At 43.5% G+C, this 144,179-nt stretch overlaps 3 protein-coding genes across 3 annotated transcripts; all 3 read right to left on the reverse strand.

Annotated features, from left to right (window-relative positions):
- Window positions 1-18,559: 18,559 nt before the first annotated feature.
- Window positions 18,560-28,284, reverse strand: LOC137047291 (alpha-2-macroglobulin-like protein 1). The gene is made up of 34 exons (XM_067424869.1): window positions 28,132-28,284; window positions 27,734-27,917; window positions 27,514-27,670; window positions 27,351-27,403; window positions 27,210-27,230; window positions 26,913-27,078; window positions 26,754-26,838; window positions 26,573-26,687; window positions 26,379-26,499; window positions 26,188-26,297; window positions 25,943-26,116; window positions 25,652-25,873; window positions 25,333-25,545; window positions 25,107-25,256; window positions 24,762-24,887; window positions 24,589-24,682; window positions 24,292-24,433; window positions 22,016-22,241; window positions 21,819-21,942; window positions 21,367-21,488; window positions 21,225-21,276; window positions 21,046-21,129; window positions 20,781-20,957; window positions 20,620-20,695; window positions 20,375-20,531; window positions 20,227-20,301; window positions 19,987-20,149; window positions 19,726-19,910; window positions 19,433-19,654; window positions 19,239-19,360; window positions 19,075-19,156; window positions 18,899-18,982; window positions 18,724-18,829; window positions 18,560-18,641 (listed from the first exon to the last, which is right to left on the reverse strand). The coding sequence occupies exons 1-34, from the start codon at window positions 28,215-28,217 to the stop codon at window positions 18,601-18,603; spliced, it is 4,317 nt and encodes a 1,438-aa protein (XP_067280970.1). The 5' UTR covers window positions 28,218-28,284; the 3' UTR covers window positions 18,560-18,600.
- Window positions 28,285-59,160: 30,876 nt separating this feature from the next.
- On the reverse strand, window positions 59,161-62,761 carry LOC137055537 (uncharacterized). Its single transcript, XM_067429355.1, has 2 exons — window positions 62,351-62,761; window positions 59,161-61,096 (listed from the first exon to the last, which is right to left on the reverse strand). The coding sequence occupies exons 1-2, from the start codon at window positions 62,412-62,414 to the stop codon at window positions 59,196-59,198; spliced, it is 1,965 nt and encodes a 654-aa protein (XP_067285456.1). The 5' UTR covers window positions 62,415-62,761; the 3' UTR covers window positions 59,161-59,195.
- A 35,322-nt stretch (window positions 62,762-98,083) lies between these two features.
- LOC137055544 (putative nuclease HARBI1) lies at window positions 98,084-99,714 on the reverse strand. Its single transcript, XM_067429368.1, has one exon. The coding sequence runs from the start codon at window positions 99,705-99,707 to the stop codon at window positions 98,862-98,864; it is 846 nt and encodes a 281-aa protein (XP_067285469.1). The 5' UTR covers window positions 99,708-99,714; the 3' UTR covers window positions 98,084-98,861.
- Between the last annotated feature and the right edge of the window lie 44,465 nt (window positions 99,715-144,179).

A 144,179-nucleotide genomic window follows, 5' to 3' on the forward strand; every position in this document is an offset into this window, starting at 1 on the left:
GTTCTGCAAACTAAGGAAGTAACCACAAAAATAAAACCACTGCAAGGTATTGCTGCCATTTAAAAAAAAAACACACAGACAAACAAACAAACAAACAAACACACCTTTAAAGCGAGTACACCACATGACGTAACATACCTCTGAAGTGGGTGAGGCAGGCTTTCACACACCCATTGTGAAGCTGAAATGCCATTTTCTGTCATCAGGGCTCTACAAACAAGATACAAGCTTTTTTCAAGAATACATCATTTCACAATAACACTACATCTGACTGTGGTGCAAAAAAAAACCTTGTTGTCTCCAAACACCTTTTCTTCTTGATGTTGGACTCTCCCATTGAGTCAAGCAGAATGGATTTTTTTTATTTTTTTTTATGGGTATACAGCCTAAATAAAATGCTAAAAATATCCAGACAACATGATACAGGACACGACAACAGGAATATTAGAGAATATCAACAGGAAAACTATTCACTACTACAAATACTTACAACTAGGAACCAGTGGTGGCCCTTGTTCACACTGCCCACTATTATCTCATAGTTTGCTGGGTCCACCTGAAAGAAAATGTGATGCATATACCTTGCTCACTAAAGCCTTGAGTTATGTACCAATAACACAATTGAATGTTCACACAGTTCCAAACAAGGATGGATATTAACACCAATAATAAAATGCAAAATAACAACATTAAAATTTACAGGACACCTTGAGCCGTCGATACTTTTCTTCCACATGTCGGTCATGGCGAAGGTGTCCAAATGTCCATATGGAAGGCTTTTCCCAGTGAGGTCAATTTGTGGTCCCTCACCTTCAGTGACAGATATGCATTTATAACCTTGACAAACATAGCAAAATTAAACATTAATACAAAATATTAATGTGCAGATGAAAGGCTTAGCTGTTAAAAATCAACTAAATGTGTACCTCACTCTCCAACTCCTTCCCAGGGCCGATCTGCAAGTCTTTATAAAATAATTTATACGGTCCCACTCTGGACAGCAGTACATAGCTGTTGTTTCCAGCCCAGGCACTTTTGATATCTACAGAGGATAACCAAAAAGAGCATTGCACCTACCACCATACAAATATATTAGAATTCAGACTAATATGGAGCTTTTCTAAGATCTGACTTTACATCACTTACAGCTATGCACAGTGTCTGTGTTGTCAGCTGGCACAACTGAAGTGGTGTGGGACACAGGTGAGGAACGTGGCATTTCCAGTGTTGAGTTTTTTTACCAGTCCAGTGGAGACAGGGGAGAGGAAATGGTAGATTGTGTGGATGTAGGTGATTGTGGGGGCTGGTTTTCTTGTGACTTAGTGATGGTGAGGTCTACAGGTGGGAGTGAATGGCATGGTCCAGTTTCTTTGTGTGATCTTTTATGTTGTGATTCTTAGGTAATTCTGTGGGGTATCCGGGGGGAGTCTTCTTTAAATGGTTTGAGGTGATCAGTGTTAATTTTGGGGAATATCTTCCTTTTTTCATCCCTTAATTTGGCACTTTTTTCCCAACATGAGTTTTCATTATATTCCCAAACAGCTGCGCTCAAGCTTGCCCCTTTCCTTTGCTGGACCTTATGTCTTTTCTTAGGACCTTCTGGCCTACAGAGAATGGTGCCTGATTTACCACCTTCCCAGCCAACATGTCCATGTGGGCCCCACATGGGGTTTAGCTGGGCTACATGGGCGTCATCTGGGCTTGGGCTCAGGGTGGGCAGGTTTATGGGCTGAATGTGGGCCCCATCTTGGATAAAGTTGTGGGGCCCAGTTAGGTTGCCCATTATTGTTTATTTGAGGGTCCCATGTGGGCCACATTTGGGCTATATTTAGAATTGTAACGTTTTATTGTTTGCAGTTAGTTTTGTTTTTGTACAATTATGGGTAACAGCCTAACCCTAACAACTGATTACATTTATTGCATTTTGATGACAAGTTTATATATAACTTCTTAATTTTTCCATTTTATTTTTTAAAAATGTTTTGTTGATTGTTTTAAGTCTGTAGCACTTTGAGATTTTTTTGTATATTAATAAATGTAGTTCTTCCCACAAACCCAGCTGGGCTCCCGATGTGGGACCTAGATGGTTCACTAATGGGAAATGAGTACATGGGTTGAAAATGGGCAACTCAGTGGTCTAATTCATTCACAGTCAAGACTAGTGCAAACACAGTCAATTCCAAAGGTTGATTGGATAGATAGCACACAAATCTCACCCTTGAAATAATTTGTATTGTTATTTTGACACTTAAACACAATGCGACTTCAATCTAATCAAATTCTAAAAAGGCCAGCACAATTGCAATTTAACCAAATATTATGCCATTCAGTGGTAACAGGCACCAAGAGCCTGTGGATACAGAGAAAAAAAGGCAATAAAAAAAGTTTATTTTGTGATCACAGAAGAGCGCCATACAGGGACCATTTTAGCTTTTATTCAAAAAGTGTGCACATTGAGTGAAATATTTCCATTCTCAAATGTTTCATTTTAAATAGATCTTTAATAAATGTTATGTTGTCACAGAACAACTTTCCACTGAGCAATGAGATCTGAGGAGCTTTATCCATCTCATCACTCAGCTGTCCTTTTTTTTATTTAGTGCTAATTCAAATAATAAATGCACAAAATATAGTAACACTTTAGAATACTGTTACAAATAATTTGTAGTGCCTTCAGAAGGATTTGGTAATACTCAGTCTTAGTAGGTTACACCAGGATCTTCACTTTATAATTAATTATATAAGGTCTCCCTCGTCTATCACACCTGATTCAACTCATGAGCTCATTAGACTGAAAAACCTGAAATGTGTGTGTCAGATATAGGGAGTCATACAACATTTACAGGGCTGCTGATACTCCAAGACAGGTTTGTAACCATAACCATGTATTTTACAACACATCTGCTTGTGATTCTTATTAATTGGGGGTAATTTTTTTTAGAATTCTTTAGCTCACTGAAGTCTCTGAGATCCTGACACCTTCACTTCTGGAGACTCCAGGTAGGTTGCAGTTCTGGAAAATTGTGCTGCTAGAGACTAAAAGGTTTCTGATGGTTTCACACTTAATTCTTCACCTTAATTCTGAATTATTTTGCAGTTAGCGTGTGTCGTTTCTTCGCCATCTGTTTTTGTCCGACGCTGGGTACCAAAAGGTGGCACAATGGTTGATTCATTTGTTTGGTCTTTTTCAAAGGGCTGTTTGGAGAGCGATGACAGAGGAGTGAGGAGCTGCACTGTTTTTCTTATATTTGTTTGTGAAATACATTATTTTAAACTGTACTTTTTTTATTTTTCTATTATAAAGTTGTAAATGTAGTAAGTCAGTTTCCAATTATTCTAAATAAACCTTGCATAATAAACTAAAGCATGAACTACTGGTTTCTGTTCATTGAATACTTTTAACATTTTAGTGTAGTCAGTGGATTACGTGTAATGTTTGTATTTAGGGGTTTACTATAAAATAACCCAAACAGAAAATATGCTAGCCCATCTATATTCCCATTGTGGCCCATAAGAGCCCTACATAACACCCATCTGGATCCCGTCATCAACCCATATGGGCGGACCCATGTAGGCCCCAAATGGGTGCTACCTGGGTTACCCATATGGGCCCAGTATGAGCTCATCAAGAGACTGTCATCAACCCATTTAGGCCCCTTAAGGGTTCTGTATGTGGCCCACATTGGCCCCATTTATTAGAACCCATGTGGGACCCATGTTGGCCCCTATAATGAACACACAAATGGGCCCCACTTAGAGCCCACTATGGACCCATTATGTTCCCCTGTGGGCTAACACATATGGGGCCCATGTGGAGCCCATGGACAAAATTATACGGGCCCCACTTGGGTTGCCCATGAAGGGCCCAAATGACAGCCCATCAAAAACTCACATGGAAATGTTGGCTGGGTTCTGTGTCCTGTTTTTTTTTTTTTTTTTTTACATTTTTTTTTTTACAATGTTGTCCATTTTTAGAGAAATGGCCTTAGATATTGTGTCCTCTGCAATGACAGATTCCACTGTGCTGTTGATCTTTTCAGAAACATGGAACATGTCAATTATAGCATATACCCCATATGTCTCAGGAACCTCACAGGGATATCTTGCCTCCATGCCAAACATTAAGAAAAACGGTCAGCACCTAGTTGTCAGCTGTGTCTTGGTTCTAAGACCAAACATTACCGCATCTAGGTACTCGTCCCATTTTTCAGGCCTTGTATCCACTAGTTTACATAGAGCTCTAGAGTCAGAACCAAAATAAGTTGAAAGTTTCGAGTAACCAGTTGCAAAGACAACTATTTCCTTGAATATTGCACACCCACAAAGCAACCTGTTAATGAAGATTTACCTCTGAATGGTTCCATTTCATTTTTCCACAAGCCCATTTATTTGTGGATGGTATGGGGCACAGAGGCTTCTCTCCACACTGAGGAAGGTGCATAGTTCTTCATTGATCTGTTTGCAAAACATATATTAAAAATTAATTTAAATTGATTAGAATCATAAATGTGCGCAAATCATAATCCAACAAATCTTATGAACGTGACATTTCTCATGCATACTTAATTTGGTTCATTCAACAAACTACAAACCTGGTTCACAAACTCAGTGCCTTGGTCTGTAAGTATCCTCTTTGGTGCCCCAAACCTGTAAAAAAAAGTTGACAATGCAGCGTGACACAACTGCTGCCGATTTGTTGGGGATGGCATAGGCCTCGGACCATTTTGTATAATAGTCAACAAGGACACAAATGTATTAATTTCCCTGGTTGGTCCTGTTGACTTTTCCCACCAAATCCATGCCCAGCAGTTCCAGAGGTTTATCCACCTTAAAATTAAAATAGCCCAATAAATACATTTAAATTCGGTGACCTCAAGAATGACCTGTCTCAAACTCCATATACATGTGGACAAGTTTACATACACATATTGGGATGTACTTGGGCTCCTGCTTGATGGTCAGTCTGCTGAACTGGCACTGGGCACACTGCAAAACCTAATGTTCAGAAATAAGCAAGAAGTTAATTCCAAAACTTAATCCATTTGTATGTCAAACAGCAAAGTTAAAAGGGAACAATTTAGTATTTACCCATTTATCAATGTCCACCCCCCTTCCAGGCCAGTAAAACCTTGCTGAAATGGCCAGCTTTGTCTTCTCCATTCCACAGTGTGCTCCGTAGGGGCTGGCGTGGAATTCAGAGAATATTTGGTTGGCCTCTTTTTGTCCAACGACCACTTTTCTTCTTACATTTTTGGAGGAAATGTGGAAAAGTTGGCCATCTAATGAAATAACTTTGTTGTTAGTAAAATCTAAACAGGTAACCTGCAAGGAGGTTTTGAAGGCCCAATGGAAGAATGAGGCTCAATTAAACTGAAATTAAACAACATGTTATTTTTAAACGTTTTAGTTGCTAGCAAGTCCATTATACGTATAGTTCATTGACAATTATTTACTTTTTGACTGTACCAAGTCTTGGTGTATCACTATACTTCTGCAATGTGTGGAGGAATTATCATTTATTTTGAGTATTTAGAATTTTGCTTACCATCAACTTGAAAATTGTAGCAACGTCTCTGGATAACATATTTATGCTCTTTTTTTATGCCAAACGGATATGTGCCTTGAGTTTTATAATTAATGATCTCCTCATACATTTTTGGATCCATTGTTGGAGTCCGCCAGCAAGAATAGAAATTCAGGTGACAATGTTGTGTGGTCATCTCCCCAATTTATAACACCATTTATTTACCTTTTTGATTGATTGTTTAATTGATTTCATTAGTGCCCTCTGAAGCTGTATGGTAATTATGATAAGAATGTTATGTTGCACCCTTGCATCTTGCATGTGACAAATATTAAAGGTAATAATAGCCATATATGGTTTTATTCAAATGTATTTATTTATTTATTTCATTTTAGACAGGGAACATAACACTGAAATTAAATGAGCAAAAAGTTATCACAACATGTGTTTTTACATTGTATTACCTCATCAAAATAATCAAAGCAATTTTAATTTTTTTTTTTTTATGTATATAAGGTTTAACTCATTTTAGGTCAATTTAATGTAATTTCCATTGAAAAAAAACTTAAACATCTGAATATGTGTTTCCCTTATGACAATAATATGAGGCATTGAGTTTTGAAGTCAGTGTGGAAAAATTAGACTAATTCGTATAGGTAGAATTCAACTGCATAAATCCAGACTTAATAGGCCTACAATATATGTACAAGTGCAAAATTAAATTCACAGAATAAGTGTGTGTGAGAGAATCATTTTATTATTCTGCAGTGCGTTTGACATTTGGAAGTAACGCCAACACTTTTGGCCTTTTTCGCTTTCCGTACACCCAGCTGTGCTTAGCTGCTTCTGCATCCGCTATCAACAGACATGCTTCGTTGAGGGGGAACAGGAATTCCGGAAGCGAACGGAATCGACTAGGACAGTCACCATTTGTGACATTGGTCTTTCTGATAGCCTGTGACAAGTGTCTGTTTGGCCGAATCATAACGTGGGCTGTGTGTTTATTAGTGTGTGTGTGTTTATCCTGTTTTCTCTTTCCCTTCAGAATTGGGGTACCAGTATTACCCGTGTCCTTTGTGTGTGGTGGTGGTTCGGCTGTCGGCCTGCAGTGTTCACAGCGGTGTGTTTTGGTGCTGTGTTGTGAGAGCACGAGTGATTTCTGTGTTTATCCGATAGGCAAGATGAACTCCCCAGTTCTGAACTGGTAAAGTTATATTGCAGGGATATATAAGCACTTTTATGAGTGATTGTACTCTCTCTATATATATATATATTAGGGCTGGGCAAGTTAACGCGTCATCGCGTTAACAAATTAATTAATTAACGCAGACAATTATTTTATTGTGCATTTACGTAGTTATTTATTATTATATTGAAAGCCAGTTGCTCTGACTCTGAATACACATAAGTTACAGACAAACCACAGGAGAATACAGGGCTGTCTGTTAGCCAATGGCTTGACATTCTTTGTCTGGGACAAATGGGACAAATAAAATATTAAAATGACCAGAAAAGTGAAAATGATTCAGATTTTTGTTTTGTTGTTATTGTTATATTCAATGTAAAAAAAGCGATTGATAATGGAGTCCATCTCTGCCTCTGTAGCCTAGTTCAATAAACAAGTAGCCTAATTAATACTAAGTTACTTAAATTTTAGATCCAAACAACCTTTTTTGTTCCATTTCACCCATGATTTCACCGACGAAAATAGTTCCAAAAGAAAGCAACACTCAGCGCGGTGTTTTGTTACTGTATCATTCAGCGTTTTGAATGAATCATTTAAATGAACGACTCAATGACTCACTCATGAAGACGATCACTTGCTGCCCCCTGTTGGCGGTTATGTTTAAAAGTATGATGGTATGTTTTTATTTACAACATCAATCTTATAACAATATTTATTGCAACTGTATTTTTTTTGCAGTTTAAATTATTTAATTTGATCGGTAACAGTCTTTACTATTATAACTGAATTTATTAATCAAATGTAAGAATATAACATGAAAGATGATGCATACATTTAATAAGATTTTTAAAAATGGCCTTTATGAAATTAAATAACACCCTGGGGTGAATATCACAAATGTGCAGATTTAAGTCGGCCTATGTTAAGGCTGACAGAACACAGATGAGAATATTACTACAGAATCAATATATGTATACCACCAATTTAATTTAATTTGATTAAATTTAGGTTTAAGTTGATATTTACAATAAATATTGTAACTGTTACTAACTTTTAACTGCTGTAAAAAGCACCTTATTTGTTTAAATTGTTTGCAAACCATATATTTTTACAAAACTTTTGTTCATATAGAAGCACTTTTGTATTCATTATTGAATTTTGCGCATACTGCGATTAATCATATAAAAGCATGTGAATGCGGCACAAAGTGTTGACTTTGTACTGACAAGCAATATTTTTTTCAAAACGCTGCGACTCAACAGCGGAGAAAACTCAGGATCTTCAGTCAGGCAGGTTTGTGAGGCGATACTGTCAATGTCCTCGTCGTCGTCTTGTAGTTGTGGCATTGCTATGTTCCATTCGTGACAACATATGCTCTCCACTCCTGTTGGCATCTCACAACACTTGCTACAAGAACACCACCAATTTTAAAGAGATCTCTGTCTCTCTGAGGCTTGAAGACGTGCTGATGCAGCGGATGCTTCCTCCATCGCTCTGAGTTCTTAATCAGTGTATTCTGGTTCAAATAAATATGGTGGTGAAAAAAAATTCAACCTTGTCTGTTAATATATCGAAATCTTCTTCCATTGCGATGTCCTGTACGTCTAAATATGTTTAGATCTTCACAGTGAAAGGTAACACTTCCCAAATTTCTGTGTAAACAATGAGACGTACACGCGCGAGAGATCCACTTCCGGCGCTTTCCGCGCTTGCGCAGACTAAAGCCAGAACGCGCGAATGTCACAACAGGAAACACGCACGCGCACCCTCGGATCAGTCGGACGTAGTGGTGTACAAGCGGTAAAAACGATATAAATACTGTTTGTTTTCTCACACAAACCGCTCGTCTCGTGTCTTAGGCCATCAGTGTGCACTTACGATGGGGGATTGTTTAATTTTGACTTCTCTGTGTATGCTCTTTGAGGTGGTGACCATAGACCTGCATTATGTGAGGCACAGACAAGAACGGTTTGACCTAAAATGATCAAAATGGAAACTACTGGGGAAACAAATACTCCTACATCTCGGATGCCCATGAGGTAAGCTAAAACATATCACAATTTAATTTCAAAGTGAACTATCCCTTTAACATATTTTTTTGCTGACATATAGTGAGCTGCAGTAATCTAACCTTATCAATACAAAAGCATGAGTGACTTTTTGGAGATCACGCTTGGACAAAAATGGTTTTGCCTTCGCTATTAATCTAAAGTGATAAAAACAGGACTTAACCACAGAATAAATCTGTTTCTCAAACTTGAGATCACTGTAAAAAGAGCTCCTAAATTTCTTACAGAAGGGGGCTAGATCTAGCCTGGTCCTACCAGTCTTTCCTTTGTACAGAGAGTCTGGCCACTCTCCATTGACAAGCGTTAACTTCCTTGAAGATGGGAACTCTGTTGAGGTTTAAAACTATTGGATCTGCCCAGAGCTACTCTAGATCAGCCATAACCATTCGCTAATGTTTGGTCGTGTTGTTTGTCATCTCAAACTAGCGCAACATCAACGTCATCGTTCTCAGCCACTCCCTCTGTTTGCTGACTGGAACGGTTCAAATTTGACCGGAGAAAACCAGAGAATATACCGCAATCCCAGACGGAGTACTGAAGGAAAATTTAAATTGAGCGGAAGTAGGAGGGCGGAGCCAGGCTAGGCTAGACCGCCCAGATCAGCAAAATTATTTGCGACTCCAAACCACACAACTTTAGTTTTATCTTCGTTCAGTTTTAAAGAAATATAAAGATAACCATGATTTGTTGTCATGTATATAGTCCCACAATGAGCGCACAATGGTCACCATAGGTGAAACGGGAGCGAGCACCTAGATGGCAGGTAATTGGGGCCATATCCTTTCTGCGTGCGTTCCTGTACCTCCGTCCGTTGATGATTTAATATCCAAAAGCGTTTGGCGGTCAAACGTTAACAAGACAAAGAAGTTTATCAGACTGAGAGACGTAATCACAAATAGAACAAAGACATTATGCCATAGGGGTTCTAAATTAACTCTATTTGATCACCAGCCGATCCAAAATTCCACTAGCCAAAATTTTTTCCCCGGTGAAAATAAGAGAAATTATGTGTGTCACTGAATGCATTTGATCATTTTATTAACATTGTTGGAATGAATAACACATATAAAGTACACAGAGGTAAATTAGAGTACTCAAGTAAATTACAGGGCTCGACATCAAGCCTTTTCGTGTGTTTGTCCTTAGGACAAGTGAATGACAGAATCACTTGTCAGAGCAAAAAATGTGCTTGTCCGGATTTGTTTTTTGTTTTTGTGTGTGTGTGTGTTGTAAATATAATTTATTCTGAAGCAATATTGTCACCAGTGTTCATTCAGTTTTGACATATTTTAAATCTGTATATTTGTGATATCTTTTACCTTTTATAAAGGGCATTTTTCCATAATCTAATTAAATATTGGCTATGCTTTCAAATTATTTTAATTGAATCTAGAAATTAAATTAGAATAAGGCACTATTGGTGTAACGACTGCTCTGAGACAGAAGGTAGGATCCAAACGCAGCTTTATTTAAAGGACAATCCACAATCGTTGTCAGAGAAAAGGCAAAAGGTCATACACAGATAGGCAGTCCAATCAGGCAAACAAAACAAGGGACAGAGGCAAAAGGGTAATCCGAGACAGGCAAGAATTCCACCGAGAGACAAGAAACCAGGGATAACGCACAGAAATGCAGTGTGAGACAAAACAAGAGTGAACAAGGTGTATAAAGGCAGAGGTAATGAGGTGATGAGACACAGGTGTAAATAGTGAGTTCTAATGAGTCTGGGCAAAGGATTATGGGTAATGTAGTCTATGAAAGAATGACGAAGTCTATGAAGTCCGGGTTGGAGTGCCCTCTGGTGCTGATCACGGGCACTCACACTGGTGAATTGTGACAATACAGCTGTTACCAATCAAATTTAATTAACTTACAAAAAAAATAAAAAAATGACAACTGCATTAAATAATGTTATAAGATTGTTTAAAATATGTTTCAATATACAAATAAGAAATATTGGAAAGATGAAACCACCTCCAGTAGGTGGCAGCAGGTGACCGTCTTAATGAGTGAGTCATTGAGTCTTTTAAACGATTCATTCAAACGGGTGATTCATTCAAGAATGAAGCTTGGAACATACGCTGCAAGAACAAAAAAAATTGTTCGTTTTTCTTGAGGTGGCAAGACCAAGAACAAAGTTCGTCCAGTACATTCCATACTTCACGAGAAAAGCAGGTCATTGAATCTGATTCAACCGATTCATTCAAATGCTGAATTGTTCAGTGACACACTGTTGCTTTGAGATGTGTTTTGGTTCTGCAGTGATCTTTGTTTGGAATTCTTTTTGCTGCTAAAATCTAACAAAAACTGTCAGTATTGCATATAAAATGTAAGTGACTTAAAGAGGTGATGAATTGAGAAATCAGCTTTCCCTTGAGCTTTTGATATATAAAAGGTCATGGTAATATAAGAATATCCTCTAAGTTTCAGAGTTGAAAACTTCCTTCGTTAGTCAAAGAAAGGCTTTTATAGACACCAGGCCCAGAAAACGGTCCTGTGCTTCATACTTACGTCATTGCGCAACGAAACACCTCCTCTACAGCGCGTCTAATCCAGTAGCCCCGCCCACCGACTCATGGAGCTGATCGGCTCGTGCTAGCTGGTCAACAACAATAAACATGAGAAATTTTCTGGTTCCGGTTCCGACTAACAATTCCAGTTCCGATTCCATTAAAATGATTAAACAAATAGTGGTAAATGAAAAAGGCACAATACGCAACTTAAACAATACTTTTTGTGTTTACGTGTGTATTACGTGATCTCAAATGAATTTACAGGTTGGCAAAGAGATTTTCAACAAAAAGTCCTGTACCATACATACAGTATATTACAGTATTAATTAAGCCATATGGAATGTATGGAAATTAAAGTTATATTTATTAATTAGTTGTAGTTGTAAACACTTACCTAATCTATGGTGACTCAATGGTGGAAAAAGGATGTAAGCCTTTCACTATAAATCAGGTCGTCATTTTCCCTTTACTGGCTAAAGTAAACGGATTTACCGTCTCCGAAGTTCCAAGATGGGGTGTGGGAGTGGCACATTGTTTAACATCTGAAAAATCGTAAATAATATTTCTCTCTCTATATATATATATATTGATATTCTATAGTGTATTACTGCTAAAATAACATTTACCTGTGTATGAATCCCTACCTGGCGATGGGGACCAAGGTGTAGCAGCCTTCCTTAAAGGGGGGGTGAAACACTCAGTTTCAGTCAATCTCATGTCAATTGCATCCTTCATATCTCCGAAAAGTCTTTAGTTTTATTATATTTATAAAAGAAATATAGGCTGTACCGAGTCTTTCCGGAAAAAACTGAGCGCCTGGAGGCGTATCGTGTGGGCGGAGCTAAAGAATGACGATCGCGAACAAAGCGGTGACGTCCTCAAGTGTGGAGAAACCCATGGCTATCGATCGGATTCAGCTAATACATGATCCAGAATCAGGCTGTAATAAATTGAACAGGAGAAACAGCAACAGCAGGATGTCCATCTCTGTGGTATGTACTGTATTTAGTGGCCTGTCAACATTTGTGTTTACTCGCAGTTTATGAGGACATGATTCGGTTTATGGACTATTGTATGCGACTAAACCTTAGCAGTAGCAAGCAAAATGGTTTTGCACGTCAGACTAGTGTAACGTTATACATAGAACAACAATGGAGTAACCGTTAGCGCATTTGAATGACGAAGCACGTGATCGTGTCGTTTACTGATGTTTACTCACTCGACGATAGCCAACAGCATAGACATTTGAAGAAGTTTTACTCACGACTGCTTCCAAAGCAGGACCGAACCTTACAAGGACCTTACGCTCTATTAACGTCAAGCCGACCCATACTCGAAAAAAACTCTCCGAAACTTGTGAGAAACCAGAAGGAGTATTTTTGACACAGAAATACTCCATCAAACGTCCAAACGTTTGTTCTGAAAACAAACGTAGTTTCTGAAACTTTGTCTATGTTTAGGATGGGAATCCAAGTCTTTAACAGTGTAAAAAGCTCAGTAGGCATGAAACAGCATTTCACCCCCCCCCCATATGAAATATTCAGCAATGTATTCTATGTATATCAAATGTATATCTACGACCCCCCCTCCCCCCCCAAAAAAAACTGTATGTGCTGTAACAGAGAATGAATCAGAAATGTATTAGTCTGACAGTCATAAACAGGACTCAATAAATAAATGGTTAATGTTTGAAGCAGCAGGTTATCAACTTAATCGATATGAAGTGCCACTATATGCAATCATCGCAGCTTTCAGTTTGTCTACCGCATCAGATGTCGACACCGTCCTCTCCAGCCGCTGGAGTTTGTTTACGGATGCCATAGCAACTTAGCCTAGAAATCTAGACGCACCCTAGCGGCAGCAAATTTAATTTGCCCGCAAGTGTGGTCTAGCAACTCTCAATTCCTATCTGAGCTGTATTCCTCAGAATCTGGACAACCCAATCACATCGTGTAGGTAGGCTATAGAGTCGGCGGGCGGGGCCATAATGACGACGGCCGAGTTGCGTTTGCGTGCTTCTAGTAACACAGAAACTGGCGAACGGCGGCGATCTTTCGAATCAGCTCTGCCCGCGCCTCCGGAAGACTTGGAGTTAAGCTTTCCTCTGAGAAAAGAACAAAGAGCGGCACTGAAGTCATTCTTAAAAAGGGAAGATGTGTTCGGAGTTTAGCCGACCGGAGACGGCGAATGTTTAATCAGTCAGCGAGCTCCCCTTCACCATCGTTGCTCCGGTTGGTGTACCGCTATCCTATCGCGTGCAGAGGGAGTTTGAAAGACAACCGTTTATCCCGCCCCTCGGACTGAGCTGTCTATGGTGAGTTTCCAGACCAAACATCTTGATGTGGGTCTGGCTTGTCAGGCTAATAGCAACTCTCAACGGCCACCAGGACTTTTACGGTTTTATAAAAGAAATTGATTTGTTGTAAAGTGTAATAATCATCTCAGAATTTTTTTTTTCTAAAGACAGGCGTAGTTGAAGTAGTTGACTGTTTGCTTACATGGGTAGGTTTAGGGACAGTGTCATTATGCCAACATTATCTTCATAACTTCTTACGAAATAAAAAGTTTATCCCTCAGAAAAATGTACTTTCCTCTCGTCAACATGTTTGGTGCATGAGCGCGACGTGTGCTCTTCAGTGGTGAAGGCGCGCTGTGTACGTCACATAAGGACGCACACTCAAAAGTAATCCGCTCAGGTCGTTTACATGGGGAAATGTTTCGTTTGATCGATTCATGAAAAGGTTTATCCAACCCATCTCAAAATGATTACAATTTCATTCAGTGTGGGCATTTTTATTACGATTGAGGTGTTTATATGGAGCATTTTCATTCAGATTGGACTTTTAAACCGATTACAGAGCTCCATGTAAATGCACCCGACTGTAAAAAATTGTGCTACATGGCACTTTACAAACCGGAGAGCTTATTTATAGTTCGATTACGGATATTTCACGTCATGTTCGAATGCATATTCGAATATCGAATAAAAAGTGACAGCCCTATAGTGCAGCCTCCTTAGCATGTTATTAAATTTTCACATGTTACATTTTGCTTCATCATCATTCATTCTTTGGAAATCAATTCATACTTGTGACTTTCTCTTTGCCATGCTGGTGGTCAACAAGAAAATATCTGATGAAAAACCCTAAATATGTAGCACGAGAGCTTTCAGTGCTGAACTGCGTTAATCGGTTGCACTCCTAGAAAGCGGCAGGCAACGTCATTAATATTGCTGATGAGGTGAGCTGTCGCTCGCTTTTAAAGGATACGCTCCCAGCGTTTAGCACACGTATTGCACCAGAACCGTTTTCGGAACCGACACTTAGGAATTTTGCGTGGTTTCGATATTTATTCCGATAAAAAATCAGTATACGGTTCTCGGTTCCCAACCCTATCCAAGAGTGTGCTAAGCTGTGGCTGTGTGCAAACGAGACCGAACAGTGACTGTGAGCGTGGGGCTAAAGGGCTGGCTGTGATGAGGACTGCAAGGTGGACGGAAGTCCTCAATTTTTAAATGGGAGCCAATGGCGAGCTCCGGCAAATTGGGCATAGAGGAGAGATGAAATCAGCTCAACTTTATGGTAATGAGCTATGACGCGGTTTGGCGGCAACCAATTGGAATGTAGACGTGCTCCGCTTGAGAGAAATCCAGAGAACGCAGGCCTGCAAACTTTGGTTCCGACCACATTAGTTCCCAAGCCAAATAGAGGAGAAGTTGATCATTGCTTTGCGGGTTTCCCTATAATTTATGGACGTGATCATTTATAGTGATGTGTAATTTGTTAAGGCGGCACGAAACACTATTTTATTCCTTTCAATCAGAGACCATGTATGGCTGCAATTGATATGATTTTGTATCAAAAAGTCACTCAAAGAAAAAAAACATCCTTCAGTTTACATGCAAATGTATTTATTTATGCACAAACACTTTCAACACAAAATGTCACATTGACTTAAAATAATTACATCCGAATTTCTGGAAAACCATGACAAAATGGAAGTATTGACAACCAACTTTTTACATTTTCTTTTTAAATTAAGACTTCTTTTTTTTTAGCACTAATTGTTAGCCTATTTATCACCCTTGACTAAATTGATATATTTTATTTCGTTTATTTATTTAATTTTTTTTAGAAAAGTTTTGGGTGGAACTATTGAAATGTGGGTGGGCCTAGGCCAGTCAGGTCACCCATAATGCCATGCCTAGTTTAAACGCCTTTTCAGCATCAAGTGGGCAAATTGCCATTCTGAAGGCAATACTATTCATATGTCTATATGTTTTTTACACTCATAGTGGCTCTCATAGAAATACACATGCATTATACGAGCAACAGTTAGGGCGTTTTCACATCTGAAAGTCCGCACCAAGGTCCGAACCAAAGTTTGTGTTTAGACATTTGGTTCTTTTTGGTTTGCTTTCACATTGCAGTTATGTTAGCGCACCAAAGAACTTTACATGACGCACTGGCGTCCTGTCATCATCATCTATGTGGGCTGCATCTTAACATTGATTGGTTTGTTAGCGGACGTGCGTCTGACGTCAGTGTGTTGTCAATTCAGCGGCTAACTTTGACAAGAATGAATGAACAGACACATCGTTGCCAATACTGTTAATATTATGGCACTACTATCTGCAGCACCAACTATACTCGAGGCAAATCCACCAAATGAACGTCCTCGTTATGCAAACATTTTATCGGCGCCGACAGGAAAGGAGGAGCTCCTAGAAGATAGGCTTTTTAGCCAAACAATGTATTTTATTTTTTAGTTATGTTTAAATATTATAATGTTATTTTTAAATTTCATCTAGGCTATATTGATTATGAAACGTGCACAGATGTGCAATATATGTCAAAGACATCGAGTCAGAAATAATTTTGACCACTTCATTAAGATTTGTTTTGTAGAAAGCTTTATTTTGTATCTTAATTTTAATAAATGTTTCATCATTTGCCTGAATTTAATAAATAAGCTTAAATAAATAATATAACATCCCGTGACGGAGTGATCATTTGCGTTGAACATGAACTGGAGCGGTCTCATAAATAAACCGAAACTCATATAGTCAAGCAGAGCACGCTGTTCACGTGAGCTGACATGACACAAGCGGTTCTGGATAAAATGCTGCGCGCTCCATCACTGCATGTGCTGTGAGTTTAATCTGTGTTTTTTCACTAATCCTACACCAGAACTTCCTGTAAATGGTCTGAAAGTCCGAACTATACAGAAAATGCTTTCACACAAGAAACGAACCGAACCTTTGTTCTGTTTGGTCCGGACCGAGACTACCTCTTTTCGTCGGACCAAATTTCGTCTGTTTGGTCCGGACCATGGTCTGAGGGAGGTTTCACACCTGTAATTTTGGTTCGTACCAAACTGAAAAGTCCGAAAATCCGGACCAAACAAGGTAGGTGTGAAAGCACCCTTAGAGTTAAAAATCTTCATTTGTGTTCGGCTGAAAAAACAAACACATATTGGATGCCCTTTGGGTAAGCAGATAAACATCACATTTTCATTTTTGGGTGAACTATCCCTAACAATAAAAAACATATACACAATTTAGTTCTGATTTTAAATCACGCAATTTTAACTTTATATCACACAATTCTGACTTTATATCATGCCATTTTAACTTTATATCACACAATTCTGACTTTATATCACATAATTCTAGGTGTCTTCTATTCAAAGGTATGGGTCATGTGAAGTCTTCATAAGAGGCTGGATCCAAGCTGGCCTGACGTGGTCATACTCAATTCTAGTCAGAATACGAGTCTGAAACTGCTCCATTGGGCTGTGATTATGGGGCGTGTTTCAACCGAACCAGGAAAGACATACAACGAATCAGAGCAATGAAGCAACTTATTGTCAAATGTCAACAGAGCTCAACTGCACTGTTACCAAGTCTGTGTTTTTTTTCCCGGGTTGTTTTCTATGTCTGCAGGTTGAAGCGAATATAATGTGATATATAGACCCATGAGTGTGAATTTTAGCTGGGAACCTTGCCAAAATAACACATTTTTCCCCCCAAACGCCTTTTTTTTTTTCATAGACCGAACACAAGTTTCCATTATTTCTGAGAAAATGCTTCCCTTCAATAAAAAAATTGAGGAAATCATCCAATGAACATAAGAATGAATTTAACCCAGGACTTCTCTAGAGCAGTGTTTCTCAACCAGTGGGTCGTGAATCATTCTATAGGGGGTCATGAGACTTTCTATGCATTACCCTATTTTCAAATTTCGTATATGTTGAATATTATTGCTGTAACTTTTGAACTGTTTCTAAACAGTCCTAATCACAATAAGGTATCACTGCTGCGAACGGCTCTTATTGGACAAGGTCCTACTCTTTTTGCCCCACATTTTACCCCGTTGCTTGGTAACAGCAGCGCTCGAGATGCCAGACCTATACTGTATGCAGCCACGGCCTGTTAGCTTGAGACCTGAATTCCTTTTGGATTCAAACAGGACGAGTCAGGATTTTCAGTGACTGCAATGAAAACAAAAAGCAGGAATAGACTGACAACAGCTAGTTTGAGTGCAACACTACGAGTGGCCCTTTCCAATTCCACCACGTCTGGATATTGTTTCAGTGCGGCAGTCTCAAATGTCACTAATGCGAGTAAAAATTAATCAGTTTGCCAGTCTACTGAATTATTGAAAAAAAAAAAAAAAAAAAAAAAAAAAAAAGTGTTTGTGAAATTAATGGTAAAACTTTGCAATATGGTTCATTAGTTAACATGAACTGCACTTTCAATTTTAATGCACTGAACTGACAATGAACAGCTGTATTTTTATAAACTAGCCTAGGTCTAAAATGTTGTTTATTCATTTCCAGCCTTAGGTCGTATGACTGGCATACAAAAAAATAAATAAAGTAGGTCACAGTAGGCAAAAGGTTGAGAAACCCTGCGCTAGACTCTAGAGGACACATTTCCCGATAGTGTTCACATAGCGTGTCATGTCCCTAAACACTTTGCCCCAAGCAATAAGTATCTCGGGAGGGGACAACGTTTCTTAAACGCGCAACTCCTACCAACTGCTGCGATAGCCGACGTATAATGTCATTCACTAGCGAGCTTATATATTACAATTTTATTGTAATATTTATATACTTAAATCATAGTTTCATGGTCTTATGAATAGCTCAATCTTTCATTCTTTTAAACCATTTCGGAATTAAATTCTGCTTCCTTCTCAATCCACTGGTAACCTGGGTTACACTAGAATACTGTCAAACTTTAATCCACAGAAACAGAAAACAATTTTATAAAAAGAGCTTTATTTGACTTCTGTTCTACAGCACTCATGAACAGGGGGATGTGTATGTGGTCTCAAACTGATCACCTGAAAAAAAAAAAAAGAACAAGATATTAGTCAGTAAACAAAGGCAATTCTACAGGAAGTTCAGCCAATGACAAAAGCATACTTGTCTGATAGTAGTCATAAACTTTGATGACTGCTGGCTTGAGATTTTGCACTGCAAGAACCCGTTTCAGTTGTAGTGTGTAAGTAATAGGGAAGCCTTTGAGAACCTGCGAGACAGAAGAGATGAACAGCAGCACATACATAAAAATGGCAGCAGATATAGGTGATGTACTCACCTCTTTCAGATACACTAGGACACGATCATCTTCAGCATCAACGCGCTCCACGAGTGGGGCAAACGATTGGGGTGGAGAACCAAGCTGAGGAGAAGGGCCAAAGGAGAAAAGGAAAACTACATCTGAAGGAGCTTCCAGCATCTTAAGACTTTCTAAATCATCGTAAACATACGTACCAGTGATGTGTCAGCTGTGAAGCCTGACAGGACTTTAATGTCTACGATAACCATGTTAGTACTTGCTTTTGCACCATTGTATCTTGATGATGCAAGAATAAAGGGTTCAGTCAACATGATCCAGAAAGAAACTAGATGATTTTAACAGGCAAATTTGTTCTTACTTCACAGTGAAGTTCAACAGGAGGTTGGCCCCTACCAGTCGGCAGTCTCCCTTTACCTTTGCTTCAACCGTCAGCATTTTGGAAACTGTGATAGGTGTCGGAATGTTGTAGAAACATGCAAGCTATGATTGCAAAATAAAACCGAATTAGGATGTGCACAATAGAAAACTGAAAGAGAGGGGAGAGATACAGACCTGCACAGGCACACAAGTGGATCCTGATGCTTTAACACTATATTTGCCAGGAAAATTCTTTAGTGGCTTCTCCTGATACAGCAGCCTGTTGTCCTTATTCACACTGAAGCTATAAGAGTCTCCTCCTACCACCGAGGACTGTACAGTCACAGTGCTGGAGCCGTCCAACTTGAATACTTGAGCAGCATATACAGACAGGGCATGAAGAGCCACCACAGTGTCCTAAAACAAGTAAAAATCTGATTAAAACCTCCTCCTATATGATGGCACTCATGTTGGGTAGTCAGAGGCACCTGGGTGGAGGAGAAGCCGCCATAGGGATTCTGCTGGGTCACCAGCCAGTTGACAATGCGGTTAGCATAGCTCAGATTAGCTGTTGTGAGAGGCTGAACTGTGAGAACTGCTAGCAGAACGTAAGAGCTGATCTCCACCGCCAGAATATCACCAGATGTCGTCTGAGACCAATGGAGCTTAAAGCCTTAGGATGAGACGGTAGGGAGAAAGTTGTTGACTAAGAACCTGAACACCTTAAACAAGAGGCTGGTAAATCTTACCTTCTGAAACGGCAAGGTTGTTCAATGTGGTTAGAAGCTGCGAGCGAGAGGTGGTCTCTCCAGCTAGACTGAAGGTGTAGGCCAGCAGAGCCGTGGCATAAGTGTTTCTCAGGTTCCCAACAACAGGCCTCAAGCATGACAGAGCATTGGTTATGACGGGATCCTGAAAACAAAGCAGATATCAGATGAAAGACAAAAGGTCGGTTGTCAAGGAAATCATACAACTACTGGAGAACTTACCTTGGCAGGGACACCTAGTTCAAGCAGTGATGCAACAACGTAGGCAGTCATAGTCACATTATCATCAACTCCACCCTAAAACACAGGTATATTTAGCACAGTCTCAGCCCTCGAGTCCATTATGGAGCATTTTAAGTAATGTGACCACCTTCATTTCATAGTGGTACAGAGTTCCCTGCTGCATGAAACAGCCGTCTGAAGCCTGATTGCTGATCAACCAGTCCTTTGCAGTCTGCAGGACATTTGGGTCAACGAATACAAATTTGCTCGCTAGACCAAAAGACCTCAGGACAAAGGCAGTCAACCTGAACGTGGAGAAGTGGTCACAAAATAAAAACTTACACGATGTGCCACAAGAGATTATACGTGACCGTAGAACAACGGGAAACTCACCATGAATTGGATTCATCATAACCAAAAGTGCTGAATGAACCATCAGTGTGTCTGTAGTTCAGTTGTCCTTGGTACCCTGTTCAGGACAACAAGAATGTATACAGTCTATGGGAGGAGAATTGAAAGTTCTAGGGATTCCCAACCAAAAGAGCCATAGTCACCTCTCTGAAGGTAGCCCGTGGCAGTCTCTCGGATGGCTGTGGTGAGTTGCCCTGTGACACCCAGGTACTGCATGATATAAATAATGGGAGCAAGACCAGCCATATTCTGCTCTCCACAGCCAGATGGCATTTGCAACAACCCATCCACATTCTTCAGTGCAAGACCAATCATGTCTCCTATTGGGGGGGGGGGGGGGGGGGAGATGGGGGCAATGTGAAGAAATAATTAAAGAACAAAAAAGCACAAGTGACCAGACACCTTTACCAAGGACTGAAACAGAGCATCTGGCTGATCCCTGGATCACATTTAATGGAAATGTCAGGGTCACATCTTCAGAAAGAACGTTTCCTATGGACCAAACAGAACAGATCAGCATTGGGTGCTTGGCTAATGTTTGGCTGTACTGGGAGAACGAATTGGAGAATCATGGAGTGCAAACAAACCCTTTGGACACAGTAACAAACTCTGGGTGCTTGTCCTTTCAACTCCTTCAGCCTAAAAAGCATTAAGAACACATTAGTAGTTTAAGAGAAAAACAAAAATAAAATAAATTCCACTCAAGTATCCAGAAAGACGTGAACAGACCAGGACAAGTAGATGTTGAGTGACTACATCAGTGCGTCCTCTTGTCGGGACGGTCACGACTTCAGTGCCACATCGAGTCTGGGATGGTTCAGCTGAAGCATTGACAGTTACATTGACAGTTCCTGCAGTGACAGACAGGTAGTGATTTAGGATACCCTATAAATTGGATTTTAATTGCAGTCTTGTTCACTGCATCTCCAAGCATAAACCTTACAATATTTACCCATTATTTATTAATCCTGAACCCTAGTTTGACTAGTTCTCAAATGTAGAGCATTTTAATTCATTAGATTACATACAATTTAAAATTACTTTATAAAAACTATGAAGCTAAAATGTTATGGTAATTCAAATTAATTGACACTTGATTTGAAAAGTGTAACCATTATTGTGGGCTGTTTTGACTAACACCTCAAACTTCATTTGAGAGGGACCGATGGTCCAAAACTGACCAAGAACAGAAGCTGTGAAAACCCATTTAAAGGTTCTTCTCTCATTGGCACAGAGACAGGACGAATACGGATCATTCCATGGTTTCAGAGTGAAGGCTGAAGACTGAGCTGGAGTTACTTGAACCTGCCAAACAATGACAGTGAACATTAGGCAAAGGCACTGAGCTCTATACAGATCCATTATAAATAAGACAGACCATGATGCAGTTGGACAGATAGTTGAAGACCGTGGCTTTCAGCTCAAAAGACTCCCCCCGGATGATGGAGTACGGCAGGGAGAGCTCCAAGAAAAAGGGCTGGAAGACAGTCAGCAGCGCCGGAGGAGCCAGACCAAAACCTGTCGAGGACAGGCAGAACGCCTCGGCCTCCCATGTGGTGATTGTGTCAGGAACTGTTAGAGGAACTTGTGTGGATCCAGAGGCTCTGAATTAAAAATAAACAAAACTCAATATCCCTCCTCGTTTCTCCGTCCTATGACGTGGAAACCGGGCTAGCCAAGCCATTTGTATTTTGTTTTAGCGACTAAATGTTACAAATTCTGCTCCCCTTCACATCTTTCCAGTTTACAGACACTCCTCTGGCAAGTTACAAATTTAGTGGGGGACAGTTGCAGAATTATAGCAAAGCACAAGAAAAACTAATACAAAAAAGTGGTATTTGGGGGAGGTTAAAATAAACTGACTAATGTTCATGCATACCAACATGCAAGCTAAATCCAGTGTTGAAGACTCACTCATTGACACTTTGAAGTGATGTTTAAGGGAGCACAGATATAATTTAGGGATGCCACAATTCTCAATATAATATTGAATCATTCGGTATGGCAGTCACTGTTCAATACAGGATTGTGATTTGCAGTTTTATTTCTCTCTATTTGAAATCTTAGTTTATTTTAGCTCCGTTTCTGCCTGTGAGTATGCGCTGATAGGAGCAAATATCCAATCATATGCACTAAAGTTAGGCGTTTAGCCACGCTTGAAGTGCTGGTGTCAGTTATACTCACAGAACAGTTAGTCAATCATAAGTTCATTATTTGCATGCATTTTAAAGCCTTGCCAGTTAACCACTTAAGCTCTGCAGCACATTTTTGCATTTTTTTGAGAATTAGGAATCTGAATTTAATAGAGCGCCCTAACCACATACATTGGAGTAAATTGATTTAAAAAAAAAAAAAAAAAACATTTTACAGTTAAAAACTAAATTAACACAGTGGTGGAATATTGCATACATTATATTGTATCTATTCACAATCTTATGATATTTATTTGTTTTGGATTTATTTTTAATTAATTTGTTTAAAAAAAAAATCTATTTCCTTGTCATTTTGGGATCCAAGCTTTTTGGAAGTTTCTGTTGATTCTATAAATTGGCACTAAACAGGGGAAAAATTTGATCTCTCCTTGCAAATACAAGTTATTGAGATTTAGCTGACCAAAGTGTCTAATAACTCCTACTCATCTGCATGGACATAAACTGGCCACTAGGAAATCGAAAAGGCTCCACCTCTTCAACTTTGTAAAGGTAAATCTCGGGCTCTGATTGGTCTAGAATCATGAGCCACATGTCTATAGAGAGCAGAGATTCTCAGCTTTTCTGTCGCATGCAATGTGTGATGACATCAAAAATCGACAACGGCTAATGTCGACAATCAAAACTAGCAATAAGAGTATTTGTCTGCTTCACGTTTTGATCTGGACACATAATGACAGCCTAGTTGGGCTTGCGTGCTTCCAGCAAACACAGAAACTGGCGAACGACAGCCTTTTGAATCGGCTTTGACCGTGACTCTGGAAGGCTTGAGTCAGGCATTTCTCTGAGAAAAGAACAGCACTGAAGTCATTCTTAAAGGAGGGATGCTGCATTTTGCCAACCGGATGCGGCGAAAGTTTAATCTTTCAAATAGCTCTGCTTCACCTTTGTTGCTCTGGTTGGTTGTAGTGCCATCCAATTGCATGCACACCGTGCAGAGGGAGTTTGAAAGACAACCGTTTGTCCCGCCCCTCAGATTGAGCCCTGTCAATGGTGAGTTTCCAGATCAAACAGCTTGATGTGGGTCTGGCTTGTCAGGCTAGCACTCGCTGCCAGTAGAGAAACAGAGCTGTGGAAAGATTGCTGAGAAAGTGTTGTATCGGAGGGCTCTGAATAAATACAAGTGAACTTTGCAACGTTCTCTCTCACAAAATGCTTCTCACCACAGCAAACATGGCATGAATACAGTAAGAGCTTATGTTGTGCACCTTAATGGCAGTTTGAAAAATTGTGCACTGCAGATAACTGACAGAGCCAAACAGTCAGAACACTTGCGCTCTGTAGCCTAATTTAAACATTTGTTTCATGCTACTAACAGAAATGACTTGAAGTTGATCATTTTAGTCACTGGCTTGACACACTGATTCATCAAAATGGCCAGCGGCAGGATTGTGGTAAGGGGCTTTACATAGGCCAGCTGGTGAAATTAAGATGCGTCACTAACCCCAATTTAGTCAGTTGCCATATCCACGTTTCTGGAAAGTACGTCCTGATGGTCACGTCAGAGGTGGAGCTGGTCCAACCCTCACCACCTTGCAGAGAAGCAGCCATTGAACGCGCTTCATACCGTTCAGATCCAAAGTATGCTGAAATAAAGAATAGAAGTAACTGGTTTTTGCATGCACTAGTTCTGAACAGTCCATCTTGATACAGTTATAAAAACAAACCAGCAACAACTGTGAAAACCTCAAATTCACCAAGTCACAAAAATAAATAAGCATGGAAAGAATGGTAAACCTACGTCTAAAGAGGTTACGATAATATACCAGGTCTTTGTACTTCACACACTCAGGTTCTCGTACATTCAGGTTTGTTGCAAGCTTCAGGCCCACACTCTGTCAGTGACAAAAAGATGAAATTGAATACTACAGGGTCCTTATTTCAGTGACTACAGGGTCATGAATGAGTTTCTACCTGGAATTGTAGGTAGGCATGATCTGTGGGAACAGCTCGACTGGGTCGAAAAATAAGACACTCCTGTTCATCCTCAGTTCCGTATGGGTAATATGACTGCAAGCGCACTGGGATCATGTTGAACACCTGGGTCCATGGAACAAGTCTGTGTTAGTGTCACAGGAAAATGAATTACACTAACATTTGGTTTGTTACAGTCACAAGCTAATAAAAGTTAAGGCTTTAAAATTATAACAACCACTTTTTTGCCCGACTAATCCGGCAGCGGGAGAATCAAATCCCAAAGTTGAAACTGGATTTGAAAGCAGGTCCAACAGGAAAAATGAACAAATGGCACATGGGTACCATTTCTGCACTCAGGCGTCTTCCTGGTGCCATGAACTGGATGCTCCGATCTACAGCACTGATACCACACAGAGATCCTGCTTGAGCAGAGACAGTCAGGACATTTCTCTCAGCAGGAACGGCTGTAGCAGGAGAGAACTGTAGAGACACCTGAACCAAGGAAGAACACACTGTCGGACGTCACCATTCCCCACTCGCAGCCAAGAGATGCTACAGCACATCATACCTTGTTTTGAAAACACATTTCTGTGTCAAAAGCTGCTGTACCAACAACTACACTCCCACTGGGCAAAACACAGTAGACCAGAATCTGCACCGCTGGAGCCATATCCACACCGACAGACAGCTGGAACGACACAGAGCCGCTTGTGACGGTATTAGAAGCCCTCGCTGCGACCGTCTGAAATCCATGGAGGACAATCACTCCTCTGGACAAGACCTGAAAAAAAAAAAAAAAAAAAAAAAAAAAAGACAGATCAGCGCATGAAATGTGCCAGGGCACAATTCGTTTTTTAAAAACCACCACAATTGCTAGTTTTAGTCACCATATAGATGATGTCCGCATTGTAGTTGCCAGTTTCACCAACAAAAGAATAATTCACAGTCACTGGAAGAGTGGCGCCACATTTGAGCGGCTGCTCAAGCGCCACTATATTCAGTTCACTGAATGTTGGGCTGTCAGGAGTTGCAGGTTGGCGAAGCACCCTCTCATCCGTACTGAAGTATGGCGATTTGTAACCATAATAAAGTTCTGGAGTAGCACTTGCCTGGTGAATAATGAGCAGCATTGAATTCTTGAGTAGTAATTTAAAATAAAATAAAAAATGAATTCATACCACCAGATTGAGATCAGCCTTAGGGTCAAAATTAGCAGTGTTGAGGGAGAACGTGGCCAGTCCCTTCTGGTTTGTGGTAAGATTTAGGAGCAGCTTATTAGGCCAGCTGTTACCATCCAGGAGATACACCGCTTTGTTCACAATTGGAGTACCATTGAAAGCCGCTGCCAAAATCTTTAGGGAAAAACAAAAGGCTAGGAATGGGAACCAATGTGCAGGCTTCTGTAACATGGACTTTTACTTGCCGTTCCAGCGACCGTTGATCCGGTTCTAAAAGAATCTGGGAGCTCTACAAATGTGATCTTCCCAACTTCAAATGTAATATACACAGTTGTGGATTTTGACACCATTACATCTACGGAAGTAAAAAAGGAAAAGAGTATAAACACCAAATAAAAGACATGGGTCACTGGTTAAAAATCAGCCAGTAGCTCACCAGTGCCCTCTTCAGTGATGTTGAAGTTAACAAGAAAATTATCTTCCATTTTATCCTCAAATTTGGTGGTGAAAAACACTGATGTACTGAAGCTAAGGGAGGCACAGCCAGTGGCATTCATCTGGTTGCAGAACAGAGAGTCATTATAAAGTCAAGCAGAAGAAAAACCTTGCTCTGTATGGCAGTGGTCACACCTTTACGGTTTTATTCAGGCAGCGACGGGTCAAATCAGGAACCACAACATATGAATACGGCTCACGGCACACTTCCACTAATGCCTGACCAGGTACAGGTTGGCCATAAGTGTATCTGGGAAAGAGTTACAAGGAATGAGATCAAGAACCAACCACAAGACAAGAAGAGAGCTTTACTCACGTGGCACAAGCCTCAACTTTCAGTCCCACATCTGCAACGCTGTATGTCTGTGGTGCGTTTACGGTAACGTCAAACTTGGGTAAAACTAAACCGGAAAAAAACTGCTTAATTAGGACCTCAGGTTTGCAGTTGTACTTTTGTACTAGAACGATGACTTACCATATTTTTTCACCTCAAAACCTTGGGTGATCATTTGGTCACCAATAAAAGCCTTTAGCATGTACATCCCTATCTGAGCCTCTGGGTTTAACTCATGAGAAAGCTGCAAGATCCATCCAGTTGAGGAAACGTTTGGCCACTGACCAATGCGGTTATTATTATTATCCTATTGGGGGGAGAGGGAGAGGCACCACAGCTTGTATAAAAAGTTCAGAAAAATAGAACCTGCAAATCTAAAACCATGCAGAAATAAATCAGTTGCAGCATTCATTGAAAGACTGGCTCTGGATCACTCACCTCCACTACCACCAGACTGTACTGCAAGACAAAGACAGTAATATTAACTATTACATGCTGATGAAACATCAGCGTCACCATTTGCACATCACCTTGTACACCATTTTGAAAACCATGGATATGACAGACAGATGCACTTACCATTTGATCAAGGGGCACAAATTTGGCAGTCATGGTCACAACTCTGAAATTCACTACAAAAGGGAAACAGAAACTCATGGCCATTACAAAATGCAATTGAAAGCGTAGACTGTCCATTACACTACAAGTTCTAATAGTCAACCAAGGTTCATTCACAGCTCACCCGTTTGTCCTGGATTGTAGATGGGTTTGTCTGTTTGGATGAAGGTCAAAGGTCGGTAAGATCTGAACATGACCTTCCGCTCTTCCGTCATTTTGAAGACCCTTCCTTGGACTTCCACCTTCAGCTTCTGCACAGAGTCTCCATCCACTTGAGGAGCCTGTGGAGAAACAGGTTAACAAAAACCAGACCAAAGTGCTGCATGTGCCACACAATGACAAACCTTGAAACTAAAACAGCGGTGAAACTCTGTTGAAGATCTCTGCTGGACAAGTTGAATTGTCATATTTTTGTCATCAAGCAGAGAAACGGTCATTGTAAGACTCTCATTGGGTTTTAAGAGACTAGCACACAATTTGACATCAGAGCTGGACTCAAGCAGTGCAGGAAACGTCACCAAAAAGGCTCTGTGAAAACAGTCAGACATTCAGTGTCATAGATTGAAACATTCATGCAAGTGTATAAAATAAATATATAATTATAATAATACACAAAAGTATTTGGCACACATGTTGTACTAGAGACTAAGAACAAGTTATTTTGCCAAGAAATACAAACTTTGAGAAATTAGGTTAAAACAAAAAAGACATAGTTCATTCACTTTAAAGTACATTTACTTACGGCCCTGATCTCTGTCCTTCAACAGCAAAGATGAAAAGAGCTAAAATAAGCCCTTTCCAAACACAAAGAACATCTCTCACAGCCATTATGAAGGATCATTCAAGACTAGAACAAAAGCAGATGTCTCGGTCAAAAACCTTACACCAATTTACTAAATTCTAATCTGCAGCTTCTCTTGAGCAGCTGCACTGATATTTAAACCACTCTTAATTGTCAGGAGGAATTCATTAAGCTCGTTAATGTGGTGATGTGATCAATTATTACTGCTATTGAGGGCGAGATGGTACATTTCATTGTGTTATTAAGGGCGAAGTGGTACATTCCACCTGTATAAAGAGGAAGTAGTCTGCCGGCTAAGAGGCTATTTGCATAAGGGGCTTAGTATTAGGCTTTTTTGAGATGAGCAAAATCTGCGCAGAACCGATCACCGGTGATCAGCGCGAGATGCATGCCGGTTAGAAAAGTGTCCGAGGGCGGTCCGCCTTGTTCTGATGTCATGCTGAAGTATGTCAAAAATCTCTCGCGAGCGAAAGGCGGATGTGTCGGATTCTGCAGTCGAGCGCAGTTGCTCTCCACCGACTGCGCTGACCAAAAGTCCGATGGGAAACGACTTGCTGACGACACAGCTTAATGCTTATTGGCTTAAACAACCGTGATGTATTTTTCTTTTTTTAAATGTTTGATTTTAAAACTCTGATATCATGTTTTAATGTGTATAAATTATGTGTGAATATTCCCAAACTCTTGGACAGTGTGATCTCTCTGTGGGTTATGTGATTGTTGTCATATTTATAAAAACATGTATGTAATTAAAGTAAAAATGCTTGATAAACAGGTCTTTCGAATGGAAATAAATAACAAAAACTTTGGGTGTCTTGTTCATAATATTTATTTTCATATAAAAGCAACAGAACTTAAATGACATCCAGTTTATCAGCAACAGAGCGCACCAGTGTGAATCCCGCGATATCCGCAACTGATCTCGCAGGTGTCTGATCCACTACAAGAAGAGAGAACTGTCCGGCTTGCCTGCACTTTTTTCACTTCTCCCCTCACCTTTATTTCAGGCGAGGCAAGGCGCATCTGAAACAAGCCTACTATTTAGGGACCGCTGTGATGTAGAAATTACTCCCCTACTTCTGAGTTTTGCGTGGCACATTCCCACGGGATAAGCAAAACCTGTGATCTTACTCGAATTTACTGACTTTTCTCCTGGATATGATGTCAAGACTTGTAAATGTTTTTTTTTGTTATAGATATAGCTGTATGAAATCATAAACATTCATGTGTATCGATATCGTTTTGATTGTTTTATAGGAAATACAAAATATTTCATTCAGTTAGAGAACAGACGCTACAGTTGAAAACTGAACTGAGCACAGTGGCAAGCGACAGCTTTCATTTATCACGAGTGAGAAGCTGACAATATACGGCGGAAGATTCAGTTTCAAAGCTAAATGTAAAAGCAGCCATTTAAGCGAGCTTGTCATTTTACTGTTCTGTTGTTATGTTTTTCATTAAGAATAGTATTGATATTGATATTAAACACACCATTCAATCAGTTGGCTCCCAGATTGGTACTTATTCTAAAGTGAAAGTAATCCGTATGGCCGCACGGGAATTCATAACGGTCCGCATTATGAACGCAGCCTCCATTCTTCGTGAAAGATAAAGATATAAATGCGCACAGGAAATAAAAACCTTGCAAAAACTATATACGATCTGCCTAATCCTGGCCAAATCACAGAGATGTCGATTCGCACGGGACTTATATTATCAGAGGACCTTGGTGTTCGGCGAAATATGGTAGGTAATTTGCGGGGGAATTTTTACTTTACAGATTACAGACATGACCAATTCGCATGGGATTAAGATCACAGACATTCTCTGCAATAATTACAAATCACTAGCCTAGAAATCTAGACGCACCCTAGCGGCAGCAAATTTAATCTGCCCGAGAGTGTCGTCTAGCAACTCTCAATACCCTTCTGAGCTGTATTCCCCTAACTCTTGCCAGGCCAATCACATCGTGTATAGAGTCGGTGGGCGGGGCCATAATGACGACGACCGAGTTGCGTTTGCGTGCTTCTAGTAAACACAGAAACGGGTGAACGGCGGTCTTTCGAATCAGCTTTGGCCGTGACTCTGGAAGACTTGGAGTTAAGCTTTTCTCTGAGAAAAAAACAAAGAACGGCAATGAAGTCATTCTTAAAATGGGAAGATGTGTTCGGAGTTTTGCTGTCCGGATACGGCGAATGTTTAATCTATCAACAAGCTCTGTTTCACCTGGTTGGTTGTAGCGCTATCCTATCGCGTGAAGAGGGAGTTTGAAAGACAACCGTTTATCCCGCCCCTCGGATTGAGCTGTCAATGGTGAGTTTCCAGAAACATCTTAATGTGAATCTTAGGGTGCTTTCACACCTACCTTGTTTGGTCCAGATTTTCGGACTTTTCAGTTTGGTACGAATCAAAATTACAGGTGTGAAACCTCCCTCGGACCATGGTCCGGACCAATCAGACGAAATTTGGTCCGACGAAAAGAGGTAGTCTCGGTCCGGACCAAACAGAACAAAGGTTCGGTTCGGTTCGTTTCGTTTCTTGTGTGAAAGCATTTTCTGTATAGTTCGGACTTTCAGACCATTTACAGGAAGTTCTGGTGTAGGATTAGTGAAAAAACAGATTAAACTCACAGCACATGCAGTGATGGAGCGCGCAGCATTTTATCCAAAACCGCGTGTACTCATGTCAGCTCGCGTGAACGGCGTGCTCTGCTTGACTATATGAGTTTCGGTTTATTTATGAGACCGCGTCATGTGCAACGCAAATGATCACTCCGTCACGGGATGTCTGCTATATTATTTATTTAAGCTTATTTATTAAATTCAGGCAAATGATGAAACATTTATTAAAATTAAGATACAAAATAAAGCTTTCTACAAAACAAATCTTAATGAAGTGGTCAAAATTATTTCTGACTCGATGTCTTTGACATATATTGCACATCTGTGCACGTTTCATAATCAATATACCCTAGATGAAATTTAAAAATAACATTATAATATTTAAACATAACTATAAAATAAAATACATTGTTTGGCTAAAAAGCCTATATCTTCTAGGACAGGGGTCGCCAACTGGTGACTACAGGATTTGATCCGGACCGCGAGATGCATCCATCCGGACCGCGAAGCCTTTTGACACACTGAAATAACTAAATGCCAAATGCAATTTAAAATAAATAAATAATCACATTTATATCAGGCAGCTCAGTAGAACCGTTTTTCCTATGTTGCCACAGTTGCGTTGACAGTTAAAGGGGTCGCACACCGGACTGAAGCTCATGGGTGCGTCTCAGGATCTCACACCGGACGCACACATTACGCGCAAGCTCAGTTTTGAATCGACTCCTGACAGAAGAACTGCACGGTGAGTGTATCTCTTGTAGCACAGGGTGAAATCAGTATGTACATGGACGATATAATATGAATGTAATACATCGTGCAGCTCTTCTGTCAGAAGTTGATTCAAAACTGAGCTTGCACGTATGTGAGCGTCCGGTGTGAGATCCTGAGACGCGCCCATGAGCTTCAGTCCGGTGTGCGGCTACGTTACTATGCTCACTACATGTTTAGACGCGCAGTGAAGAGACTGAAGAAAACGGCGCGCAAAACAGAGGCTGAATCAGAAATTGGCCCCTTAACCCTCATTCACTATTCCCCCAAGCTATTTTAGTTGAAGACCCCTGTTCTAGGAGCTCCTCCTTTCCTGTCAGCGCCAATCAAATGTTTGCACAACGAGGACGTTCATTTGGTGAATTTGCCTCGAGTATAGTTGGTGCTGCAGATAGTAATGCCATAATATTAACAGTATTGGCAACGATGTGTCTGTTCATTCATTCTTGTCAAAGTTAGCCGCTGAATTGACAACACACTGACGTCAGACGCACGTCCGCTAACAAACCAATCAATGTTAAGATGCAGCCCACATAGATGATGACGACAGGACACCAGTGCGTCATGTAAAGTTCTTTGGTGCGCTAACATAACTGCAATGTGAAAGCAAACCAAAAAGAACCAAATGTCCAAACACAAACTTTGGTTCGGACCTTGGTGCGGACTTTCAGGTGTGAAAACGCCCCTAAAAACATCAGAAACATCTTAATGTGGGTCTGGCTTGTCAGGCTAACAAATCACCAAAGGTCCTTAGATAATACTAGTCCCGTTCGTGTTGACGTCATTTCTAGTGCGCCGTGTTTACCAGTGTTGGGAGTAACGCATTACAAAAGTAATACATTACAGTAACTTATTACTTTTTGCTGTAACGCAGTAGTGTAAGGCATTACTAATCCATTTTCAGTAATATTTTACTCGGTACATTTCCAGTACCCCCCCCCCCAAAAAAATAATAAAAGGAAAAAAAGGCACGATACATTAACGCATGAAAAATGCAAGATATTACCTGTTCGTGGTCATTCAATAACCGCGTGTGGTGTCCAGGTTAGTAATTAAATACTAAATGACAGCTTCTGATATATTTTTGTATAGCGATTTACTTCATTTTCCTTCAATTCAGTACTTCAATTCATCTCCCTCTTGGTGTACATTTGGATATTGTGTGACATAGTCCAGTGAAGGCGTACGTGTTTATTGCGGATTTTACAGAAGTGCCGCAGGCATGATTTCAGCCTCTGTGCTCGCGCTGGCCAGTGGAAAAGTGGCTAAAGAAGGTTTAAAGGCTCTTTCGTTTCAAAGAATAGCACAACGACAAGCGCGTAGAAGAACGGACGAGAGACGAGGCGCGCGCTGCTGAGCCAAACTATAGGCCTAATGCCTAAACAACACTTGGGTGAAGATGACAGAATAAGACTACTGCACACCGTGACACTGTGGTTTAGATTTTTTATAGTAATATAGTCCACTTGAGGGAGTGAAGGAAAACGAGTGAGTGAATTCGGACACTGACTGAGCCGGAAGGGCGGCCGCTTTTGCAGTTTCTGCTTGCTGTTTATTTGAAACGTAGCAAACTGGCAGCTCCAGTAATAATTAAAAGATTTATCTTGCACTCTGCCGTGGAAACTAGCAGGTATAAACCATAATCAAACAATTTAAGAATCAATTAAAAATGAATTTATACCTGTTTGATAGTCCGCTGGGCCAGTGCAGTTTGGAAGATGGATGGATGATTTATTCAGCTGCGAGCGCCATCTCTCCTGGCAGATATATCCACCTATACCCTTACACCTAATTGAGGGAACAGCCATTTGTAGTGGTGTCCGAAACCATAGCGAACGTTATCGAGTGCACTCATTCAATCCCAAAATGCACCGCTATAACGAGTTTGCAACCATTGTACGCTCGCTCGACTCCTAAAGAATACCCACAATGCCCTGTGAGATCGTGCCACACGTCGAATGAATTCCCGCGTCTCGCCAGCAGATGGCATCCACAGCGGAATCAACCATTGTAGACGGACAAGACCAATTATATTATATATAGACCCATTAACTTTTATTGTCTCTAATAAGTGTTAGGACGTGGTGAATTAAACACATTAAAAAAACTATTTATTTCCATTTTTATAATATTTTCTTTATTTTTATTGAAAATAAATACCTTTCCAATCTGATATCTGATGGAAAAAGCGATTTTCACCCCTACACTAGCCAACTGTTGCTGTTGTAACGACAATGACTTATGAGTTTAATGTCTCGGGGAATAATTAACTCAAAAGGGATTTAATATTCAATATTCATGAATTTATGAATATAATTTGCTAGTCGTTCATTACGTATTAAAATTTTCCGATAGGGAAAATTGTTTAATTAAATACAAGTAACCCTTTACGGAATTGCTTGAAATTATCCTACTAAGTTTGTCCTGCAAATTAGTTATAGACTTTTCAAATCAATTCTCAATAAGGGATTACTGCTTTACGAGCGCATAAGAAACATTAACTTTACTGATCAGGACAAGTTCAATATTTCAAATGGTCATACAGTTTACTTTACTAACATAGTAGCATAAGCAGTTAGGTAACGTTAGATCGCAAGTTTCATTGACTTTGTGTATGTGGGAGAACAACAGACTCAACTCATTAAATGTCTTTTGGAGGTTTAATAAACACAGACTAAAAATAACACTACGATTCACACAGAAAGTACACACTAAATATGCATCAAGAGAGTAGAAATATAGATATTAACGAAAGAATACATAAAAGAGAATAATGAATAGACTGAAATTAGAGAGAGATAAGAGAGAGAGAGAGATAGAGAGATGGGACAAAGAATTAGGGATAAGAAGCAGCTTTCCTTCAGTTCATCAAATACAACCTTCACGGAGTTAACTTGTCCCAACGGGAAAATAACACACCCTCTTTACAGCAGTTTGAATTTGGAAAATAAGAATACTTGCTTTCGTTTTGGTTCCGTTTTGGCTTCTCGCGTGTGTGCGTGTGTTCCGAGTTCAAATGTCCTGCGTGTCCGGTGGTTCTTTCCGAGGTTGGGAGGGAAGCAGCTGTTTTCTCTAGCGATGCTTCGTGTTCGCCTCCTGAAGAAGGCCCTTGGGGCTAGTAAGTTGATGAAGCGAGGAGAAAAGGATTGTTGAAGACCAGATTGTAGAAGAGAAGATTTTTGGAAGAGTGTTGAGGCCTGCTTGGAGGGCCTGCATTGGTGGCCTGGCTCAATGGCCAGGCACCGTGGCGTGTTGGTTTCGCCAGAGCGAGAAGAGAAGAGAGGTTTTCAGAAGAGGAGATTTTCAGAAGAGCGATTGTGGTCTCCACTGGTCTTTTAAGACAATTAATCCACACCCCCTTCTGGGTAATTTACCCAATCCAGAGGGTGAATTCTGAGCGGGAAAAGTTCTCTTTGTCTTGGTTTACGACCTGCTTTGCATGTTTCTGAGGTGTCGTAAAGGGGTGTTGATTTTGTATGGTTTTACTCCCAAGTTGGCTAAACATATTAATGATACATTTCACAATCCCATTTTGTGCATCGTTGAGTAAGTCAAAGAAATAGGAATATTTAGATATAGGAATATTTAGGTTCGAGTCATGTGACCCGATCACTGCCTGTTTTATTTGGACTGGGTCGTAAAGCTGTCGAAGATGTCACTTCCCCCAGACTCTGTGGCATGGCTCTTAATTTACATGCGGCTAAAAGCTATCCCCCTCTTACAATCAACATTGGGTTCATCTTTGATCCTCATTGTAAGAGACCACAGACGCTACACTGTATATAAATCTGGGTTTTCCGTAAATTTATATGTGTGTCTGTGTGTGTGTATATATATATATATATATATATTGTGGCAGGGTGAAGGATCACGCAACAATGAAATTGGTGCAAAGCCCTCAGAGGGTGGATTTATTGGTATGAACTTTGACAAACGTGATGTGTTTAGGTGCAGGTGCGCTGTGGATGTCCTTCTTCCGGGTGCCCTGGTGCTAGCGGTGACGTGGGTGCGGCGAAGTGGCCGGAGCGTCACAGGCTGCAGTCTGGGTGAGAGAGAGAGAGACAGGTTAGCGTAGTGCTGCATGGAGATCGTGCTCAAACTGGTGTCCCAGAGTGAAGGCCTTTATGTCCGGGCCTGATGGCCTGCAGCTGTGACGATCCGGCCCGTGCTGATCGTTTGCAGGTGTTTGCAATGAGTTGCCAGGGCGACGCTGATGAGAGCTCGGGAGACTTGTCACACCCCCCCCCCCCCCCCCCCTAAGCGTCGCGCTGGTCCTGTAATTAAAGTTAGTGGTGTACCTTGGGGAACATAGGGATGGGCGGGGAGTGTGCCCTGTCTCCGAGCCTCTGGGACCCGATAGGGCCGCCGCCTCACGATGACCCCTGGTGGCGTACGGACATCGTGCTGGATGACGTTGGTGTCCCCGGACAGACTTAGGCAACGGCCCCACCAGGTCCATCCCGATTCGCTCGAAAGGTACCCCGATGATGGGAAGCGGAACGAGCGGGCTGGGGGGAGGAGCTCGTGGTGCGGTCCGTTGGCAGGTCGGACAGGCCTGACAGAAGCGCTTCACTTCTCCGTCCAAGCCTGGCCAGTGGTACCGGTCCCGGATCCGCTGGATGGTGTGGGTGACTCCCCGGTGGCCGGCCACCGGATGGCCGTGGGCTAGTTCCATGAGCACCTCCGTCTTGGTCCTCGGCACCACGAGGAGCTCTTTGACCTCCCCCCTCCGCTGGGCGACACAGTACAACAGGCCGTTCCAAACTGGCTGGCTGGCTGGGCGGAGGTCCGAAGCAGTTCTTCGAAGCCCGGCCAGTCCCGTCCGAGGAGTACGGCCACGGGAAGGTCCTTCACAATTCCCACTTCCAGCGGCCAGGTGCCCGGGCCGGCGGAGATCGTCACTCGGCGGGCCGGGACATGACGAGTGTCGCCGTGTACACAGGTGATAGGAAGCTGGGCTTTGGAGTTCTTCTGGGGCGGTAGGATGGCAGCCTGGACGAGACTGACCGAGCTCCCCGAGTCCAGAAGGGCCAGAACCGGCCGCCCATTGAGTTTCACCTCCGTTCGCGGGGCTCCGCGGGCCGGTTCTAGATGGACGGTGCAGCCAGCCAACCATGCGCGTACCGGTGTGCCCGGTTCCTCCGTGGGCATCGGCTCATCGATTGGGCCGGGAGCCGCAGGCCTGTGTACTGTGCGCTGGGTACCTTCCGGCGCGCGTCGCTCCTGGACCACCCTCCGGGGGAAAAACGGCGCTCGCTCCCCAGGGTCGCGGTGCATCGCCGCCTCCGCCAACTCGATGGCTTCGACGAGCTCGCCGGTGGTGGTTGGGTTCGTCATTCCCACCACCCTCCTGGTGGGCGGCGGGAGAGCTCGGAGCAAACGGTCGATCGTTACGCGCTCCGCCACCTGACCCGCGGTGGTTGTTCCCTCGAGCAGCCAGTGTCGGGACAGTCTGGAGAGTTCAGCGGCCTGGGCGCGGGCTGGGCGACGAGGCTTGTACTCCCATTCGTGAAACAATTCGGCGGCTGAAATGGACGACAGCCCGAGGCGTCCGAGGATGTCTCTTTTTAATGCATCATAGTTGTCAGCCCTCTCCGTGGGCAGTGAAAAGTAGGCTCGTTGTGCCTCACCGGTCAGCAGGGGTCCCAGCAACCGCGCCCATTCGCTCCGGTCCCAGTTCTCCTGAACCGCCGTGGTCTCGAATAGCTGCAGGAACAGCTCGATGTCATCATGGCTGGTTAACTTTGGCAGCAGCTGGGTTGCGCGGACGCGCGGATCAGGCAGCGGAACGCGTTGGGCAGGGGTGAGGCGGAGAGCGGCGACTTCCTCTTCAAGCTTTTCCTGACGAGCCATCAGGTGTTCGGTGATCTGTTGCTGTCGCAAACTCACTTCGGTAAGGCACTTGATAAGGTCGTCCATGATGGGGGAGGAGCGCCGCCTTTTTCTCCGATCCTGTTGACTGCGTGGGTGAGAAAAAACAATGTCAGTGTTGAGGGGGTGGTTGGTGATCCTTCACGCTCTTGCCCGCATTCTCCACCAGTGTGGCAGGGTGAAGGATCACGCAACAATGAAATTGGTGCAAAGCCCCCAGAGGGTGGATTTATTGGTATGAACTTTGACAAACGTGATGTGTTTAGGTGCAGGTGCGCTGTGGATGTCCTTCTTCCGGGTGCCCTGGTGCTAGCGGTGACGTGGGTGCGGCGAAGTGGCCGGAGCGTCACAGGCTGCAGTCTGGGTGAGAGAGAGAGAGACAGGTTAGCGTAGTGCTGCATGGAGATCGTGCTCAAACTGGTGTCCCAGAGTGAAGGCCTTTATGTCCGGGCCTGATGGCCTGCAGCTGTGACGATCCGGCCCGTGCTGATCGTTTGCAGGTGTTTGCAATGAGTTGCCAGGGCGACGCTGATGAGAGCTCGGGAGACTTGTCACAATATATATATATATATAAATATATATATAAATAACATTTTTTATTATTATTCCTTACATAACCCTTTCCCAGTAAGTTAGTGCCACACAAGAGCGCTATAGGGTTAAAAATAGGAGCACATGTGACATGAGAAATCTTGCGGAAATATAGTTGTGCAGGTATAAGCATGTCTGCGTGTGACACAAAGCAATCACCACACTGTGCATTCATTTTATTTAACAAACAAACAAGCAAATCTCAAACTAAACAGCATCTCCGGCGCCTTCAGTGTCAGAATTCACTCACTCGTATTCATTCACTCCTTTAAGTGACCTAGTGGAGTAATAGGGAATGAATGAGCACTCGACTCTCACAGTGCGTTGAGAGTGAGAGCGATTCAAAAGCATAAGGAGTCGTTTGCTCTCGAAACGCTCTCGCGGTATTTATGAGCCGATCGGTCTGCGCAGCGCTGCTGCATCGAACAAGCCTCTTCCTCCATTGCTCGTAGCCTACTACATCGCCTGTACACCTGTACACTCATTATTGCGGTGCATTGTGGGATTGGATTAGTGCACTCAAAAACGTCCACTATGGTTTCGGACACCACTACAAATGGCTGTCCCCTCAAATAGTGCCCTATTTAAGGGTATAGGGGGCGATTTCGGACACAGCCAAGGACAAAACAAGGGGGTGTGGTAACAGGAAACAAGGTGGTGGGACACAAGGAGCACAGGTCAAACACATACTAAGACAGAGACATGTGTTCAAGCACAACACAAACAAAGACACACTAAACAGAGACAAAATAGACAGAGCTGTCAGAGGAGAACCCTGACAATTACAGTTTGGAAGTAACTTGCACAACACTGGTGTTTACATCCTGGAGGTAAGAGCTACTGGTAGGCAGCGGTAGTTTGAAATATGTTTGGAGGGTTAATTTGACACAAATGTATTTCACAGTATCGCTGAGGAGTGTGCTAGACGCAGCGAGCGGCTTTATCGCTGCAAAACAGTGCAGCTTGCACGCCATTGAGTACGCGGGGTGGTGTGAGTCATTGTCTGCAGGTATGGTTTATGTATTTTCATGCTCGGGTTAACAGGGCAGTAATGTGTATTTTTTTTAATACATGTTTTATGTTTTACTAGTCACACAGGGGCCAGGTGAAGCAGTCGATTCTGTTCCCTTCGGAATGTCTGTTTCCCTTTACGCAAACATACTGCAAGTCACTCGTAGTTGCCGAGTTACCATGCGTACCGTCAGAAATAACGTGAGCATGAAGCACAACTGGATGTACGGGAAGCCGAAAGGTTCAAAAAGGTGTATTTTTTTGTTTGTTTTTTACTTTTTAGAAGCGAGGGTTGTAATGGCAGCTGCCAGTTTAAACCTGCTTATTTCTTGTCAGTTTTAAAATGTATTATCGATTTCAATGTATTGTTTTCTAAGGCTTTGGTTAGATGTTCACAGGTGTTTGTCACATTTTATATTTTGAAAGAAAAGACTTTCAGATTTTCAGTGACAGATATGCATTTATAACCTTGACAAACATAGCAAAATTAAACATGAATACAAAATATTAATGTGCAGATGAAAGGCTTAGCTGTTAAAAATCAACTAAATGTGTACCTCACTCTTCAACTCCTTCCCAGGGCCGATCTGCAAGTCTTTATAAAATAATTTATACGGTCCCACTCTGGACAGCAGTACATAGCTGTTGTTTCCAGCCCAGGCACTTTTGATATCTACAGAGGATAACCAAAAAGAGCATTGCACCTACCACCATACAAATATATTAGAATTCAGACTAATATGGAGCTTTTCTAAGATCTGACTTTACATCACTTACAGCTATGCACAGTGTCTGTGTTGTCAGCTGGCACAACTGAAGTGGTGTGGGACACAGGTGAGGAACGTGGCATTTCCAGTGTTGAGTTTTTTTACCAGTCCAGTGGAGACAGGGGAGAGGAAATGGTAGATTGTGTGGATGTAGGTGTTTGTGGGGGCTGGTTTTCTTGTGACTTAGTGATGGTGAGGTCTACAGGTGGGAGTGAATGGCATGGTCCAGTTTCTTTGTGTGATCTTTTATGTTGTGATTCTTGGGTAATTCTGTGGGGTATCCGGGGGGGTGTCTTCTTTAAATGGTTTGAGGTGATCTGTGTTAATTTTGGGGAATAGCTTCCCTTTTTCATCCCTTAATTTGACACTTTTTTCCCAACATGAGTTATTTCATTATATTCCCAACCAGCTGCGCTCGAGCTTGCCCCTTTCCTTTGCTGGACCTTATGTTTTTTCTTAGGACCTTCTGGCCTACAGAGAATGGTGCCTGATTTACCACCTTCCGTGTCCTGTTTTTTTTTTTTTTTACTTTTTTTTTTTACAATGTTGTCCATTTTCTCATTTAGAGAAATGGCCTTAGATATTGTGTCCTCTGCAATGACAGATTCCACTGTGCTGTTGATCTTTTCAGAAACAATATTGAAGATTGAAATAATTTCATTAACTTTTAATTGATACTATATGATATTTATATGGAACATGTAAATTATAGCATACCTCATATGTCTCAGGAACCTCACAGGGATATCTTGCCTCCATGCCAAACATTAAGAAAAACAGTGAGTACCTAGTTGTCAGCTGCGTCTTGGTTCTAAGACCAAACATTACCGCATCTAGGTACTCGTCCCATTTTTCAGGCCTTGTATCCACTAGTTTACATAGGGCTCTAGAGTCTGAACCAAAATAAGTTGAAAGTTATGAGTAACCAGTTGCAAAGACAACTATATCATTGAATATCGCACACCCACAAAGCAACCTGTTAATGAAGATTTACCTCTGAATGGTTCCATTTCATTTTTCCACAAGCCCATTTGTTTGTGGATGGTATGGGGCACAGAGGCTTCTCTCCACACTGAGGAAGGTGCATAGTTCTTCATTGAATTCAGAGAATATTTGTGTAGCAAAGATCGATAAGGAAGGAAGGAAGAGGACAAAGGGGTCGGCTTTGGACTGCTGACGTCTTTTATTAAACTCAAAACAACGTGCACACTTCAGTGTGACTCTATTCTTCATTCACTCAATAACAGTTTCACTTCCGGGTCTCGGCACTTCCGGGTTCCGGGTCAACTCAGAGTCTCAGGGGGTGCGTCAGCAGTCCGTCTCTCTCTCCCCCGCTTCCGATTCCGCCAGCGTTTTAACCTCTCTCCACGCCCATTACTGGAACAAGAGACAGGTGTTATCAATCTGCGTCCAACCCACTCACTTACCGCTCGTCCCGCGGCTCTCTCTCCCGCTGCAGACCTCGCTGAACCACGCCCCCCTTTCCACATAACCCCACCGCCCGACTCAGGCCGGGGAGCCGTCCGGCCTGCAGCACCCCCCCCCCCCCCCCATTTCTGGAGAGGAAGTCGGCCACAGCCATCTGAGCACCCGGCCTGTGGACCACCTTGAACTTAAAAGGCTGGAGAGCTAGATACCAACGGGTGATCCGCGCGTTGGTATCCTTCATGCGGTGGAGCCATTGGAGAGGAGCGTTGTCCGAACAAAGGGTGAACTCCCTAACCAGGAGGTAGTAGCGGAGGGTGAGAACGGCCCACCTGATGGCAAGGCATTCCTATTCTATGGTGCTGTACTTAGCCTCTCTCTTGGAGAGCTTGCGGCTAATGTACAGCACCGGCTGCTCTCCCACCTCCACCTCCTGGGTCAGGACTGCGCCCAACCCCCTGTCCGACGCGTCAGTCTGCAACACAAAAGGGAGAGAAAAGTCAGGGGAGTGTAAAAGCGGCCCACCACTCAGAGCAGCCTTAACTTGGGTGAAGGCCTGCTGGCACGGCTCCATCCACTGGACCGTATCTGGTAGCCCCTTTCTAGTAAGGTCAGTCAGAGGGCTGGTGAGGTCCGAATAATTGGGGATAAACCGCCTATAATATCCCGCCAGCTTCAAGAACCAATAACCCCCCCACCTGCGCACGTTGTCATGAATGCCTGGCCAAAAAAATCGGGTCATGAGGCGATTCAGCGTGGCCGCCTGTCCCAAGTGGCCCGCCATCGGAATGGCATGAGCTGCCCGGAAAAGCATTTCCCGGCGGTTCTTAGGAACTAACAACTGGGTTGTATCCATTTTTGTCTGAGTGTCTTGGGTCACTCGATACAACCGGTCTTTTAGTATGGCAAAATAGGGATAGGTGACGGGCAAGGCGGGTCGGAGAGACTGGCCGTCGATGGATCGGACCTGTTGGAAGGCGTGTTTGAGGGTCTCATCCTGTGACTGCTCCAGAGGAAAGTCATCGCGGTCCGAGAGAATCAGTCTCTCGATCCCACTCAGTTCCTCCGGAGCCGTCCTCAGTGGTCCCGTCTCAGTCTCCCCAACCTGCACTCGCGCCGTCCCTATCCGAGCCTTTTTCCCCCAAGCGGCATCCGCACATAACGACCCCAATAAAACCGAAAATGCGGGCCAATTGGTCCCCAAAATTAGCGGATGCCGGAGGTGAGGACTAACCGCCACCTCTATGCTATGCTTTTCTCCCCTAAACTGAATCGTGATTGGGACAACCGGATACTCCACCACATCCCCGTGCACACACGGCACCTTAACCACGCGGCTTGTATCCAATGCCCCCGGCTGCATCAGGCTTTGATGGATCGAGGTTTGGTTACATCCTGAATCCACCAAGGCCTGATATGTACCCCCCTTGATACTCACGGGTATTTGGTACCTTCCTGCCTGATCGGGGGTGGCCTGCGGGACGTCCGGAACCCGGATCATTGTCTCGATGTCCATCATCGGACACCCGTCCACAAAATGACCGGGTCCCCGCAACGCCAGCAGGCCAGCCCAGGCCTACCCGCCGCCCCAGTGGCGGGGAGTGGGTTGGACAATGTTCCTTAGGAGAAACAAATATAGACACAAATGATAGATGTCTAAGAGAGTCAAAACTAAGGTTGTGGTGAGAGAAGCTTGGAAAATCTCTTTAATGTCTAAATTAGGTGTCAGCTTTGTTTTCCCATGTTTCTCCTAAAATCCATTAGGAGAAATAAGAGTAGACACAACTGAGACATGAGAAATATCTAAGAATAAATTGATATTCTTATTAAGCTCTTGTTGTAGTATCATTAGTGTCTCAGATGTTTCACCTAGAATCCATTAGGAGAAATAAGAAAAGACACAACTGAGACATGATAAATATCTGAGAAAAGGAAAACAAAATGAGAAACTTAAAAGGACGTTGTCTTTATTGTCTTGCTGTGGGTTGTTTTTCTTTTCTTTTTTATGACATCAGTGTTTTTCACCTTTAATGGACAGGACCATTTGATAAGTAACCGGAGAGGCGAGAAGGGAACAGGCGCAGGAAAGTATACCTTTAGCCGGGACTTGAACTCGTGCTGTCTGAGGTGTTGCGCTGCCTCAATGTTGATGTGCTGTCCACAAGGCTATGGCTCTGACAGAGTTTTCCCTAAGCTCAGGATACTAAGGGCTTATTATCTCTTATACGTCTCATTTAGGTATCAGCTTTGCCTTCTGGTGCCAGCTGCATACATCTTGTCAAAAAAGTTTCTAAGTTACTATGCAACTATGCTAAGTAGTAGTTAAACAAAGGGCAATCAATCTTACTTTTCCAATTGAAATTAAATTACCCTTTTATGTAACTGACTTATATAAGTTATTACCAGGCTTGGGGGGAAAATAATTCTTGACTACCTTTTAAGACTAGTCTAAGAAGTTTTTCAACCAACACCGGATGTCTTACATTTTTATTTTAGGATAAACTTACATTTTAAATTTGTACTGATATTGTAAATACTGAAACTATCATTCAAAAAGCATTATGTGTTTCAGAATATCAAGGGTTATTCATTAAAATTGATCCTCAGTGCCCAGAAATTAATATGTAGTTATTCCAAACAATGATCAGACAAGTGTATGGTGTTTACTCTAGATCAATTATTTCTTAATAACAAATGTAATACTACAGTGCACCAGTGCTTCATGGTTGCAGCTTAACCTTTTTGTTCTTCATTTAACATTTCAAAGTTTATCTTGTACAACCCATTTAGCATGCATGTAAACATAGGTTGTTTTGTTCTTTGCATGTATTGTGCTTGATTGAAATGGCATGGATGAGTCACATATAAGCTACCCAGAGGGGGGAAAAAACTTTAACAATTCAAATGTTTCTGCGAGACATAAATGAGGATACATTAACATTAAATGGAGACTTTTGCTTAAGTCTTCTGTTTCTCACACTTGTCTCCTGAGACAAAAACTCTAACATTCTCATATTTGTCTCCTTTAAAGATTTAGAAGAGATCTAAACAACATGACACACTGTGCTCAGACTTTTCTTCTTAGCGAGAAACACTGGAGCTCTCACACGTTATCTTCATGTATCTGAAGATTCATAAGAGATCTCAACATCAGCACATACTGTGCTCAGATGTTTTTCTCTTCAGTAAGACTCTAAAGCTCTCACATTTGTCTCCTTTGAAGTTTAGAAGAGACCTCAACAACACACTGTGCTCAGACTTTTTCTCATAAACTAAAGACTCTGAACCTCTCACATTTATCTCCTCTATAGTTTTAGAAGAGACCTCAGTAAATAAGTTTAATTGTTGATACAATAAGAAAGCTGTACAGTCTATGTGCATAGGGCACATCATTTGTTTGACAAATGTGAAAGTGCCAGAGTCTTTAAGTAAGGAGAATATTCTAAGCAAAACGTGTGATGTTATTGAGATCTTTTATGAAACTTTAGACGTGACAAAAGTGAGTGTTCCAGAGTATCTAGCTGAGGAGAAAAGTCTGAGCACGGCATGTGATACTGTTGAGATCTCTTCTGAAACTTTAAAGGAGACAAATATAAGACATCCAGTCTCTCTAGCTAAGGAGAATAATCTGAGCACAGTGAGTGATGTTACTGAGATCTCTTCTGAAGCTTTAGAGGAGATAAATGTGAGAGTGTGAGTGTCTCTGGTTAAGGAGAATAATCTGAGCACAGTGAGTGATGTTACTGAGATCTCTTCTGAAGCTTTAGAGGAGATAAATATTAGAGTGTGAGTGTCTCTGGTTAAGGAGAATAATCTGAACACTGGGAGTGATTTATCTGAGATCTCTTATGAAGCTTTAGAGCAGATAAATGTGAGAGTGTAAGCATCTCTGGTTAAGGAGAATAATCTGAGCTCAGTGAGTGATGTAGCTGAGATCTCTTATGATGCTTTAGAGGAGATAAATATTATAGTGTGAGTGTCTCTGGTTAAGGAGAATAATCTGAGCACTGTGAGTGATGTATCCGAGATCTCTTATGAAGCTTTAGAGCAGATAAATGTGAGAGTGTAAGCATCTCTGGTTAAGGAGAATAATCTGAGCACAGTGAGTGATGTTACTGAGATCTCTTATGAAGCTTTAGAGGTTATAAACGTGAGAGTGTGAGTGTCTCTGGTTAAGGAGAATAATCTGAGCACAGTGGGAAATGTTACCTAGATCTCTTATGAAACTTTGGAGGAGACAAACATGAGAGAATAACATTTCTTGTCTCAGGAGAAACATGTGAGAAGCAGGAGACTTAGCCTTATGTCTCAATTTGATGTTCACTTGATCTCATTTCTGTCTAGGAGAAAGATATGAGTTGAGAAGGAGATCTCATGTTTGATTTTCCTTTCCTCTGGGTCCTGACCCATCAAGGGATGGACTCCACTTGACCTCTGAAGGTGTGCTGTGGTATTTGGCACCAAGATGTTTGGAGCAGATCCTTTAAGTCCTGTAAAATGTGAGGTGGAGCCTCCATGGATCGGACTTGTTTGTTCAGCACATCCCACAGATGCTCGATTGGATTGAGATCTGGGGAATTTGAAGGCCAAGACAATGCCTAAAACTCGTGCTCCTCAAACCCTTCCTGAACCATTTGTGTTTTATGGCAGGAGCATTATCCTGCTGGAAGAGCCACAGCTACCAGGAATACCATCCATCCATCCATCCATCTATTATCTTCCACTTATCCGGGGCCGGATCGCGGGGGCAACAGTCTAAGCAGAGACGCCCAGACTTCCTGCTCCCTAGCCACTTCCTCCAGCTCCTAAGGGGGGAACCCCGAGGCGTTCCCAGGCCAGCCGGGAGACATAATCCCTCCAGCGTGTCCTGGGTCTTTCCCGGGGCCTCCTCCCAGTGGGACGTGACTGGAACACCTCCCAGGGAAGGCGCCCAGGAGGCATCCGAAATAGATGCCCGAGCCACCTCAGCTGGCTCCTCTCGATGTGAAGGAGCAACGGCTGTACTCTGAGCTCCTCCCGAGGGACCGAGCTTCTCACCCTATCTCTAAAGGAGCACCCAGCCAGCCAGGGAAGAAAGCTAATTTCAGCCGCCTGTATCCGGGATCTTGTCCTTTCGTTCATGACCCACAGCTCATGACCATGGGTGAGAGTAGGAACGTAGATTGACCGGTAAATCGAGAGCTTCGCCTTACGGCTCAGCTCCTTCTTCACCCTGACAGATCGGTACATCGCCCGAATTACAACGGGGGACACTAAAATTATGATCCTAAAAGTTATTTCAGGGGACACTAAAGTTATTCAACTAAATATAAAAATAAAATGTATTCATTTGGTCATATTTAATTCTATAAACCATCCAAATTAAACTATCCAAATCTAATTTTGTTGCAATGTTGTCCTGTTTAACACTGTGATGCTGCTTTGAAACAATCGTCATTGTAAAAGCGCTATATAAATAAAGTTGATTGATTGATTGATTGATTACTGCAGATACTGCACCGATCTGTCTGTCAATCTCCCATTCCATCCTTCCCTCACTCGTGAACTCCTCCACTTGAGGCAAGAACTCTCCACCAACCTGAAGTGAGCAAGCTACCCTTTTCCGACTGAGAAGCATGGCCTCGGACTTGGAGGTGCTGATTCTCATCCCAGCCGCTTCACACTCGGCTGCAAACCCAGTGAATGCTGACGGTCCTGGTCTGAGGGTGCCAACACGATAACATCATCTGCAAAGAGCAGTGACAAAATCGCATGTTCCCCAAACCGGACACTCTCTGACCCTTGGCTGCATCTAGAAATTCTGTCCATAAAAATTATGAACAGAACCGGTGACAAAGGGCAGCCCTGCCGGAGACCAACATGCACCGGGAACAAATTTGACTTACTGCTGGCAATGTGAACCAAGCTTCTACTCTGGTCGTAAAGGGACCGTACACCCCTAAGCAAGGGGGCCCCGGACCCCATACTCACCGAGCACCAGGAATACAGTTTCCATTATAGGCTGAACATGGTCTGCAACAATGCTTAGGTAGGTGGTGCGTGTCAAAGTAACATCCACATGACACCCTGAATGGTCTGCGGCTATGCAGCCCCATACGCATCAGAACCAGTATTAACTTTCAATTTGAGCTCCAGTAGCTCGTCTGTTTGATCAGACCAAATCCTTACACTTGCCCATTTTTCCTGCTTCCAACACATCAATGTTGATGAGAAAATGTTCACTTGCTGCCTAATATATCCCATCCACTAACAGGAGCCGTGATGAAGAGATCATCAGTGTTATTCACTTCATCTGTCAGTGGTCATAATGTTATGCCTGATTAGTGTACGTTAACCTTATAACCACGGTCCACTGTAACATCCCGTAGTTACATATATCTGAATTAGGGGTGTCCATGGTTAACCGATTAACCGTTAAAAATTGCGTAACCGAGTGAAAAATTTTGCTCGGTTAAGTGGCGTCAATGACGTGCTTTGAATTTAGTTGTAATACATTTTTGCACCACTAGAGACCGCCAGAGCGCTCTCAGACATTTGTAATATCCACAAGAAGTCATGACCAGCTTTCTAACATGAAGTGGGCAAAGAAAAGTACAGCGTGGGAGCACTTTAAAATTGAGAGTGACGGGGCAAAATGCAAGTATTGGAATCATAAAACACGGGACGTGATGTTTAACTGTCCATTGTGCCAATGGATAGTATGCACATGAGGTTTGCCTCGATGTTGAGAGTGGCATGAGAGTTGTATCTCAAAAGTGGGAAAAGGTTTTTTTAAATTCTCTTCCTCTTTTTTTTTTTCCTTCGGGGGGGACACATCATCTGTAGTGTACCCTTGAATCAGGGGGTGTTTCAGCCATTCAACACTATACACCCTCATCAAAGGTGGCCAGCTACAGGGTGATCAAACCTGAGCTTGTGTCCCTTGCCCAAAAGAAAAAAAAGAAGAAAAAAGAAGAGAAAAAAAAAAACAAACAAAAAAAAAAAAACCCAGAGCTGACCTGGGGTTGTGACCTGGGTTCTCATGTGGGGTGTAGGGTGGGGGGATCAGTGAGTGGGTCATGTTGTTGCTCTTTGAGCCCAGCAAGGGTCTTTCCGCTTAATCCATATCCACTGGCTGCTTCTTTCGGCCACTTCAGAGACTGATCTAATTGTCTGCCGCAGAGTCTGTCCATGGATGCCAAGGTCTTTCAGCATTCTAATGGTGGAAGAAGCCATGAAACCTCTGCATCCCACTTCAACCGGATAGACTTTTGCTTTCCATCCTCGTTGTTGGACGTCTGCTGCCAGTTCTATATATCGCAGTTTCTTGCGCTCATAGGCCTCTTCTACTAAGTTCTCCCATGGGACCGTGAGCTCAATGATGTACACTGACTTCAATGAAGGGGACCAGAGTACCAAGTCTGGCCTAAGGGTGGTGACTGCTATCTCAGGTGGGAAGATTAGTTGCTGGCCAATATCAACTAGCATCTTCCAATCCCGGGCCATGGCTAGCTCTCCAGCTTCTGGTTTGGTAGGGGGATGGTTGGGCTTTTTCTGTCCCTCTCGGATGAAGGTTTGGGCCGTGATGGAATTGGCTGCTCTCAGGGGCAAGGAGTTGTTGGTATTTCTCTTGCTCTCAAGAGCTGCTGCCAGACTTTTCAGGACCTGGTTGTGTCTCCAGGTGTAACGACCTTGTGTGAGGCTGGTCTTACAACCGCTCAGGATGTGTTTGAGAGTCGCTGGAGTTGGGCAAAGGGGACAGGTTGGGTCCTCGCCATACCATTGGCAGAGGTTTTTTGGTGATGGGAGCACATCATAGGTAGCTCTGATGATGAAGCTGATATTGCTTGCCTCCATCTCCCAGAGCTCCCTCCAGCTGAGCTTTCTCCTCTCCAGGCCTTCCCACCTTATACATTGTCCCTGTTTAGCAAGAGAGACGATCTTTGCACTTCTTTGCACCTCCTCTTGACGGCGCACCTCCTCGACCACCATTTTCCTCCTCTCTGATGTTGAGGCCTTATGCCAAGTTGGCTTACTTGCTGTAAGGCCAAAGCCTCCTCTTCCCAACTGGACGTGCCCTACAATGTCACTGTGCCTCAGGGCTGATGTAGCTTGCTGCACCGCGTTGGATGGCGTCCATTTCCGTCCAGTTTCCAGGGATGGAACAGCATTACTGATGGTCTGGTCTTTGGAGTCCTTCAAAGTCATCTGAAGTCTTACTTTAGCGCACTTGTACTCTTCGGTAAGGCTTGTGATAGGCAATTCAAGGACCCCTCTGCCATAGAGGCTGATGTTAGTCAGACAGCGTGGGACGCCAAGCCATTTCTTTACGTATGAAGTCATGGTTCGCTCCATCTTCTCCACAGTTGTTATTGGGAGCTCGTAAATAGTGAGTGGCCACATTGCCCGAGGGAGAAGTCCAAATTGCAGGCACCAGAGCTTAAGCTTCCCTGGCAGTAAAGTGCTGTTGATTTTTTCCAGACTGTTGGTAATGTCCTGCCTTAGTTGCTTCACTTGATCTTTGTCCCTTAGGCTTGCATTGTACCACCTGCCCAGGCTTTTGACAGGTTGTTCAGACACTGTTGGTATTGGGTCGTCACCAATGCAGAACTTCACGTTTTTAAGCTGTCCCTTAACTATTGAGATGCTTCGTGACTTTTTCGGTTTGATTTTCATCCGGGCCCACTTGATGCTCTCCTGCAGTTTTCCAAGTAGCCGCCTGGTGCATGCTGCAGTAGTGGTCAGAATGGTCATGTCATCCATGTATGCTCGGATGGGTGGAAGACGGATCCCGTTCTTAGTTCGCTCACCCCCCACCACCCATCTTGAGGCCCTGATAATAACTTCCATGGCCATTGTGAAGGCCAGGGGTGAGATGGTACAGCCTGCCATAATGCCTACTTCGACGCACTGCCATGATGTTGTGAAGTCGGCCGTTGTGAAGCAAAGTTGCAGGTCTTCGAAGTAGGCTTTTACTAGACTAGTGACAGATGATGGAACTTGGAAGAAGTTGAAAGATTCCCAAAGGAGGTTATGAGGAACTGATCCAAAGGCATTGGCCAGATCAAGGAAAATGACATGGATGTCTCTTTTGTCTTTTTTCGCTGCTTGGATCTGGTGCCAGATCATACTGGAATGCTCCAAACAACCAGAAAACCCAGGAATGCCGGCCTTCTGTACAGATGTATCAATGTACTTGTTCTTCTCCAGATAGGTGGACAACCTCTGTGCTATCACGCTGAAAAAGATTTTCCCTTCAACGTTGAGAAGGCAGATTGGCCGGAATTGACTTATGTCTGTCGCGTCATTCTCCTTGGGAATTAGCACCCCTCCAGCCCTTCGCCACGCCTTAGGTATTATTCTCTTCTGCCACACTATCCTCATGAGCCTCCAAAGGTAGCGTAGAACATCTGGTGCATTCTTGTAGAGCTTATACGGTACTCCATTTGGCCCAGGGGCTGATGCCGATCTTGCGTGTCGTACTGTTCTCTCTACTTCCTTCCATTTTGGAGGGCCAGTCTCCAGATTGAATTCAGGAGGTTGAATAGGTGGGATGTCTTGCGGGATAACTATCTGTTCGTGCCTTTTCGTGTCATGGTGGACCTTTTCCAGATGTTTTTCCAATTCTTGCTTTGGAATTTTCAGGGTTCCGTTTTTTTCCTTAGCGAAGAGGTCTTTGACAAACTTGAAGGGGTTTTTGTAGAATCGAGTTCTTGTGTGTTCCTTCTTCTTGCGAAGTTTCCTCAAGTTTTCTGCTCTTCGCAAGGTTGCCAGCCGACACTTGATGTCCCCCTGGAGTAGCATGAGACCCTCTCTCTCTACCTCAGGGGCCTTCTTCCACTGCTTTCTCAGCTGCCTTCTCTCTTTGACCAACCTTTCGATCTCTTGCTGCCTCCTGGATTTGGCTGTTGCTGGTGTAGCTTTTTTACTTTTCCTTGTGTTCACTCCAAAGCGCTCTTCCCCGTAGTGGTAAATTAAGTTGCCCATCCTTTCCAGTTTTTTCTCTGCTGTGCCCACTTGTTGCTCCAGGATTTTTGTCAGATCATTGTTGACTATTTCCCACTCTCTCTTTTCAACAGTTTTGGGCCACTTCACACTCGGTCTGTGCCCTTTGATCTTTTCCTCTTTGGGAGGTCTCTGTAGTTGGGTGGGTTCCTCCACCTGCATTCCTGTGCTTGTATTACCCTCCTCAGTGACAGGGGTGCTGATGCTCTGCAAACTTTGGTTTTTTTCCAGTTGCTGTGCTTCAATCGACTGATTTGACTGGTTGCTTCGTAAGAAGTACTGGTCAATGCGAGGCCCTTGTCCCTGCTCTCTCAAGCACCCTCTCTTTCCTTGGTGGGTCCTTAACCCCCTGTATGATGTTATTTTTTCCCAGCCACAGGTGCACATTTGAAGTGAGTGTCCTGTTGCCGCTGTGGTTGTCTCATGTGCCGTGTTCTTACTCGTAGTCATGTCCGTTCCTGGGTCTGTAACCATGCTGTCAGTCATTGAGCCATCTTGCGCCCCCACTCTCGCAGGCTCTAGGGGTATGTTCCTTTGTTTACTTTCTGTAGCATTTTGCGGGTGTCTCCAACTCACTTAAACCGTGTTGGAGACTGCCACCATGGGTAGCTAGCCCATGACAGCCCCAGTGGGGTCTATTCCCTCCAGTCAGCTGTCTCTCCAAGCAGTCACACAGACTTTCCTATGTTGTCAGCTGTCCTTTCACAGCGGTCACTGGACAAGTCCAGATACTCAGAATCATAAAACACGGGACGTGATGTTTAACTGTCCATTGTGCCAATGGATAGTATGCACATGAGGTTTGCCTCGATGTTGAGAGTGGCATGAGAGTTGTATCTCAAAAGTGGGAAAAGGTTTTTTTAAATTCTCTTCCTCTTTTTTTTTTCCTTCGGGGGGGACACATCATCAGTAGTGTACCCTTGAATCAGGGGGTGTTTCAGCCATTCAACACTATACACCCTCATCAAAGGTGGCCAGCTACAGGGTGATCAAACCTGAGCTTGTGTCCCTTGCCCAAAAGAAAAAAAAGAAGAAAAAAGAAGAGAAAAAAACAAACAAACAAAAAAAAAAAAAAACCCAGAGCTGACCTGGGGTTGTGACCTGGGTTCTCATGTGGGGTGTAGGGTGGGGGGATCAGTGAGTGGGTCATGTTGTTGCTCTTTGAGCCCAGCAAGGGTCTTTCCGCTTAATCCATATCCACTGGCTGCTTCTTTCGGCCACTTCAGAGACTGATCTAATTGTCTGCCGCAGAGTCTGTCCATGGATGCCAAGGTCTTTCAGCATTCTAATGGTGGAAGAAGCCATGAAACCTCTGCATCCCACTTCAACCGGATAGACTTTTGCTTTCCATCCTCGTTGTTGGACGTCTGCTGCCAGTTCTATATATCGCAGTTTCTTGCACTCATAGGTCTCTTCTACTAAGTTCTCCCATGGGACCGTGAGCTCAATGATGTACACTGACTTCAATGAAGGGGACCAGAGTACCAAGTCTGGCCTAAGGGTGGTGACTGCTATCTCAGGTGGGAAGATTAGCAATGCAATGCTTACCACATTTTTCAGGCTATAAGTCGCTCCGGAGTATAAGTCGCATCAGTCAAAAAATGCGTCATGAAGAGGAAAATAACATAATTCGCACTGGACTATAAGTCGCATTAGGGCAGAAGCAGAGCGGGAGCTGCGCACGCTGTGCATAACGGAGCAGAAGAAAGAAAGTTTGAAGTGAGAAACTTGTGAGGGACTAGCGAAAAGCAGAGGTTACTTTAACTGTAATGAAGAAAACAAAAAAAGCTAATTGCGGACTGAAAGCAAGATGGCCAGAGCTGAAGGAACGAGTCCACAGATGCTTGAACTCTCTGCTGGGAGAGGCAGCCGCGCAAGTCAAACGCTGTGTGAATCATTCTCGGCTGCATATTTTACTACATGCATATTTTCTCTGCTGCTCTGCTGCATATTTTACTACATGCCCTAATCCTGCAGGCGCCCTCGCAGCCACTTGCATTGCTCGTGAACTGGAGCGCATCTCATCCTAATTTAACGAAACTCAGCGTAGGCCTCACAGACATGAAATATATCTTAAGAAAGCTTGAAATGTCTTTTAACAATTTAAAACGAAAAGAAATAGGCTACTCTCTGATTATGTAATCCATGATGTGCATTTCTCTCTATAGGCGCGTTCACTACGGAGATGGCGGTCGTCAAATTAATAAACTAAAAATAATAACCCTGAGTCTGACGCACACTATGGTTAACCGAGTATTAACCGCTAAGGGCCTCGGTTAACGGTTAATGAAAAACTTGAAAACGTGCAGCCCTAATCTGAATAATATGAGGGGCCCACCAACTATTCTCTTAACACTGCCAAAACATAGCTTAGTATTTTTCCCAGTATATTGTCACAAACGATAGGAGACCAAATGCAATTCTTATACCTTTATATAAAGTAAAAGTTTAAGGTACACCAGAAAATAATTAACGTAATACATTTAAATGAAAATGAAAATAAATTGAAATAATACCAGTAAGTCAAAGAAATATAAACACCAAGATGGTCCGTGATACAATTTAATATAACAAAAATGCATAGGACAATGAAAATATGAAATGTTTCTCAGATTAGCTCAGGGTTGTAGATGAGTGATTATTAAGGTAAGTATGAAATCACTACAGTGAAAGGATCGAAAATAGTCAAAGTTAAAGATGATGTCCAAATACTGATGATGTTGGAAAACCCCCACTCAAACCAAACCAATATGAATCTCTTGAAGTGTTCTTCAGATAATCCACCGAAACATTAATAATCCACAGAGTCAGGATTTGACATTCCATCAGGAAACACAATGAGAACCATCCATGGGTTAGGAGTCACCTGCTATCTATATCTGTGGAGCCTATAATTCATGCAGATTCAGCACAACAATATACAAATATGGTAAACTTTAAAGAGTCCATCTATAAAAAGACAGGAAAAAAAATCCTGAAAAAAATAAGGGTGAATATATGTATAAGATACAAGGGTAACAGCTAACACTGTTATAACCTTAACCTCTACTTGATACAAATGTATATCTCTTTTGAAAATATTATTTATTGGCCCTCATATTGCCTACCAGTGCAAATTAAAAAAAGTGTAGTTAAAACACAACAAATTGACATAGAACAATCAGCTTCATAGTCATACCTGCAAACTAGTTGTTACAAACCTTGGTGTAGATGAAACTCACAAAGGCGAAGGAGAACTTAGAACAGTAATCTCTAATAAACTGATACACATGAAACACCATGTAATAAAGTTCATAGGAAGGAGGCGGGAAGTGGCGAACATTCAACAACTTTTATTAAATAAACAATACGAAAGTAAACCGCGGGCAGCCCCTCACGGATGACTGCCCACACACACATAACAAAACATAAATAAAACTCAACGTAAAATCCAGGCATGGTCCTCTCTCGTCCTTGACTGGTGTCGCTCGTCCTTAAATGCCTCCAAGCTCCCTCATGAGAGGACTCGAGACCGGTGTGGCTCACAGGTGATGCTCTTTCGCAATCACGTCCTCGGTCTCACTCGCTCCTCCCATGTCTCTCGCTCGTTCACCTCGCCACACACCACTTTACAGGAACGTCGACGGACAAACACTGAGGGGAAACTGAGAACTAAATACACAGGGTAAACGAGGTGATTAACAGGACACAGGTGATGGTTATAACTAATTAGACAAACAGGGGAGAAACTAGGTCACAGGGGAATAAACTCAAAACACAAAGAACACATGAGACAGAGCATACGTGTAACACTAGTCACTTTTAGGCGAAATTCGCCGTTTTGAATCAAAACGTCATTTATTTGTAATGTAACCTTCAAATAGGCGTGTCCTCGTGCCATAATGGAACATCTAACGAGGGAGGGTGGGGGCTCAGGAGGAGGGCGTGGAAAGACAAGGGAGGAAACAGAAAGTCCAAAACAAAGGAAACCAGTCCAACAAAAAGGGGAAGTCCATGGGGGGCATGGAGGACGGGAGGATCCAATGGGGAGCCTGGAGCAGGAGCCAGATGGCACAGAGACCAGCCAGGACGAGGCCCCAGCGCAGAGTCAATGGTGGGAGGAGCCACGGAGGAGACGACTGGGAGGAGGATGATGCCCTGGGGATGACCAAAGGAGAAGCCTCTGATGGAGCCGAGGAGCCCCCGTGACGCAGATGGTCCTGGAGACCAAGAGGAATACGCAGCGACGAGCACCCGAGGTGGAACCAGGGAACCAGAGGACAGCGGCTGATCCGGTTGGCTACCAAACTATCACCCCATCGGCCATGGGACTGCGCCAGCGACCTCCAGCCTGGCTACTCTACCTAAGGACCGCATCTATCCTCTGTCCATCCCGGAACAGAAGGCCATGGAGGAGTATGTACACGAAGCGCTACAGCAAGAGTTCATCCGTCTATCGACCCTCCCCTGCCGCTTCGAGCTTTTTCTTCGTGGCCAAGAAGGACGGAGGCGTGCGACCGTGTATCGACTACAGTCACCTGAATTCTCAGACCGTCAAGTTTAGTTATCCCCTTCCTCTAGTCCCATCCGCCCTAGAACAGCTCCGTGGGGCCACCATCTTCTCCAAGCTCGATCTCAGAAGTGCCTACAACCTCATTTGCATTCGCAAGGGAGACGAGTGGAAGACAGCCTTCATCACTCCCTCAGGTCACTATGGATATCGTGTGGGCCGTATGGGCTGTCCAACTCACCCTCCGTCTTCCAAAATTACATGAATGAGGTATTTTGTGAATTCTTAAACAAGTTTGTCATCGTCTATATCGATGATATCCTCATCTATTGTAGTGACTTGAGGGAGCATTTAGGAGCATGTCTGTCAAGTCCTGCAAAAGCTTTGAGACTATCACCTTTATCTCAAGCTCGAAGTGCGAGTTCCATGTCTCCACTGTCCAGTTTCTTGGGTACATCATAGACAACCATGGAGTCAAGATGGACCAGAGGAAGGTGGACACCATCACCCATTGGCCACAGCCCAACACCATCAAAGAGCTGCAGCGCTTCCTGGGATTCGCCAACTTCTACCGCCGCTTCATAAAGAATTACAGCCTGCTCAGCTCCTAACTCACCTCTCTGCTCCAAAACCGGCCCAAGTCTCTGTCCTGGACTCCATCGGCCATGGAGGCCTTCCACCAGCTGAAGAACGCCTTCCAGTCCACTCCGATGCTGGTCCATCCCAATCCTTATCTTCCGTTCATCATCGAAGTGGATGCCTTATCGACCGGGGTCGGAGCGGTTCTGTCTCAGCGGCAGGGGACACCCTCACGACTCCATCCATGCACCTTCTTCTCCAGGAAGCTATCCTCGGCGGAGCAGAACTATGACATTGGCAACCGGGAGCTCCTGGTGATCAAGCTCGCTCTGGAGGAATGGAGATACTAGAGGGAGCAGAACATCCATTTGAAGTCATCACCGATCATCGTAACCTTGAATACCTTCATGACGCCAAGAGGCTGAATCATCGTCAGGCCCGCTGGGCCCTCTTTTTCACCAGATTTAATTTCAAGGTGACGTACCGCCCAGGGAACCATAGCAACCGGGCGGATGCCCTTTCTTGTCTCCACCAAGCCGACCCTGAGCCCGAGCACCTTGAAACCATCCTCCCTCCAGCCATGGTTGTCAGCCCGATCCAGTGGGCGCTCCACGAACAGATCCAACAGGAAAACGCCCAACAGCCTGCTCCGCCGTGAGGTCCAGAAGGGCGCCTCTATGTCCCACCTCTCCATTGCCTGCCCCTTCTGGACTTGGCTCATTCTTCACCGGGCTCTGGACACCTAGGCAGGAGAAGGACCCTCTAGCTCCTTCGTCACTGTTACTGGTGGCCCGCCATGCCTCGGGACATCTCCCGATTCGTCAAGGGATGTTCAGTCAGCGCCAATGCCAACACCTCTAGGAGACCTCCCCGAGGGCAAGCTGGTCCCTCTTCCGATCCCCGAGCGTCCATGGAGCCATCTGGTGATCGACTTCATGACCGACCTGCCATCATCCCAAGGATTCACCTGTATCCTAGTCGTAGTCGACCGATTTTCGAAGTCCTGCAAACTCATCCCCTTCAAAGGTTTACCTACCGCGTTGGAAACTGTGGAGGCACTCTTCACACAAGTCTTCCGACATTTTGGGCTTCAATAAGACATCGTTTCCGACCGAGGACCCCAATTCATCTCTAGAGCGTGGACCGCTTTCTTCCGTATCCTAGGGGTATCCATCAGCCTCTTATCAGGTTACCATCCTCAGACTAATGGCCAGACTGAATGGAAGATCCAGCAGATCGGGAGATTCCTGAGGGTATACTGCAACCAGAATCAGGAGAGCTGGAGCCAGTATCTGCCCTGGGCCGAAAATGCCCAGAATTCACTCCAGCAGTCCACCACAAGGCTCACCCCATTCCAATGTATCCTCGGCTACCAACCACTGCTCTTCCCCTGGACGGGTGAGCCCTCGGAGGTCCCAGCGGTGGATTACTGGTTCCGCCAGAGCGAGAGGGTCTGGGACTCAGCGCACATAATATTAAGCCAAACGCAGACCCACGCCGCGATACCAGCCAGGCCAGAAGGTCTGGCTCTCCACGAGGGACATCCGTCTCCGGCTGTCATGCCGTAAGAGTCCCCAGTACATCAGACCGTTCATGGTAGACAGGCAGCTGAACAAAGTCACCTATCGCCTTCACCTTCCTCCCACCTACAGAATATCCCATTCATTTCATGTGTCATTATTCAAGCCCTTCACTGAACCTGTCCCTTCTTCACCCACAGATCCTGGTGATGGTGCCGTACCTCCTCCTCTTACCATCGACGAGGACTCATCAGTCTACCGGGTGAGCACCATCCTCGACTCACGGCGACGGGGTTCCCGGATGGAATACCTGGTAAATTGGGAGGACTATGCTGCCCTACAAAGCAAAAAGGCAGTAACTACGCAGAGTGCAGAACTGAGAAAAATGACTTTAAAGTTATCCTGTCATCCAGCCTAAGTAGTTGTAGGTAGATTATTGGACATGTGGCTTTTTTGTTACTTTATATTAGTTTTATTTTTGTACATATCAATCCTCATTTTTAATTTGGTATTTTACCCCTATTTTGCAGTTACTGTATTCTTGCTTTGTATTACTTACCAAAAACGTGGCACCATGCCAAGGAAAAAGGCAGTAACTACAGATTCTCCAAGAACTATTTTGCCACAACTTGGGCTCTGGGTGTGTTAGATATATTACTGTATTTTACTGTATTTGAAATAATTGGAACCATTTGTTTTTCTGAACATGGATATACCAAACCCAAATTAATTTGACCATTTTAGGTCAATATTTTCCACCCGGAAGCTGTTCTGGTGCTGAAACGGCTGCTTAAAGTCTCACATTGCTAAGCTGTATCAAGGCCCAAATGGGGACAATTTATTTTGAATAGGACCACATTATTATGTGTGAGTATTAGATTAATGTGTCTCTGGGGGTGTTTCTCAATCTGTAATGTAGTATCTGCTATACCTACAAATCACATTCATGTTAAAGCATTGCAAAACAACTTTTCTTTGGAGCAATATAGGCAAGTTAAACTCCAATTCAACAGAGCAAAACAAAATCATGTTGCCTAAGTGTTTCTAACGCTTTTTGTACTCTTATGATGATAACTAAGATAAACAAGTTGATGATTTTATATGGTGCAGTATCTGTTTCAGTAGGTTTATAAACATAAAGTACTGAATGAAATGAATACATGGGACAGATATTTCAAATTAGTAAACATACATTTAATAATAGATTGTGTGTGTGTATATATATATATAAATAAATAAATAAATAAATAAATAAATAAATAAATAAATAAATAAATAAATAAATAAATAAATGAATGAATGAATGAATAAATAAATAAATAATGATGATAATAATAATACAAATAATTGATGAACACCACATTTCATATGGTTATTACTCCTCATCCTCCAAAACATTGCTCACAGGCAGGGAATACCAGAACACCCTCCTGTTTGGTGGCATGAGGTGACAAAGATTACAGAGGATGTCTCTCTTCTTGACCTCCTCAACCCCTCTATTCTGTGGTCGCAAAAGAGTGGGCACCTTCAGCGAGAATTTCTTCATGAGGAAGTCCAATTCCATAAATTCATTCTCCGTATGGGACAGCTTGTAAAAGAGGCTCTTGGAGCCACGCCGCACCTGTATCTCCGCCATCTCCCCAAGCTTTGGTGCTTGCGCTTTCTTGACCTTGACGGTGGAGTGGCCATCCCTCCAATCTAGCACATTGGCATTCTCCAATTTGATAACATCCACCTTCCTGGAGTTGGAGCTTGCCACAACACTCACAAAGTCCTCAAAGTCGTAGACCACACCACCTGGACGGCTCCTCATTTGCTGCTCGACACCATGGTGGAAACTGTCTGCGCTCATGAACGTGTGTCCCCTCTCAAAAAACTTTAGTGTGATGTCCTCCTGTGAAATGGTGTCACTGTTCACAAGAGTGACAAGTGAGGATAGAAGGCACCAGTTCTTATTCTGTGCACTGCAGTTGTCCACCCAGAATATGGTGTGGCGTACATCCCGCTCCTTCTCCAATGCAGTTGTATATGCTGATGTAATTTCCGCGGCACTTCGCCCAGCCATTCCCTCGTGCCACAATACAGAGATGGTGTTTTTTTTGTTTGTTTTTTTCCCCACTGAGGCAAATGTTTCGTGGTATGCCACGATGCGACGAGTAAATACTGCTGACTTGACTCCTGGCATCCGTGGCAGCATTATCACCTTCTGGAGGTCCACACTCCGAACTGATGTCATGTCCGGCCAGTCCCTCTCTGCATCTGCCTGGTAGCTTTGGCGGCTCTCTAGGGCAGACTGCTTATGTTTGTTCCACCTTAGGCACTCTGGGCAATCTGAGCTTTCAGTCTCCCCTGTGTGGCAGTTCACATGTTCTGCATGTTCCAAACAGTCCTCACATTGCTCCTCCCCAAGTTTGGCAAAGCTGATTTTTTTGTCTTTTACCATCTTCCTGTATGCTTCATAGGAGCAGGCGTTTCCTTTATCCAGGTAGTCTGAATGCATCATCTTAATTGTGATGTCACTTGGCAGGTACCGTCGATTTGGGGCATGCTCCCGTCTGTAATGGCTCACACAAGGATGGAAGGACTCAATGTGGTCATCAAGGGTCTTCACGTCTATCTTGTTGACTGCAGCCTGCCTTCCTCTCTGGTCCTTGGATGGAACCAGTGGCCTGGTGTTCGACTTCCCCATCATGGAAATAACGAGACTGTCATTTTTAGGGTGGTAGCCCAATGATGACAGGAAAAACATTTTGCAGACCTGTCTTGGCTCTCCTTTCTGGTTTTGCAGGCGGTAGATAAATGAGCGGCCACGGCGACTTTCTGGGCCGGTTGTTATTCTTTTGGTTGGCATTGGGGTAACTGAGTAAAACATCCATGATCGTCTTTCTGTGTAGGTCATCTCCCAGTACTGACTCCATATCTCCCTCCGTCTTTCCTCTGAAATATGGTCTGTACACCTTTTTCGACATTTGGCACCACATGGCTCTCTCATTGGTGGTCGACGTGATTCAACATCAGGCTGTGGCCCTGGCTGTGGCTCTGGCTGGGGCTCTGGCTGGGGCTCTGGCTGGGGCTCTTGCACTTGTTCTCCTGGGTCTCCAAGTTCCACTTCAGTCTGTGCCATCGTAGGGGTTGGGACATAATCTAGGTCTGTAATGTCATCATATAAGCTGTCCACGCTGGTGGTATCCAGGAAAGTGTCCAGGATGGTCCACTCCATTGTTTCAGCGGGGGGCAGGACTTGCTGCCTCTTTGATGGAATACCTACATGTGTATCTTAAATGAAAAAGAGAGAAAATTAGTGGCATGAATGTAAATCCACATCTGTCTGTGTCTGTCTGTCTGTCTGTGTAGGCTACTGCAACAAATTATTATTATTATTATTATTAGTATTATTAGTATTTATTATTAATTATTATTATATGGACCTACAGGACAACATCTTCACTCTGATCAACATATGTAGGCTATATATCGATGTCTGTATATCATAATATTTAATTGTACAGGGAATAATTTTAATAAAGTTTAATTAATTAATAAATGCCTAAATAATGACTAACACAATAATAAATTAATAATTTTTAACCCTTAATGAAAATGAAGAAAGAAAAGCCAACATACAAAAAACGCAGCCTGGCTTTATAAGTTACATTAGGTTGTAAGTTGTATTATCCTACAATAATAGGATAAAACAGAAGCTTGCAGTAATGCAGAGGGAAACATTTTCATAGGTTAATATAATTAAGGGGAATCCAAATTAAATATATAATTTTATATTTAGAAGAACAAACCGTGCAATAAATAAATGCTTAGGAACAGGAACCAATGTGTTGAGCCTGAGCGCTAAGGGGGGTCGTAAATAACTGCCGACTCGCTCTGCAGAAGTTTGTTTTTGTTGAAAGCATGATGCTTACAGTAAAGAGAAAGGTGTCAGTTTTGCTCACAACTCACTAATTTCTTTAAACAGCGGACATAGTCTTTAAACAGCGGACATAGTCTTCAAACAGCGGACGCGAAGAGAGTGCGTTTTAAGTTGAACAGACACCTGTTGCCGTTTCTCTGTCTGTTCGTTAGTAAGATAATTCGAAAAGTACTGTACGGATTTGGATGACATTTTCGGACAACATGGGTATTAGGACAAGGAACAGATGACTACATTTTGGTGGTGATCCGGAACACGGGACATTTGGAATTTGTAATGCTACATTGACCGCGGTTATTATGCTCTCCGAGTGCTTTTCTAGTTATTGAATATTTTTCCACCGCTGATTGGATTATAACTTTGTGTCATGAACAACAAAATGATGACATGGCATCGGCGATGATGTGAAGTTACAGAGGATAAAGTTACAGCTAGGAGCAGGGAGGATCAGGGGGAGGTAAGCAAAGCTATTTGAAACATCGCCTGTTAATTAGCATAATGCTTTCTGAATGGACCTCTGAGAGGAAGTCCCGCCCTGGCGGCTGACAGGTGTTTATATTGTGATAGCCTAGCCTCTAAATGTTTAATCTGTCACTGTTACTTACCATTCTCCGGGTATTTTCTTTTCAACGCCAGTTCGACCATCTTCTTTCCCCTGCTTTGTGCCATCTCAAACAAAATTTGTGGGAAGTTAGAAGGGTGAAATCGCAAATGTTAAAACCGTCTCGTGAGGATGCCGCTAAATCAGCTGTGTGTGTTCACCATGGAAACAGTAACTGCGCTGCGTAGCAACACGGTTATTTTTTGTTGGGTAAAACAAAACAAGAATACAGTAATGGATGTTACTGTACTCATGCTTTGTTTCACTAGGCCTTTTTGCAGTTACTGTACAAACGACTACCATTTTTCACCAAAACGACACACATTTGAGATAATATTTTTTGTCACATAACAAAGGATGCCTTGAATGTCATGAAAATGATAATAACTCATTTTTGACCAAAAATGCAGTTACTGCCTTTTTGTTTTGTAGGGCAGTATGGTCCTGAGGAGCGGAGCTGGATCTCCAGGAATGATGTGCTGGACCCTAACCTTCTCACTCAGTTTCAAGACCCTGACCGACCCGCTCCTCCGGGCCGTGGTAGACCCCGTCGCTGCCCGTCCCAACCGTCAGGAGCCACCCGTGGAGGAGTGGATACTGTCACGCCCTCACAACCATTAGACACTGCCACACCCACTCGTTCCCCATCACCTGAATTCTGAACACCTGGGCACCAGCACCAGTAACCACTACATAAGCACTCCTCACCTTCACAACCACTGTCTGGTCTTGCACCGATCCCATCATTGACTACCTGTCCTTACTAGAAGCCATCACCTGTAACCATCTTCGTCTTCATCGTTTTCCTCGTCTTCACCATCATCGTCTTCACCTCCATCGTCTGAGTGTCACCATCCATCTAAGTATCACCTGTGTCCGTTACCTCTGATAATAAACTTTGCACTTGCACTAATTCATCTGTGTCCTCGTCTGTGTCTGACAACTATAGTGTCTTATTTTAACTGAATTTATTAATCAAATGTGATGCAAACATTTAATAAGATAACGCCCTGGGGTAAATATTATGAATTATAAAACTGATGAGAATATTACTTCAGAATCAATAGATTTATACCACCAAAAATCCCCCATACATTGTACAGTAAATACAATTTGCTATGTCCTCTACCTGACAGGCCCGAAGTTAATCAATATCAAATCAAACTGTGAAATTTGTGACAATGCAACACTATAGTGTAAATGTTTTTTACTTGAAGCAAATGTTACCTTTTACCTTTATTTTCTTGTCAGAGTGCACCAAAATGCTTTGTTTACATGTTAAAAACACAAAAATGTTCTACTGGGAGGCAATGCCCCAGATCCCGCTAAAAGTATTTAATTCTGAAAAACGTCTCGGGTTATGAATATAACCCATGTTCCCTGAGAGGGAACGAGACACTGCGTCATCGTAGATGACACATCGGGGAACGCCCTCGGCGTGACGCTGCTGAGTTCATATCAAAAAAGTCCAATCTTGATTGGTGTTGCGTAATGACGTAACGAGTGACGGCATACCCGGAGGTATAAAGGGACGCCGGCACAAGCAAACGCAGCTTACTGCTATGAAGCGGGCCGCTCTGTAGATAGGCGGGGCTACGAGACGCAGTGTCTCGTTCCCTCTCAGGGAACATGGGTTATATTCATAACCCGAGACGTTCCCTTTATCGAGGGAACTCGCACTGCGTCATCGTAGATGACACATCGGGGAACGAGTACCCACTAGTCCTCGCCTATCTTGCACCCCATGACATGAACCGGAGTGCATAATCAGGGGGCGAGCACCCTAGCGCCTGGCGTCACCGGGAGGTGCAGACTATAATACCTCACGAAGGTATGCGGTGTGGCCCACCCAGCCGCCTCGCAAATCTCTTGCAGAGAAGCTCCGGAAAGGAGGGCTACCGAGGAGGCCATGCCCCTGGTAGAATGAGCCCTCACGGCTATAGGTGAAGGCAAGTTGCGCACCTGATAGGCCGTTGCTATTGCCTGGACAATCCAGTTACTAATTGTCTGTTTCGCTGCAGGCAGCCCCTTCCTAGGTGGACCAAAGCACACTAACAACTGGTCTGACTTCCTCCACTGGGCAGACCTCTCCAAATAAATCCTCAATGCCCGCACCGGGCAGAGGAGGTGAAGCCTGCCCTCATCTGCCGTCACATGAGGCGGGGGATGAAAAGCCTGGAGAACCACCGACCGTACCGCATTAGACGGTACCTTGGGGACGTATCCCGGGGTCGGCCGCAAGATAGCTTTCACGTTGCCTGGGGCAAACTCCAAGCAATTGGGTGTTACTGCCAATGCCTGAAGGTCCCCCACCCTCCTCAGAGAGGTGATGGCTAAGAGAAAAGCTACCTTAAGCGTGAGGTTCTTGGCCTCAGCCAACTCCAGCGGTTCGAAGGGGGCCTCAACCAACCCTTCGAGAACCACTGCCAGATCCCACGCAGGGATCCTAGAACGAGCCACAGGTCTCATCCTCCGCGCTCCTCGGAGGAACCGTACAACCAGATGGTGCCTCCCCAGAGGTCCTTCACCTAATGGTGCGTGGAAAGCTCCTATCGCTGCCACATACACCTTAAGTGTGGACGGGGTAAGCCCGGCGGAAAACCGATCTTGCAGAAACTCCAGTACTGAAGCCACAGCGCAGTTCACTGGGTCTACTTCACGGTCTCTACACCATATGGAGAACACTCTCCACTTCAAGTTGTACAGCTTCCTGGTGGAAGGAGCCCTGGAGCTGAGTATAGTCTCCACGACACCTGCTGAAAGCCCTTCCTCTATGAGCTCTGCCCCCTCAGGGGCCAAGCCCACAGGTTCCATAACTCTGGCTGGGGGTGAAATATCGAGCCCCCCGCCTGAGTCAACAGATCCCTCCTCAGAGGAATCTGCCATGGAAGGTCGTCTAGCAGGTCCATAATGTCGGAGAACCATACCCTGGTCGGCCACCGGGGTGCTATCAGAAGCAGGCGAATGCCTTCCCGGCGAACCCGCTCCAGAACTCCCGGGAGCAGAGCAATCGGGGGAAATGCGTACAGACGCAGCCTCGGCCACGCCTGTGACATGGCATCCAGGCCCAACGGAGCCGGATGCCTGAGGGAGAACCAAAGTGGACAGTGGGTCGTCTCTCGAGACGCAAACAAATCCACTTCCATTCGGCCGAACCTCTCGCATATGGCCTCCACCACCTCTGGATGGAGACGCCACTCCCCGGGCCTCAGCCCCTGCCTCGACAGGATGTCTGCTCCCTGGTTCTGGTCCCCCGGGATATAAACTGCCCTGAGAGAAGACAGTTTCCCGTGGGACCACAGGAGGACTTGATGCGCCAGTCTGTACAGAGAGCGCGATCTCAGACCCCCCTGATGATTTAGATACGATACCACGGCAGTGTTGTCGGATCGTATCAGGACATGGTGGCCGCGAAGGTCCTCGAGAAAACTCCTCAGAGCTTTCCAGACAGCCAGCATCTCTAGGCAGTTGATGTGCCATGAAGCATGCTGGGCTGTCCAAGGACCTCTCGCCCCTCGGCCTTCCATGACCGCGCCCCAACCAGTAAGGGATGCATCTGTTGAAACGGTTTTCCGGCAACACGATGCTCCCAGTACTAGCCCCAGGGACAGAAACCAAGGTTTCTTCCATATAACCAGGGAACGAATGCATTTGCGCGTTACCCTGATCATACGAAAGGGATTCCCCTTCGGAGAAAACCCCTTGGTTCTCAGCCACCACTGTAGCGGTCTCATGTGGAGCAGGCCGAGTGGAATCACACTGGACGCTGCTGCCATGAGACCCACCAGTCTCTGGAACTGTTTGACAGTGATGCTGTGGCCCAACCTTATACTTGAGACCTCCGCCCGTATGGTCTCGATACGTGCGGGTGACATGTGTGCCCGCATCGTTACCGAGTCCCACACTATTCCCAGGAACGTAATTCTCTGGGAGGGCGTCAACGTGCTCTTTTTCGTGTTGAGTCTCAACCCCAAACACCTCATGTGTGCTAGAACAGCATCTCGATGCTGAACTGCCATATCGTACGACCTGGCCATGATCAACCAGTCGTCGATATAATTCAGTACCCAGATGCCCTGGAGTCTTAGCGGAGCCAGGGCTGCATCCATGCACTTCGTGAAGGTGCGAGGTGACAAGGCTAGGCCAAAGGGAAGGACCCGATATTGGAACGCTTCGCCCCCGAAAGCGAACCTCAGGAACTTCCTGTGACTGGGAAGGATGGAAATATGGAAGTAAGCGTCCTTTAGATCTATCGTGACGAACCAGTCCTCGAACTGGATCTGACTCACGATAACAGGAATGGTTAGCATCCTGAACCTGTATCTCCTCAGAGACCGATTCAGAAGCCTGAGATCTAATATTGGACGCAACCCCCCATCCTTCTTGGGGACTATGAAGTACCGGCTGTAGAACCCGACCTCCCTTTCTGGCGGGGGGACCCTTACTATCGCCCCTTTTTCCAGCAGAGAGCGTACTTCCTGCCCCATTACCCCCACCTGCTCGGGACCGACCACTGTCCAGACTATCCCCCCAAATTTCTGGGGGGGGAACTCTGAACTGCAGTCTGTATCCCCGTTCTACAGTGCGCAGGGCCCACACAGAGATATTCGGAAGGCATGACCATGCACCGAGATACTCTGATAAGGGGACCAGCCTCTCGAGGCTGGTCTGGGGTATCAACCGAACCTCTGCCTCGACCCCCTGAAGCGGATAACCGGCAGGGACTAATCGAGGCAGATTTTCGGTGTGTGAACGCAGTCGCTGCTCTGCCGCAGATTTTATATGTGATTTTATATGATTTTATATTATATTTTATCACCCACCAGCGCGACCAGCCGCACTATATGCCCTCGCCACCAGCTTCGAAGTCTCTCGGCATGGTTTCGAGGGCAATGCCGAGAGACTTCAATGAGTCTCAAAGAGTCTTCAATGAAGCTGCTGTCTCGGGAGAGAGGTGGCCCGCGAGCGCCTCTTCTACCCTCGGCAGCGCAACATATCCCTTCTCAGACGCTCCCAGCACGTTAGCGAAGTCAAGTGCAGGGGGCGTAGTCAAACGTGCTGAGAAGGGTTTCTCCCACGCCCTGCACAGCTCACTGTGCAGGTCGGGGAAAAACGGCAGACCCCGGCGTGGAGGCTGGGCTCGACGCTTGAAGAAGCGCTCGTCCAGCTTGCTTGGCGGCTGGACGTGCACTTCCTCTTGTGGCCAATCTAAGCTCAGCTTGGCCACAGCGCGAGTCAAGACCTCCACGAGCTCCTCCATAGCCTGCGAGTGGGGTGGCGACTGCCCCACTGCGCCTGCTTCGGTGCTCATTGTCAACGATCCCTCGGAATCGGACAGCATGAGCACCTGATCCTCCGCCTCGCGGGAAGAAGCCGCAGCGCGGGCTTCCACACGTAGCGGAAGATCCTCTGAATCGTCAGAGGAAGAGAGAGATGCCTCAACATTCCCTAATCCCGCTGACAGATCCAGCTGCGAGCCCCACGACCTGCGGCGCCGCTCTGCCTCGGCAACAGCGGGCCCAGAACCGCGAGGCTCGCGAGGCTGACCGGCCTCGTCAAAGACCGCCAGCCGCGAGCGCAGTACTCTCAGCGGCAGCTTATCACATTCGCCGCAAGCCGCTCTCTCGAGAGCGGCCCGGGCGTGCTGCATGCCGAGACACTGCACACAGAGCTGGTGTGTGTCCGTGCCCGAAATAAAGCGCGGACAGGGAGGCACACACCGTCTAAACTGCTCGCTCGCCATATCTAATGATATAATAAGCCCTACGGGACAAACAACACCAAATAGACAGACAGAACACAGAGCGCGACCGCTGAAAGCAGGAAGCTGCGTTTGCTTGTGCCGGCGTCCCTTTATACCTCCGGGTATGCCGTCACTCGTTACGTCATTACGCAACACCAATCAAGATTGGACTTTTTTGATATGAACTCAGCAGCGTCACGCCGAGGGCGTTCCCCGATGTGTCATCTACGATGACGCAGTGCGAGTTCCCTCGATAAAGGGAACATGTCACCCTTTTCACCATTTGTCAGTTTGCAGGTATTACAGTGAAGCATAGCGAGTTTTTCTTCGTTTGAATAAATCAAGCACTTTCACATTGTCAGATGTTTGAAAATGTATTTCTGCATTTAGATCATCATTGTCCTGAGGTTGCTGTTGTTCAGACATTGTTGAGGTATTGAATTAGAGTCTAGACATGTTCCACATTGATGTATAATTCTGAAACTGTTGTAGTTGTGTTTTTTTACATTTGCGTATTGTCTGTGTTTAAAAGATATCAGCCAAAATCAAATACAACATGTTATGACATTGTATAACCTTAGTCATCCGTGCATGCTAATGTTGAGACTGTGGACAGATGGTGTGTAATACACACAGAGAGAACAGCACCTTAACAATAAACACTGTAAATATGACTCAGAGTACTGAACCGTCATATTTGGCCTAGTCTATGACTCATACACACACATCCTATTTATTGCGTTTGGCGGATGCTTTGACACTGCACAAAATGCTCTTCTTGTTTTGTATTTTTGTCTCTTTTCCAGTCCAAAAATCTAAAAAAAAAAAAATTAAATCAAGTTGCATTTACTAGATAAGTAAAATTACATAAGAATTTTTTCTTGTTTTCTGGAAAATAAAATCAAAATGTACAAAAAAAATCCTTTTTTTTACGTTTGGGACAGAAACAAGATTTCAGTCAGAAACAAGATTTTTCTTATCCTCTTGGCAGATAATTTTGCTTGTTTTAAGCAAAAACTAAAAAAAAAAAAAATCCAGAAAACAAGAAAAATAGCATGTCAGTTTACTTATCTAGAAAATGCATCTTGATTTAAGAATTTTTTGTCACTGTAAATTAAATACCATGTAAAAAAAAAAAAAAAAAAAAAAAAAATTCTGCAGGGTATCTTAAGGGATTTGCAGTCTATTCATGGTTTGCTTTTTGCCAGTAAATTTTTTTCATTGTAAATCCATTTTCACATCCTTGGCATTGCTAACGTCATGCTCAACCAGTTGTGCAACATGAATAAGTGTTATCAGGACACAAAAATTATGACTATGTTACAATATCTGTCTAAAATATCTCAATACCAATTAAGGCTGGGTGATAAACTGATAATTATCGCAATATAATTTTTCTTTATAAACCGATAACACTTCGATAAATGCATGTGTTTTTCAGACTGGCACACTCTGTATAGTTTACAGTCACAGTGGCTGACAGGCTTGAAGGAGTGGAGCAAGAAAAATGAGCGATAGTGAAGAAAATGCAGTGCCCACGACACTCAATTTCAGTAGTTTGGATACATTTTGGCTGTTTGTGATCCGACATAAAAAAGAGTGACGTGCACTAAAAACTGTAGATGACTCAAGCCTTTAAAGACAGACAACACCACAAACCTGTTTCATCATTTAAAACACCACCCTTTACAACACAAAGAAGCTAAGAAATGACAGGCCTAAATGAGTGTTCGTGGATGTGGACCATTACAAGCACCAATGCAATTACCCAGCAAAATATTATATTCCATTGCAAAGGACATGCTTCCCATTAGCATTGTTGAAAATTAGGTTTTTAAAAAGCTTATCAGCTTCCTTGACTTTAGATATGAGCTACCAAGCTGAATTTTTTTTTCACAGATAGCGATTACCCAACTCTATACGGAGTGCAGGGAGAAGGTAAAGTGGCAGCTTCAAAATGCACAAATCTTCACCTGTACTTCTGATATGTGGCGCATCTGAACCGTACTATTCAGTTTATAGACATAAGCCCTATTCGTATGGAATTAGTTTTACAAGGTTAGCTGGAGTAATATAATTTTACCACAGGACATCTGTAATATTAATGGGCAAGTCACACTGGATATGAAATATCAGTAAAACTAGCAGAAGTGGGAGGGTTAACTCAATTTACGCACCACCCTGTTGTCATGTTGTTGCCTGGGTTTTGTCACAGTAATCTACTAGAAAAATAGGACCCAAATGCAGAATGACAAAGGGAGTCATATGTATTGAATAAAAGGAAGGTGATGAGTGAAAACAATCCAGACAGTCAACAGGGGATGACGGCAGAGATCAGACCCGGGCAATGTTAGGCTGAAGAGCTGAGAGGTGCAGCACCAGACAATTGCAACCCTCGAGATCTGTAATACCGGACTGTCTTCCCCATCAGGAAGCAGGCAACACTAACACAAGACACAACAAGAGAGAGCAACAGGATATAGCAAGGCAAAGAAAACCCCAACTAAGCACTACAACCACAGAAAGCAAGAATAGAGAAACTACTATACTGGAGATGCTAAAACAAAGAAATTTATTGAAAGAAATAACTGGAACTACAAGCAAAAGCGAAGAGAGAAAAGCAAACAAAAAAGGAACAAATAAGGCAAAATAACTAGAGCAAAAACAAAACCTGACTAGTGAAAAATCAAGAACTAGAAAAATCTAATAAAGAAGAAAATTGCAAACCTTATTTGGTAAAATAAACTAGAGTAATGATGACCAACAAGTAGCACAGTAAAGCTAACAAAGAATGCAGGAAAAACACAAACACGGCAAGCAATGAAGCAACAAGGGAAGGAGAACAATGTAAATGGAGCAGAACACATGAGGATCAAGTTAACACAATCACAATCAATTCTGCATTTTTACTTTCTCTAGATATAGCAGGCATCAAGCAAACATGGATATGAAAAATGAAAAAAATGTAGTGCCCATCAATATTACAATGTTATCCTAGGTAGATTTAATACAACATAATTCTGCGGTTCTGGTGAGAACTGGCCAAATGTTTCACAAACTCATCCATGTTGAGGGAGCGTGCCCTCCTTGACTAAACACTGAGTATTGAGTGACTTAACCTGTCATCAGCCATTGTTGTTCTAAGGTGAGTTTTAAAGCTGAGAAGCTTCTCTCACAAGAAGCAGTGCTGATTGGTGTAACAAGTGAAATCTTTCAAGTCGAAATAGCTCATGGAAGACCTCTTTCAAAGTCAAGGAGAGTAGACGGTTTGTCACTTCCACTTTTCCTCTCTCCTATTAAAAAGCTGCTTGATTTGATGAACCTCATGTTTGAAGTCCTCTAAATCTGACTCAAATATCTGAGCAAAGGCAGACAGAGGCTCCTCAATCAAGAATGTTGTACTGTTTGGGTTGAGAGACCCCTTGCATTATCTCACAATTCTTCTATAAAAACTGCCTCTGCAGTTCAGCTGTGAGACTGTCAAGAAATTGATAAAATACAGCTCTTTGGAAGCTCTCGGCATCACTTTGGTCACTATTTTTCTGTACTACAGTGCTCATCATCAATGAGTCACACAATCAAATGCTTGTTTTAGGTTGTATTTTACACACTGTACACTTATTTTGCAGTGCTCTACAATATATTCAACCTCTTTCCATAGTTTTCCAAACAAACCCTAACTTCTGTAGATCTGTAATGTGTCTGCAAGGGCACCTACTAGATCCACAGCCCTTGCTAGGTCAAGAAAGCTTGATTGGAGCATGTCAGAAAGACTTTTTTGGCATCACCAAGCAATTTACAGAAGGTAACCAAAAGCCCAATGAAATGTACATCTATATCCCGTAGCACTTTTAGAACTGCTGGAAGCCTTTCCCTCAGATTATAGGCATAGGAACATAGGAGCCTGATGCAAAGTTATAAAGCTTCTGCAGGAGAGCAAAAAAGTTAAAGGGGGGGTGAAACACTCAGTTTCAGTCAGTGTCATGTCAATCTTGAGTACCTATAGAGTAGCATTGCATCCTGCATATCTCCGAAAAGTCCTAGTTCCGAGTCTTTCCGAAAAAAGCCGAGCGGGTGGGGGCGTGTCGTGTGAGCGGAGCTAAATAATGACGTGTGCTCGCTGCTGCTATTGTGTTGAGTCGAGTGCGTCGTAAAGCTGTGTCATCCCTAACAGCGGGAAAAAAACTTTATTCAAAATAAAAATATGGCTTTTAATCAGATACAGCCATACATCTATGATCCGGAATCAGACCCAGAGGCTGCAGTTAAACAGGAGCAGCAGCAAAAACGACTAGAGCAGGACGTCTCTATGTGGTACAAGTTATACACTAACTATATAATATGCTTAGCGGCTTGTGTTATTTACATATTTATACTTGAATTATATCGTCGTATTTTTGTCTTTGAAGGTGTACATGTGGGAAGTGCAGTTGTGCACGTGTGTTTGTGTGTTTACGCGTGGTTTGTGTAGACAGTAAGCGGACTGGTTTTGCACGGCAGGTTAAGTTAGTGTTTACATAGAAAGACACGGAATAGTAGCGCATTTGAATGAAGAAGCGTGCTTATTTAGTTCAACATATTTCCCCACTCTTTGTGTATTGTTGTTTGGAGTGCTTTTACAATACACAAACATAAAGTTACACATATAGTGGCCAGCTAAACAAATGTACACGCACTACACATCGCATGCTCCATTGATCAATTAACTACACGTGATCATGTTTGGGCTACTCGATGAGCATAGGCAAAAACACAGACATTTGAAGCAGTCTCACTCACCGCCTGCGGTTCTAACGTTGGGACTGCTCCATCATTCAGCATTAGGCGATCGGGAAAATCCGGCGTCGAGCTGGGCCTTGTTTATGAAACAGTCGGCACCGAAATGCAGCGAACAGATATAAACATTTGCGCAACTCAGTTGCTGATCCGGAAAAGCAAATTACATCCACTGTTGCCTTAACGCGGGGTTTTTGGGGAATCTGTGCAGGACTGTCTTGGTCTGGCAACCAACAACGCACTTTTTTGGTGACATTGTTATGTGCACATCACCTGTCCAGCATCCTACAAGCCAGCGCTTTGATGGGCGTAGCCTGTTGCTTTCGCTCTCTCCCTCTCTCTCTCTCTCTTCTCTCTCTCTCACGCGCTTCCGGTAGAATTGTCCGTAAGGCCCATACAAGGAAATTCCTCCCCCATTAACGTCAAAGGGGACGCATGATCGCAAAAAACTTGCCGAAACTTATGACTAACCGGAAGTAGTATTTTTGACAAAGAAATACTCCCATCAAATGTCCACCTTAACTTTTGAAACTTTGTCTATGTTTAGTATGGGATTCCAAGTCTTTAACAGTGTAAAAAGATCAGTATGCATGAAACAGCATTTCACCCCCCCTTTAACTGCCTCAGGCACTTATTTTACAGCATCGACGAGAACCAAAATCAAACAATGTGCATTACAGTGCACATAAAATGCAAATTTTGCACTGTTTTTAATCCGTGTAGAAACACCAGAATGCTTACCGCTCATGATGGATGCACTGTCATAGCCTTGCCCCACAAGATTATTTTCTGTAGTCCAGGCCATGTTTTTCAAGGCAATCTATAATCATTTTTGTGAGGCCTGCTGCATCTAAGCTTTCGGCTGACTGAAAGTGTACAAAACTGGGACGTGGTGGTTGTAGTAATACCTCACAAATAAAGAGATCTTTTCTTTTTTCTTTAAATCTTTGGTTTCATCTACAATTACACAAAAAAAAATCACTTTCTTTTACTTTGTACCATCTCAGCTAAGACCTCAAGAACTTTGTTCTGGATTTGGTGGCTTGCGTACTTAGCATTGCCACATGAATTCATCCTTTTCTTAATACTCATGTTTTGCTATTTCTTCCAAGATTGTCAAAAATTGCCCTTGTTGTCCGAGTCATAAGACTCCCGATAACCTCTCTGTGCTATATTTTGAGTAGCAGTCAATAGTAGCACATCTCCAATTGTTTTAATGTAAGTACGATTTTCCTCTACTTTCTTTTTCCGGCCCTCATTTATGAGATCTAGCATTGATGAGTTGCTGTCAATAGCTGTTTTATGCTGATTCCAAGCATACATAGCATTGATCTGCCTTTGAATGGAGCTTAAACCCAGAATATTAAAAACAGTTTTTTCCAGTTAAAAATCCTGCCTGGGATGTGAAGGCAGATTCAAGTGTATTGGGCAGAGAAAAATGCCTACAGGCAAAACCATAAGCTGACTTACTGAATATTCAAGCCATGAATTGTCCTTACCAGGAGCTGTTAAAAGCCCTTTTCCTAGCACCATTCTGAGTTCTGGGAAATGTTTTCAAACATGACTGTACAGGATACTCTTCTCTGGATCTAGTGATATCTGAAATGCAAAACAAATAGTATTATAATATAATGCTAAATAATGTCATATCTCTATGGAAATGTATAAGTAATTCACGAGATTAGATATTAACAGCTTTTAACTAAATGGTGTAGTTTCATTTATAGGTCTGGCCTACCACTGGGTCCTTTTGGATCAGCAAATCTGGTGCTTGATTCAGTTGGGAGGGGCTCAATTACATCTCCGGCCTTGATACATCTGTTTATAACACAAGAACCAGTAGTATGTATTTACAATGTAAATGCCACAACCATCAACAATAAGAACACACATGAACAAATATTTTAAACTTGCTTTTGCAGAACAAGAAACAAGATATTTTGAATCATGTTGATAACCAAACAGTTTTGGTTCCCATCAACTTCCATAGTATATTAAAAACTCAAAACTATTTGGCCAACATCCATCAAAATATATTTGTTTGCGTTCTGCCGAGGCAAAAGGTTAAACAGGTTTGGAATGACATGGAGGTGAGTAAATTATGACTTTTTTGGGGTGAACTATCCTTTTAATCTGACAAAATCATAACTTAAATTGATGTGACTGACTGCATCTGGTAGATACTCTGATCTGTTGGTGGTCCTGAAGTGTGACCACACTGACTATGACTAGCCTCAGCTAGGGAGCTGCTCTGGGGTCCAGTGGTCATGCAAGGGCTAGGGTCGGTTTGCACCTGATCTGCCTGTTTGTGCTTCTTTAAAAAAAAAAAAAACTCTGATATCTCTCCCTTTCTTTTCATAATTGATTCTGTACAAAAATATGACAGCCTATGGTTAGTCTATCTAATCATACAAATACCAACATATTTATCTTATCCTCACTTTCATAACTATACATTAAACTCAACTGCCAGTCTCAAGTTAACAGTTTGATCATTGCTTGCCCCACTCTGAACTGAAGTAACTGAGCTAGCTAATCAATTACAAACTGGGTCATTCCTAGCCTAGAAATTTAGACGGACCCTAGCGTCAGCAAATCTAATCTGCTGCGAGTGTCGTCTAGCAACTCTCAATTCACTTCTGAGCTGTAAATGCCAAACTCTGGTCGGGCCAATCACATCGTGTATAGAGTCAGTGGGCGGGGCCATAATTGCGACGGCCGAGTTGCGTTTGCATGCTTCGAATAAACACAGAAACTGGCGAATGGTGGTCTTTTGAATCAGCTTTGACCGCGACTCTGGAAGACTTGGAGTTAAGCTTTATTCTGAGAAAAGAACACAGAACGGCACTGAAGTCATTCTTAAAAAGGGAAGATGTGTTCGGAGTTTTGCTGACCGGATACAGCGAATGTTTAATCTGTCAACTAGCTCTGTTTCACCTTCATTGCTCTGGTCACCATCCAGTGAATAATAGTTTCTGTTCCTCTCAATTTCGATTTCGTTTAAACTCCTACGGTGGCCGATTTAGTCATGGCTTCCAGTTCGACCTCTTCGGTGAGTGTTGCTTCAAATGATGAGGTTACTTTTGAAAACTATTATAATTTGCAGTTATTTAATTTGCCAAATGATCTATGATCAAATTAATCTATGTAAAATAGATTAATCTATGTAAATCTATGTAAAATCTACGTTCCCTTTCGAAAGGGAACTCGCGCTGCGTCAGCTGACGCTACGGGGAACGCCTTCAGCGTGACAGGTGTCTGAAATCGCTATCAAATCACAATCCTACTGACCGTCGGCAGCTGGTGATGTCATCACCGTGCGACCAGGAAGTATAATAAGGCACCGTGCCAACATGACAACATCCTTTCGTCTTCAGGGACTGTTTTGTCTGGTTCGTTGGAAAGTCAGAATGAAGTGCACACGCAAAGTGAAGGGAGCGTACAGGAAGTGCGCTGATCCGTGTCCCAGGTTTCTTACGCCTGAGGACACACACACCCTTTGTGTGCTCTGCCTGGGGGAAGAGCACGCGCGGGAGGTTCTCGAGGGGGCCTCCTGCGCGAACTGCGAGCGTTTTCCGTTGAGGACGCTCCGCTCTCGCCTGGCCTTCTTCTCGAGGGAAGAAGAGCCAGCATCTGGGAGCGGTCCCGCTCAAGCTGAGGCTGAGCGGCACCGTCTGTCCTGGGGCTCCCAGATGGACCTGGCTCATCGTCTGGAGAGTACAGTTCTCGCGGATGATCAGCCAGGTCGCGAGAGCAGGCTGACGGAGGAGGAGTCGGATGGAGACTCCTCCTCGTCGTCAGCCCATGCTCTTCCGGTCGATCAGAGGATGGCTGTGGATGAGGGGGAAAATGAAGCTGAGGCTGAATCCTCCCAGCCATCCTGCCCCGTGTATGGGGAGCTGTACGATGTGATGGGGCGCGCGGCGCTGAGACTTCAGCTGCCGTGGCAGAGAGCCAGGGGAGAGGCCGCCCGCCCTGACAGATTGGGCGATCGGTTTCTCCCCGACCATAGCCGCCCAGCTCCCGGGAGCCTTCCATTCCTCCCCGACCTTCACGAGCAGGTCGTGGGGGCATGGAAGAAACCCTACTCGGCGCGAGTCCATCGGCATCAGCGGTTTAACTTCGCTGATGTCGAGGGATTGGCCGAGGCAGGGTATGTGTCGATGCCGCCCATCGATGAGACGTTCGCGAACTATCTCGCGTCCGGGCGGCCATCGACACTAAGAGCTCCAGCCCTGCCGTCTAAACCATTAAAGACGACCTCGCGTCTTAACGGCAGGGCATACACGTCGGCGGGTCAGGCGGCGGCGGCCTTGCACACAATGGCAGTGTTGCAGGCCTATCAGGCCGATCTGCTGAGGGACCTCGATCAGGGGGAGGGCCTACCCCCTGATGCGATGGCTGAGTTGCGCCGCACCACGGATCTCTCTCTCCGGGCGGCCAAACACACAGCAGTCGCCATCGGACGGTCGATGGCGGCTATGGTCGCCACGGAGAGGCATCTGTGGCTGAACCTGGCGGACATCGGGGGGAAAGAAAAGGCTTTTCTCCTTGATGCCCCGGTCTCGCCCTCTGAGCTTTTCGGCACCTCCGTCGAGGCGGTGGTGGGAAAGTTCAGAGAGGCGAGGGCGCGCTCAGCGGCATATAGAACGTGTATTCCGCTGAGGTCCGGGGCGGCGCCCAGGCAGGAGGGTGTCCCTGGCCCTTCGAGGTCCGAGGATCATCGATTGGGCCAACGCAGCAGCGTAGCCTCTCGGGCGCCCCCTCCATGGAGGAGTAGGACGCAGAAGAGGCGGGACACCCGCAACAGGAGGAGGGACATCGGGGAGAAGAGCCGCTTCCAGCGCCGGAAGCGGGGTGGTGAGTCTCCGCCCCCGAGGGCGCGGAAGTGATGTAAATGTGTCCCCTCCTTTGTTTTTCTGTTATGTTCTTTTCTCTCCCCGGGCGCGCTTCACACCAGGCCGCGCGGGCCGATGATGAGCGGATGTGAGACTCTGACGGCCTGCCAGGCCGGTGTGTGCTCTGCCCGCACACAGTGCATCGTCTCTGGGAATAGCGGGATTTCGCGGCCGCCTCCAAAAGCGGCCTTGTTTGAGAATGAAGCGCCCCACCCTCAGGTTAGTGCGCCGAAGCATGCATGTTACATGAAGCGATGAGGCACTGAAGACAGCGGGTGAGTCCCCTTTTAGGGCAAACATTCTTCTTTTTAATGCCGTATGTTTGGACTCTATGCTTCCCTGAGGGATATTTTGTCTACAAAAGATGAAGAAAAGTGTAACAGTGGGCCTGTAGTTCCCCGGTAAAGGTGGCTAGAACGATGTTTTGTATAAACACAGTGTGTTTATGTTGGCTGTATGTTTGCTAGTGTAGCAACAGTAGTTTATAAGGCTGTTTCTCTTCTGGATATGATGTAATATGAGCAGTTGAGGCCACCGCACATGCCGCGGGCATGTAGCGGCGATATAAACTGACGTATGTTCTCCTGGCGAACGTTTTTAGCTGTAGCCACCTCTGGGTAGCGTTGGCACCTCTGCTAGTGAAATATCTAGATGAATTTGTGAGGTTAGGCTAGCGCATGAACTACAGTAAGGTCTGTCCCAGCCCTGTTTAGGGCCGTTGTGTGTGGGATTATCAGACCGATGCTAGTGCATCAAGTTGGCCTAGGCTGTTAATGGGATGACGGTGGCGTCTCGCGGTGGCATATCGCCCTGGCAGTTGCCCCGGGCTCCTGTCGGTAGTCCCGCAGGAGCTTTATATCCCTACCCGGCCTCCCCGCAGTAGGGTCGTCCGGCCAATGCCCACCCCCCTTCTGCATTTGGGGGTTATTATTAATGCATAAAGGTGTGTAGCAGAATGAATCGCGACTCAGCCAGTGGTCGTGGGGACGGGGTAGGCGTCTCTTCGCGGTGCGCAGTTAGACTGGTTTTGCTAGCCCCGCCCCCCAGAGCTAGTGCGGCCGCCACTTCTGGGCGGCCCCCCGGCTTGGTTCAGGAAATGGCCGGTTATGTGTGTGTGTGTTCAATATCTTTCACTTTTTGCTCTGTGTCTTCTGCTTCACCTTTTAGGCTCGGGTCGAGCTGTACTTCGCAACCATCTGAAAGCATCGGTTGGTAGGATGCTCCCCTGGAGTCGAAACACTGTCACGGCTGATGCCCTTGCGCGGACGGCGGACCGCTGGACGACCAGACGGCCGCCCTGGAGGCAGGTGGCGTAAGTTGTACTCCCCTCGCTTTAGAGGGTTCAAGGCGCTTTATGCTGAGTGCACTGCTGTGGGCATTGTGTTTTAGGTCCACGCTGGTAGGCGCTGCCTGAGAGACTGCGCCGTCGCAGAAGGCTGCTATGGGCCGCTGGGGCGGACCGACTATAGAAGGCTGGCTGGCGGGAGACGCCAGCCGAGGCAGTCCGGGCAGTTAACTCTGGGTCAGGTGGTAGGCCTCAGTAGGCCTCCCTGCGGGTGAGTTCCGACGTCGTGGCCCATGTGAGCGGGGAGGGTTCTCCCCAACGATGTTGGTTGCAGTAGAAACCTCGTCAAAAGTAGGCCCCTAACGGCCTCCCTGGGGATGAGTCCCCAGGTAGTGACTGGATACCCAGTCCGCATCAGCCAGCAGACAGCCACTGTCAGCCCGACTTTAAGGGCTCGCTGAGTTTCAGCACGCCTCACATGGCGTCCCCTGAGGGGGTGACCTAGGGTTCCGACCATTGGTTGACAGGATCTAGGCCGCTTGAGGCCGCCTGTAGGGTGAGCCCCGGTTCCCAGGTCTTGCAACAGTGTGCGCGGGTGCTAGCCAGGCGGCTAGCATAGTCTGCTATCAGGGACGGGCCGCTTCAGGCCGTCCTATGATCGTTTCCCGGCCCTGCGGGGTTTCCGGTGGGATTTGCCATCGGATAAGCACCGTATGTCACCAATCTAATAGGGAACTGCCATTCGGCAATAGGCCTCTCCGGGCCGCCCTAAAAAGACCGGACTGTACGTAGGCATCAAACAGGCCTCCCTGGAGGCGAGCCCCGGGAACACAACAGCTCCCAACAGTTTGCACGTTGGCTGACAGCAAGTAGGCCGCTCTAGGCCGCCTGAGGGTGAGCCCCCGAGCTGGGACGCTCGGTAGGCCAGTGTATTATGCTGTCAGGCCTCTTTTGGCCTTTTTGGGAGGGATTCCCGGACCAGGTCTCGGTGACAAGCTAGCTATTAGCATGGGTGGCTTCTGGCGCTATAGCCTCATGAGCCCCCTGAGGAACCAGTAAAGCCACCTGCCTGCAGGCCGCCTGAGGGTGAGCCCCGAGCTGGGACGCTCGTTAGGCCAGTGTATTATGCTGTCAGGCCTCTTTGGGCCTTTTTGGGAGAGGATTCCCGGACCAAGGTCTCGGTGACACGCTAGCCATTAGCGTGGGTGGCTTCTGGCGTTATAGCCTCATGAGCCCCCTGAGGAACCAGTAAAGCCACCTTCCTGCGGCTTTTAACAGCAAACAGCTAACACTAACGGTGCTGGGTGGAGGCGCCTCATGGCCTCCCTGGAGGGGAAACGGTTCCTTGGAACAGGAACGTATAACTGGCTTTGGGCTGACAGCTAGCGGCTACCCGCCGGTGGGTCCCGGCCTGCGCCGGTATAACTCAAGGGCGGGCTTATGCCCTAGCACAACGAGACTCCGTTTCTGCTGCGCAGTCCCTTCAGGACAGGGACTGGCTAGCCTACAGCATGGGTTACCTACCAAGCTGGCTTAAGAGCTCCCCTCATTGAGGGTCGTCTGCGAGCTTACGGCCGCTTGAGTCTGATCAGACGGGCAGGCCCCCCTCTGGGCCTCCCGGGTAGATCAGTCCATAGGCCTTTTTTAGGCCTCCTGAGCACCCCTGTAATAAATGTGCTCAGTAGATCCTAGGATCGAGCAGAAGAAACTCCCCTCGATGGCAAGGGTAAGAAGCACTAAGCTGAGTACTGCTCTCCAGGATTCCCGTCTCCGAGTTCCGGTCTGAGGAGGACACTGCCACTTTGCAGTCCCTCAGTCTGGATGCTCATAAGTAGAGCGATGTCCGGAGGCTCTGTTTTGACAGACAGGGTTGGCCAAGCTGGGGTGTCCCACAGAAGTGATGCCAGGTGAGGCCTCCCTGGTGGCATTCGGTGAAGGGTTTTCTCGAATTAGTGACGGCTGGTGGCGCCCTCGGGTCCCCTAGCCACATTCCCTTAAGGGACTCCTTCCTTCGAAAGTAGTAGGTCCCAGGCCCTCGAGCAAGCCGAGAGTAGGAAACCTCAGTTAAAACTTGTTTAGGTTCTCTCTTAGGCATATAGCTTGGGCTATGACCGTAGGGAATGATGTCACTGGCAGCCTGTGTGGCTAGAGGGGGAGTGGTTCAGACTTTCCGCGAACACTCGTCCAGGCAGTTCTCACTGCCAGTAAGGGGCGTGCACTCCCCTCAGCATGGCGGCGTGGGTATATCGTTCCCCGTAGCGTCAGCTGACGCAGCGCGAGTTCCCTTTCGAAAGGGAACGTCCCCGGTTACGTATGTAACCTTAGTTCCCTGAGAACAGGGAACGAGACGCTGCGTCACATGGCCATGCTTCAAGGTGTGCCTGCCCACAGTCCCTTCAGACGAAGCGGATGTTGTCATGTTGGCACGGTGCCTTTTTATACTTCCTGGTCGCACGGTGATGACATCACCAGCTGCCGACGGTCAGTAGGATTGTGATTTGATAGCGATTTCAGACACCTGTCACGCTGAAGGCGTTCCCCGTAGCGTCAGCTGACGCAGCGTCTCGTTCCCTGTTCTCAGGGAACTAAGGTTACATACGTAACCGGGGACGTTTTCGTTATTTTTTTACCATTTCATTGCTAACAGCAGCTATCAGATTCCCAGACGAATGCATCTTAGTAAAGTAACTTTTATCAGTGCTATCGTTATTCTGTATATTGTACGACATCACTAGCGTAAGGCAAACAAATTAAAATGCAATTAAAATATTAATGTCATGTTATCCGTCATAGAACACGGATTTATGTTATAAGGTAAACAATACTTTTTCATCATTGACGCGAGGAAAACTATCCTAGACGTCGTTCTAGTGTTATGCTCAGCACACCATGATATAATTAGCCAAGCAACAATAAAACTTCCAATATACACAAATAGGCGGAATTAATATTACCTGTCGAGAAGAAAGCAGGAAACGTAGGCGTTCTTTTTAAAATCGTTGCTCCTCATGAGCTCTTTCCATCTTGGAAAGGCCACTCCAATATTTACTTTTGTCTTGTTGATTTGCCCATTGCGTTGCCGTCTTAATGTTCTTTTCCGTTTCCTTGGCGACTCTGATACATATCCCGCAATGTTACTAGGTCCCCGACCCGGGTCGAATTCGGTAACGTTAATCAATTCCGGGACGTGGTTGCTTTCACACAGAAGGCGACCCGGCAATGTTCCGGGAATATTGCGGGTCCGACGTGCAGTGTGAAAGGGGCTTAAGAGTGATCCTCCATCATCATATAGCAGCCTCAAGCAATCCTCCTCTTCACATTCGCCATCGAGTGTAAAAACGCGAAAAGCGAAGCTTGAATTTACAGGTATGTCCCTCTTTGGCTAATGTACTTTCAATATGGAGGGGCAACATGGCGACCGCCATCCGAACCCTCAACACGTATGTATTTTCAATGGTTTATTATAAAATTACGAGAATACATTATTACTTGAAAGAAGTAAATATACATTAATGAGCACATATTTTTGAAAGAACTAAGTGATTTTAGCTAAGAATAAACTAAAAAAGTTACACAGTGTAGCTTTAAATTATATATTTAGGTCTTAACCTTCACTTAAAGAGATGTAATAGATATTAAAAATACTATTGTATCTTTTTATTGATCTACACATTAAATTGCATCATGTCCTCAGTACAAAGTAATTAAATACCCCCCCCCCCCACACACACACACACACACACACACACACACACACACACACACACACACACACACACACAAGTAAAGTAAACAGCCAAAAGAAGAAGAAGTAAATTGTTGTATGTTTATTGTCTTAATTCTTAATAACATTTAAGTTATATACATACAAAAGCCATTTAGAAGTTTCAAGAATATATATATATATATATATATATATATATATATATATATATATATATATATATATATATATATATATATATATATATATATATTCTTGAAACTTCTAAATGGCTTTTGTATGTATATAACTTAAATGTTATTAAGAATTAAGACAATAAACATACAACAATTTACTTCTTCTTCTTTTGGCTGTTTACTTCAGGGGTCCCCACAGCGAATCATCTGCCTCCATCTAGTCCTATCCTCTGTATCCTCTTCTCTCAGACCGACTACCTTCATGTCCTCCTTCACTACATCCATAAACCTCCTCTTTGGTCGCTGACATCGCTGGTCTCACTCCTGTCCTGTACACCTTTCCTTTCATTCTTGCTGCACAGCAAAAACTACAGTGTTAAATTAACTCTCCTGGGAGTATATATGAGACCACACTCAAGAGTGTTAAAGTGTTAAAATAACAGTGTTAAAATAACACTGAAGCAGTGTTAACGTTATTAAGATAATTAACTGATTAATTGAGTGATGATTGGCAATTATTGAAAATACCTGATGTTAACAAGCACATCAGACAGGCGGGTCGAGGACCCGAGGGAGGAGATGGCGGCGACATCAGCAGGACGTGGTCGAGGAAATACTAATCGATTGAAAGCGGGAAATTCAAAAAACATTGCGAAAACTGTTTTAGGAGCGGTTGAGCACGACTGCTCCGTGAATGAATCAGATGTAGGTAGGTGGGCGGAAATGGATTACAGTGAAGAGAAAGACGAAGAAACTGAGGGAATAATGAAGGGAGAGTTTTCAAAAAAGAGACTCAGTCATGCAAAAGGGAATAAAAGAATAAGAAATGAAAATGGTGAGATTTCGGAAAGTGAGGAAGAAGGACATGAGCTAAATAAGAAGGAAATGCATGAGAATTCTATAGTCATAATAAGATTCAATGATAAAGATCAAGCAAACATGAAGATAATGAACCCGTTTGAATTAACAAAACATTTGGCAAGTAAGATAGGGGAGATCTTATATGCTAAGGTCCTAAATGATGGAAACTTGTTGGTCAATTGTGCTAATGAAGATCAATTTGAGAAAGCAATCAAAGTAAAAGAGATCGGAAAACTGAAAGTGATAAACACACGAAGGGTGGGAGCTCGATATGGTGGAGGATGCAAAGGAGTGATCACAGGGGTACCGATGAATGTAGGAATGGAAGAACTTAAGAAACATCTTAAAGGGGGGGAAATAGTGATTGCACAAAGATTAAAAACAACAAGAGAAGGAGTGAAAAAGGATAGTGAAACGGTATTGATTGAATTCGAGGGGGAAAATATGCCAAAGAAGGTATACCTTGGTTATATGAGTTACCCAGTGAGAATGTATGTACCAAAACCATTGAGGTGTTTTAACTGTCAGAGGTTTGGACACATAGCCAATAACTGTAAAGAGAAGAAGAGATGTGCTAGGTGTGGGGGCGAGCATGACTTTGGAAAATGTGGAACAGGAGTACAACCAAAATGTTGTAATTGTGGAGGAAGCCATAATGTGGCATATGGAGGATGTGAGGTGATGAGACAGGAAAACAAAATCCAGAAAATAAGAGTTGAAAGAAGGATCTCTTATGCAGAAGCAGCAAGAGTACACGAGAATATCACCATAGAACAAACAGAATTTGGTGTGGAAGAACAACAACAAAGAACATGTGATAAGATTTATGTGGACAAAAAGGACTTGGTGACGTTTATTGCAGGAGTAATAAACAGTACAGCGGAAGTAAAATCAAAAAATGATAAAATACAGCTGGTTGTCAAAGCAGCAGTAAATCATTTAGGACTAGTGGGACTGACGTGGGAAGAAGTGAGGGAGAACCTCACTAATCAGTCAAGCCAGGAAGCATCATGTTTTGGTTAATATTAATGGTAATCATCTTACAATGGAATGCAAGAAGCTTACTGGCCAATGGCCAGGAATTCAAACATTTCATTAATGACAGGAAAATAAATCCAGATGTAGTGTGTATCCAGGAAACTTGGTTAAAGCCAAATTTAGAGTTTGAGATTCATGGATATATAAGTATAAGAAAAGACAGAGAAAATGGGGGACGGGGAGGGGGAGGAGGATGTGCTACATTTATTAAGCAAGATGTTCCATATAGAGTACTGGAAAAGGGAGAGGATCTAGAATACATTATGGTAGTATTGTGGGAAAGAGGGGAGGAAGTAGTTATAATAAACTACTATAATCCTTGCAAAAGGTTGGAAGTAGATAAGTTATTAAGGGTACAAGGAAATAGACACAAAGTAATATGGTGTGCAGATTTTAATGCTCACAGTAAAATATGGGGGTGTTCACATACAGATGTAAATGGAAAGGTAATAGAAGATTTAATGGATAATAAGGAATTAGTGTGTTTAAACGACGGAAGAGGAACAAGAATAAACATAACAACAGGAAATGAATCGGCATTAGATATTACACTAGTGTCCAATCCCTTGGCTGGAATAAGTAACTGGCATGTTTGGAATGATACTACAGTGGGCAGCGATCATTACCCAGTATCATGCTCAGTGGGAGAGCGAGTTGAAATAAGGCCAGGTGAAGGAATACCAAAATGGGGTTTAAGAAGAGCTGATTGGGGAAAATTTCAGCAATTAAGTGAGGAATCATTTTCAAGGATAGACATATCTGGAAGTATAGACGAAACAAACAAGCAAATAACATCAGCAATTATTAAGGCAGCAGATGGATCTATTCCCAGGAGTAATCAAAGGAGGATTAAAAAACTGGTACCATGGTGGACAGAAGAGTGTCGCCAAGCTGTTAAAAACAGGAACAGAGCGTTTAAACTAGTTAAAAACACCCATAACATGCAGCATTTGATTCAGTATAAGAAGGCACAGGCTAATGTGAGAAGAACAGTGCGTCAAGCTAAAAGGGCAAGTTGGAGGGAATTTTGCAATGAAATAGGAAGATCAACACCTGTGAGTGAAGTTTGGGGAATGATAAAAAGGATGGGTGGAATAAGGAGGGAATGGGAAATTCCAGTTATAATAACCGAGAAAGGTACAGCAATCTCTAATAAGGAGAAAGTAGAAATAATGGCAAAAGCATTTGTAAAAATTCACAGTTCAGATAACTTGTCAGAAGTATGTAAAATGAGAATGGAAAGAACTAAGAATCAGTATCCAGGAGTGTTAGACAGGAAGGAAAAAACTGATGATAAAATTGATGAACCTTTTAATATGGCAGAGTTGATGAGAGCAATAAATAAAGCAAAACCAACATCTCCAGGGAAAGATCAGATATGCTACATGATGCTAAAACATCTAGGGAAAGAAGCGCTCTTAAAGTTGCTGCACCTTTATAACAGAGTGTGGGAGGAGGGCAGTTTACCGAATGTATGGAAAGAAGCAGTGGTCATTCCAATAAGAAAACCTGGCAAGGATCCTTCAAAACCCACAAGTTATAGGCCAATAGCATTAACATCAAATGTATGCAAAATAATGGAAAGGATGATAATAGAAAGGTTATCATATATACTAGAAAAAAGTAGCAAGCTAGCAAACTATCAAAGTGGTTTTAGGAAAGGGAGGAGTACCATGGATTCGGTTATAAGACTAGAAAATGAAATAAGAAAGGCTCAGGCTAATAAGGAATCAGTCATTACAGTGTTTTTTGATATAGAAAAAGCTTATGACATGATGTGGAAGGAAGGATTGTTGATAAAGTTGCACTTGATGGGTATAGGAGGAAGAGTTTTTAATTGGATAAAGAATTTTTTGTTTGGAAGAAAAATTGAAGTACGAATAGGCTCAGACATATCAAATCAGTTCGATGTGAGCAATGGAACACCTCAAGGCAGTGTGATAAGCCCGCTACTTTTTATCATCATGATTGATGATGTCTTTACAAAGGTGCCAATGGATATAGGGAGGTCTCTGTTTGCGGATGATGGGGCTTTGTGGAAAAGGGGAAGGAATATAGAGCATGCAATCAGGAAAGTACAAGGAGCAATTGATGAGGTTGTGGAGTGGGGTTATGATTGGGGATTTAAGTTCTCAATAGAAAAAACTCAAACAGTCTTTTTCACCAAGAAACAAATTAAGGAGGGGATGAAGTTAAATATGTATGGGAAAGAATTAGAAAGGGTTGGAACATTCAAATTTTTGGGAGTCACTTTCGATTCACGGTTAACATGGGCAGATCATATAAAGAATATAGAAGGAAAATGCAAGAAAGTAATTAATGTGATGAGATGTTTGACAGGTAGGGAATGGGGAGCTAGTTGCTCTGCATTAAAAACAATATATGTGGCATTGATTAGATCAGTGTTGGATTATGGCAGTGTAGCTTATGGGTCAGCAGCCAAATATCTATTAAAGAAACTAGATGTGATTCAGGCACAGGCCTTAAGAGTGTGTAGTGGCGCTTTTAAAACTTCACCAATACCTGCACTGCAGGTAGAAATGGGAGAAATGCCGTTAGCATTAAGAAGGAGGCAGCTGATGACAAATTACTGGGCTAATTTGCAGGGTCATAATGATTGCCACCCCACAAAAATAGTGTTGCAGGAGACATGGGAGAATGCAAGATATAATGGAGATAACTTAAGTAGAATAGGCAATGAGGTAGCAAGAGAATTAGGAGTATTTTATATGAAGATGAGCCCTACTGTAGTATATCCGATGGTGGCTCCATGGTTACTTGTTTGGCCTGATATTGACTGGTATTTGTTAGAATTAAAAAAGAAAGAAAATGATCAAATAGATTTGGCAAATGCATTTAAGTGCCATATAAATAAAGATTATAAAGAATTTGTACATGTGTATACAGATGGTTCTAAGAAACCCGAGACAGGAGTGACAGGGTACGCGGTGGCAATACCTGATAAAGGTATAGGTATTAATAGAAGAACATCAGATTTTTTAGGAGTATATACAGTGGAAATGGTGGCAGTATTAGTTGCGTTAAGGTGGGTGGAAAAAACAAGACAAGAAAGGGTTCTGATATGCTCCGATTCATCCTCAGTCCTTCAGAGTTTAAGGTCGTTTCACTCAAAAAGCCGTCAAGATGTATTATATGAAGTCCTTCAGTCAGTTACAAGGATTACAAATCAAGGAGGTCAGGTACAATTTATGTGGGTTCCAGCACATGTAGGGGTAAAAGGGAATGAGCAGGTGGATGAATTGGCAAAGAGAGCATTAAAAAAGGGAAAAATAGAAATGCAAATTAAAATAAGTAAAGCAGAGGTCAAAAGTATCATCTGGGAAAAAACTAACCAAATTTGGCAAGAAAGTTGGGACAAAGAGGAGACAGGAAGGCATTTATATCAAATTCAAAAGAGTGTAAAAATAACTAGGTTAGGTGGGGGGCACAGGAGAGAGGAAATAGTAATGACAAGGTTAAGGCTGGGGCATGGTGCTCTAAACAAAACACTGAAAATGATAGGAAAACACGAGACAGGCATGTGTGAGTGGTGTCAGGAAGAGGAGTCAGTGGAACACATAATTATAAGATGTAGGAAGTATGAGGTACACAGAGTGATAATGAGGAATAATTTGAGGGAATTAGGGGTGCAGGAGTTAACATTAAAAGGAGTGTTGAACAAAGGTGACAGAGCACAAGTTAGGATATTGTTAACTTTCTTAAGGGAAACTGGTTTGTTTCATAGGTTGTGAGGATAAAACAGGGAGATGGGAAAGTATGTTGGGTAATGAATGAATGTGAGTTGTAAAATTATTATTATTTTATTATATATATATATATATATATATATATATATATATATATATATATATATATATATATATATATATATATATATATATATATATATATATATATATATATATTTTTTTTTTTTTTTTTTTTCTCTTTTATTTCTTTTTTTATGTGGAAACTAGATTGTAAACCTATTGTTTGATTCACACTCCGGAGCAGAAGGGGGCGGTAATGCACCAAAAGCTGGTTGCCAACCGCCGTTAAAAACAAAAAAGAAGAAGAAGAAGCACATCAGACAGAGACACATCAGAAGAGAAATGCAACAGCTTCATCACCTTCTTTAGGAAAAAAGTTGAGACCATCCACTCTCTCCTTTCCAGCACTGCTGCTCTATCTGTCCCTACTGCCGACCCACAGCCTGGGACCTTCCAGCCTCTCTGTTGTTTTCCTGAAATCTCTAAGCAACAAGTTGAGGACATCATCAGCAGGATGAAAGCTTCCACCTGTATGCTGGACCCTTTACCCACAGCTTTGGTGAAAACACACATCAGCTCTCTTAGTCCCTTAATAACCAAAGTCATCAACCATTCTCTACGTACTGGTCATGTTCCATCTGCTCTTAAAACTGCTGTCATCAAACCCCTTCTGAAAAACCCCACTTCAGACCCTGAAGTTCTTGCAAATTACAGGCCTATTTCCAACCTTCCATTCTTGTCCAAAGTTCTAGAAAAAGTTGTTGCTGCCCATCTTCAGGATCATCTTAATTCAAACTCCCTTTTTGAAAAATTTCAGTCTGGTTTCCGTTCCGCTCATAGTTCTGAAACAGCCCTGATCAGGGTCACAAATGACCTGTTGATGGCAGCTGATACCGGCACACCATCGCTGCTCATTTTACTGGATTTATCTGCTGCTTTTGACACGGTTGATCACAATATCCTCCTTCAGCGTCTCCATCATTCTATCAGACTCTCTGACACTGCTTTGAGCTGGTTCCAGTCATACCTGTCTGGAAGAACAGAGTATGTTTCCTTGGGAGGTGTAAAGTCTCAGACGCATACAGTAACTTGTGGTGTCCCGCAAGGGTCGGTCCTCGGCCCGATTTTGTTCACCATTTATACTCTTCCCCTTGGCCACATAATCAACAGGCATGGAATATCATTTCATTGCTATGCCGATGACACTCAGCTATATATAAAAACCAACCTCACTTCATCTACAGCCACTCTGTCATCTCTGAGCTCCTGTCTTGAGGATATTGAGGCATGGATGAAGGCAAACTTCCTACAGCTAAATAGCTCCAAAACAGAAGCTATTTTAGTGGGTACACCACACCAGGTCCAGTCATCACCTATAACGCACATCACCTTCTCTGGTCAAAACATTCCAATTTCATCGACAGTCACTAACCTGGGAGTAAGATTTGATGCTCAACTCACATTTGAAGCCCACATACAACATCTGTGTAAGATCTCCTTCTATCATCTCAGGAACATTGCTAAACTCCGTCCCACACTTGGTCTGTCAGATGCTGAAAAACTTGTCCATGCTTTTATTTCATCCAGGCTGGACTACAGCAACGCTCTCTTTTTTGGGATTCCTGGCAAAAGTCTACAAAAATTACAATACATTCAGAACAGTGCTGCCAGGATCCTAATGAGGATAAGAAAATATGACCATATCACACCCATCCTTCACTCGCTCCACTGGCTCCCTGTTTCATACAGGATTAATTATAAAATCATTTTACTTACCCATCAATGCATCCACGGAAACGCACCCCCCTACTTAAAGGAACTACTCGTCGCAACACAAAACTCTTCACGCAACCTCCGTTCTGGAAATAAAGCCCTTCTTCAACCATCCACAACAAAGCTCCGCACTATGGGGGATCGAGCCTTCTGCTCAGCCGCACCGCATCTTTGGAATTCCCTTCCAGAAAACCTAAGGGCTCCTCAAGCCATAGACTCTTTTAAGAAAGAACTAAAAACCTTTCTTTTTAAACAAGCATTTTTTACTTTTTGCTAATTCATTTTTTTTTTTTTTTTTTTTTTTTTTTTTTTTTTATGTGTAGCACTTTGGGATTGTTTTTAACTATGAAAAGGGCTTTACAAATAAAATATATTATTATTATTATTATTAACAAGCAGAATCACCAAATGAGAAAAATCTCAATTTTAAGTCACCATTATGGTGATCAGTGTTTGTTTTACTTGGGCTCTTGACCCTTGACATTTTAAGATTATGGCTACGTCCGAAATCACGTACTTCCATACTATATAGTATGCGAAAAACAGTATGCGAGCAGAGAGTAGTATATCCGAATTCATAGAATTCGAAAAACAGTATGCGAAAAGTACCCATATGGCCTACTACTTCCGGCGAGATTATGAAGTGTGCATACGATGGACACTTTACTATCCCATGATGCCACGGGAGAGAGGAGTTGCCGTATTTGAAAATGGCGGAAATGGCGGAAAACGGAGACGCGGCGGTTTTCAAGTGTAAGTACTTTTAGAAACAACTTTTTGTTTATTTGTGGTTAAACTGTATTTGTTTAACATCATATAAGTAAACGACTGACTTGTTAAAAGTGTAAAAGTGTAAAATAAAAGTGTAAACTGAGGGTGTCCTTTTGCAGCCAATTCAGAAAAAAATATAGTTTTATCATTTTTAGACCGATAAAAATGTAAATGTAATGTAAATCAGCTATCTAACACTGTTTTAATTCACAGAGTTCGTTGTTTAGCAGTTTAATGAGATTACACAAAAAGTAAATTAAAATTATATATTTCTCATTTACTAGAATTGATATTATCAAAATGTATTGGCTACATAGCAAACTACTGTTAACAAGTGTAAGTTACCTCAGCTTGTCCATGGTTCATCACATGTTAAAATCTGTGTTGATTTTTGCAGGGGCTGATGAACACATCCGCCTTTTAATTCAGTGGAGAGGGGCTAATGAAGCCCTCTTCACTGGAAAAAGGAATGCAGTGAAAAAGGGGTTTGAGTAAGTATACAAGACAAATGCAATTTTATTCAAGTACTGTAGATTCAATGGTGAGTTAGCTGTAACATTAGATGTAAACATTTTTCTACTCTAGCTCTTACTACATTCATTTTATGCTTGATTTCTGCGCATTTATTGCAGAGTTTTTGTGACAGAGCAGAGGTTAGAGGGAAAAATGTCTGCTGCTCAGATTTAAAAAAAAGGGAAAATCTAAAACAAAAATATAAAGTAAGACTTTTTTGTTATTCTTCACCTCAAAATTATTTAATCATGCAAATGTTACTGCAATGCAATATTTTAATAAATCGGATGTTTTACAATTATTTTTTTTAAATATTTGTAGGATCTGAAATGTCCACAGACTGGGGTGAGCACTGAGGATGGAGATGTTACAGCAGCATCCTGGAAATGGTATTCTGCCATGGATGAGGCAATAGGGGGCAGAACCCTCCATCACACCACCCACCCTTATTGCCTCATCTGGCCCGGATGTTGCTGTTACCTCTCCATCCTCAGTGAGGTCAGAGCGGGAAAGAGTAGGGAGGAAAAGAAAAGATTTTGAGGAGTTGATCCGAGAGATGGAGAAGAGCAAAGCTGAAAGAGAGAGAGATGCCATTGAAAGGGAGGAGAGGCGATGGAGGGAGACGGAGGAAAAGGAGGAAAGAAAAGAGAGAGAGCGACGAGAGCATGAGAAGAGACTAGAACAGGAGGCCAGAGAAAGAGATGAAAGAATAGACCAAGAAATGAGAGAGAGAGAAAGGGAGACAAAAGAGAGGGAGGAAAGATTCCTTTAGCTACTAGAAATAATTGCTAAAAAGTAATGTTAATAAAGAAATCAAATTTAACAAATTATACAGTCTCTTTTCATTTATTTGTTTATAAGTTCACTGTCATGCTGTTTTAGCAAGTTCTATTATAAAACACTTAATTCCCAGGGATTTACAGCCAGATTGTCAGTTGCAAAGTGCTTAATGTGACCTTGAGTAATTAGTATTTTAAAGTGTTTTAATGGTTTTTGAAACAAGCAAACTGCAGTTCCCTGAGAGAGAGGTTCCTCGTATTACGTATGGGAAAAACTCCTTTTCTCGAGAATGTGAAGCAAAATTTTATTAATAAAGGTATCTATGTAAAGCGCAGTGAGCTGCACGGCCATAGCCCAGCGTGAGGAGCGCTCTGATTGGCCGGGCCGCGGCAACTGCAGGAACCTATGGTGAGGCGGCTGAGAGGAACGAACCAATGGGGGGCGTTCCAGAAGCCCGCCGAAAAAGGTGCTTATATTTGCATACAGGAGGCTATATAAGACCCTAATTCGCCATAGGTGTCAGATTTTATCTCCTTCAGCGATACCTTCGCTGATCTCCGGAAGAAGCACCGCCGTTGAAAAGGCACCAGCGGAACCTGCAGCTGAGGACGACGGACTCCCTCTCCGCCTTCTCTGCCGTTCCAGCTACGCCATCCGGCGTTATATATCCTTTAAACTGTGTCTATGTTGAGTGTTGTATGTGTTTGTGTGTGTGTTGCCGCTGCAACGCCACTTCTAGAGCTTACAGGCTTGTTCTATTCGAGGACTCTCTCGTTCCGCCGCGTCGTTAAGCCCCGCGGAAAGACGGAGCTCTTCTCACTCTCCCTCTGCTCTCGTCCCGTCGCGCTGAATAGCGCCGCGGAAAGAGAGAATGTTAGAGGACATGAGCACACTCAAGCCGAAGCTCTCTTCACTCTGCCGCCGCCGCGGCGGCTCTTCTTCCGCCGCTGCCGCAGAGTTGTCCTCACTCTTCTCTCGTTCCGTCGCGCTACAGCCGCGGACAGAGAATACTAGAGTGAATAGGCGAACTCGAGCCGAAGCTCTCGTCACTATACCGTCGCGCTGAGGAGGCGCCGCGGACAGACGGAGCTTTTCCTCACTCTTCCTCTTCTCTAGTTCAGTCGCGATATCGCCGCGGACAGAGAATACTAGAGTGAATAAACTAACTCGAGCCGAAGCTCTCGCCGTGCTGAAGAAGCGCCGCGGACAGAGTTTTTCCTCACGCTTCCAATTCTCGTTCTGTCGCTCTATCGCCGCGGACAGAGAATACTAGAGTGAATAAACTTACTCGAGCCGAAGCTCTCGCCGTGCTAGAAGCGCCGCGGACAGAGTTTTTCCTCACGCTTCCAATTCTCTCGTTCTGTCGCTCTATCGCCGCAGACAGAGAATACTAGAGTGAATAAACAAACTCGAGCTGAAGCTCTCGCCGTGCTAGAAGCGCCGCGGACAGAGTTTTTCCTCACGCTTCCAATTCTCTCGTTCTGTCGCTCTATCGCCGCGGACAGAGAATACTAGAGTGAATAAACAAACTTGAGCTGAAGCTCTCGCCGTGCTAGAAGCGCCGCGGACAGAGTTTTTCCTCATGCTTCCAATTCTCTCGTTCTGTCGCTCTATCGCCGCGGACAGAGAATACTAGAGTGAATAAACTAACTCGAGCCGAAGCTCTCGCCGTGCTCATTCTACTGCCGTAGTGCTGAAGCGCTGCGGACAGAGAAAACTAGAGTAAGTTAGACGAGCGAGCTCGGGCTGTGGGGTATGTCAAGAACAATGTCGCTGCAGCGCTCTCTTACTGCCAAGGAAGTTGTAATGGCTGCTTTGTCATGATAGCGCGCGCACGGCCCTTCCACAGCGCGTTGCTGACTAGAGCGCGACTTACGTCATAGCACGCGCTCACTGTCAGAGCATAAGGGCGTCGGAAAATGGCTGCCAAGCTAAGCCCTTTTTTCACTCTATCACTTCCAGTCCCCTTTATTCAGGCGGCTGGAAAGGTTTTTACACTGTAGACAAAGTGTCCACTACACAGTGTGCACCCCTACATAAGCACTGTTAATTCAGCCTCACAAAATCACAAATAAATCCCGCCGAGGCCGGATTACACCATATAAAGTCAACTAGCCTTATTGCAGTCAACTAGCCTGTAGTCAAACACGCTTGTCTGCATGCGCGCTTTCAGTCTAGACTAGAACATAACGGCATTGTGGAATGGCTCACATACCACCCGCACTTCCTTACATTCTCCCAGTTCCCTTAAGTTAAGTGACTGGAGATGAAATATTGCAGTCAACTAGCCTGTGTTAAACACGCTCGCCTGCACACTAATGCTGTGTGCGTTTACCCCTGTGGATTTGCTCACTGGTTTGCACCGTGGGTATTCTACGTAGGTTGTGCGCCACTACACATTGTTTACACTACACACAAAAGAGCTTTCTATGTAGGAAATGTGCCCACTTTACAGTCTGCACTCCTGCACCCAAGCACTTTTCACAAAGTTCACTCTCGCACACACAATATAAATGTGAGGCGCGCGCCCACTGCAAAGCCTGCACCGCCAAAACTAACACTATCCCCACAGTGTTACAAGCAGTGTTACAGCACAAGCAACCCGGCTAACAGGCCCCAACTACTAAGCGGCCAGCCCCCGAATCTAATTCAACCCCTGGCTTCACGAGCCCAGGCCTGGCAGGCCATTCCTGGTATATAATATTGGGTGTTGAACATATAAAACGAGGTTCTCGCTACAGTTTTGCTCGCAGACCCCGCGATTCAAGCCGTGGTCGAGCCCTCAGTAAGAAGCAATGTCAGTCACGTGCTTTTCGCTGATGCATTGAAACTGTTAAAGGAGAGAGCGGCGGAAACAGTACACCCGACGCTAGCGAGTCAGGTTTTTACTGTCGCTAATTCCTCATGCCGAAAATGGATGGCGGTCTCAGGCCCATTTTCCAGGCATCTGAACAAAGCACTTATGACACGCTCGTTTCAAGGTGCTGACGGTGAAACAAATTCTCGCGCACATTCGCCCCGGGGATTGGGTTTTCTCAATAGATCTGAAAAACGCATACTTCACGTTACGATAACCCCCTCTACAGGCCATTCTTGAGATTCGCCTTCGAGGGGCAGGCTTATCAGTACAGTCATTGTCATAGACTCAAGACTCAACGAGCGTCTTACGGCATAAGAACCACCACGTCTTGATAACGTACATAAAATCGCTAGGGCAGCCGAGATCAGACTCTCTTCACTGCATGGCTAAGCATCTCCTTTTATGGGCAGAGCACAATCTGAGCTCCCTAAGGGCGGCTTACGTGCCAGGTATTCTGAATCAGGGTCCGGACATGTTATCAAGAGGACCCATGTCCCCAGGGGGATGGTCCCTTTACCCGCAAACGATTCAGCTCACACAGCACACGCTGCCCAATATTTTTTCTGCAAACGCAGGGATGCCCTGGCCCATGTTGGCCCAGACTCCCTCTATATGCTCCCTCCGATCGCGATCCAGCTGCAAGCCTGTGCTTTTTAATAGCCCCACTTTGGAAGAACCGCACATGGTTCTCCAAACTGTTTCAGCTGTCAGACACAGCCCCATGGCCTATTCCGCCAACGAAAGGGAAGATCTGGCATCCCAATCCCGAGCTGTGGGCCCTCCACGTATGGCCCATCAACGGTATCCGGGAACCTCTCTGACAAGTTATGAACACTATTTCGGAAGCTAGAGCCCCTGCTATCTGGCAGCTCTGCTTTGAAGTGGTCAGTGGTTTTCTAACCAGTGTGCTACGCGAAACATCGACGCACACTCATGCGAACTGGCGGAACTGCTCGCTTTCTCCAAGAGCTAATGGACGCGGGTCGTCCCCCCTCCATACTCGGGGTGTGTGTCTCCGCCATAGCAGCTAGCCACGCTCCGATCGCGGCACATTCACTAGGGAAAAGTGATCTTATTGTGTGTTTTCTTAAAGGGGCCAGGAGATTCAGCCCGCCTTGCCCCTACCTCGGTCCCTATTTGGGACCTCGCCATGGTTTTGGAGGCCGTGAAGGGTTCCCCCTCCTAACCACTTCAGACCACAAGCTTGAAGCACATATCACTCAAAACCGTTTTTCTGCTGGCTGTGGCCTCGGTTAAGCGAGTGGGTGGCTTACCTGCACTCTCCGTGAGCCCTTCCTGTCTTGAGCTTGGGTCCAGCAACTTCAAGGTTGTGCTCAAACCGAGGCATGGTTTTATGCTGAAAGTGCTATCAACCCCTTCAGTACGCAGGTCTTTTCACTGCTTAACCCGCGTCTCAGAGAGAATAAGACGCAAACCTATTCTGCCCAGTCAGAGCATTGAGATTGTATCTAGAGCGCTCCGCCCCCTTCAGGCAGTCGGATCAGCACTTCATTGCTTCGGTGGCCGCACTAAAGTTTGTGCTGTCATGAAACAGACTCTCACACTGGATAGTGGATGCAGTCCCACTAGCATATAGGTCTAGGACCTAACCTGTCCTACAGGCATTCAAGCCCACTCCTCTAGAGGCATGGCCTCATCTTGGGCTTGGTTGTGTGGCATTTCTTTGGAAGATATCTGTGCGGCGGCAGGCTGGGCCTCTCCGTCCACTTTTATCAGATTCTACAAGTTGGAGGTTCCAGCTCTACAAGCAGGGCTTCTCTCCATCTAGGCTCTTTCTAGACCCTGACAAACAGATTGCCTTATGTTTTGGCCTGTACACATTAGCCCTCAAGCACTTATTCATTCATCATAAGATCCGACTATGTCCGATCAGCTGTTCAAACGAACCGACTCTTCTGGTTCTTCATTCCCCTTATAAGCCGCCTCTGTCGGTCTATCGGGGGTTTATTAACATGTGCTTTGGGTATACTGGGTCAGTCAGCACACACGGCGCTTTACATTGTGTTCCCATACGTAATACGAAGAACCTCTCTCGAAAGGGAACGTACTCGGTTACTTTCGTAACCTCAGTTCCCTGAGAGAGAGGAACGAGTATTACGTTCCATGCTGTGTTTATGCTTCTCAGGTATCGCTTCAGTCGATCTTAAAACCTGACACCTATGGCGAATTAGGGTCTTATATAGCCTCCTGTATGCAAATATAAGCACCTTTTTCGGCGGGCTTCTGGAACGCCCCCCATTGGTTCGTTCCTCTCAGCCGCCTCACCATAGGTTCCTGCAGTTGCCGCGGCCCGGCCAATCAGAGCGCTCCTCGCGCTGGGCTATGGCCGTGCAGCTCACTGCGCTTTACATAGATACCTTTATTAATAAAATTTTGCTTCACATTCTCGAGAAAAGGAGTTTTTCCCATACGTAATACTCGTTCCTCTCTCTCAGGGAACCGAGGTTACGAAAGTAAACGAGTACGGTATATCTGAAAGTATGCTGCCTGACTGAATATGAGTGCTGCACTGTACAGAAAAACCCACACACTCCAGACAACATTAAAATGTATTTGCTTTATTTTTGTGTATTTAACTTTCAAATGGATACAGGATACAAAGCTTAAAACACAATCAAATAACTTTGGTGTAAAGTAGTATAATTGAGCTAAAAACGCCACACACACAAAAAAAGCATTAAAACATTTTTGTAGTATAGTGTCATCACGAGGAAAGAAAATTAACTTTCACAGGTTTCAAAAAGATCTAAAGGACTTTAATACTAGCAATCTCATTTATAGGGCATTGCTTTAAAATAATATATGTTTCTTTCAAAGTAGGTGTACAAATGAGGACTTAACGCTTTGGGTATTTTTTTGATTTCCACTTGAAGTAATTAATTTGTAAACCATTTACCATTATGTGATATGTAGCTAGAATTTCAAAGATTTGGTACACAAATTCACACTCAGCCTAAGGCAGTGTGCCAGTGGTTGGTGGGTGTCACCTCTAGGGACCACTGTAGCTCCGAGATCCCCTGTCGATTAGCCTGGGTCTGCAATATCCCCAGTTACCATGTGTAGCCGCGAGGAGGCCCGACAGGAGTCTTGGTGCTGGAGAGGCTTTGTCCAGCGCAGTGAGCTGTAAGATCCAGAGAGATGCACACAAATAGCCATCCACCTCTCTAACTACTACTACTGCACTGTACGCGTCACAACACTCTGAGGGACTGTGCCCACACACACACACACCTAACTATTTACATAATAACTACCATAGACAATCTGGAACAATGCCAACCTGAGAACAAGAACTGATTAGAGAACAAGAACGTAACCTGTTAAAATTGTCTTACAGGTAATCATGCTCATGTAGAGCAGGCACACAGTTGCCTGGTGCAGACACCGCTGCAGCGAGAGTGTTCCGCACGTGCTCTCCTGCGCTGGCTTCTGTGTTGCGGGGTTCAAGTGGGCCATCATCATTCTCCGCAACTTCAGGATCAACAATGTCCACATTAAGAAGACAGAGGTTGTGGAGCACCGTACATCATGCAATGACATCTGGCACAAAAGCAAGACTGACTTCCAGGGCCTTGAAAAAAATGGATCGCCAGCGTGTTTTCAGCATCCCGAAGGCCCTCTCAACGATGTTCCGTGCTCGAGAATGCTTCCTGTTGTAGTGAGCCTGTACAGCATTCTGCACAGGCTCTCTGTATGGGGTCATGAGGCAGATGGGCGCACTCAAGCAAAGATACCCACTATCTCCGAGGATGCACTTTCCTGCAGGTGGACTCAGGCGGCCAGCATACACAGGGCTGTTCTTCAGCACCCTGGCATTGTGCACAGACCCAGGATACCCCACAAAAATGTCGAGGAACTTCCCCTTGTGGTCAGTGATGGCCTGCAGCTGGACAGAATTAAATAGCTTCCGATTGAAGTAGCACTGGATGTCACTTGCTGGTGGTTTGATGCGAATGTGACATCCATTTATGGCACCAGCTACAACACTGAACGCTGGAGACCCTGCCAGCTGGGAAAAACCTTCTCCCACTGCCTCCAGGTCATCTGCGCTGGGGAAAGCGATAAGCTGCTTCAAAATGCCGATAACTGCGTTGCTCATTCTGTGCACAATGTCGTGCAGAGTAGACTTTGGGATGTCAAAGGCGAGTGACACCACCCGGTATGATGCAGCATGGGTCAGCCAGTAAAGGAACACCAGCACCTCGATGTCCTTTTCCCAACCATGGTCGCAATCTGGTTTCACCGCAGCAATCAGGGACTGGATGGACTGCCGTGAAAGTCGGAGGTTGGGACGGAAGTCAGCTCCATCTTCAAAATACAGCCGAAGTATTGGCACAGCAGCATTCAGATGGCAGTAGGTTGTAGGGCTCATAATCTGTAAACGTGTATATAGTTTATTTTATAATACAATTTGAATCAACAAGAAAATTGTTTCCTGTGTTGACTTATTTAGAAATATAATGTATATGATCCAATTTTTTATGTATTTTGTATGTGTTTGTGTGTCTGCCGGTGTGCATGCATGTATGTATTATGTGTGAGTGTATAACATACATATATATATACATATACATTACAGGCCAAAAGTTTGGACACATTACTTTTTGTAATGTTTTTGAAAGAATATTCTTCTGCTCATCAAGCCTGCATTTTTGATCGAAACATTTGAGATATATATTTTTTTAATATTGTGATATATTATGTAATAATAATGACTATGAGTTTAATGTCTCGGGGAATAATTAACTCAAAAGGGATTCAATACTCAATATTCATGAATTTATGAATATAATTTGCTAGTCGTTCATTACGTATTAAACTTTTCCGATAAGGAAAAATAATTAATTAAATACAAGTAACCCTTTACGGAATTGCTTGAAATTATCTTACTAAGTTTGTCCTGCAAATTAGTTATAGACTTTTCAAATCAATTCTCAATAAGGGATTACTGCTTTACGAGCGCATAAGAAACATTAACTTTACTGATCAGGACAAAATCAATATTTCAAATGGTCATACAGTTTACTTTACTAAAATAGAAGCATAAGCAGTTTAGGTAAGGTTAGGATCGTAAGTTTCATTGACTTTGTGTATGTGGAATAGTAACAGATTCAATTCAAAAATGTCTTTTGGAAGTTTAATAAACACAGACTAAAAATAACAGTACAATTCACACAGAAAGTACATACTAAATATGCATAAAGAGAGTAGAAATATAGATAGTAAACAAAAAGAATATGGTACATAAACGAAAAGAATGAATAGACCAAAAATAGAGAGAGAGAGAGAGAGAGAGAGAGAGAGAGAGAGAGAGAGAGAGAGAGAGAGAGAGAGAGAGAGAGAGAGAGACAGCGTTCACTTCAGTTTGTTACACAGAGCCCTCACGGAGTTAACTCGTCCCAAACGGGGTTAACACGACCTTTTTAACAGCAGTTTGGATTGTAGAAATAAGAATACTTGCTTTGGTTTTGGCTTCTCGCGTGTGTGCGTGTATTCTGAGTTCAAATGTCCTGCGTGTCCGGCGGTTCTTTCCGAGGTCGGTGTGGAGCGGAGGGTCTCTTTGAAGTGTGCTGAGTTCTCCTCTCTGAAGAATGCCCTCGGGGGCTGGAAAGCGGATGGCAGGTGGCCCTGCGGCGTTTGATGCGATGCAAAAGCGAAAGGGTGAGGGTCACATTGGCATTTGTAGATCAGGTAGAGCGACGCCCATTTCCTGGATGGTCCAATCGATCAGAGCGTTTTCGGCACGAAACAAAGTTCTTTGTTCAGCTTAGTCCCTCCTTTTGGTTCTTATCCGGGGAAGATATGCTTAATGCATTTTTCTTTACAACGCTGGTATTTTTATAATAATGCATGTTCTGTAAATTCTTTTACAAGATTCGGTACGATCGCATTTTTCTGATTACAAGGATACCATGGATCATAAGTCTGAGTACACAAATACAGGCTTTCCACTGTCTGTGGGCCTACACAGCTTGAGTTACATTCAAATAATTTCTCCTAATTATTTCAGACACATATAAAAAAACTTTAAGCAGAAAAGCATACATTTAATACGTTTTTGGGGTGACTTTTAATCATACATTCCTTTGATACTCGTGGGACTCTATTTGGGTGTGTGTGTCTAGATGTTTGTGAGGTGTCAGATATCGTGCAGGGCCATTTGGGGGCAATAAAAGTCACTACGGAGCCTGCTTGTTATCTCCCAAGGGAGATCAAAGAGTGGTCTTTCAGACATCGTGGTGCCCTTGTGGTCATTAATCGTATTAACATGATCTGATAACGCGCCTCAGAGAGGCGAGAGGCATCTGGCCGTTTGCCCGTTTCATCCGTTTCATGATCCTTCAGAAATCATTCTAATATGAGGATTTATTATGAGTGTTGGAAACAGTTCTGCTGCCTAATATGTTTGATGAATAAAAGGTGCAAAATAACTGCATTTATTCAAAATAAAAACATTTTCAAATAATATAGATCTCCTTTAATATATTTTTTTATCAATTTAACACATCTTTGCTAAATAAAATTATTGATTTATTTCAACAACAAAAAAGAAAAATTGTAATTGTATATTATTGTTACTAAAGATTACTATTTTTTAAAACATTTGCTTTTTTTTATTCAGCAAAGTATTATAAAAAAGTAAAAGTAGGTTATGAAAAATATTAAGCAGCAGTACTGTTTCCAACTTTAAAAATGAATCATCATATGAGAATGATTTCTGAATGATCATGATCACTGAAGACTGGAGGAATGATCCTGAAAATTCAGCTTTGATCACATAATAAGTATAATAAATTGAAAAACAATTATTTTAAATTGTAATAATATATCACAATATTACTTTTTTCTGTATTTTTGATCAAATAAATGCAGGCTTGATGAGCAGAAGAAACTTCTTTTAAAAACATTACAAATGGTAATGTGTCCAAACGTATTGCCATTAAATTTAAATTACTAAACCTAAGCATACGTGCTTGATAAAAATGTTCATTTTAGAAGAAAATTTCAGACGGCATTTAGAGGCTTGTACATCTGAAGTGTTCATATATATACATATGTATACATGTGTATTGTATCTGACAGGCTTGTGATATTGCGTCAATGAATGAATCAATAGAGACATGCACACATATGTATCTATTAATTAATTAATTCATGTTTATTCATCGATGATATTACATTTACATTTATGCATTTAGCAGACACTTTTATTCAAAGTGACTTACAACTCAGGAGAACAGGAAGCGATCCGTCAAGAAGAGGCAAAGAAACACAAAAAGTGCCCCAAATACCAAGATTTGTATACCGCTCAGAGTAGCAAAAAACAGAAAAGGGAAGAAGAAAGGAAAAATAGAGGAGGAAAGAGGTTTTTTTTTTATTTTTTTTATGTAAGATTAAGTGCTCATGGAAGAGATGAGTTTTTACCTGTCTTTTGAATGAAGCGAGTGATTCTGTCGTGCGTATGGAAGGCGGAAGATCGTTCCACCAACCAGGAACAACGAAAGAAAAAGTTCTAGAGAGGGATTTCATGCCTCTCTGTGATGGAACCACAAGCCTTCGCTCATTAGCTGAGCGAAGGCTTCTGGTGGGGGTGTAGAGTCGTAGGAGTGAGTCGAAGTATGCGGGTGCCAATGCACTATTACAAGCAAAAAGTGCTTTTTTCTTGCCAAAAATCATCATCTGTCATTGTTCACATGTTTATGTGTGTGACTCTGTGTGTGTGTGTTTTCTGAGGTAAAATTTAATAGCTAAATAAAATGTAATACTTACATTATTTGAGAAATTCCGCAAAAGCTCTCGACGTAGGCGTGATCTGCGAGTAGCTGACCGACGCCTCCTCTGGATTGTGAGCTCGAACGACGTAAAAACGCAGATGAAAGCGGAAAGCAGAATTAAAAACATCCTCGCGAAGTTGGTGCAGTCAGTGGAATGGGCTCTTTAAATTTTCGCGCTGTTATGACAGCATCTGTCACGTGACAATTCTCATATGAGGATTTGATGCTCAAGAGACATTTATGATTATTATCAGTGCTGAAAACAGTGTTGATGCTCATGGTGCTTCATTTTTGTGGAAACCACCATACCATTCAAACATTTGTGGTGAAATTAAAAAAAGAGAGAAATTAATACTTTTGTTGATCAGACATAGGCTACATTAAATTGATCACAAGTGATATTTTTGATATTACAAAAGATAATAATTTATTTAATAAATGCAAATAAATGCTGTCCATTGAACTTTCTATCATCAAAGAATCCTGAAAAATAAAATGTATCATGGTTTCCACAACATTTTTAAGCAGCACAACTGTGTTCAACACATAATAATCATAAATGTTTCTTAATTATGAAATCCTCATATGAGAATGATTAGTGAAGGATCATGTGGCACTGAAGACTGGAGTAATGATGATAAATTCAGCTTTGATCAATGAATAAATGAATAAATCACACTACACTCTAAAAAATGATCGTGATATTAACGGTGTAAGGTTGTAATATTCCACGGTTAAAAACTGTTATTTGGTAAACATAAAGTTTGCGTAGGTCTAACCTTATGCCTGTAAAATTTACAGAAAAACAATGTAAAATCCCAACAGAATATTATTGGAAACCCAAAAACATATATATTTTTTTTAAATCACAATTAACTTTTGTAAACTGTTAAACAGAATATTGTGTTATATTTACAACAATATGTGATTATAATCAAATTTGTTTGTTAAACCTACAAATATTGGTATAAAAAACAGAGAAATACTGTAATACTGTAAAAAAAAATGTTAATTTGATAAGCAAATATAAAAAATAAAGTTTCAGTCAGTTGTTCTTAGAAATGTAAGTTATTTTACAAGTTTATGCACTTAAAAAAGTCTAAACATGTATTTGAATTGCATATAAATGTTACATGCATTTTGATTATTTAATTTTGACAAACAAATTAATAAACTTAATGAAAATCTTATTTGTAAATCAAACATAAATGAAACAGGTAAGATTCTCAGATGAGAAGCTCACTACTGAGTTAAAGTACTATTGAACCAGTGTTGAAGTTAATGAGATAATTAAGAGACTATTGACAATTAATGATGAACACCTGATGATAACAATCAGAGTCACTGAAGGAAAGAGAAACACAAAGAACTGACTTCAGCCACAGCTTTAGATGAAATCAATTGAAGATAAATGAAGACATTAAATCTCTGAAGATTTCAGCAGAGGATTTAACAATTCCACAAACACCATTACCAGCTTCATGCATTACTAACTAGACTGACTATATTTGTGTAATTTATGTTTTAATGAAAGTAATAGTTTTATTTGAAGTCACCATGATGGTGAACAGTGTTTTCTTTAGTTGGTCTCTTGACCCGCCAACATTAGTTATCTTGCTGCTTTAATTGTGTTTATAGCACTTTTGTTATGGCATGGAAAGCGAAGCAATAATATGGTCAGGTGATTTGGCTCTTTGTTCATGATGCTATAATCATCATCTAGTGATCACTGGTCTTGTTCAGAGTCTAAGGTCCTTGTTATGTGTGTGTTAATTTGGTTTTATTCATAATAGCGGCCAACTGGCTATGTCATTCTACAGCATGAGTTTCAGCAATGTTGTGGCAATCTAATATGCAGAGCTAAAAAAAAAAAAAAAGTGTGCAAAAGGTTTTAATCTATGGCCGCTATTAGACACAAACAGATATCAAAAATCAGTGTATAAATCTCAACAATGGTGACAATCAATGAAAAGCTTCATGCTGCAGTGCATGCTGGGTACCACCAATCAAAACTCTCCCATGGGTCCCAGCATGCATTGCGGCACGAATAAATGATGCATCTGAATTGACAAATTTTCTTTCTTTTTTTTAACTTTTGCTGTTTTTCTTGTGATGTTTTATAGTTGCTTGTTTCATTTTAAGAGTAGATGTTTATCAGATTTTTTTTTTTTGCTTGTCACCATTGTAGAGATACATACACTGATTCTTGATGTCTGTGTGTGTCTAAATAAAAACTTTTTTTATAAACCTGCTGTCACAATTCACCAGTGTGAGTGCCCGTGATCACCACCAGAGGGCACTCCACCACGGACTGTCACTCCATCACAAACTACATTACCCATAATCCTTTCCCCGGACTCATTAGCACTCAATGTTTACACCTGTGTCTCATCACTTATGATGTAAGCCTGGTTATCTGTGTCATTCATTGCAAAGTCTTGTTTAGTGTCACAACGGCATTTCTGAGCGTTTCACTGTTTTCATGTATATTGGTCTTTGATTTCTTGCCTTCTCTGTGGATTACCCTTTTGCCTGTTCCTTCTGTTTTGTTTGCCTTTTCGAACTGCCTACCTGTGTATGACCTTTTGCCTGTTTTATGGACTACAACCTTCTGTCTCAGAGCAGGTTTGTAACAGAAGACTTCGCCACCATGGATCCAGCAGTATGTCTCGTCCGTCTATGCCAGGGAACTCACTCACTCGTGGACCACATCATAGACTTTCTGAACATTGCACACTCCACCAACCTCCCGGACTTTATGTTGATTGACTTTTTTTGCTATGGACTCAACAAACAGTTACAAAGCAAACTCGTCCGTGATGGTCCTCGAGGGTCCCTGAGTGAGTTTCTTGATTATGCCCTTCAGATAAGCGGCTCTGCTTTCACAGTGGGTGTCATGGAGGATGATTGTGACATTTCCACTGCATCTGCCAAGCCTGTGTCCTCGGGCAAGATGGCCGCCGAGCCAGTGTCCTCTGACAAAATGGCCACCGAACCTGTGTCATGGGACAAGATGGCCGCTGATTCTGTGTCCTCAAACAAGAGGGCCGTCGAACCTGTGTCATGGGACAAGATGGCCGCTGAGCCTGTGTCCACGGACAAGAGGGCCGTCGAACCGGTGTCATGGGACAAGATGGCCGCCGAGCCGGTGTCTTCTGACAATATGGCCGCCGAGCCAGTGTCCTCTGACAAAATGGCCACCGAATCTGTGTCATGGGACAAGATGGCCGCTAAGCCTGTGTCCTCGGACAAGATGGCCGCCGAGCCGGTGTCCTCTGACAAGATGGCCGCTGAGCCAGTGTCATCTCAGCAGACCTTCCAGAGCCTGGTGTCGTCTCAGCAGACCTTCCAGAGCCTGGTGTCGTCTCAGCAGACCTTCCAGAGCCTGGTGTCGTCTCAGCAGACCTTCCAGAGCCTGGTGTCGTCTCAGCAGACCTTCCAGAGCCTGGTGTCGTCTCAGCAGACCTTCCAGAGCCTGGTGTCGTCTCAGCAGACCTTCCAGAGCCTGGTGTCGTCTCAGCAGACCTTCCAGAGCCTGGTGTCGTCTCCGCAGACCTTCCAGAGCCTCGTGACGTCTCAGCAGACCTTCCAGAGCCTCGTGTCGTCTCAGCAGACCTTCCAGAGCCTCGTGTCGTCTCAGCAGACCTTCCAGAGCCTTGTGTCGTCTCAGCAGACCTTCCAGAGCCTCGTGACGTCTCAGTAGACCTTCCAGAGCCTCCAGCCACTGAACAGAGTCCAGAGAGGGCTCCGCCTCCTGCCCCGAGTCCAGAGAGGGCTCCGCCTCCTGCCCCGAGTCCTCTGTCGTCGGGGTCTTCAACCTCACCTGCGCTGCTGAGGTGGTCGTCTGCGCCGCCGTGGGGGTCTTCAACCTCACCTGTTACACCTCAATGTTTATGTAAGCCTATATAAGCCTGGTTATCTGTGTCATTCATTGCAAAGTCTTGTTTAGTGTCACAACTGCATTTCTGAGCGTTTCACTGTTTTCATGTATCTTGGTCTTTGATTTCTTGCCTTCTCTGTGGATTACCCTTTTGCCTGTTCCTTCTGTTTTGTTTGCCTTTTCGAACTGCCTACCTGTGTATGACCTTTTGCCTGTTTTATGGACTACGACTTTGGATTACCCTTTAATAAATACTGTGTGTGGATCTTCAACCAACCTTCTGTCTCAGAGCAGTTCGTTACACCTGCATATTGTTTGATTACTACAATCATACTGGATATCGTTCTGTAAACCACATGGATATTATTACACATACTACACAATTAACACATCACCTTTATAACCAGAGCATTAGAATCTGAATGAGCTCAGTGATTCAACCACTACATGATGATTATATCATCATCATCATTAATGAGCCAAATCACCTGGCCATGTTTTTTTTCTTGGCTTTCCATGCTGTAACAAAAGTGCTTTATAAACACAGGTTAAGCAGCCAGAAAACTAATGTGAAAGAGACTAGGGTCAAGAGCCCAACTAAAGAAAACACTGCTCACCATCATGGTGACTTCATATAAAACTATTATTTTAATTAAAACAGAAATTACACAAATAAAGTCAGTCTGGTTAGTAATGTGTGACGCTGGTAATGCTGTTTGTGGAGTTGTTTAATCCTCTGCTGAGATCTTTAGAGATTTAATGTCTTCTTTTATCTTCAGTTGATTTCATCTAAAGCTGTGGCTGAAGTCAGTTGTAGTTCTTGTGTTTCTCTGTCCTTCTGTGATTCTGCTCATGTTCATCACTAATGGTCAATCATCACTTAATTATCTAATTAACATCAACACTGCTTCAATTGTACTTTAACTAAGTAGTGAGCACACACATGAACACCGGGAAGTGTTAATTTAACATGAGCATTTTTCTGTGCTTTTCCTTAATACTTAACTGTTTAATTTAGGTATAACTGGCATATATCAATCACATTCAGTTTATTAATACAATTTCACAAATCTTACCTGTTTCATTTATGTATACTTACAAATATGAATCACATTAAGTATATTAATTTGTTTATGTAAAAAAAAAAATCCAAATGCATAGAAAATGTATATGCAATATAAATACATAAATCTTATGCTTTTTGATTCCTTTTTTCTTTTAGTCTTTACATTATTATGTAATACTTACTGGTTTTATATTTATATTTATGTAAAAAAAAAAAAAAAAAAAAAACAGTGCCTCCTCTAACCACGCCTAATTTTTGAATTTCATAGTGTGCATAGTTTCATAATTCTCTGGTAACGGCAGCTGCCAGCCTTTTCCCGTAAAAACAACAGGTTTTTCCCCATAACATTTACAGTAAAAAGACGGCAGCTGTGGTTGCCAGAACTTTACCATAAAAAATACGGCAGTAACGTTTTAGGTTTTACGGGACAGCACCATATAATTTAAAGGTTTATAATGTAATAATTACGGTTAAAAACTATTTATTTTACAGGTCAAAACTGTATAATTTAAAAGTTTATACATTTTATTTTATTTAACAGTAAAACACCGTTAAATGTACAGTTTTTCGAAGTGAAAAAAAAACAGGTCATTGTGTAATTAACAGTGAAAAACCGTAAATTGACATTTCCAGAATTCCCCACGTGACACTTCGCATTTGATGCATTTTCATTGAATTAACTATGTTTCTTCTTAGTTTTTTTCTAATCACTTATGTACATTAAGGTTTTATTTTACATCTAATGTTAAATAAATGTTTATTGCATTTTTAAAAAGCCATGTCTGTTACCATGATGGTGTTTGTGTGTGCACCTTCTATATATTAATATTGTCCCTCCAAAAGCTGCGTGTGATGAGCTTTGATTCATCATGTGATTCTCATCACCACTGTAATTGGGGGCTGTCAATCTATATCAAAGGTACACAACAGATATTAGCATTTCAATAAGTTGGTAATTTAATATTATTTCAGTTAAATATTTTTTTTACCGTAATTGTTTTATAGTGCACTGTGTACACATTATTATTACAATATAAACTTTTAAATTATATGGTTTTGAACTGTAAAATAAACAGTTTTTAGCCGTAATTACCACATTATAAACCTTTAAATTATATGCTGCTGTCCCATAAAATCTAAAACGTTACTGCTGTATTTTTTATGGTAAAGTTCTGGCAAATTTGATGGGTATTTTTTTACAGTGTACAGTTTTGAATTGTAAAATAAATGGTTTTCAACCATGATTATTACATTATAAACCTTTAAATTATATGCTGTTGCCTCGCGAAAACTAAAACGTAACTGACATATTTTTTACTGTAAAATTCTGGCCACCAGAGCTGACGTTTTTTTACCGTAAATTTTACGGGGATTTTTTTTACAGTGTAGGCTATTATATAGAAAAAAGCTGTTTTAATTTGTAATAATATTTCACAATATTACTGTTTTAACTATTTTTGATTAAATAAATGCAGCTTTGGTGAGCAGAAGATAAACATTTAAAAAGCTGTCAGTTGGCACTGCATTATTCATATGATATAGGTCTACTTTATTGTCAATAAATAGTCTACATTGAGATGGCTTGAAAAACAGACATAAAGCATATACTGTCGCAATCGTCTGATTGTCGTCGTCACGTTTCAGCTCATAACGATTGTTTTCCTTCAGCTGCAGCTCCTGCGTACTTTTGGACTTTCTGTGAGAGCGCCCTCCTCATATTTAGATACGAATAAAATGACAGGTCATGCATATGTAGTGGGGCAGTCTGGGTACCGCCCCCTTTAACCTAGCTATCGCCTAATTGACTGGTGTGACAGCCTATCGGCTGCCGCTCCATGTGTATTTAAGACGGAGCTTACGCCACTTGAATGCGCATGATGCATTCATTGTCATTTGTGGGCGTGTGCTCGTAGCTTTGCGGGAGCCAGGTTGTATTTAGGATTGGCACGACGTTGCTGTTGGGTACAAGCTGACTTTTACTTCAGTCTGTGTATGCGCTGATGGAAAACCTGCATATTTGCCGTTCGTTGATTTTGGATAAAAAACGCGAGTAAACTGAACCTTTGTGTTTAGCGATCTACTTCTGGTGGGGGCAATTTCTCACAAGCATCTCGTCACTGTGGACTGCAGGGCAAATAAATTACTCCTTATACAACACGCTCAAGCATCTCGTCACTGTGGACTGCAGGGCGAATAAGTTACTCCTTATACAACATTGACGATTGCACTGCTTGTTCTGCTGCTATATTTTTAATTTTTGTGCCCATTGACATTTGATTCCCGTCTTTTTGCTGCTTCGCGCGGATGCTGGTGGCTTAAGGGATAGGTGGCCGGTTTGAGCCGTCACTTAACGGGCGACGTGCCGTTAATAGAGCACATTAGCGCCACTGGTAATCGCCGCCTGCAGCGTGTTGTTTTCGTTCTCCTCTTGACCTGTGTTCTTCCTAGGGACGCCTTGGAAGGACATTTAATATCTGGACCTGGGGAGGTTTCATTTAGTGTTTGTTCAGTTTAAATGTATTGATTTGAGTCTCTAATATTCTCTTTTTGATTCATTTGTGATTTGATTTGAACTCTGTTTTTATATTTTCATTCTGTTTTTGTTCTTTTCTCAAGATTTGTAATTGTGATAGGTTCACAAGCTTTTGGTTCAAACCGAACTGGTTCTACCGTTATTTGAACCATTGTGGTCAGCGAATTGTCCATATTCATCATCTATGGTTTGAACTTGATCCAATGCAAATTGTGAAAATCTGTCTTGAGTAATTGTTGTTTGTTTCTTTTTGTTTATTTCAGGAGCTGTAGGCCTCCATTGAGGGAAGCTAACTGTTTGACCCTGTGGTGGTGGTGTTTCTCACAGAGTGTTTTTTTTTGCTGTGACCATTGAATTTCCCTTACTTAGTGTATGTGTGTGTGTGAGTATTTTGTGTGGAGCATACCTGGGCGAGTGGGGTGCCCTAATATACTCACTGTGCAGCTAGCCGCCCTACTGGTAAGCCTCAGCCTGAAACGTTTGAGTCTTTTTTTCCATTTCTGTCTGGTCAGCTGTTTTCTACATTTTTAACTATTACAAAATAAAAGTGTTTTGTATTGATATCCCCGTCTCTTGTATTTAGTGGAAACCAACCTGTGTGCTTTATATTTGGGTCTAAATTTCCCCGTTCATAGAAACGGGGTGGCGTAGTCTGCTTTGTTCTAGTGGTTCTAGTGGAGCAAGTGAAACAACAGTCACCTCATGGTATGCCAAATTCACATATTTTATTACGTGACCAATTCGTTGAACATGTTTTTGATAGCGCCCTGCGTCGTGAATTAAAGCAGTTGATACATGGTCAACCTACCTTAACTTTGTTGGAGGTGCGTAGTGAGGCCATTAGGTGGGAGCGGGAGGGCATGCCAGGCACCACAAGGCCTAGAAGTCATTCTGTTCCATCAGTTCATGGGCTTCAATATAGAGTACAAGGGGATCCATTTGTTGGAGTGAGTAGGTCACCTGGGAATTCTGAGATGGCTGAATTGAGGGATATGCTCAAAAGCCAGCAAGCACAGTTGACTAAACTGACACAAAGTTTTGCCCGCTTACAGGCTCCCTCGTTTCGGGGTCAATCTTCCCGGCAGGGACCAGTTATTTGCAGAAGGTGTCAAAAGCCTGGGCACTATGCCAGAGACTGTGACGAGGAGCGTGTCCCTTCTCGCCCTCAGCTTTCCTCACCCTCTATCCCGTCAAGAGCTGGAGGTAGTCAGCCTGGCCCATCAGCAACGTCGGAAAACTAGCACCCACCGTGCTTCAGGGCCATAGCACGGGTGGGGAGGTAACTGGCTCAAACGTTTTAAATATGTCGCACTTAATGTCATCGTGCCCACACCTTGTTGTTTTAATTGGTGGGGTTTGAGTGCCCTGTCTGGTGGATACTGGCTCCATGGTAACTACGATTACGGAGAGTTGTTTTCGTGAACATTTCGAACCATGGGGCCAGGATCGACTTAAAGCGTGTCAGTGGTTGCAGCTTAGAGCCGCCAATGGTCTTTCAATCCCCTATATTGGATATATGGAGTTGAATATCGAGCTCTGCGATCAAGTAATTACAGAATGTGGCATGCTGGTTGTTCGAGATCCTCCTGGTGGCTTGTGTACACGGATCCCAGGTGTTCTGGGAATGAATGTCCTTAGTCAATGCTACCAGGGGCTTTTCGGGCAGCATGGCCCGGCCTTGTTTGATTCACTTTCAACCATAGATGTTCCAAATTCTGTTTTACAGGCACTCCAACATTGTTGTCGAGTCGATAGTCAGTCGCTTGGGGTACGTTCAGGAAGAGTTAGAGTGCGAGGGCGGAGACCTTGTCGCATCCCAGGTGGCACGATGAAGTTTGTGGCAGCAACTTGTTCCGAGCAATATGCCAAAAGTACTGTTCTTTTTGAACCCCCAGATTCCGGGTTACCAGCTGGCCTGTTGGCTTCTCCGGTACTAGTGCAGGTTATACAAGGTACTGTTTATTTACCTGTGGTAAATGTGGGAACCAATGACGTGTTGCTTTATGCTAACACTGTCCTTGGTACACTGAATAATGTTTGTGTGGTTAGTTTGCCATCAGGACTTAGTGAGGTCCGGTCTGTGGCGGCCACATTGCATTCCCCAGCTGGTGAGGTCTTCCCGGGCATTAAAGAACAGATTGACGCACTCGATTTGTCTGTTTTATCAGAAACAGAACAGGGTCAGGTAAGGGACCTACTTTATAGGTTTCAGTCCGTGTTTTCCACTCACGAAGGCGATCTAGGATGTCCCGGCCTGATTTCGCATGATATTCCCCTGCTAGATGGCGTTCCCGTCCGCTAGTGTTAAAGTGGTAAAGTCCCACATTAATCAGTTGTTGGAGGCTAACGTTATAAGGGAGAGCTGTAGCCCATATGCATCCCCAATTGTTCTTGTTAAAAAGAAAGACGGTAGCCTGCGTATGTGCGTTGACTACCACCAACTGAACGCAAAGACCCGTAAGGACGCCTTCCCTTTGCCGCGCATCGAGGAGTTGTTAGACTCTTTGATGGGGGCCTGCTGGTTCTCCACTATGGACTTGGCCAGTGGGTACAATCAGATCCCCGTCACTGAGAAAGACAAATCTAAGACCGCATTTTGCACTCCTTTCGGCTTGTTCGAATGAAACCGTATGCCCTTTGGGCTTTGCAATGCCCCGAGCACCTTCCAACGTTTAATGGAACGGATGTTTGGGGACCAGCAATGTAGGTCTGTACTTCTGTACCTTGATGACATCATAGTCTTCGCTTCCTCGGTGTCACAGCAGCTGGAGCGGTTGAAGGTGGTTCTGGGTCGTTTAGAGTGTGAGGGTCTGAAGGCTAAATTGGGTAAATGTGCATTCTTCCAACATGAGGTAAAGTATCTGGGACATGTCATCTCGGCTCAGGGAGTATCCAGTGACCCCAGTAAAATTGAGGCCGTAGTTAATTGGCAACTCCCCACTAGTGTGCAAGCGTTGCGTTCATTTCTAGGCTTTGCAAGCTATTACCGACGCTTTGTTGAGGGGTTTGCGAAATTGGCAGCCCCTCTCCATAAGATGGTAGCTGAATGGGCCGCTGCTAAGCCTAGAACACAAACTGGGCAGGGTTTCTCTGGCGCCTGGACTGAGGAGTGCCAGCAATGTTTTGATGAGCTAAAGAGGAGGCTTACTTCTGCCCCAGTACTCGCCAATGCTGACTTTTCCTTGCCTTTAATCCTAGAGATAGACGCCAGCCATGGGGGCTTAGGAGCTGTCCTCTCGCAGGAACATGGTGGTAAAGTACGGCCAATTTCTTATGCTAGCCGCAGTCTTAGGCCCACTGAGCGAAATATGTCCAACTACAGCTCCATGAAGTTGGAGTTCAAGTGGGCCTTGACTGAGAAATTTAGGGAGTATTTGTTGGGGCAGAAGTGTGTTGTGTACACGGACAACAACCCTCTCAGCCATCTGACCACTGCGAAGCTTGGGGCTACCGAGCAGCGCTGGGCTGCTCAACTTGCAGCATTTGATTTTAGTATCCACTATTGGCCAGGGAGGAGTAACCGGAATGCAGATGCCCTTTCCAGACAGGACCCTGCTAGTTATAGTGAGGTGAGAGGTTTGTTATCGGGGACTGAGGTACCAAAGGTCCTGGCACAAGCATCAGGGGTAGATTTAGTGATGCCAGCTAGTGCACTAGTGCACTAGTACACTAGTGTGAATCTTTACCAATTACCGCCCCGCCACACATAGATTATATTTGTCTCTGAATTTAAATCTTGATGTATTCACATTGGTTTCTATGTAAATACACTTGCCCGTGACCTCAAAAAGCGTGCAATCAACCAAGATTAGAGAAAGCTGTCTTTAGCGTCCCTGTTAACTTGCCCGCCACCGGGCAGGGTAACGTCGGTTCGAATCCCGCACAGAGCAGGTCAACTAGGATCGGTGAGACCCAGTATTTATTAAAAGTCCCTGTCCCCTGTGTAATCTACACCCATGAGTGTCCCCAACTGAGCAAGCCAAAAGCTTAAGGCAACAGGGTGACAGTGGCAAGTACCCCAAACTCCATCAGGAGACATAATAGAAAAGGTAGAGAGAAAACCTTGGAAGAAACCAGGCTTAGTCAGGTGCCAGTCAGGAGTGTATGATTATGATTCGGGCATTACATTACAAATCAAAAGTCATAATGATCCGGAAGAACCAGAATATTTGTCCAATTCCATCCGGTTGAAGGAGACGGCTTGTTGATGTTGATAAGGCCATCCCAGGGAGAGTCTAGTTGACACAGTCTCTGCAGACACTTCAGGGCATCGTTTGTCGCATCTTAGCGCAGGTCCACCATCTGATTTGGATACGGTCTGGATCCGGCCGACTGCAGTAAACCTTGGGATAAACAGAGAGACTAACATTAGCATAGATTTTGTTCTTCTTGTGATGTAACGAGTACATCAGATGTTATGGGAAGTTTTCCAAGTTCCGGCTGACCCAGTTAATGCAGCCTAAGGATTTAATTGATTTGAATAATGTAAGTTAAAAATGTTATATGTGTATGCCATAGTAAAGAGATGCGTTTTTACCAAGCGGTATCCTCCCGCGATCTCTCTTGAAGCCAATACGGAAGTAATGTAAACTGCAATTCATCAACTGGCCACTAGGCACAGGCTCCAGAAGGGAGCAGAATCTCATTGAGCCCCATGTTAAAATTCCCAACTTTACAGTAAAAAAAAAAAAAATGTTTACAGCCTGGTACAAATTGTGTTTTTGGTCTATATGGCTAATTTTGCCCTTCATGACAACTATGAGGGGGTGAATTTCTTTATAACTCATTCGTTCACATTGTATAAAGCCGTAAAGTTTTGCACAAAATAAGGGCGTGGTTACTTTGAGTGACAGGTAGGTAGGTAGCCATTTATCCGCCGTCTATAGTCATTGCGCCACCTAAGCTCCGCCCACATCCCACCTCTTTGCCCATTTTCTGTTATCCGGGCGTGATGTCTCTACTTTACGCTTCAGAACGGCTTATCGGAATCCTATGGGTGACGTCACGGACACTACGTCTATATATTTTTACAGTCTATGGTTTTTACTCTAGATTTAAACTGACAGAGTATGTCTGCTTCCCGAACAATGCTAGGAATACTTCCAGAATTTAGGTGCTAAATAGGAAAAGGGTATCAATATATCCTTGATAATGGGTGTAAGGAAATAAAAGGATTCGAGGTGTTTATTTTCTGTGTGTTTTCAGTAGTTTGTCTGGCTATCACCAGACCAAGGTCCATCTTTTAAGACTGAACACTGGTCTGGAGAGTCTGCTCTGTATTTTTACTGCACAAGAGGTGTGATCAACGGGCATTGCTCAAACTTCATCAATTTACATAATCAAATCACTCATTGAAAAGGCAGAATATGTATGATTTGATTAAAATATCCAAAAACCTCTGGGACAGTGTTATATATTTTGTTGACTTGTGTATCTACATTATCCCATTTTTTCCAAGAATGTTTAAATCCAGAGAAATCAGGTATTTTAACCAGGACACAGTGCGTTGCCTATCAAATCATAAATGCGGGTTACCCTCTGGTTTTATTTTGTAGAAACCATAGAAACACCAAAGATGCTTTAATATATGATGTGTTTTATTAGGCATGTGAGCAACTGTTTATCATTCATGGACAGAAAACTCATCATTGTTCTCCAGCTCAGTTTGTCTAAATCTGGTGTTCTCAATTTACCGCGAGTACCATGTTTTACCATACCTAATATGATCTCACTCACTACAGTGTAAACAAGTGTCTCATAGTAGCGCCAGGCGAACACACAGAATACCATTATGACATCACTTTAACACACTCAAAAGCGTGTGTATGATAAAACAGCACTGCATTCCTCCAAATACGCATGAGCGGAAGATGCAGAAGCGCTCGTGGCAGAATAAAAGCTCCGCTCAATCAAGACACGCCTTTGTTTTGACCTCTAGCGACAAAAAAACAAAAACATAGTGCCTTTAAATGAAGTTTTGTTTACATCATTCGAAATAATCACTTTTTAAATCTAAAAAAAATCTAGTAAATCTTAAACATTATTGATAAAAATATTAATAACAAATTTTATATGATTTAATCTTTAATACGATGACTGTTGTGCTTTGATTGTTTTAATTAAGTAAACAGTGAATAAAAACAAGATATGGATTGTATAATACTGATAATTTGCATACTGTAATAAAAGTTCGAAAAAATAGGGCACAATGTACTGCATAAATATGAAGGAATTTTCCTTTTTTTTTTTTTACAGGTGTTTTACACATTGCATTAGTTTGTGCCCTAAGGGTTAACATACATTTCCGTAAAATTACTGGATAATGTCCTGGCAGAAAATAACCAGTACATTTTCCGTTTTTATTTTTTACAGTGCATCCATCCTCTTTCTGTGTGGCAAACCAAAAACAAAACTTTCAAGAACATACTGGGAATCAAAAAGTGTTAGCTGGCTTATTACTTTTGTGTAAAATGATTGTTAGATTTACCCACATCGTTTGAAATTTTAACTAGTTTTACATCTGTTACATTCACTTAAAAAACTTTTTTCAGTGCAAATGTAACCCAATTTGTTCTTATAGAGCAGGAGTGTCCAATATTTAAATAGAGGGAATCTTCTATAATGCTTCACAAAAAAGAACAGGATTTGGGATCGCAATGACATAAGGGTAATTGACATTTTAAGTGACATATTTCATATCCCAATACAATTGTTGAGAAATAGAGAAAATGAAAGCAATAAAGAAACAGAACAATAAAAAAAAAAAACTCATCAATATAAGGCTTTAACTAGTTTCCAAGAAAGCCGGGCAACCACGTTCATTAAAATGTATCCACAATATGCTCTCATTCACTCTTATATGATTTCACTCTTATTTTATCTTATACCTAATGTGTAGAAAACACTCTGTTAATGTGTTTTGCAGTCTGTAAGCATATCTATCTAAATACATAACTCTTAAATAACTGTGATGCACAGCCTCCAACTGTAGCAGTCTTAGACAGTTCAGCACTTATGTTATGCACCTTTCCTCTCTTTCTCCACCCCCCTCTCTCTGTGTGTGTGTCTGCGCTTTCTTTCCGTGACTAACCGTCATTAATCTATTCTCTAGGGGCAGGACTTGACAGCATGCCAGTGAGAACTCTGGGAAAGCCAAAAGAACTGTCCAAAAACAGAGCAGCTTTTCTTGTTTGGGAGCTGCACAACACTAACAGAAATGAATGGATGTGGACTGGGAGTGTGGTATCACTATCACTATTCCCTATTATTATCAACACTGTTACTATATACCTTCCTGTGGAGCTGCTTTGAAACAATGAGCATTGTGCAACATACTGCACAAATATGGCATGACTTGACTATTGTTCATTGGGGTTATGTTTAATTGTCAGGACAATTCACAATTAGCTTTTTCTTTTTTTGAAAATGTACAAATTAGTATGAACCATCATGTGTTCTGCTTTCTAAAATGAGTGATGCATTGAATTATGTGGAAACTGTAGACAGATGTGACAGATGACAAATTGAGAGGTTATACTTATTGACAGTAGGAGCATATCATTTTTCATCATCTGTGGCAGAATGAGCTGGTTTCTCTGTAGAACCTGGGGTCAAATTGCTGAAATTCTCTGTTTTATGGGCCGTATGTTTCAGTTTCTCAAGATTACTGACACACGGAAACCATAATGCTTTCAAAAGCTCACATTAAGGTAGTATTTCTATAAAGCTTATTGTTGTCCTCAAATTTCAATCTTATTGGTCCTACAAACAGGCCTTTATACAAAATATCAAAACATGACCCGGCTCTTTTTTTAATGTAAGTTTAATTATTTTCCCTGATCTGTTTCGTTCCCCTTCCTGAGTTTTTGGGGGCGTCTCATTCAGCTCCCTAGTTCAGTAGTTAGGGCGCTGATCAGGACATAAGTCAATGGGCTGACTCCCTGATCAGTGCCCTAACTACTGAACTAGGGAGCTGATTAAGACGCACCCTTTGTTAGTTGCCTATAGGTTACCCGTTAGTTAATCATTCTGTTCAGCTGTTCCTGTTTAGTTCTGTACAAAACTGCTCAGAGACCTAAAGGGATGGAGATCCAAACACAGCTTTATTAGAGGGACAATCCATACACGTAATTCAAAGTATACCCACCAGGTCAAAAAACAGTCAAGCAGTCCAGATACACAAACACAAAACAAGGCAAGGTACACAGGCAAAAGAGTAATCCAAGGAACAGGAGAGATGCCATGCAGCTTTGCAAAACCTCACAGAGAATGATTGTAAGAACAGTGTTTATATAAACTAGACTAAACAAGGCAGTCCAGGCAGTGGTTTATGGGTAATATAGTCTGGTAATAGTGATCGGGACAAGTTCCCTCATTATCCCTGTGTATATACTGCCTGCTTTGTTTAGTCCATTGTCTGGTCGCATTAACGTTTATGTTAGTGGTTGTGTTTCAGTGTACTTCCAAATATTTGTGTATTTTATATCGTTGTGCGCTTCTTTATAGCTTTTTTTTAAAGGTACGGCATGTAACTTTAACCACTAAAGGTCACTTTTTCAAACAGAGGGGTGGCTTGATGACGGCGGGAATGAGTGTGGAATCATGGGAGTTGTCGTCTTCACCGCCACAGCTGATGGAAAGCAATCCGACGGGATTCCTGAGGCATGGTCCAAACATTGCAGTAAATCAAGAAAACAATAGATTCAAACAATAAGACTAACTGTGTTGAACTTGTCACGTTAGGATCAACAGGCAGACCCAAGAGCAGAGAAGCCAGGCTTAGACTTATTGTCTGTGTATTCTGTTTCATAAAGCAAACTTAAAATAGTTCAAACTCAGTTACTCTGGCAGTTTAAACTAACCTGGTCCAGGACAGGATAACTGTCTGACTAAGCTGAGCTCCTCTAACACGGATCAATAGGAACGCAATGATATTACCACTGACTCTCACATAGCATTATTTGACTTTATTAATCACTGCAACTTGTCCAACATTCTAAAGACAAATGAGTATACTTAGAATATATTTCTGGTGTTATAAAGTATTGCATACACATTTCCCCCCAAAAAAATATATTTTAGTCAGAATTACATGCAGTAGTGCTCATTCAATGTGAAGTTTCTAACATCTACAGATTCATTACATTTATATAGCGCTTTTCTAGGCACTCAAAGCGCTTTACATAGAAGGGGGAATCTCCTCAACCATCACCAATGTGCAGCACCCACTTGGATGATGCGACGGCAGCCATATTGCGCCAGAACGCCCACCATACACCAGCTGATTGGTGGAGAGGAGACAGAATGATGGAGATGGAGAATATACATGTGAACTGAGGAAAACGCCATGTTTCAAACGCAATATCAGCTGTTTGATCCATTCTCGAACTCTAGGGCTGCTTAAAAAAAGCACGCACACTCAATGATCTTGACCAGATAAGCCTTGATCAAATTAGTGGGATTTTGTGAACTTCAATGACCTTTTATGAAACCGCTTAAGCCCCAACTTGCTGTAAAGATTTTTTAAATCTTATAAGACTTTCAAAATGTGAGAGACCATGAACATGACTATAAGAAATCATAGATGTAACTGTTTTGTAACAAATAACAGAGTCCCGCCAGTGAACACAGGACATCTAGCTAAATCTCTTGCATCAGACGTGACTTTAAAGTAAACAAACATGGCGGACGGCTGGCAAGAAGAAATGGCGCTTGTAGTGTTTTTTTTTTTTTTGGGGGGGGGGGGGGGGTGTTTAGATTAAGTCATGGAGATGGTGTGAATATAGCTGTAACAAGTTCTTTAGATGAGGAAGGAAGAGGACAAGGGGTCGGTGTGACTGCTGACGCTCAATCTTTATTTCTTCAATAAACTCAAAACAAATTAACACATCAACGTGTATCTTTCTCAGTCTCAGATCACTTCCGGGTTCCGGTCTCCGTTTCCGTTTCCTCAGGGTTTACTCAGGGTCATGTGGTTCGCGTCAGCAGTCCCTCTCTCTCTCCCCCGCTTCCGATTCCACAGGCGTTTTATCCTCTCCCCACGCCCATTACTGGAACAAGATACAGGTGTTATCAATCTGCGTCCAACCCACTCACTTACTGCTCGTCCCGCGGCTCTCTCTCCCGCTGCAGACCTCGCTGAACCACGCCCCCCTTTCCACAATGGCCTTTACATGTTACAGCGTGAACTGGAGGTGAGTCCTCTGTCTGCTCGCTTTCTGTATGGGTATTGTTTAGTTTCCACGTGATAATCTCCAGAGTGTGCGCGCGTTTGTCTTTGGGCTTCCCCCCACATAACAGGATCTCTGATCACTGTGATTCGAGATTGGGGTGGCTCCGATGATCTTCTGAGCAGATTCAATCACTCTTTACACATCTCACATCACAGGTAAATCTGATAAGATAATCTGGAAATCCATCCCGATAATTGGGACTTTACCTAGGATTGTCAGAAGGGGAGAAATCGATTCAAAGTTGCCCCGATTATCTTAGGGTGTTTTCACACTAGGTCCTTTTCAGGGGTCTGAGCGTGCTTTTGCAGTCATTTTTGGTCAATGAAACGTACCTGGAATTTGGGCCAGACAACTCTCGCAATTGATCCTGAGACCCCAGGCCTGGATACGTGCCCAAAGATCCCACCACTCCCTTCCGGGACCAGGTGGTGAGCCTGCAAGCGCTGCCTTCAGAGAAGGCAGACCCAACCCTGGCTTTTCTCTGACCCGTCCGTGCCCTATGGACTTAACTTGACAGAACGCAAAGCTTTTGGACCTCAGAGCAGTTCGTCTGTTACGGAGAACAGTAGAAGGAAAAGGCTGTCTCCAAGCAGAGGATGGCCCACTGGATAGTGGATGCCATCGTCTTGGTGTATGAATCCTCAGACGTGCCCTGCCCCGGTCGGGGTTAGAGCCACTCCCTTCCCTATAGAACGGATATGTGCGCTTATAGGCTCCAGTCGAGTTCCCCAGAATGGCGAACCTGGTCGGGTCCTCCACAACCGTGGCAGTCAGACGTAGCGAAGCGTCTGACGCCAGGTCTAACACTCGTATGCATTGGTGGAATGCATCCCCACGGCGGTCTCATATGTGTATTCTTCCACTGTACAGCTCCCTTTGGCGAGCCTGTGTCTTTCCCTAGGCAGAGCCCCCTCTGCCGTCTCAGTCTGGTGTTGCTCCCCCGCCTACAATGGCCTAGGCCACTCCTGGGACTTCCGTATGTTGCACTGCCCATGGCAACTCCCTCTGGGCAAGATGGGGCTTCCACAGCGACCCCACGGGGCACGCTTTCCCAGCGTTATCCAATAGTCAGCTGAGTGGGTCTTGCAGTACAGCAGCAGTGACTCTCCCTGCGTGAATTTCCCCGCCCAAAACAGATGGGGTCTGAGGAGCTCATGCATGGTGCTGGAAATGGAAGTAACTCTGGCGTTTTCCAAATGCTTCCCAATTCGTTTTCCAAAAGGATCCCAATTCGTCGGTGATGTCCGATGTACGTTGGATGTGACCGACTGAAAGGGAACATCTCGGTTACATATTGTAACCCTTTGTTCTCTTAAGGGGGGAACGGAGACGTCCTGTCGCCGCAGTTGCTGTACCATCACTGCACAGAGTCACTAGTTTGTCTCCTCAGTGATAAACAATAGTGTGTTGCAATCGCTTATGCTTTATGCCCGCCCTGCGGGGCAGAGCGCGAGATGCAAGTCTCGCATGCCAATAGTCAGTCATTGGCCCATTCTCTATATCTCAAAGCTGATAAGGGCTCCCAAAAGTGATCCCAATTCGTCGGTGACCTCCGACGTACGTCTCCATTCCCTCCTTCAGGGAACGAAGGTTACCATACATAACCGAGGCGTTTATTAATTCATTCTAATTTATTTTATTTATTTATTTATTTAAGTTAATTCAATACAATATGTTTAGGCTGTTTTTTGAGAAGGTTACAACTTTGGTTTTTTCAGAAATACAAACAACTACAAATATTTAAATTTTAACTTCATTTGGTTGGTTTTATATTATTTAAGTTAGCTTTAGGAAGTTTGATTGTTTTTAAAAGAGGTCAGTTATATTTACAGTTTCAGACAGGTTTGATTCAGATTCAATAAGATGGTCCGTTTACACCCAGATGGTGCAACTTACCCACCGACTTGGATCAATTTACCCCTTACCTGGGGTAAATTGAACCACAGGAAAGAACCTTTTGTCATAGATGTATTAGGATCATTTAAAACGATCGCAAACATCCTGAAATACTTCTTCCTTATTTTCTCTTGAGAACCACACAAGTACAAAATGGCTCATCTAACCCCACCCTAATCTACATTTGTTAAAGGGGTCATATAATGCCATTTTTGTACAAGTTAATACAAGTTTGATTCTTTAGTGTCTAAATGTAAACTTTGCAATATTCTTTAATTAAAAATTCTCATTAGTATTGTAAGAAAACACTAATTTTACCTGCTCATGATAAATGACATCGCCCTTCTTTTCTGCGGCAGGTGGCGCGTTTTCCCTCGACAACAGTAGAGGCGAAAGAATGGGGAGTCTCTGAGGAGAGATCTGTGCAACTCTATCAAATAAGATCACAGCTCCAACGAAATTCAACAATTAAGGCTAAACAGGAAGTTTCTGAATGGTTGGTTAACATAATGTTACTTTGATCTGTCTTTATGTACTGGCAGGGTAATGTTAGCTTAGTGAGATACAAATGCTAGGTGTTTACTGGTGTAGTTCATTGACAGATTGATGTTACACCTAATGCCAATAAAAAAAAAAAATTCTGTTATTGTCGGTTTGTCCGTGATGTGTAACGTTATCTATGCATTGTAATAACTGTTACAACATGTTTTTCTTTTACAGTAACAGACACCGTTATAAACCATCTACATAATTAAACTTAGTGTTACCACGTCCATGTTAACCTTAAAACCAGCGTACACAGTTTGTAATAGCACAATAACCATAACCCGTTGTTCATTATAAACGTGGGATTATGAATTATATTGAGAACGTCATACATAGAAAGCATGCCGTAATTTAACGTTACCCTGTAAACTTTAGCTGCATTCATCGCGAAGGAGGGGCACCAGGAACACAAAGAGCTGGTACAGATCTTTATTCAGGAGCAGCTTCTTAGCAAAACCTGCTTTATACTGACCCTCGGTTATAAAGCGGTCTGGTGAGAATGCTTCGCGCAAACATAAAAGCATTGACGAAAACAAAACTCGGCCACTGCGTCTTCAGCGGTTCGGATTTAGGAACATCAGAATGACTGCTGTGTTCATTATTACACCCAAGAACAGAACACCACAATCGCTTAGTTTGATCATTCTGCTCATTCTGCTCCAGCGTATCAACAATGGTGGATATGACGACGACAGCTTGAGCTTACTCAGCTGTCTGAGATGAAACGCTGCTGTCAATCAAGTCGTGATGTCACACGGTCGAACGGCTCGATTTGAGATAAGGGAAAACATAAGGAGATTAAAAAAACACTGGATGGATTTTTATCATTATAGGATGGTTGTGCACAGGCACCGCCAACACACACTTCTATACAATCAGGTTGTAAAAGTGCATGTACCATTATATGACCCCTTTAAAACAGCTGATTTCTTTTGCTTTAAACAATTGTAATAATGTTAGTATACAGGGATATAAACCAAAAATGTTACATATTGTGCCTGTAAGTATCTGCCATGTATGATAACATTTTCTTCCATTATGTTTTTGTGAGGTTGGCCTATTGTCTGCCTGTGTCACCTCTCTCTTGTTGGCAGTAGACTCTGGACTCCAGGTCCAAATCGGCAGCGAGGAGATCTCAAGAACAATGGGAACTCATAAAATCCTCTATCCTCTGTGCTCATAAAAGTACACTGTAAGGTTTAGTAACAGCTGTAAAACTGTCTCAGCCTATACTACACAGGTTTTAATGTTCAAATGTAGTCACATATGATGGAACTATTCATACCTTCATCAGTCTTTGTGTTGCTGTTTTATTTGATTTGTTTAGCTCAATGACCTCATGTAATTTGAGTAGATGGGAGTCTTTGTACTGGTCTCACTCTCTCCTGTTTGTTCTGTGTACACGGACATCAAAAGACTGTAACATGAAAAAGGGAAGTATACTTTTGGCCTGAGGGTTTTTGTGAAAGCGTTGGGCTTCAGCAACCACAGACCCAGCCGTGAAGAGATCATATGTGACCTGGAGTCCCCTTTCAAAAACCCCTCAGTTTATCAGCTATGACACAAGTAAACCTACCTGCTTTATGTCTCCACACCTCATTCGCCCCCAGACACACTCTTTAATCATTATTGACATTATTCGGACATTCAATTCTGACATCGTATTTAGCTGTGTGTGAACCATTTGTTCGGTGTGCCCAAGGTCACCTCAAACACACAGTGTGTTTCTCAATTCCTTATTTGTGCGTCCTTGTTTCCTTTCCTTCTTTCCTGTAATTATGTAGTTGCTTTGTGTCGCCTGAGTGTGTCTATGAAGTTTCAGATCAAAATTCCTGACAGATAATTTGGGGGTTTGAGAAAAATGAGCCGTTTTCTGTGTTTTCCTTTAAATGGAAATGAGCTGCTGCTCCTGGCCCCAGATGGAGCACGCGAATGAAAACTGAAACAAGATACATCTGTTTGTTTTGATGATCATCTCTATCATAGATATGCTCATGTGACATTGCAGTTCTTCATCATTATGAAATATTATCATCTGCATGCGTTTTAAAGCCTTATCGCTCTCAACTTGAGCACACACACACCTGACGCATGTGCATAGGGATATACTGGATGTCGGCGCGTCCGCGAGTAGGCTATTACAGTTGTTTTTACACTTACAAATGAATTAATAAAGTAAAACAGTATTCGCGTATTTGACGTGCTGTCCGAAGCGATCGAAGGCTCAGAGCTCTGAATTCAGCCCAAACCCAGAGTTCTGCCCCGTATCACAAACCGAGAGTGAGGAACGGGCTGGCGGAGGGATGCAGAAAACTGTGGAGGTAAATAGGTGAGGCTCTCGGCTGTGTCCTTGCTCCTCACAGACTGTTTTTATAAAACATAATTTTCAGTTGAATTCTGAACATATGCTAGTTTAATTAGTAACAGTCTACTTTTTAAAATATTTATTTAAAAAAATGTTTTGTGAATACAGCCACAGTACCGTTTTTTTTTTTTTTTTTTTTTTACTTTTATCGTATGTCTTGGGGTTTCACCAAAATATTGTATTGTGATATGTATTGAATCATGACATGAGGGTATCGTTACACCCCTGACCGCTAGTGCATAATAATTATTTTAAGATTTAAATCGCATAATATTTGTAGCTACTTTTCCTTCAACAGCCCATATACATATTGGATTTTATATATTTTCTCCAAACAAATCACTAGTAAAAAATGGGTTTAAATAATAAGTCTGCTCCATATGTACTTCAAGTGATTAAGGCCTTAGTGCGTTCCATTTAAACCGTATACTCTAGATTCACCAGTAGTGGGCACTCTTGCAATGTAAGCAGGGACGCACATCCGACTCCACGGATGGAGGAAAGTTAGCAAGGGAAGGCCATAACAATTTGGAGTGGAACGCAACCTAGAAATGGAGATTAGACATACAGGTCATTCCTGGGATCAGCGACATTTGTGTCCACAGATCATGGTTTTTCTACCTTAAAATGTTGAGCAATATCAATTTTAAAGCTGTCTTAGTCATAAATAACACAGCTTGAAGTCTAAGCATATTAAATAATTACATGGTTAGGGAAGGGATAAAAGAAGATTGCAACTGTTGCTCTGTCTCTTTGAATCTCTGGCTCTTCATTTCACTGGGGCTTCTTTGCTCTGGCTTGTTCTTTCTTCTTTTTTAAAAAAAGTATCTCTCTCTCTCTGTGGCCTGCGCCTCTGTGGCCTCCTGAAATGCTCCATGTCCCATGTCCGCCATCCCGCCCTCCTAGACTTTTGCTCCGAGGCCCATCTCTGCATTGCAAGGTTCCATGTCCTGTCCCCCTGCACCGGCCTGGCCTGCCATCCCACCCCCAAGACCACCCTCCTAGATTTTGTTAGAATAGTTTTGGTTTTGTTGGGCATCTGGAGCCCATAGAGTAGGGGATCTGTCACAGTGTGTTTGGGTTTTTGTTCATGTTCTTATTTTGTCATGGTCACTGTCATGTTTCCTGGTTTTATCATGTGTTCCTGTTTGTCATGTGATCCTGTCATGCTCTCCATTGTCATGTATTTCATTAGGTGTGTTGGACATCGGCTGAGGCTGGATGCAACTGATCTGCAAGTAGGGGTGGGAATCTTAAAGGGTCATGAAACCCCCTGCTGCAGCGGTGTTTTTTCACACCTTCGATTTGAAAAGGTTTGTTAAAAGGGGAGTGGTCGACTGTGAAAAGGTGGGATGGTATTGTGTGGAAAGAGGGAATGGTTTGCATAAATAGGGGAGTGTCAGTAGGTGCATTAAGATTAGCGATCCCAATAGCAGCAGTTACAGCGGTTCTGAGACATGTTCTTGAGTAACGTTGGCATAGTTTAGGCTACCACAGTGAGATTAAATGAGGGATGAGTACAGCGAATGAGAGAGCTATGAGTGGCGTGCAGCAGAGATCGCAAATCATTCAGCTCTTCAAAGTTCAAACCAGCATAATTCAGTGAGAAATGAAAATAAATGTTATTCTGCATGACGAAATATTATGCAAACGTGATAAAACTATATTTGTCCAAATATGCACGCTGTTTGGCAAGATGAACAACGCGCCGACGTGATAAGAGAACGTGAACCACCCAACATGCGATGTGACAGAGATGTGTAATTCTAGATCGGGGTAAAAGCGAAGGGGTTTGAGGCAAGTCTCGACTGCGCATCTGAAGCACAGAGCGACGCGCGCTGGGTTGCCGTGACGATCCGCGCTGTCTATCACTCGGCAGCTAAATCTATATTTGTCCAAATATGCAGCACACTGTTTCACTAAGAGCCCGAACACATGCGGTTTAGTGCATGGCAGTGACCACAAATAAAACGGAGAGGACGTGGCTTTTGTTCATTAGCCTACAGATTACAGATTGGTTATTTTGCACTCCTGACATAAATTAGATAGTCAACGCTTGCAGGTTTGGGCGTGCGATTCCTCAGGTGAATTTTACTTTACAGAGCCTTTGTAGCAAATGCTTCCACAGACTGCGCCCGCTTACAGCTCGCTCTGCGCCCTTACGTTACTTCGTATCAGCACAACGCCTAGCTTTCCTCCGTGACTTTTCCGCACGCTGCTTCCAAAACTTCCCCACCATGTCTCTACAATAATGATGGAAGATGATGAGCCTGACAGAAGTGACTGTCTCATGCATATTAAAGTAAATTATCTTGTATGCATACTACAGCGCAGGGATTGGACTGAATGAGCTTTATGTCATGAATATATATCGAGAATCGCTCGGAGCGGTCGACGTCAGCATGTGCCCAGCAGCCCATACTTGGGCCGAAAAGCCCGAGCTGACGTCAGCATTTGTGACGTTGCTCCGACTAAGCTTTTCAAACCGGAAGACAGAAATCGCTCTGAAAAATGCAAAAATAACTATTTTCACATATGAATACCATTAATGAGTACCCTTAGTGTTTTCAATGATGTGCAGCCTATACATATCTGTTTACATCTCAAAAAAAGTGTTTTGGGGTTTCATGACCCTTTAAGGCACTTAATGATCCGATCCAGTTCCGAATTCCGATTCTGGGAGTAACAGTCCGATTCCGATTAACATGCTTTTTTGGTAACTAATTATCCTGCTGTGCAAATACATTAACTTTACATTTTAACCAAAATTGGAGTTACTATGCTTTTTGTTTATAGTTAGAATATCTATTTGACAGTATTGCCATATTAAAAGGTATATAAAGATTTCTTTCAATATTTTTATTTTATTAACAAAGTTATATTCAGGATTAATAAGCTCTGAATGAAACATGGCAAGCCATACAATTGCAAAGAGCAATCATTAAGAATAAACAGTTCTTAATTAACTAAGTGTGACTATTTTTCATTTTCTTTAGAATATTTTAACAAAAAGTCTTTAAACCAAAAAAAGTTTCCTTTCAAGTCAAGCTGAGTCGTCAACAGAGCCAATCGTGGAGCAGCCGAGTCGTCATCAGAGCCAATCGTGGAACAGCCGAGTCGTCATCAGAGCCAATCGTGAAACAGCCGAGTCGTCATCAGAGCCAATCGTGGAAAAGCTGAGTCATCATCAGAGCCAATCGTGGAACAGCTGAGTCGTCATCAGAGCCAATCGTGGAGCAGCCGAGTCGTCATCAGAGTCAATCATGGAGCAGCCGAGTCGTCATCAGAGTCAATCGTGGAACAGCTGAGTCGTCATCAGAGCCAATCGTGGAACAGCTGAGTCGTCATCAGAGCCAATCGTGGAACACCTGAGTCGTCAACAGAGCCAATCGTGGAACAGCTGAGTCGTCATCAGAGTCAATCGTGGAACAGCTGAGTCGTCATCAGAGTCAATCGTGGAACAGCTGAGTCGTCATCAGAGCCAATCGTGGAACACCTGAGTCGTCAACAGAGCCAATCGTGGAACAGCCAAGTTGTCATCAGAGCCAATCGTGGAACACCTGAGTCGTCATCAGAGCCAATCGTGGAGCAGCTGACGTTATCAGAGCCAATCGTGGAGCAGCCGAGTCGTCATCAGAGCCAATCGTGGAACAGCCGAGTCGTCATCAGAGCCAATCGTGGAACACCGGAGTCGTCATCAGAGACAATCGTGGAGCAGCCGAGTCGTCATCAGAGCCAATCGTGGAACACCTGAGTCGTCATCAGAGCCAATCGTGGAGCAGCCGAGTCGTCATCAGAGCCAATCGTGGAACACCTGAGTCGTCATCAGAGCCAATCGTGGAACAGCCGAGTCGTCATCATAGGCAATCGTGGAACAGCTGAGTCGTCATCATAGCCAATCGTGGAGCAGCTGAGTCGTCATCAGAGCCAATCGTGGAACAGCCGAGTCGTCATGAGAGCCAATCGTGGAACACCTGAGTCTTCATCAGAGCCAATCGTGGAGCAGCCGAGTCGTCATCAGAGCCAATCGTGGAACACCTGAGTCGTCATCAGAGCCAATCGTGGAACAGCTGAGTCGTCATCATAGCCAATCGTGGAGCAGCTGAGTCGTCATCAGAGCCAATTGTGGAACAGCTGAGTCGTCATCATAGCCAATCATGGAACAGCTGAGTCGTCATCATAGCCAATCATGGAACACCTGAGTCTTCATCAGAGCCAATCGTGGAACACCTGAGTCTTCATCAGAGCCAATCGTGGAACAGCTGAGTCGTCATCAGAGCCAATCGTGGAGCAGCCGAGTCGTCATCAGAGTCAATCATGGAGCAGCCGAGTCGTCATCAGAGTCAATCGTGGAACAGCTGAGTCGTCATCAGAGCCAATCGTGGAACACCTGAGTCGTCAACAGAGCCAATCGTGGAACAGCCAAGTTGTCATCAGAGCCAATCGTGGAACACCTGAGTCGTCATCAGAGCCAATCGTGGAGCAGCCGAGTCGTCATCAGAGTCAATCATGGAGCAGCCGAGTCGTCATCTGAGTCAATCGTGGAACAGCCGAGTCGTTATCAGAGCCAATCGTGGAGCAGCCGAGTCGTCATCAGAGCCAATCGTGGAACAGCCGAGTCGTCATCAGAGCCAATCGTGGAACAGCCGAGTCGTCATCAGAGCCAATCGTGGAACAGCCGAGTCGTCATCAGAGCCAATCGTGGAGCAGCCGAGTCGTCATCAGAGCCAATCGTGGAACAGTCGAGTCGTCATCAGAGCCAATCGTGGAAAACCTGAGTCGTCATCAGAGCCAATCGTGGAGCAGCTGAGTCATCATCAGAGCCAATCGTGGAACAGTCGAGTCGTCATCAGAGACAATCGTGGAACAGTCGAGTCGTCATCAGAGACAATCGTGGAACAGCTGAGTCGTCATCAGAGCCAATCGTGGAACAGCTGAGTCGTCATCAGAGCCAATCGTGGAACAGCTGAGTCGTCATCAGAGCCAATCGTGGAACAGCTGAGTCGTCATCAGAGCCAATCGTGGAACAGCTGAGTCGTCATCAGAGCCAATCGTGGAACAGCTGAGTCGTCATCAGAGCCAATCGTGGAACAGCTGAGTCGTCATCAGAGCCAATCGTGGAACAGCTGAGTCGTCATCAGAGCCAATCGTGGAACAGCCGAGTCGTCATCAGAGCCAATCTTGGAGCAGCCGAGTCGTCATCAGAGCCAATCGTGGAACACCTGAGTCGTCATCAGAGACAATCGTGGAACAGCTGAGTCGTCATCATAGCCAATCGTGGAACACCTGAGTCGTCATCAGAGCCAATCGTGGAACAGCTGAGTCGTCATCAGAGCCAATCGTGGAACACCTGAGTCGTCATCAGAGCCAATCGTTGAACACCTGAGTCGTCATCAGAGCCAATCGTGGAACAGCTGAGTCGTCATCAGAGCCAATCGTGGAACACCTGAGTCGTCATCAGAGACAATCATGGAACAGCTGAGTCGTCATCATAGCCAATCATGGAACAGCTCTTGAATCGCTCTCGCAGTACTTTGTTGACATGTGTCACAGTCACGTGCTATTGGCGCTGCCTCAAGTCGGACTAAATTTCTAACCGGAATACACTGCATAAAGTCAGCCGCCGAGCAGACTGCGCATCGCTGCATGAAGTCGAACAAGCCTCTAGTCCCTTGTGTCATGTTGTCATTGGTTCATTAGGTCATGTGGGTTCTCAGACCAGAGTCTGTTATTGGCCCTTACGAAAGGAAAATATATTTACCAATATATTTTCTTGAAATAAATTTTAATATATGGAATAATATATTGATGGTATTATAAAATATATTATATATTCATGCAATATATTGGAAAATATACAAATGATTGCCGCTTTCAATATATTGCAATATTTTGGAAAATATAAATATTAAAGCCCATATATGTGAATATATTGCATGATATTTTCAAATATATTGCAATATATTTATGTTTCGTAAGGGGGGTTATTGTCTTCATTGTTCACAGGTGTCCCTTGTCTAGTCATTAGCCTCTGTGTATTTAAGCCCTCATGTTTGCTTTGGTCCGTGTCAAGTACTCTTCCCTGTAACCTGCTGTCGGAGAGTGTCTGTCATGGTTCAAGTCAAGTCTGTACTAGTCAAGTTCAAATCATTGTTTGTGTTGTATCTGTTCCCCTTTGTAAATAAACTGCACTTGGGTTCATTAAGTTTGCCTCCAGTGGACTTGTGTTACATATTTACGGTTTGTTCACAGTGTTTACACTGTAAAAGTGGCAACATGTTTTTACGTTGCTTTAACAATTTTTTACTTTTTTATACAAGACTCGACTCGTTTTTAAGTTGAAATGACTTAAACATCCAAGTACAAGACCTCTTTCACTGATCAAACTAAACTGAGTTTAAACTAAATTTGGACCTTTTTTAGTTGTCAATGTCTCAGTCCACATCCATTCACACCACTGTTTTCAGATATCCCATCGATTGTAATAATAATAATAACTGTTTTTATTATTATGATTTTTTTTTACTTAAAAAGATCAGATTATTATAATTAAGGATGCACAGATACAAAATTCCAGGATCAATACCAATAGCTTTCATCTTTTCTAGAGGGAAAATCTCCTCTCTCCATTAGGTAGTTTTCTTAAAAACATGTCTTCATGACAGATTTATTCAACCACACAAAAATACTGCAATTAACAATACGTTCTTTGTTTATTGTTTGAAATTGGTGAAAGCTGAGACTTTGTATCTTCTCAGAAGTAACAAAGATCTTAATGATTACTGAATGAAATGATTGCTACAAATAATATTTGGTGAGGGGAAGAATCGGAGACCTAGGCTTAAAGTACAACTGATTCATAGGGTCAAACAGAGCCTGCTATAACTGTGCTCATTTTGTTTAACAGTGTCAAAGCATTATTGCATTACCTTCGTCAGCCCTAAATTCAGAGACAATTTCTTCGCACACGGTATGAGGTCATACTTTATACATTTTCCCGCCTCCTTTTGATAAATAATACAAAATACACACTGTAAACCCTAACGCTCAAAACACTTCATCGGCTTGAGTAGGACAAACATAAAAGAAATTAGTTCAGTTAAATTAGCACTTTATTTTTCTCTTGACTTCACAGCACTAACACTTCAAGTAAACTGAACCGTTTCATTGTTTTGAGTCATATTAACTCTTTTTCTTAAGTTTACCTGAAACTGACCAGAATTTTTTATTTCCCAGCATGCTTTGCCAAGTTACACTGCAAGAAATGCTCTTCTTATTTTTGTTCTGTTTCCAGTCTAAACATCAAAACAATCTTAAATCAAGTTGATTTTACTAGATTATTTAAATGACATAAGATAATTGTTCTTGTTCAACTTAATCAAGATTATTTTTCTTGCCAGATAATTTTGCTTGTTTTCAGCAAAAACTCTTTTCATTTTGATTTTATTTTCCCGAAAACAAGAACAATTAATTATGTCATTTCACTTATCTAGTAAAAGCATCTTGATTTGAGATTTTTTAATGTTCAGACTGGAAACAAAATAAAAATACTAAATAAGAAGAGCATTTAGTCGCGATTAATGTTTGGAGAGTTACCACCATGGACGAGTGGTTTGAGAGTGAGTATAGTTACATGTTTTAAGTTGCAGTACTCATATTGATGATATTGTTTCCATGTTAGCAAATTATTTGTTATATTTTTGTATATAAATGTTATAGCCAGCATATACAAACCCGAATCCAAAAAAAAATTGATACACTGTACAAATTGTGAATAAAAACAGAATGCAATGATGTGGAAGTTTCAAATTTCAATATTTTATTCAGAATACAACATAGATTACATACATGTTTAAACTGAGAAAATGTAAAATTTTAAGGGGAAAATAAGTTGATTTTAATTTTCATGGCATCAACACATCTCATAATACAGACTTCTAGGTGTTCAACTGACTTAGGTCTTCTTTGTCGCATCTTCCTCTTTATGATGCGGCAGATGTTTTCTATGGGTGAAAGATCTGGACTGCTGTTGGCCATTTCAGTACCAGATCCTTCTTCTACACAGCCATGATGTTTGAATTGATGCAGTATGTGGTCTGGCATTGTCATGTTGAAAAATGCAAGGCCTTCCCTGAAAGAAACGACGTCTGGATGGGAGCATGTGTTGTTCTAGAACTTATACCTTTCAGCATTGATGGTGCCTTTCCAGATGTGTAAGCTGCCCATGCCACACCAACTCATGTAACCCCATATCATCAGAGATGCAGCTTCTGAACTGAGCGCTGAGAACAACTTGGGTTGCCCGTGTCCTCTTTAGTCCGGATGACATGGCGTCCCAGTTTTCCAAAAAGAACTTCAAATTTTGATTCGTCTGACCACAGAACAGTTTTCCACTTTGCCACAGTCCATTTTAAATGAGCCTTGGCCCAGAGAAAACGCCTGTGCTTCTGGATCATGTTTAGATATGGCTTCTTTTTTGACCTATAGAGTTTTAGCCAGTGATGGCGAATGGCACCATTGTGTTAACCGATAATGTTTTCTGGAAGTATTCCTGAGCCCATGTTGTAATCTCCATCACAGTATCATTCCTGTATGTGACGCAGTGCCGTCTAAGGGCTGAAGATCACAGGCATTCAGTTTGGTTTTCCGGCATTGACCCTTTCGCACAGATATTGTTCCAGATTCTCTGAATAGTGGGATGATATTATGCACTGTAGATGAAGATGACTTAAAACTCGCTGGTATTTTTCTCTGACAAACTCCTTTCTGATAATGCTCAACTATTTTTGCCGCAGCATTGGGGGAATTGGTGATCCTCTGCCCATCTCGACTTTTCAGAGATACTGCCACTCTGAGAGGCTCTTTTTATTTACAAATTGGTTCTCCAGCTTTTCCTTATATGTACATTTAACTTCTTCAGCCTCTTATTGCTTCCTGCCCCAACTTTTTTGGAATGTGTAGCTCTTATGAAATCCAAAATGAACCAATATTTGGCATGGCATTTCAAAATGTCTCACTTTCAACATTTGATATGTTATCTATATTCTATTGTGAATAAAATATATGTTTATGAGATTTGTAAATTATTGCATTCCTTTTTTATTCACAATTTGTGCAGTGTCCCAACTTTTTTGGAATCGGGTTTTAACTTAACTTAAAAGATATCTTATTCAACTTTTTGACAGCTTATTAGGGTTTACAGTGAAGTAAATAACTCACTTGATTTGCAAGAACTCAAAATAAAAAAGTTAATTAAAGGAAGTGTATGTAAGATTGTGGCCAAAACTGGTACTGCAATCACTTTCAAATGACTGCAGAGTGGTGTATCGCCCTCCCCCTTGATGCCGAAACACTACTGACTTCGTGATTGGTCGATAGGGGGAGGGTGGAGCTTCAGGCCAAAACATCAGCTGAGGGCTGCAACCACTTTTAAATGACAATATCCTGGCCAGACTACTGTTGTCAGTGATAGAAGTATTTGAACATGATTTCTTAATGTCTAGAGACATATCAGGGCCATTTTATGATTAATTGAAATATATTTCTTACATACAGTTCCTTTAAGTAAATATTTTATGTTAATTGCTATAAAAATGTATGACTCCATATTTCAAGTTAGGACCCATGAACGTGCATGAGTACTACAAACTCAAAACCTGATAGTTCTGCTCATGTCAAATAGGGAAAATCATAACTCAATTTTTTTTTATTACAGTGGTATCGGCTGTGACATCATCTGTTTTTAAACTGTCAGCTAATATCTGGTGCAGAAAACTGCATCACTGGCCGATACATAAGTGCATCCCTTTTAAATTTACAACTAGGTATCTGAGCTAGTTTTTCAAATAAGTAACACTTTGTTTTCCGGTGTAGTGACTGAAAAACCCCTCTTGTCCTCATGTTGAATGAAATCATGAGTGCAGAGGTGTGTGTGTGCTCTGTGTAAACATGATGGTTGAATGTGAACATGCATTTACTCATCTCACAAAAACAGATTCAGTGTTCCTCAAAACGAATAAAATGGTGAAATGCAAACTCGGAATATTACGCAAACCTGCAATTATTTAATTAGAGCAATTTATTTTTTAAAGTGCTCATGCAATCGCTAAAAAAAACAAATTTCCAGTCATGTGTTCTTCACTGGTGTCCAACCCATACCAACCGTACATTATAAAGCAATGTGTTCCACTATGGCTTGTGCCACTAACTGGTACTATTCAAAGGGCCATTGGCAGCCTGGACAATGGCCATTGTTCTTGGTTGTCTTTGATTTAACCAAATAGGAAAGAGAGAGAGAGAGAGAGAAAGAGGGCTACTATTCATATTAAAGAGCAATATTGTTTGTCCCTGAACAAATACAGCAGGGGAAGAACTATTCCTTTATTCTCTGCCTTCAGTCACTTCATATTCTTAATCAAACGGGCCCATTGTCTCAGCCGCTGGTCTGAGCGCGAGGAACACTATGGTGCATTGACAAGCCGCAGACAGATTATCTGGTTTGAATGGCTTTTCCAGACCAGCGAGAGGCTAACCAAACAATAGTGAACTTGTTGTAAGTGAAACAAATCCAATATTCATTGTGCACAGGTTCACAGCAGAGAATTCATGAGGAAACTTGTGTTTGTAACTGTAGAAATAGGTATGTGTCGCCTACTATAATCTGTTGTATCCAGTTGTGTCAACTGTTCAGTTGTGTGGTGTTCTTACAATCCTATTTTATTCATACCAGGACTGGATGAGAACCCAGAATGCACCTGGAGTGGAGACTAAATGGGAGAAATCAAAACGACTGGAAACATTAATATTTTTAATGTCTTTGAAAGAAGTCTCATGCTCATAAAGCCTGCATTTATTTGATGAAAAATACTTAATTTTTTTGTAATCACAATTAATCAATTAATCACATCCAAAATAAAAGTTTGTGTTAACATAATGTGTGTGTGTGTGTGTGTGTGTGCGTGTGAGCCTGTTTATGTGGTTTATGAGGACACAAATTTGTATAACTACATGGGTATTACACTGGTATTACACTATAAATGTGGTTTATGAGGACATATCAAATGTCCCCATAATTCAAATGGCCTTAAAAACATACTAAACAATGTTTTTTTGAGAAAGTAAAAATGCAGAATGTTTCCTGTGATGGGTAGGTTTAGGGGCAGGGGCAGTGTAAGGGGATAGAAAATACGGTTTGTACAGTATAAAAACCATTACGCCTATGGAGAGTCCCTGTAAACCACATAGACCAACATGTGTGTGTGTGTGTGTGTGTGTGTGTGTGTGTGTGTGTGTGTGTGTGTGTGTTGTATATAAATACACACACATGCATGTATATATTTAAGAAATATTTGCATATACTATATATATATATATATAATTTATTCGTTCGTATGTATAATACGCCATAAACTGCGTATCATATGCACGCGAAAAACAGCGTGCCATAGACACGCCAAAATGAGTTTTGGCGTATATATTCCACGACATTGCACACTAGTACTATTTATACGCATTTTCGTGAGAATAGCCTGTTTTTATTTAACCTGTGATACTTTTTTAAAGGATTCTTTGATTAATCAAAAGTAAAACACACACACACACACACACACACACACACACACACACACAAAATATTAATATTTTGGGCATCAGTCATTTGTTGTTTCCTTTTTTGACAGAAATAAATACTTAGAAAGGAAAAAGAGATAGTAAAGATTTATATTTTAAATAAATGTAGTTCTTTTTAACTTTTTATTCATCAGTGAATCCTGAAAAAATTATCACAAGGTATAAAAAAATATTAAGCGGCACAACTGTTTCCAACACTGATAATAAATCCTCATATGAGAATGATTTCTGAAGGATCATGTGACACTGAAGACTGGGAGAATGATGATAAATTCAGCCTTGATCACAGGAATAAATTATATTTTAAAGTATATTAAAATAGAAAAAACATTATTTAAGTTTTTTATAATATTTCACAATATTACAGTTTTTTCTGTATTTTCGATCAAATAAATGCAGCCTTGGTGAGCAGACGAGACTCTTAACAAAACAAAAAAATAGTAATGTTTCCAGACTTTTGACCAGTACTGTATATATATATATATATATATATATATATATATATATATATATATATATATATATATATATATATATATATATATATATATATATATATATATATATATATATACACACACAGTATATGTGACCCGTGCAAAATGAGTCACAATGAGCAAATCAATAATTAGTTATTGTTATTTTCACATTCTCAGGTTTTTAAACCCGTCCTGGTGGAACCTCAGTCCTGCACATTTTGAAAAATTATCCTGATTTACTCCCTGTCAAACCATCTTAGGTGTGTAAGACATTCTTCTTTCAGATGAGCACAATCAGAGTTATATTAAAAAATGTCCTGACTCCAAGCTTTAGAATGGCAGTGAATGGCTGTTTTTATTTTGAACTCCATAAAAGCTCATCTATCCATCATAAAGTGCATCTATCCATCATAAAAGTGCACCTATCCATCATTAAGGTGCATCCATTCATCATAAAAGTGCATCCGTCCATCATAAAAGTGCATCTGTCCATCATAAAAGTGCATCCATCCATCATTAAAGTGCATCTATCCATCATAAAAGTGCATCTATCCATCATAAAAGTGCATCCATCCATCATTAAAGTGCATCTATTAACCCACTGATGTCACATATGGACTACTTTGATGATGTTTTTATTCCCTTTTTGGACATGGACAGTATAGTGTGCATACACTTGCATATGCTCTGGGACTAAAATATAAAATATCTTAAACTGTGTGTGAAGATAAACGGAGGTCTTATGGGTGTGGATCTACCTCTAGATGAACAGAGGTAATGGACACAGGGAATACTTTAAATGAATCTTGAACATGTAGAAGGAGACACAAAGACGATAGACTTTCCTAGTGATGACAGAAGACGAAGACGGTGACCACAGGGAAGATGAGGATGACGATGAAGATGGGCAGGTAAGCTTCGGATAAGTATCAGGTAAAGGCGGTGTTGATCGGTGCAAGACCAAACGAGGAGTGAAGGGATGAGGAGTGTTTATGAAGGGAACTAGTGATGGCGCACAGGTGTTCAGAATGTGGGGGATTGTGAACGAGGGGGTGTGGCGTAAGTGTCCATGTCCGAAGGTGGCTGTGCGGTTGTGACAGTACCCCCTCTTCCACGGGCGGCTCCTGACGGATGGGACGGGCGGCGACAGGGTCTACCACGGCCCAGAGGAACGGGTCAATCAGGTTGGTCGTGATTAGTGATGGCCAAATGAAGCGTTTCGAAGCATTATTGCTTTCTGATACAATTGTGTCGAAAATGGTTCATTACTCGAAGCTTCATTCAGATAGAAATTGCAGCACCATCTCCTGGTGAAGTAAATGTAATGCAACAAAGCTGACAACCATAAAATGCAAGTAGGCTTATGTTCACGCCCCGTTTATTACGGGTTTACCGAGGCGATCAAAGCTGAAACAGTGTTAGTGCTGTGAGACGCATTTATGTAGGAGCATTTTAAAGATACTGATGAATTTCATGTGTTCACCTTGATAATAAAACATTATCATGATGTGTGTGTGTAATTATTTCTTTAGACAAGGACAGAAGATCAGACCAGCTTTAAAACGTTTTTTTTTTTTTGTGTGCGGGACATATTCCATTAGGAGGTGATGCCCCCACCAAAATATAACCCAACACCTATCAGAAGAGAGCCACAGAGACCACTATAATTCCCATTACAACCAATAACATTCCCATGAAAACCATTAAATGCAATAGAATTTTAGTAATGGTTTCTATAGTTTTATTTATAGTTCCCTTTCGAAAGGGAACTCGCGCTGCGTCAGCTGACGCTACGGGGAACGCCTTCAGCGTGACAGGTGTCTGAAATCGCTATCAAATCACAATCCTACTGACCGTCGGCAGCTGGTGATGTCATCACCGTGCGACCAGGAAGTATAAAAAGGCACCGTGCCAACATGACAACATCCTTTCGTCTTCAGGGACTGTTTTGTCTGGTTCGCTAGAAAGTCTTTCTAAAGTGAAATGAAGTGCACACGTAAATCTAAGGGAGCGTACAGGAAGTGCGCTGATCCGTGTCCCAGGTTTCTCAAGCCTGGGGACACGCACACCCTTTGTGTGCTCTGCCTGGGGGAAGAGCACGCGCGGGAGGTTCTCGAGGGGGCTTCCTGCGCAAACTGCGAGCGTTTTCCGACTGAGGACGCTCCGCTCTCGCTTGGTCTTCTTCTCGAGGGAAGAAGAGCCAGCATCTGGGAGCGGTCCCGCTCATGCCGAGGCTGAACGGCGCCGTTTGTCCTGGGGCTCCCAGATGGATCTGGCTCATCGTCTGGAGAACACAGTGCTCGCGGACGATCAGCCAGGTCGCGAGAGCAGGCGGACGGAGGAGGAGTCGGATGGAGACTCCTCCTCTTCGTCAGCCCGTGCTTTTCCAGTCGATCAGAGGATGGCTGTGGATGAGGAGGAAAATGAGGCTGAGGCCAAATCCTCCCAGCCATCCTGCCCCGTGTATAGAACGTGTATTCCGCTGAGGTCTGGGGTGGCGCCCAGGAGGGTGTCCCTGGCCCATCAAAAAAAAAAAAAAAAAAGAAAATGGGCCAACGCAGTAGCGTGGCCTCTCGTGCGCCCCCTCCGTGGAGGAGTAGGACGTGGAAGAGGCGGGACACCCGCAACAGGAGGAGGGACATCGGGGAGAAGAACCGCTTCCAGCGCCGGAAGCGAGGTGGTGAGTCTCCGCCCCCGAGGGCGCGGAAGTGATGTTGTGTCCCCTCCTTTGTTTTTCTGTGTTTTCTGTTTTCTCCCCGGGCGCGCTTTACACCAGGCCGCGCGGGCTGATGATGAGCGGAGGTGAGAATAAAGCGCCCCGCCCTCAGGTTAGTGCGCCGAAGCATGCATGTTACATGAAGCGATGAGGCACTGAAGATAGCGGGTGAGTCCCCTTTTAGGGCAAACATTCTTCTTTCAATGCCGTATGTTTGGACTCTATGCTTCCCTGAGGGATATTTTGTCTACAAAAGATGAAGAAAAGTGTAACAGTTGGAGAAGTGGGCCTGTAGTTCCCCGGTAAAGGTGGCTAGAACGATGTTTGTATAAACACAGTGTGTTTATGTAGGCTGTATGTTTGCTAGTGTAGCAACAGTAGTTTATAAGGCTGTTTTCTCTTCTGGATATGTGTAATATGAGCAGTTGAGGCCACCGCACATGCCGCGGGCATGTAGCGGCGATATAAACTGACATATGTTCTCCTGGCGAACGTTTTTAGCTGTAGCCACCTCTGGGTAGCGTTGGCACCTCTGCTAGTGAAATATCTAGATGAATTTGTGAGGTTAGGCTAGCGCATGAACTACAGTAAGGTCTGTCCCAGTCCTTTTTAGGGCCGTTGTTGTGGGATTATCAGACCGATGCTAGTGCATCAAGTTGGCCTAGGCCGTTGATGGGATGACGGTGGCGTCTCGCGGTGGCATATCGCCCTGGCAGTTGCCCCGGGCTCCTGTCGGTATCCCCGCAGGAGCTTTGTATCCCTACCCGGCCTCCCCGTAGTAGGGTCGTCCGGCCAATGCCCACCCCCCTTCTGCATTTGGGGGTTGTTATTAATGCAAAAAGGTGTATAGCAGAATGAATCGCGACTCAGCCAGTGGTCGTGGGGACGGGGTAGGCGTCTCTTCGCGGTGCGCAGTTAGACTGGTTTTGCTAGCCCCGCCCCCCAGAGCTAGTGCGGCCGCCACTTCTGGGCGGCACCCCGGCTTGGTTCAGGAAATGGCCGGTTGTGTGTGTTCAATATCTTTCACTTTCTGCTCTGTGTCTTCTGCTTCACCTTTTAGGCTCGGGTCGAGCTGTACTTCGCAACCATCTGAAAGCATCGGTTGGTAGGATGCTCCCCTGGAGTCGAAACACTGTCACGGCTGACGCCCTTGCGCGGACGGCGGACCGCTGGACGACCAGACGGCCGCCCTGGAGGCAGGTGGCGTAAGTTGTACTCCCCTCGCTTTAGAGGGTTCAAGGCGTTTTATGCTGAGTGCACTGCTGTGGGCATTGTGTTTTAGGTCCACGCTGGTAGGCGCTGCCTGAGAGACTGCGCCGTCGCAGAAGGCTGCTATGGGCCGCTGGGGCGGACCGACTATAGAAGGCTGGCTGGCGGGAGACGCCAGCCGAGGCAGTCCAGGCAGTTAACTCTGGGTCAGGTGGTAGGCCTTAGTAGGCCTCCCTGCGGGTGAGTTCCGACATCGTGGCCCATGTGAGCAGGGAGGGTTCTCCCCAACGATGTCGGCTGCAGCAGAAACCTCGTCATAAGTAGGCCCCTAACGGCCTCCCTGGGGATGAGTCCCCAGGTAGTGACTGGATACCCAGTCCTCATCAGCCAGCAGACAGCCACTGTCAGCCCGACTTTAAGGGCTCGCTGAGTTTCAGCACGCCTCACATGGCGTCCCCTGAGGGGGTGACCTAGGGTTCCGACCATTGGTTGACAGGATCTAGGCCGCTTGAGGCCGCCTGTAGGGTGAGCCCCGGTTCCCAGGTCTTGCAACAGTGTGCGCGGGTGCTAGCCAGGCGGCTAGCATAGTCTGCTATCAGGGACGGGCCGCTTCAGGCCGTCCTATGATCGTTTCCCGGCCCTGCGGGGTTTCCGGTGGGATTTGCCATCGGATAAGCACCGTATGTCACCAATCTAATAGGGAACTGCCATTCGGCAATAGGCCTCTCCGGGCCGCCCTAAAAAGACCGGACTGTACGTAGGCATCAAACAGGCCTCCCTGGAGGCGAGCCCCGGGAACACAACAGCTCCCAACAGTTTGCACGTTGGCTGACAGGAAGTAGGCCGCTCTAGGCCGCCTGAGGGTGAGCCCCCGAGCTGGGACGCTCGGTAGGCCAGTGTATTATGCTGTCAGGCCTCTTTTGGCCTTTTTGGGAGGGATTCCCGGACCAGGTCTCGGTGACAAGCTAGCTATTAGCATGGGTGGCTTCTGGCGCTATAGCCTCATGAGCCCCCTGAGGAACCAGTAAAGCCACCTGCCTGCAGGCCGCCTGAGGGTGAGCCCCGAGCTGGGACGCTCGTTAGGCCAGTGTATCATGCTGTCAGGCCTCTTTGGGCCTTTTTGGGAGAGGATTCCCGGACCAAGGTCTCGGTGACACGCTAGCCATTAGCGTGGGTGGCTTCTGGCGTTATAGCCTCATGAGCCCCCTGAGGAACCAGTAAAGCCACCTTCCTGCGGCTTTTAACAGCAAACAGCTAACACTAACGGTGCTGGGTGGAGGCGCCTCATGGCCTCCCTGGAGGGGAAACGGTTCCTTGGAACAGGAACGTATAACTGGCTTTGGGCTGACAGCTAGCGGCTGCCCGCCGGTGGGTCCCGGCCTGCGCCGGTATAACTCAAGGGCGGGCTTATGCCCTAGCACAACGAGACTCCGTTTCTGCTGCGCAGTCCCTTCAGGACAGGGACTGGCTAGCCTACAGCATGGGTTACCTACCAAGCTGGCTTGAGAGCTCCCCTCATTGAGGGTCGTCTGCGAGCTTACGGCCGCTTGAGTCTGATCAGACGGGCAGGCCCCCCTCGGGGCCTCCCGGGTAGATCAGTCCATAGGCCTTTTTTAGGCCTCCTGAGCACCCCTGTAATAAATGTGCTCAGTAGATCCTAGGATCGAGTAGAAGAGACTCCCCTCGATGGCAAGGGTAAGAAGCACTAAGCTGAGTACTGCTCTCCAGGATTCCCGTCTCCGAGTTCCGGTCTGAGGAGGACACTGCCACTTTTGCAGTCCCTCAGTCTGGATGCTCATAAGTAGAGCGATGTCCGGAGGCTCTGTTTTGACAGACAGGGTTGGCCAAGCTGGGGTGTCCCACAGAAGTGATGCCAGGTGAGGCCTCCCTGGTGGCATTCGGTGAAGGGTTTTCCCGAATTAGTGACGGCTGGTGGCGCCCTCGGGTCCCCTAGCCACATTCCCTTAAGGGACTCCTTCCTTCGAAAGTAGTAGGTCCCAGGCCCTCGAGCAAGCCGAGAGTAGGAAACCTCAGTTAAAACTTGTTTAGGTTCTCTCTTAGGCATATAGCTTGGGCTATGACCGTAGGGAATGATGTCACTGGCAGCCTGTGTGGCTAGAGGGGGAGTGGTTCAGACTTTCCGCGAACACTCGTCCAGGCAGTTCTCACTGCCAGTAAGGGGCGTGCACTCCCCTCAGCATGGCGGCGTGGGTATATCGTTCCCCGTAGCGTCAGCTGACGCAGCGCGAGTTCCCTTTCGAAAGGGAACGTCCCCGGTTACGTATGTAACCTTAGTTCCCTGAGAACAGGGAACGAGACGCTGCGTCACATGGCCATGCTTCAAGGTGTGCCTGCCCACAGTCCCTTCAGACGAAGCGGATGTTGTCATGTTGGCACGGTGCCTTTTTATACTTCCTGGTCGCACGGTGATGACATCACCAGCTGCCGACGGTCAGTAGGATTGTGATTTGATAGCGATTTCAGACACCTGTCACGCTGAAGGCGTTCCCCGTAGCGTC

The sequence above is a fragment of the Pseudorasbora parva genome, chromosome 2 (genome assembly GCF_024679245.1).
Source record: "Pseudorasbora parva isolate DD20220531a chromosome 2, ASM2467924v1, whole genome shotgun sequence".
Lineage (NCBI taxonomy): Eukaryota > Metazoa > Chordata > Actinopteri > Cypriniformes > Gobionidae > Pseudorasbora > Pseudorasbora parva.

Coding starts and splice junctions, on each gene's coding strand:
- LOC137047291 (XM_067424869.1), bottom strand. CDS start 28,217: ATGGCTGTGAGAGATGTTCTTTGTGTTTGGAAAGGGCTTATTTTAGCT. Junction 26,839..26,912: donor TTTTGAGGTGAAAAAATATG/GTAAGTCATCGT, acceptor TTTCCGGTTTAG/TTTTACCCAAGTTTGACGTT. Junction 18,642..18,723: donor TTATGACTACTATCAGACAA/GTATGCTTTTGT, acceptor TTTTTTTTTCAG/GTGATCAGTTTGAGACCACA.
- LOC137055537 (XM_067429355.1), bottom strand. CDS start 62,414: ATGGCACAAAGCAGGGGAAAGAAGATGGTCGAACTGGCGTTGAAAAGA. Junction 61,097..62,350: donor AAGAAAATACCCGGAGAATG/GTAAGTAACAGT, acceptor TTTTCATTTAAG/ATACACATGTAGGTATTCCA.
- LOC137055544 (XM_067429368.1), bottom strand. CDS start 99,707: ATGAGCCCTACAACCTACTGCCATCTGAATGCTGCTGTGCCAATACTT.